The 128,746-nt window shown below is 32.0% G+C and overlaps 2 protein-coding genes and 1 pseudogene across 2 annotated transcripts; 1 reads left to right on the top strand and 2 right to left on the bottom strand.

The window, feature by feature from the left end:
• Nucleotides 1–42,562: 42,562 nt before the first annotated feature.
• Nucleotides 42,563–50,723, bottom strand: LOC123692594 (annotated as a pseudogene).
• Nucleotides 50,724–60,362: 9,639 nt separating this feature from the next.
• LOC123692786 (pickpocket protein 11-like) lies at nt 60,363–79,889 on the top strand. The gene is made up of 9 exons (XM_045637576.1): nt 60,363–60,399; nt 64,465–64,610; nt 65,421–65,520; nt 65,681–65,762; nt 66,510–66,783; nt 68,186–68,242; nt 71,720–71,840; nt 74,463–74,569; nt 79,644–79,889. The coding sequence occupies exons 2-9, from the start codon at nt 64,598–64,600 to the stop codon at nt 79,763–79,765; spliced, it is 876 nt and encodes a 291-aa protein (XP_045493532.1). The 5' UTR covers nt 60,363–60,399; nt 64,465–64,597; the 3' UTR covers nt 79,766–79,889.
• Nucleotides 79,890–82,130: 2,241 nt separating this feature from the next.
• On the bottom strand, nt 82,131–127,218 carry LOC123692592 (neuropeptide FF receptor 2-like). Its single transcript, XM_045637356.1, has 9 exons — nt 126,759–127,218; nt 100,936–101,078; nt 99,026–99,252; nt 98,399–98,501; nt 92,279–92,376; nt 89,320–89,488; nt 85,086–85,201; nt 82,784–82,864; nt 82,131–82,304 (listed from the first exon to the last, which is right to left on the bottom strand). Exons 1-9 carry the CDS (start codon nt 126,953–126,955, stop codon nt 82,131–82,133), a joined length of 1,308 nt encoding a protein of 435 aa, XP_045493312.1. The 5' UTR covers nt 126,956–127,218.
• Nucleotides 127,219–128,746: the final 1,528 nt, after the last annotated feature.

Raw genomic sequence — 128,746 nt, 5'->3', positions numbered from 1 at the left:
ACTACATCTTAACGCCCGATTTTTTTTTATTCTCAAAATTACTTATTAATATTTTTTGGCACCTAAACAGGTTTCTACCCTATAATAAAACAAAATAATTTTTTTTTCAAATAATATAATAGTTATCTGCAAAGTTATGTACAATAGAACGTGTGTACATAATTAACGAATGAAGTTATAAATTTTGAAAGGAGTTCTTTTTTACCATTTCCACTACTTCACATCTTAACGAACGGACTTGCAAATGAATGTTCACTTCAACAATTTTCCCCCTCACCAATTCACTTTTCAGCCCTTTCATAATTATTCTATCTCGTTATATTTCGAGCACTCATTGCTAGTGATGTGAAGCAACAAATACTTATCCTATCACTGTTATTTTGTGGTTCCACTGTTACTACTGTTAAGTTCATCACGCATTATTTAAGTAGACTGTGAAATAACATATGAAATGATTTATCCTTCTTTCCAAAGACAAATTCTATACAAATATTTTTAATCGTTTATATTTAATTATGCATAATTGTCCATGGCCAACCTGGGCAAGGCTACGCTACCTACCTACGCTATTATCAAACTAAAACTATGAAAATATATTTTTTTTTATGCGTGTTAAACAAATAACAAAAAAAAAAATATTTTCTAATTTTCCAACTCCCACAAATCTACCTAAGTCCCATGAGACGCTTAAGTATAATTATTCTTTAAGCTTACCCCGGGTCAGCCCTGGCCGAGTCGAATCGAGCGGCTAGACGTTGTTAATTATCACAGTAACAGTGATTTTGCACATGTTAAAATCACAGTGATTACCAACATACCTAGCCAACCCTATTTACTAATTAGACGGGTCATGTAACGGACATAATATAACATTCTAATTTCCCTCCTACAACGATATAATCATATGTAAATTCTATTTTGAATTATGCTTTAGCTAAAATATAATTGTGGGTTAATTACATTATTTATGATCGATCGTCTGGTAGTCTGACACTGAAATAATGTTATTTATGAGTATGTCTATGTTTGACATTTTGATTGATAGATCTTTTATCAAATGATAGAGAACAAGATAGAGAATTATAATATAGTTTCAGTCAAGTAGGACTCTATATTTCTGAAATACAGAAACGGGTATTTTGTATCTCTTATAAAAATACTAGTTATCGTTGCAATTGACATAGCAATAGTAGAGATGTGTAAATGACGAAAGTATTAATAAATATACTTTTTCTGAAGAAAAATTATTTATGAAACAACAGAAAAAACAACGGGAATGATAAAGAGTGTCTTGAAATTTTGCACACTGCCAATTAATTATTACAAGAGATACATAATATTTTTATACATACCTGCATGTTTTTCATACTATACAATCATCCACACACGGTATAAAGAATTCAATAACATAATATTCCACATTGTGATATTGAACCCATTCCCTAAGGTTCTAAGTATAACCACTGCACCACAGGGACGACAAATTAAAGATATGTATCAGTGACGTCACACGGGACTCGTCATAGTTTACCACACGCTAATCTGTTTTGGAGAAAGTTGCTAAGTGTAATGAGAAAACTTACACCTTGGCGCAGTTTAACCGTAGCTGTAGTATCTATAGCGAAAACAATGGCTTTATACACAACTATAGCTGGAGCCGGTGATTTTACTCGCAACCTTAAAGACTGTGTTGATGTATAGAGATAACTCATAAATTAACAAGTTATACAATAATTTTGAGCATTTCCATAGGGGTAACTTTTTGATTTTTCCTGATCAACACATATTTTAAGAGGCCTCAAAGTTTATCCAGTAAATCACTACATAGTATAAAACGATCCCCCTTTTTGTGTAGGGACACAAAAAGCGACTTCATAATTAGATATAGATTTATGCATACATAGGGATGTCCCTATGTATGCTTAAATCTTTGAAACTACGCAACGGAATTTTATGTATTTTTTTTAATTGATAGAGTGATTCAAGAGGAAAGTTTTAATGTATAATTTATTAGGTTTTAGACAAAGCGGGTGAAGCCGCGGGTGGTAAGTTAGTAAGTTATAAACAAGACAACTTTGCGTAAAATTTTTTAAAATAATAACCTTTTGTTTTCATAGTATGAAATCGTTGGAAAGTTGAAATGAATGATGATAACCGAAGATATTTATAGTGCTATTGTTGAAACTGTAAAGTAAATTAATACCAAACTAATATCTCAGGCGAAAATTAATACATTCCTTAACAGCCAGTGTTATGAACACACTAGACCTCCGAGGGGCAGAATCTTATTAATAGTTTATTTGATATGTTATTTCTCTGATACGACAAGTGAAGCCTCCCGGGTATTCCCGCGTCAGATCTACGTTAGTTCTAGGTTTAAGTCAATTTACTTGATTGTTTCTTGACGCTTAAAATGTGTAGGTATTTAACCTACTCGCATTCCGCGGCGGCCTGAATTTACATCTTGATATAAAAATTAATCTATTGTCACTATATAAATTGAAATTCCCTTACAGGTTTACCAAGTTTCTTCAATTGTTTTATATTATTCATCATTGCTCTACATATTATACGAGAAGATAATGTTTGTACAGTTTTGATTTTGTAATTTAGTATCAGCGGGTATAAGAATATTCTAATTGAAACAAAAATGAAAACATAATATAAAGATCAACATACACGTAAGCAACAAAAGTATCTTGAACTAATTAATATTTTCCTATAAATGTAAAACATGGTAACATTTAAATAATACTCAAACAATGACAAATGTGTTCGTACACACACATAGTTCGATGAAAATGTAAACAATAAACATTAATCAAAGCATACAAATACACAAATACATGGTAGAATTATTAAAAAGCGCCCTTTAAAAAACCACTGCTCAAAACATAATTTATTCGAAAAGCGAGACCAGTTAAAACGTCTAGTGTTTGTTCACAGAATAGAGTTTTATCCAATATATTTAACTTGATTTCCTATATTAGCGAGTAGCATTCTTATCATACATTTATGTTAAAACGGTTTCAGAGCAAAGAGCTCAGTTATCTTTGGTCCAAGGTACAGGCGGCGGGTTTTTAACGTTAGCGAAAAATGTAGGTATACTTTAGTTTTATTACAAAACTGGTACCAACTTTGATTGATTTTAGGATAGATTTTCTGGACGACTTTAAAGCGTATTTTAGTTATTAAGAATATTTCTAATGCTAGTGCTTAAAGATAAATACGATTATTAGATAATGAACAGCTATATATGAAAAATCGTAGACGGAGTGATTTTAATTATAAAATCGAAAATACTTCTGAATCCTAGTTACCACCTTATAATATTAGCGTCTCAAATTTTTATTTATATTATACACCCAGAATATAACCTTCCTTTAGAAGCAGGTAGATAAAATACTTTACTGTTACATATACCTATTATTAAAACTAAAAACATAGCTACAGCATTCTACTTCTTACAGAGCAAGTAGCCGCGTGAAGCAGCAAGGTCAGTGTGGATGTGGCTCCCCCTCCCGACCAACGATACGCAACCTTCATGCCGGCTACTCACGTACCTGCCGCAGGGGCAATATTGGTACTATCTCGGTTGGACGGAGCAATTTTTCTGTCCTCTAAGTTGCCCCTGCTTGCCTACACACATCACAATTAAGGAGCCAATTAGAGGGTGCAATTCCAATATTACCCCTGCTGCAGGTTCGTGAGTAGCCGACTTTATTCAAATGATAAACTATAGAAAAAATAACCTTTTTATTCACGAATTTCTTTATATACCGAATGTTGTCAAATCTCGTAGCTTGTCCCGTAGATAGTTGGCAGCAAAGTGCCATGTCTGTATGAATATAATACCGTCGCGTCGCTCGGCATCGCTTCTTTGTGGCCTTATCGCTCGGGCCATCGATACAACTTATATCGCTTGCGAGTAATCGAATTATAGCCTTATTTGTTTAGCGTTTTAGTTTTAATAATATATTGATATTGAGATGTGCATTCGCTTCTGATTATAGTCCTGTGTCTTAACGTGTAATCTGTAATTATTTTTTGAACAAGGTAGAACTCTTTGGATTATAATTTTATGAAAATCTAGGCAGGATGATAGATACACATAATATATTATAATTAATATCTAAAGATTAAGTAGGTATACAACTTAGCATTAATGTAAGTAGAGTTTTGTACAAAATTGAGGATATTGATAGACATATAAATAAGCATTTATAAACTGATAAAGTTTGCAAATTGCAACATTATTCGGAAATTATACAAGATTATTGCCCACATTTGAATAATAAAGACCGTTTTCTTAAAAAAAATTGAGTCAAATTTACAAAACAAATTCTTATCTTGCAAAAAACGACAATTGTTTTTTGCAAGTAACCAAGCAATAAAAGAGAATTTACGGCCGCCGCCGTTCCCGCGCTTTCTTAAAAAGATAACCTCAAAACTTAGCATTATTTATCACCGCTTTTGTGACCTTATAGTAATAGAAAGTAATTAATTTTACAAAAGTACTTTCCATTACATTTGAGTTCTATTGAAAATGTTTCGAAAATATTATGTAAAAATTTTATTGTTTGCCGATATGAAGAAATTCGTTAACAAACAAAACTAACTCTTTATTGATAAATATCCAATCCAATATTTCAATAACTATTTGTATGTAATATATGTACTGTATTTAACATCGCTCTTTACATCCCCATCAACAAGTACCCAGTTAAAGGAGAATGGCGAAACTGGGCCTAACTGTTACAGAAATCATAATATATTTAAAATTCATTATGTTATTTTTAGTAATTCTTGGTAAAATATTTACTTCTGATTCTATGGGAAAACAAAGCTTTGAAAAAAAAGATAATGTGTTCACTACCGGCATTGTTATTTAGATTTCTATGACTACCGGTCTTATCAAGCAGAGATTGTCAGTGTTGTCAGGAGTAAAAAAGTCGAATATATCGATTAATACGAATGAATGTCTATATTTTATTTTTAATTTTATTGAATTCAAATGCTTTATAAATCAGATGCAAAACTTAACTTATTTTTAACACATATCTTAATTTATTTAGATCATTCTATAAAATAAAAACATGTTTTACTTAATCAATAATAATTATAACATTTTTATTTAGGTAGCTGGCCATTAATAAAATGTCAAATTATTAATCATAATTGTGTCAGTGATGAGTGATTTGTTTATGTTTGTTGTTTGACATTTGAGTGAAGTTTTAGGCCCTTCTCCCATTACGATACGCATAGGCGATTCAAGTAACCTGCAAGTCTCGGAGACTAGTCGCCGCGGAGTATCTCACATACATTTTTATGTAGGCTCGCACACTTCGCTACTGGTATCCAACACGTCCGCGTCTTCGTCACTGGAATTGCTGATTGCTCGACATAACGACGTAACTGTTGTTGCAATAAATAAATGAATTATTATTATTATAACGTCGGTCCACAAAAACGAGGCACAATAATGATGAATTTAGTCATTTTTCAGTCGCATAATATGCGAGCATCGGGTAGCCAGCAAATATCTAAGTAGTCTACGCGAGTATCGTATTCTAGAAGTATCGTACCTAATGGCAGAAGGGCCTTAGTTACGTTATATTCAAAATTGATCTTAATCAATATCCCAATATCTCTGCTATCCCATAGAAAAGATCTATAATTATTATATTCATAGAGTCTGTATATTTTTATCTATTTAATCACCCATAAATCATCAGTGTAACGATCAGGCCCAGAGTCCTATGGGAGTTTGCCATTCTCCTTTCTTCTCCAATAGAAATGTTTCAGACGCCGCTGCCGACCGTACAACTTATCGAAAATTAATACCGCTGATTAAAATGAAAACATCTGTATCCATTACGTTATTACTGTCACAATGTAAGCGTTGTAATTACGAGGCGCCTAGGCCCCACCACGGGGCTTAGGCAAATTGGCATTCGGAATTCGTTGAAATATTACAAATTGCACATTTTTCATGCTGAATGTACTAAGTTGTATTGATGGCTGTGATTATTGTTTTGATGGAGAATTTAAATGATTGTTTAGATAATTGCATTGTAGAGCTTTGCATTTCTTTATTAGGTACGTTTTCGGTGTGTCTAGATGTTGAACTCAATATATGTATATATATTTTTATGGCAACCCGGCAATGGAGCAAGCGACCCACTTCATGGTAGGTGATGGTCGCCGCCCATGACAATTCACAACAATAAGGACCATTGTGAACGTATTGCCGGCTTTGAGGTGGTAGAAGGCTTTTGAGGTGGGTGTAGGCTTTTTTCTTGAAGGTTTGTTCCACAAGAGTGTGGTTCTAGGCAAGAAATGCCGTGTAAAACGCACAGTTGTCGATCGCCATGCATCCAGATGGCGACGACTGACGATGATATTTTTGCTTGTGCCGAACACTGTTTAAGAATATTGTATACCTAGTCTTCGTCTTAACTCCAAAGGTATTCTGTTAAATGTTATAATTGTTATTATGATTAAAATATTCTTCTTCAAACAACCATCGCAAACTACATCTCCATCCAATCAGCATTCCGACAAAACAAATGACGAATATGAAACAAACGGCGAATCGAAGCCATTTCTCTTGGCACTCGATAACGCGAACACCTGCGCGCTTCTGAGAAAAATATCACGACTAATGAAACCGCCCGCTTTGAGTGTCGCCGACAAGACGAATGATGATGGAATCACTCGCCCCGCGGAGCGAAGGAGTTTCATAATTACGACCATTTCCATGCTTAATGGTTGGGCTTTTGTAAAAATAGATATGATTTATTTGGAGGTGTATAAGGCATGAAATGCGTTGTGTTAAGTTAAATTTAAACTACCAACGAAACCTTCCAAAGTAAGAAAACATAAAGTGGAGTCGAAGTCGACCACGACATTATCAATAAGGTATTTTTGTGAAAAATATTTTGCAAACAGCATTAATTGCTCCGCTATTTTATCTCTCTGTTGATTTGTAACGGTGCCTTATAAAAATATTACATGATAATGTGAAGCATTTATTACATATTCCAAATAAAAATTTGACGTTAGGTTAACGCAATAGACTGTGAAAATATTTCAGGGATTATTTACATATTCAACTGTATCCAATGCCGAGGTATTAATACAAGTTCATCATTCTTTTTTTTTTTTTTTTTTTTTTATAATGAATAGGCAGACGTTTGACCACGATCCCACCTGATGGAAAGCGGCGATGTGGTCTACTTGGATGCACGTCTGCCTAGAAGAAGCCTGTTCACCCTCGCTTTGAAAAGGTCCAGATTGTATTGTGCGGGAAATATGGAGCTAGGGAGAGAGTTCCATTCCTTAGCCGTTTTCATTAAGAAAGATGACTCGAAGCGACGTGTTCTAATAGGAGGGATATCTACAACAAAAGGATGGAATCCCTCGCCACGTCTCGAAGTGCGGTTGAGGAATGGAGATGAAGGGATAAGGTTGTGCAACCCGTACGCACACTCACCGAAATGTAACCTATAAAACACCGAAAGACATGCCACCTCACGACGATGCTCAAGGCTCAAGAGACGAGACTCGACTAGTGAAGGGTTGTTTATTATACGTTTGGCACGTCTTTCGATCAAATCCAAAGCTCCAAGGTGGCATCTAGCTGCGCCTGCCCACAAGTGACTACAATATTCAACACAGGATCGGACTTGAGCTTGGTAGAGATTAAGAAGCTGCCTTGGTGTGAAATATTGTCTAACCTTGTTAAGGATTCCGAGCTTTTTAGCAGCTAGATGGGCCTTGGATTCGATAAACTGCCCGAAGTTGAGTGAGGACGTTAATGTAACACCAAGCAACTCTAGGCAGTCGGTTATTGGTAGAGATACACCGCGGAAAGTCGGAGTATTTGTGAAGGTGCTCCGTTTGGCAGAAAATAAGCACGCCTGGGTTTTTGAAGCATTAAAACCGACTAGATTGGCATCGCCCCAATCGGAGACAGCCCGAAGAGTTCGGTTCAAACGCTCCAACATGTCCTCCCGTAGTAATTCAGTTTCAGCCTTTGATGTGCGGGCACTGGATTTGTAACTCTCGACAATAGTGCTGTCATCTGCATAACTGAATATATTCGGATTAATCATGTCATTTATGTGAAGAAGAAACAGTGTTGCCGAGAGAACGGACCCCTGCGGAACGCCGGCATTGATGGACATTGGCTCTGACGAGCAACCATCTACAACAACACGAATCGACCGGTCCCGCAGAAAGTCAGCAATCCATGTAGTAAGGTTGCTTGGGATGCCGTAAGAGGGTAGCTTGCCTAGAAGGCTATCGTGCCAGACTCTATCGAACGCTTTAGAAATGTCCAAGGAGACCGCAAGTGCCTCCCCGTACCTCTCAACAGCTTCTCCTAAAAGATGCGTCACGTGCACTAAAAGATCGCCAGTAGATCTATTATGGCGGAAACCATACTGATGATCATTCAGCAGATCGTTGGTTTCGAGGTGCGTGAGGAGCCGATTATTCAATATACGCTCCATAGTCTTACAGATTATGGAGGTTATTGAAATAGGTCGGTAGTTGGTGGGGTCTGACCGACTGCCTTTCTTTGGAACAGGCTGCACATTGGCAAGCTTCCAGTTTTTAGGAACAACTCTAGTCGTTAACGAGAGGCGAAACAGACGTGTAAGAACAGGAGATAATTCGGGAGCACAAGTTTTTAAAACGATAGCTGGTATTCCGTCAGGTCCACTGGCTTTATTCTCATCGAGATGACGCAATGTTCTTAAAACTTCCTTGTTTGTGATGCGGATGTCAGGCATATGAACGCCACAATGTTGAATTGTGGGTGGAACAATACTAGGTGGGTTTAGACGAGAGTTGTTGGCAAATAATGAGGCAAAAACATCTGCCTTATCCCTTGCATTATGAGCCAGAGAACCATCGGGTCTCATCAACGGAGGTAGAGTGGGACGACAGAAGTTTGTCTCGACAGCTTTGGCCAAGGACCAGAAGGCTTTACTTCCTGCGGGGTAAGAAACAAGCTTACTTCCAATATGCCGCACATGAGCAAAACGAGCCTTCTTTTGCATTTTTTTGCAGGTTTTCGAAGCTTTGTTAAAGGCTTTCTTTTTTTCCCGAATATCGTGAGCTTTACGGATTCGAGCATCGACCCAGGCTTGGAAAGCTGCTTGCTTTTTAGCCAATGCAGCTTTACATTGGGCATTGAACCACGGTCTAGCATTGTTGTTGATGCGAATATCAGAAAATGGTATAAAATATTCCATCGCCTGATGAATCACACTAACAACATTATCCGCACAGCTGGATGGGTCAGCGGTAGAAAAGCACACTTGCCGCCAAGGATAGGATGCAAAAAAATGCCGCATCTCATCCCAGTCCGCTGAGTTATAACGCCATACTCTCCTTGTTCCCTTTAAAGATGGATCTGCAGGAGAGTATGAAGACACGGACTTTACCAGACAGTGATCAGATGTCCCCAGTGGAGCGGAGACAGCGACCACATGACGGTCTGGTTCTGTCGTCAGGAAAAGGTCGAGACAGTTGGCAGTATGGCTGTCGATGTCTGGTACACGAGTTGCGTCAACTACCAGCTGAGAAAGGTTAAAGGATGTTGCGAAATTAAAGGCCTCTTTCCCAGCATGGTCCGTCTTCTGGAACGGGAACAGCCAGTCTGCATGGCAGGCATTAAAATCCCCCAGAAAGACAAGTTCAGCACTCGGATATCTAAGTTGTACTACATCTGCTACTTCACTCAGATAATTAAATAGCCGTGTGGTCTCCTGATCTCCTTTGTGCGAACGGTATACACAAGCATAAACTATCTTGTCCATACCCGTATCTGCCATAATCCAAAGCACAGAAAAACTGGGTTCCTCGAGGTCACGGAGACGCAGAGTGCAAATGTCTTCACGAACATATACACAGGTACCAGCTTTTGAATGAAAGTTATGTTCAAGTATGTAACCGGGGTACCCGAGATATGTCGTGTCATCTGGACATCGGATTTGCGTCTCTGTCAGGAATAGAAGGTGCGGCTTTTCAGTCTCAAGATGGTGGTGGACCGGTGTGAGATTAGAGTGCAAGCCTCGAATATTTGAGAGGTGCACCTGAAGAGAGAGGAAGTGCAGCCGCTGTGAATTCTGTATTCCTTTATGTAACTTTTTCATATTTATTTTGAGAGTGATTAGGCGGGGAGTAAAATAGAAGTTGAACGAGGCAATGCATTTGGAACCACCTAATGTCTACATGCTATCGTCCATAAATAAACCTAGCCTGGAGACTGCGGGGACGCCCGAAACCCCCTGAATATCGCCAACGGGTCCTCTCATCCGATCGCCAATCGGCACGTTGGAGCCAATCCAGGATTATGCACAGGCGGCGGGGCAGCCTTTCTCGAGTGGCTAATTCGTTACTTGGGCCCCCTACAACCTGCGGTCGGCCAGCGGTAAACCGTTTCTTCGGATCCCGCTACCCTCCAAGACTAGGATGTTCAGGACAACAACACATGGACAATAGATTCGGTTCTCCAATGCAGAGCAACTGTTCATACCTATTTTACCCTTCTTTACATGGGCTTCATCTGCCATCATCCCGGAACACGACGAGCGTTTGGCGGCATGGCTTTGACAGATGGGTGGTGACTAGCCGGGACAAATTGTCTTCCACCAGTATAATTCGGTTACTCATTTAGCACTACCCGGGGAGCACGTGTAGGGTATCTAGAGTCAAAGCCTACGGACGCGAGTAACGTTGCCCCCCAAAACGTTCTTATCTTTATGCAAATATATTCAGACCTAATCTCAATAAACAGGGACGTAATCTTTATAATTCGCACTATTCAAGCCTGGCTTTGATAAATACCCAATGATTTGGGTATCGTACGGCTATTGGTCTCTTTTGTTATTTATAAGTAACTAGCTTTTCGCCCGCGGCTTCACCCCTGTTTTGAAAGAAAAACCCGCATAGTTCCCGTTCCCGTGGGATGTCCTGGATTGCGTCATTTTCCCGGGATAAAAAGTAGCCTATGTCCTTTCTCGGGTATCAAAATATCTCCATACCAAATTTCATGCAAATTGGTTCAGTAGTTTAGGCGTGATTGAGTAACAGACAGACAGACAGAGTTACTTTCGCATTTATAATATTAGTATGGATTATATGCCATTGTGTTGTCTACACAATTTAAATAAACTTTAACGCAATTATTAATAGAGCTGATTTAAGCGAAACATGTTAATGAAATAGATAACAATTTTTATTATTAGCTTTATATCGAGGATTTTCTCGTCCCAAATCTTCAAAGGGATAAAAAATTATACATCATCATCATCATCATCATCAGCCCATATACGTTCCCACTGCTGGGACACGGGCCTCCTATGAGGGTACAGGCCATAATCCACCACGCTGGCCAAGTGCGGGTTGGCGGATGACACATGTCGTCGAACTTTTTAATTCTTCGACATGTCGGTTTCCTCACGATGTTTTCCTTCACCGTTCGAGCAGTGGTGATGTTACAACATGCGCAGATAAATTGAAAAATTAATTTATTTCCTGCGCGCTCGCCTGGTCTCGAACCACGGACTTATCGATTCGAAGTCCGAGGTCTCACCACTGAGCCACCACTGCTCTTTAAATTATACAATACCAACTAAAATGTGCATATCACGATAGATAAATCAGTATAGGAATAGGCTGTATTTGCTTGAAATAGCAATCGTCTATCCTATTAAAAATATGTTCTTATATTTTAAACTTTTAAAGGGCATAATATCTAGATAATATCCACCAACAAAGACCTTTGTATTATATTCTATCCACACAAATATAAATGGAATTATAATAAGGGTTAAATACAATAAAATACGAATCGTACCCTAAGCAAGCCAACTTTTGTGATATTATTTTCATTAATTTTCACTTTTCTGTGTAGCTTGTGTAATAATTACTATCTAATTATTCTTGAAACCACAAAAAAGTTTACCATCTACAATAATTTTAAACGTAATGCAGTAGATATGAGAATAAAAAGTACCTATTTAGTAGTAAAATATATTTGCACGCTCAACTACGAGCTGCAGAATGTCTAAGAACCTATAAAATTTGTACCTCAGCTTTGTAACAACATTCAGCAAATAAAGGCAATTTGAATTTGAATTTGAATTTGAATTTAGTAATCCATCCATTTCCATTCCTAGTCCTATTCAAAGGAGCGCTTCGTAATGAATAATATGCATAGAAATAATATTTTTACAACGATTTAATTATATCAATTAACCTAATACATAGCACGTATATAAGTGCTTATCCAAACTACCCGCATAACCAACACTAACAAATCGCAAATTCTTTTAAACACTCCATCCATTACAACGACCTCATCTCAGTAAACTAAACAGCCATTTTCTCATTTCGTCGCATGTCCAAAATTTACTTGAATAAATTAGGCGAAAGGCGAAAACTCTTGAATTTTAACCCGCCGCGGCGCGTGTTCAATGTATACCCACTGAATTTTAATATTTGATACGATGGTCTTCTGTAGCACAGTTCTTAGAGGTTAATTGTTCAAGCCCCTAGTGCGGCTTTGTGAAATAAAAACGGTTTTTGTACGTGATAATATTATACTTTGAGGGTCAAACGACACGTTTAAATAATGAGTGCAATGATATTTCATTCGATTTAACTTAATGTTGTATTTATTATTGGGTATGGTGTTTAAATAATTTACAAGTCATAAATTTTTCTGGGCTCAGAAAACTGATGTCAAATGATGTAAGCTAACTGTACTTAACTTGAATAACTATTTAAAAGAAGGCGCAAGATGATTAAAAAATATTAAAATAAAAAAAAATATATATAATGAAAATTGGAAAATCCAAAAGTGCACGCCTCATAATCTCATCCTTTACAATAAAATTGATTATTTATAAAGAGTACACTATAAATATAAAAAAGAAATAAAATAAAACAGTTGGATAAGTAAAGAAAGCGGTACCGTAATAATTGAGCTATTTTTCTTGTGGCCCCACCTAGATGTGAAACTGCGCAGGTTTAAGGGACTGACTACCAACTTATTTTTTTAAACCTTGGCTTATAGTATAAAGAATCGAGTTTATAATGGTGAATTTTGAGTACACTATAAATATATAAAAAAAATAAAGAATATATATATAGATATACTAAAATTATGGAGAACAGTCGATATTCTTTTTTTTGTTTATTTAATAACAATTAAACCACATCGAATCAGACCCTGAAAAATGAAAGGGTTCTATTCCTGAGCATACTCAAGCGTAAGAGAAAAAAAAAAGACTCGATTAGTAAAGTATTTCGGTCGCTATCGTGTTAACAAGAAAATCCTCCGCACATACAGACACACGGACGTCCAAGACAAAACTTTTTTAAACTGTTTTTTAACTAGTTTAAATAACAAAAATGACATCAAAAATATCATGAATGTTAAAAATAGTGTTTTTTCTTAATATGTGTGTGTATGTATTATCTTACAAGTGCAATGTATGATACATAAAGACATTTTAAGTTTGAAAAATCAGATGTTTTGCGCGAAGTGACAGTAGTACCCACCAACGCTTCGCTTATGAGGCGTGCAATAAAAACTATAAAACAAACTAAACATTGCATTTAAAAATATTTAATACTTATACTTTTATTACATATTCCATAAATTAATTTAATCATAACATACCTACCCGAGCTTAACAAGATTTGAGATAGTCTTAAAAATTAATCCTTAAGATATAAATTTAAAAATTCACATAAAAATTACCCTTCGCCGTCACGAGCCAAATTCATTAATTTTTAAGTGTCTAATTTGAATAAATCTTAAAGTGAAGATCTCATCAGAAATCATAGATGGTGAGTTTTCTATAATTTCTGAAGACGCGGGAAGGACCCTCAATCTAGGTCATTTGCATCCGAGACGTGGTTGCTAAGTCAGCTGTTACAAGTCAAAAACTAATCTTCAAAGTACTAAGTACTAAGACGATGGGATAGAACAGGGAAAGGAGTGGAGACGATTGCTGTACAAATAATTATTTGTATTGATTACACAGTAAAGTATAAGTTCCTTTTTATTAATCATGTCACGATTTTTTTAACTCACGATTAAGTTATAATTTCGATAAGAGCTTAATCTCAAACTATTAAATATTCAAAATATTAATCTATTTTATAGCACTTTTTAAGTAGAAGCATTTTAAATATTATGTTATGAAGCATGTATAAATGATGTGTATTTTTATAATCTGTGAAAAATTCATATTTGTACAAGAACTCTTTTCAAGTTTTGTGAAAACGAGTTGACCTACTGAAAAAAGAAAAAATATATTAGTCCTAAAATAATATTTAATAAGCTTTTATTACCTATTTTAACTATTTCAACTATTGCTAATCCTTACAGCATACAATAGTTTAAACTTTACTGTTAAGATCCATTCAAAATTAATTGGTATTTCACTAACAATTATTACGGAGAATAATATTAGCGTATTCATGTTTTCGTATTTAGTTTCATCATAATATCATAAACTAAAATGAGTATTTCAACGATACGTTCTCGTATTACCCAATAAAAGATAAAATATTATAATTTAATGAATATAATATATTTAGTAGTATGTATAATATAATGATTACCCAGTTGGTGCAGTGGTTTATATTTATATGTTTATTTTCTCTTCTAGAAAAATACGGTCATGAGCACTTTGTCAGATACAAAATATGCAAAATAAAGAGGTATAAATATTTCAAATAAGAAAAAATGTCTGCGTGAATTTATTAGGACATTAGTAATCTGCAGAATTTGTTTCGAATTAAATTATTTTATTTTACGTCGATTTTAAACGGTGGTAACCACTTTGTCTTCTCCACAGTTTTCGTTGTTCTTACTTTATGAAAATTATCACCTCTGATTATTTATTTACTAGATTTATAACAAATTGGATGTAATGTGTTTGTTTGATGTTTTAATCGTATTTTTACTAGATGAGAAATTAAACTTAAATAAGTGATTTATTCATTAATCCCAGATGCAAATCAGTTTTGAATGTCTGTGTATAAAATATATAAGTTTGTCTATGGCAAAGAATTTCTCATATGTCCGAAGCGAATCGATCAAATCGTTTTCATATTATATTAGCTGACAAAGACTCTTATTAAGCTCATATATTATTCAAATAGGCTTCTTCAATCAAGCACTTTTGAATCTTTACCCATTTAACCCATTTCAAAACATAACATCACTAGCAAATGCGAATACTTTCACTTTTCACAACACAAGGCCCCGAGAAATGAACAGATAAAAAATAATAAAGATATACAATATATCATTATGATATGCAGCGCACTAGTTAAACAAAAACGTATTTGAACAAAGGTCCATTCACAGAAACGACAACGTAAACTTTGAAAGTAGTCCAAATGTTGGACGGGCGGACCGCATATGCTAGTAGGGTTTACACTTTGTTGAAATTAATGAATTACATGTAATAAAATTAGCTGTGATAAACTGTGATTGTAGTCATATTATGATAAAAAGAACTTATAAAGAAGAGAGTATACTTTGATGACTAGAAAGCGTCTAAAATGTACGATTCTTGAAATGTATAATATTACATATTCAAAGTTATCCACATTCAAATACCTACAATCTTCGCAAAATATAGTTACTTTTCACATGAGGATACCTGCACACACTTTACAACTTCAATATTTGAGTATCCAAGGATCTTCAGCTTTTTTAAGATTTACAAAAGAAAAGCAAACCAGAAAACAAACCTTAATCTCATATTTTAAACAATTCTTCAATTTAAACCACCACGTATACTTAGACCATAATTTCTCGCGTCTCACAAGTGGCACACAGCGCACAGCACATAACTCACGCGCGGCAGCCCTAGCGCAAGTTACGTTATTATTCCGACGGACAAAATACTACAATGCAGTGTAGAATACTTCGGCACTTATGCACGTACGTGCGCACTTTGTACCGGTTTTTAAAAAGCCCCAAACTCGGTTCATTTCGCCTGTAACTGCGCCAAGTGTTCATATTGGTTCTGCCATTAATGAGTTCGCGTCCTTTTTGAGTTGATGACGTGGTTTATTTGGTTACATGAGTTGCAATTTGCAGGGACTTGCTGGGTCTACTTTACGCGATTTTTTTCGCATTCTCCGGTATTATTTTAATGGATTTTTTCTAGTAAAAAGACTGACAATTCAGGATTCAGGTCGCATCGACGTAAAATGTAGATGCTATAAAAGTTAATCCAGTTTATATACTAAATTATAACCTTTATAAAATGTAGATACGTAGGTACTTTCCCATTTAAAAAGTAGGTGAACAATTTCAATAGGGAAACATAAAAAAAATGCCTATTTGCCTGTTATGCTCGAACAAACAGACGAGGAATGCATCGTAGCCCTGTGAGGGTAATCTAACATTAAGTTTTAAAGTTCAGTCATTTTTATTTTAATAGTATATAGTATTTTTTTAACTTTTAGCAGTTGATTCCAATATATTAATTTTGAATACAAGCTTTACACCTACAGCTTTGCTCACATGTAGGTATCTAACGTAATGTGTTATTTAAATTTCCATTATTTCACCTCTATTCATATGATATCGCTTTGACGTGAAGTAGCCCTTTACACTTACAAAGGTATCGTCAATCTAGACCAAATTGACCGAATTCAAGGCTGAAATAAAAGATTATATTATGTAATATGTTTACAGATTACAAATAGCTACATTCACAATAAAATCGACAGCAACGAAACGTCTCAAAACTTCGAAACCTTTTCGAAACACATTGAGCAATTTAAAATCCAAGATGGCGGCTGAACTCGTGGCCGCCATAATCCACCATAACAGAGTAATACAGATAATAAATGAAGGAGATGTAAAAGACTTAGCACGATCAATCAACGTCGTCAGATGAAATGACGATGTGTCGCTAACATTAGATTTATTGTTTTACGCGCACTTGCCTGCTTTTGGTTGATTTATTAAGATGAGGATTTTACAAGATGTTTTTGATGCCGAGTACGGTTACAGACAAATGCCTTGAAATGTGTCGTTATTTTTCTGCTTAAAGTAAATTTTTATGTATCTTCAATTAATTTTTATCCTTACCTATTGATATGTATTGTAAATTTATTTTAAAATCTTATAAATCTGATTGTTAACAATTAGGATTCCACGTCTGAAGCATACAATGATGAAGTTTAGATTAATTTTGTCTGTTTGGTTAGGTGAGGAGTGCATTTTGTAATATTTTACTTCGCAAGAGTTAATTATCCAATTTAAACTAGCGCATAAACAAATGAAACCAGCTTACGTATGAAATATCAGTTCATCACGTGAACCATATTTTCCGTTTAACAAAATAAATGGCGGTTGGTCTGTAAGTGATTGCGGCGCAAGGAGAGCGTTAAATAATCCAGTTAAGTGTGTGATAATAGCCAGCATCATAAATCTGGGAGATATTACAAAATGGAGTTTTATCCGGCGATATGACGTTGACGAATTGTCTGCTGGACATACTTGGCTATTTGTTTACCCAACCCTTGGTATTGGGAAAGTTCGAGCACCATATATCAAGAGTTCTGAAGATGATGAACTGCGCCGTTTTTGAGAATATTTAAAGAGTTCGACGTTTCTAGCTAGTGTAAGACACTCAACGAGCTTAAATTGTTGAGTTGAATATGAATTAAATTTAAGTTGTTTGACTCCTTTGGATTAAGAATTTTTCTGGTCGTTATATTATTTTAATGCACGTCGTTTGTATAAAATACTGCTTGTTAGTGAAATTTGGCGGACTTGGCATAGCTATGAATATCAAAAACAAAACATGCTGATGCGGTATTAAATAAATTTTAATAGCGTATTGAGCCTTGAAATGAGAATCTCCTGGGATTGCATCGAATCATTTTTACAATTCAGATTTCCGAATTATCCATATCATCCATACTTCAGAGCGGTTAAGCTTACAATTTATGAACCATCCTCACATTGCATAGATAGGAGTTAGGACCCAGTATGCAAGTTATCTCTACACCCGATAGCTTTAAATTTATTCTGATAGATGACCTTTACTAAAACACATGTTCCCACTACGTCTAAATTTTATTCGAACTGCGAGTTATAATTTTTATCACCATTGGTCTTGCATGTTTCAATAATTTCTTTTATGTGTTCTTTTCTAAGTTTTATACCTTGGTAAAACGAAGAAGTTGTTTATATTTTTCTACCCTACTTAAAATGTTTTATGGTGAATTATTAAATGATATTTTACTTAAGTTTATTCTTAACGATTTCCAGACAGAAACAGGATTCACGCGGGAAAATCTCCCCCGAGAACGAATCGACTACTTATTAATAAAAAGGAATATCTCGACTATCAATCAATATTTTCAGTAACAAGCGCTGTAAGACAGCCATTGTTTGAAAATGTGTTTGAAAACAATAGCTATTTAACCTTTGTCAACGATGTCTGGGGTGGATGTAAACAGTCTACGGAATATGTTTTTACTTCTCTGTCTGGCTTTGGGCTTTGGACAGGGATCTTTTTGTTTTGGATTTGGAAACGATTTTGTATAAATTAATCATGATATTGACCGCCTCTTCGGTACAGTGGTTAAACGTCCGTACAAGCGAGAGGTAGTAGGTTCGCTTCCTGGTGGATCCTAAAAAAGTTGGACTGGTAAGATATGTAATGCAGATCACCAACTTACGCAAAGAAAATTGACTATGCTAGGCTATATGCCGTAAAATAAGTATTTTAAAACTCGTGTTACATAAAATATTAACATACATAAAACATCCCTTTACAAATATTAAGGCCATAAAAGCAAATCTTATTCATGAAAGAGCTGCAAAAAGAAATGTTATAATTACCTAGCACTTGAAAAATAAACTGACATAAATGCAAGCTTAAAATTTCCTCAGAGGCATCTTAAGACACCCCCCTTTTAGCGGAATTTATAAGCTTTTGGCGATTTGAATAAATATATATTTTGACCCCACAGAAAAAAAAATTCTTCAAATGTAATTTTTACTGATAACTAATGTTAATTTTTTACAGTTTCGCTCGATTTCAATTAGAGGATGTGGACTGAATTTTGTAGTATAGCCGTTCTACGATACAATTATTGGTCTAGCACTCCGTGCTATTTATAACCATTTGCCATTTGCAGGAAAAGCTTTACGCAGTTATACTTCAAAATATGTACCCATCTACTACAACGTTCATAGTAGGAGACAAATAACAGGTACCTACATGAAGATAGCAAATTAAAACTTACATCAAATCTAATCACAATACTGCATTTTTAATTCCGCCATCGCCAATGCCGTTTCCCACCGATATTCTGAAGTGCACATTGCTCACCGTCCATGCCTTGCAAAGCCATCAACTAGAGCCCTTAGCGCTCCGTAATTAAGGGACATTTTCGCGTGGCATATCACAGTCTGAGCACGCATCGCTGCCTACAGACGGTCTTGTGAAACGCTAGCTTTTAAACTTGTCCGCAAAATTAAATTGAAAAGAGGATTTATTAAATTTTAACATTTAATTTTTAATCTGCATAACCCTTGCTGCAGTTTTATTAACGTTTAACACAACACTTGAGTTCACGAGAGGCTGTAGGCGTATGTGAATTTTATATACGCAAAGAGATTTTAATTTTTTTTTATTCTTAGTAATACTTGGCTGTGTTGTTTTTATTGCTTTATTATGATGAACGGTAACGTTGTACGTTTGTTGTGATTTAACAGAAACCGCTCTGTAAACTGCTTCCTAACTGTACTTAATTATTGTAGAATCTTAAAAGTGCATTTCAAGGAAGGTTGAATTTGCTTATGTTTGACTTTGAGAAACTCAAGGTATAACTTCGTTCTGCAGAAGTTTTCATTTATTTATTAAACTAAATAAATTATGGTTGAATTAATAAATTTGATATTTCTTCTAATTTGCCTGAAAATAAAATTATTTACGAAAATTAAGTTCAACGTAATATATATAATTTAAATTAAGTTTATTTTTTCTATTTAAATCGTATCAATAAAGTACCAGGCACACAAAGATAGTACGATTGTGAATTAATACAAAAATAAATTTTATATATGTTCCATATAAATTCACATGTTTTCGAGAGCACTTTCAATCCTTATTTTTCACTATACTTTAATGAGTTTTACGATACGCGAACTTATCATTTAACATTTTATGGGATGATAATTATTTTTAAATTATTGAATTCATATAAAAGAACAGTGACAATTTAATTGACTTTTATTGTGTTATATTTTATTTAGTTACAAGATATTAGTGAAAATGTTCAGATCACTATAATGGCTGCATACAAAATTAATTAAGGGTCGATTTACACTACTAATGTCACAGTTTACACATTGGGACTAAGTATTAGTGACAGGTACTAAGCACTTAGTACTGATCCCGTGTAAACCGGCGAAAAGTAATATAACTTGTCACATCTTCTAGTGACATGGCATAATGACATTAAATTACATGTATTTTCTTTCATTCTCTATTTTATTTGATTACCACCACCTCCCAAATCACTCAGACTCCTACATATAGCTAACGAGATTGATGAATAAACAAACTGAATTGAATATTCACACTCAAGTGGAGTTTCACAACAAAAGTTTAAAAAGTTAAATATGGTGCAAATTGTGGAGCTCTGAAGACGGTGCTCGGTTGATTTCCCAGCGGAAATACCGGCGATGTGTTCGAGCCTCTCAATGCAGCTGATACAAGTTACATTTTTTGTTAATCGCTCTATTAATTTGTTATACGATGGAGTTTATGTATTGGGAATGTCTATTTTTATTGTGAGCAACATTTTATTGATTGTAGAGACATTAATTTTCCGATCGTATCGTTTTTTAACGTTCGGTTTTTATTAATAAAAAATTATGATAGATTACTTAGATAATTTTTGAGCTGGAGGAATAGAGCCGTATCAAAATTATGTTGTTATTTGAATCAGGATCATAATAATAACGAAATCTCATTACATTGTAGCTTTTCAAAATAAGGTTAATTAGGGAAATTGGTTATATCTAAATATAGCGCACTGTGTGAGCTTTTTCAATACATTTTCTCACTTTTTATAAAACACATATTTCCCTCCCGGCCCGCAATCTGTTTCAATCAGTTAATTATTTCCTTATTCCATCACAATGGCAAAACAAACAGAATGTTCACCTGACCAGTTCACATAAACAACTGCAATTCAATAAGCGCTCTTGTAAATGCTTTTTATGTAGATAAAATATATTTGCTTGAAGATTTTACAGCATTATTCATTTTTTACGGCTACCCGGCCTTATCGTGAAGTAACATGTTATTTTATTATTTGTATCGTTGAGAGGCCCCACTGAATTCTATGGTATTATAGCCGTAATATTCTTTTTAATACTTCCGTCTAGAGGTGAAATGCGGCCGATAAAATGGGCCTGAGGTGTACTTTGGTCGTTAAAAATATCTATACAGCTTATCTTCGCTTGCTATTTGAATATAACGTTCGTAAAGCATTTTATTGTGGTGGGAATTGATTTAATGCGTCATCAAATACTTACTGTACGAGCAGTACAAATTATACATAGAGTTCCAGTTTTTTGGTAGGTCGGATTCTCAAAATTATAAAAATAATATCTCATCATTTTTATTATTTCAAAACAATAAATATCCATTGCTTATCTATAATATAAAAATGAATCCCAAAATGTGTTGGTAAGCGCATAAATTGAGAACGGCTGAACCGATTTCGTTAATTCTTTTTTTATTACGTTCCTTGAAGTACGAGAATGGTTCTTATGTAGAGAAAACGTAAATATGTAGATACCACGGGCGAAGCAGGGGCGGACTGCTAGTTAACAATAAATTTAAACTTAATTTTATATTAAACAAATTATTTAATTACAAAAAAAATCGCTTGTATTTATTTCAAACGTAGTCCAGCACATTATCATTTACACCATTTTTAATTATTTATTTAATTACGAATTCACAATTGGTAAAACTTTAAAAACAACATATTATATTTCCCAAGTACCGAGCCTAGCTTCCTTGGGGAAGCTGCGCGTTATGACGGGATATCTTGCGGTTGCAATAAAGTGAATTATGCAGACAACTGCAACGATACTTTGTTCCAAACCCTTGAGACGCGACAGGCTGCGGTTTTGGTACTGATAAAATAAGCGCTAAAACACCGTAAAACAACTTTTCGTAAGTAGATATCGATCTTGAACTTGAATTATATTTTATGCTACTAAGTATCAAGTATTAATTAGTTATGAAGTATTTTATATTCAATTAAAAATCTGTTTTTTTATTCAATTTCCAAAAGATCGAGCGAAGCATAATCGACCATAAAGTCTTTTGATTGAAAAAAAAACGCATTATATCATGATCGTCATTTTGTGAGCTGCAAAGACACAGACATACATTATCTTCTTTAATCAATATTGAATGTAATCTTTACTTCAATGAATATTTCTTGAATCGCTTAAGTAACAACATAACATTATCAAAACCTTTTTGAAGACAATCAAATCGCTCCGCGTATCTCTGGCCTCGTCCGATTCCCTATCCCAATGGGATCCTAATGCAGACTTACACCGCAGCCGGGTACGTTCAATTTAAACTTTAATATGCAGCTACACTAAAGTGGAAATAATGATCTCTTTCAATAACTTAACTACCCTTGTCTTAGTTTTCAACTTAAGCAGGTCAAGCCTTAAAAACTTTAATTATATTTATTTCGTGCAAAAAGTCTACTCAGAAATTTATACGTCATTGCTTGGCTCGTTATTTTCTGTGCTTAAACCTTAATAAAAGTTCGTCTGTTTTATGTTTTTGTTTTTTTTTAATCCAGAAAATTAAATAGGTAACCCTACAACACGTCATACGTTCTACTTTCAGATAAATTTTACTCAAGCGATGGATAGGTGAAATTTTAAACAGGCATAATAAAATACTTATTAGAATTGTATTCATTGTACAACATAAAACTGTAGGAAACTGTAGGTAATTCAGAAAATAGCTTACTTAACTACGCTACGCTCAAATTCCCCTAGTCAGCCTACAAAAGCAATTTAAACAATAGAGTCACGTAAACCAAAATACCTAGAAATATCTATCGACCTTAGCAATTATAATTGAAACCATAGCTGGGAACTGAAATTCAACACATAATTGAATAGCTCAAAGTTGGCTGGAGCCAGCAGAAGCCTACAAAATGAACTAATTAACTGTAGTTCATCCCAGCTCCTTTGTACGTGTATAATGTGATTACATCCTTACGAAACTTTTGGTGCCTCTATTGGCAACTGCTTTGTGGCTTAAAATTTGGAATTAAGAATTCATTTTATCTTAGACGTAATTAGTATTACAGCTTCTTTACTAAACAATCATTCGAAAAGTTCAAGAACAGCGTTGATACATAAAAAATGTGCAATTTTGTTTCAACTATAATATTTCTGCAATCCCATCTCATTGTATTAAAAAAAGTGAAATTTTATTAAGATGGACGTTTTATTTTCCTTCTCGTTAAATCAGCTGATATATATTTTGAGATAGTTGATTGGACAGATTAAGGTACAAGTCCGAGACGGGCCGCAGACCGCAAACTGCAACCGCAAACTGCAAGCGACACCACTTGTTTCTATGAACATCTATGAAATTGATTCCAAGCGCGGCAACACTGCTGCCTGCAGACGCAACGCGCAGCGTGCGGCCGCGGCGCGCAGCGACCGCAGACTGCAGTATGCAAATGCCACCTGCGCGGAAGTGACAAACTATCTTTGTCTTTTTTGTTTATATCATTTAGACACGGTTCTGTGCATTGTGCAGCCACGGCATGCAGCCGCAGTTGGAATAGCGACCGCAGGCAGCATTGCGGTAACCGCAGCCGGTAGCCACAGTGTCGCCTGCGGTTGCAGTCTGCGGCCCGTCTCGGACTTGTACCTTTAGAATAAATATTTGTTTTTACTTTGGCTCTACGTGAGTGAAGGGCTTGAACTAGTGTCCAAAATTCTTAATTTCGGATGTTTGTACGACGGATTTTAGAAAATAAAAATAAAAAAAACGCGTTGAAAATTAAACAATACCTATTTAATATTCGAAATCAACTATCGAAATCGTTAAAAAATCTAATAATTAGATTTTATTTAAGGTGATGGATGGATGAAGGATCACCTTTGGTCATTCATTAATCGACATTTTACAAATCGAATACTCTAGTCTCTACATAATTAAAATACAAACTGTATTGAATATATAATAATATATCAAGTTATATCAATAACAAAGCTCGAAGAATTCCTATTAGAGTACACTTTATTGAAAATACACGTTTTCGATTAAAATATCAAGTATCGAAGAAATAATTTTAATATAAATAGAACCTCTGTAAATATTGGTACTACAAAACATTTTCTTAGTCCTGTGGAAACTTATTAAATCTGTAAATAAAGAAATGATTTCCGTTTTCTTTATACAAGTATTTCTAAATAAATGTTTAAAGAAGTCCCTCTATGGACAAGTAGGTGATTATCTTTTATAGCCCTTTCACAATATACATATACCTTTGTTTTGTAGTAATGTTTAATGACTCACGTATAATATACTAGATATAAAAACTGTGTCGATAACGTCCATATATATAATTATGAATATAAATTCATAATTATATTCAAAGATAGAGACACATAGACATAATATTATGTATCTACACAATCGCGCAAAGTGTCTCGGTTTTAAATTCATTTTCTTTAAACTCCACCATTGTATAGCATTTTATAAAATTGTCTATACGTAATACGTGACGTGATTGGAAAAGGCGTTCAAATGGCACTCGATACGTTTTGTGCTCGTCTACATTGTGCGTGGTTATGGGCAGTTTAGTGGAAACACACGGGCGATGAATGGGCGCGGTAACGGTGCGTTTATTTAGAGTTATAATAAATTTGGTTAAGCTTGGGTGAAACGCGTGGAATCAGTATAGAAAAGTTGTGTGTCAATCTTTACTTTAATATAGTTTGTGCCTAATTTAATATGGATCTGAGGATCTGCTGTAAGAATATTAACATAAATTCATTCGATATTCATTAGTACTTATAAGCACGCATAATGGTACGTAGAGTTAATAATATTTGACATACATTGAAATGTGGACAAGATTACTTGTTTTGAATATTACGGTGAGGTACTTTAAATAAACGCAGTAAAATTTTAACATTACAACTACAGAAGAACCAAATCCAAGCTGTATATCAGCTATTGAAACATATTCATTTATATTATTATTGAAGTGAAACTTCTTTATCGTGGTAGGAAAAAAATTTAGTGTAACATTTTTCCGTTACGCGCCATCTTTTTCTTATCCCTACCACGCGTGATTCGACGTATTTCTGTAAAGTTGTATATAGTTAATTATTTTTGAAAAATAAGGTCATAAAGAAGTTTCACTTCTTACGTGTGTACACTAGTACACGCACACATTTTTTATTATTTTTTACTCTTATAACTAAAACTTGGATCTATTTCTCTAAGGACATGCATTGCATATTTTGCGTTTTATCATCATCGCCAGGCTGTTTTAAAACCGTCGTTTATTATTATAAAAATCTAAATAAAGCGGAACTAGTGAATTGTGTGTTTCTTAACTATAGCTTTAGTAATTCTTGAATGTCACATGATACGAATAAGGTTGTAAAAGAATTTAATGTTAAAATGGAATATAATATTATGAAAAGGTCTATTTATAAGTACATTCGCTTTTTGACTACTTATTTATGCACCTGTTTAATTTGCTTCAAATTGAGTAAAAAAAATAATTTTATTTAAATAAAAGCGCGTGTTCACACTAACTGTATGTTATCTCAAATAGAAGCCGTTAGTTGCAATTCGCGCCACGGGCCGCTCGTAAAATGTGGCGCTGCCGTCGCACAGATGGTTCCGTCGCCCAATAACCTTACAACATTATGCACTGATGGTGCAATCATGTGTTTTATTAATATCTTCGCTCAACGTCTTTATCATCTGCTAAATAAGCGCTAAATTAGAATAGCAATGTCAGCACCTGGTGCAAGAAGTTGAGAACTGTGAACTGTCTGTGATGTGTAAACGTCTGAAATTAATTTAATTTAATTTTCCTCTTAAATACGAAAAGATAAAATTCACTCTCGAATTAATAAGTCCCTAAAAATTGTCTTAAACTTATACATTATTTCATCTAAAACAACATAATATTTCAAACATAGATAATATACGTAGATGCAACAAAGTGCGGTTTCAATATTTTTCTTTACTGATAGGGGGTTTTAGGAACCCCATAAACATCGTTTAAATAAAGTGGTCAATTTAACGTTCTTTTCAGCCCTCGTTCTAAACTACTCGTGGGTACTTCAAGTCACCTTTTTGTTGATTGATTAGAGCTCTTTAACATAATCAAACAAATATGTATCGCTATACAACACCAAATACACAAAAACACCACACCACACTAAGTTTAACTCTTAACCCCGGCCTATTTGGCCACATCGACACATTTCCCGCTTCGCAAGTAACACGGCTAGCTTTTTGTCTACGTGCCATATATTAAAGAAGGTAATTTCATATTTTCTGGCTAAATTTGTTGCGGTTATGCTTGATCAACTTTTTTCGGGGTCCCGCGGTAATTAGTGAGAAATATTGGATCGTGGAAAGTTCAACTGACGCTTGGTGTTTTATGATATCGTAGTAATATTTAAAATCTAAAAGATGAAACTATACGAGTAAAGATTTCGTCTTCATAAGAATAACTAGACTACTTATTGAAAGATATATAATTGAAAATTCTGACAAATGAATTTTCAATTTCATTTGAATAGACTATGTATTAACGATATATATTATATACTATTAACATTGTTTTTAAAGTGTGTACTTTTTTAGGTTCTATGAGCAAAGCTTTAAAATATGGACGATAGAGTTACATATTTTTCTTATCGTGTTCCAATTTAACCCGCAGTATACGAATATCGTAACATCATGATATTGTGGGCTATCTTTCGGTCCTCTCCTAAAATATTGATCAAATGTAATCCTTTATCCCTTTTCTGTTTAAGTTATTATTTTCTTTAGCAATAACACGATTTAATCAGAATTTTAATAAATACACATAGCATAAACAAAACTTAACAATAACAGTTTGACTACTGAATTCCCTATAGAAGGAAGTTTAGCTCTATGCTTCTAAATATCTCTACTCGTATCTCAAACATTATTTTTGATAAAAAAGATAAGAGGGAAACGTATAATGTTCATATATTTGAGTTAACTATAGGATGTGTTAAAAATAGGACATTAACCACATATCCTTCTAAAGCAATTACCAACCCCATAAACAACAATAAACATGATTAAAAACCATAATTTCATTGACGAAAAATAAACAAAAAACCATCGTTCGAAACGTAAAGGGAACAATTTATTAATCTCATTCGAGACCGGGCGGGCGCTGAACACATTTTTCTTCGGCAATTTCTTAGTTAAAACCGGCCAAGTGCGAGTCGGGCTCGCGCACAAAGGGTTCCGTAGCAGCAAATATAATAAACTTATTATGTCAATTTATACACCTCGTAAAAAGTACCTACATTATAAAGATTTTATATCATCGCGGATTTTTAAAGGTGTACAATACTGTAGTATATTTTTTGATCTATCTTATAAGGTTCAGCCATCGTTTTCAGTGTAAGCACAATAACTTAACCAAAATTACAGTTAAATCAACCTATCTCAAAAACTATAAGAGATACTTTGATCAAACCAAAAATCGTTGAAAGAGTTAATTAGCATGCATCACCTCTATTTTTTTTAGAATTTTATACCCCGTAGTTATAAAAATAGAGGGGGGGGGACATACTTTTTACGACTTTGAGAGCTGATATCTCAAAAACCGTTCACTTTAAGAAAAATGTTTTTTAGAAAACTTTATATCATTTTAAAAGACCTTTCCATTGATACCCCACACGGGTATGTACATCGAAAAAAAAAATTTCATCCCTCAGTTACATGTATGGGGGGCCCCACCCCCAATTCTTTTTTTTACTATTTAGTGTCATATTTTTGTAGCGGTTCATACAACACATATTCCCATCAAATTTCATCACTGTAGTACTTATAGTTTCCGAGTAAATCGGCTGTGACAGACGGACAGACGGACAGACGGACAGACGGACATGACGAAACTATAAGGGTTCCGTTTTTGCCATTTTGGCTACGGAACCCTAAAAATGGCACCCCCGTTCACCAATTACATCGTTATCTCAACTCTAACTGAATAAAACTCCGCGTCGTTTCATCATTTTCGCGTGGAGAACTTTTAGTTAGTTTTTGTGAGGACTCCTGATTTATGAGCGAGGGCCCTTGGAGGTCTTATAAAGGAATTTGGACCTACCGAATTGTTTTGGCTATGTATGGTTGTTTGTCGAGCTTTGAAAAGTTTTGTTGTTGTATGTAATGATAAAAATAATGTCAAAAGCTTTATACGATACTTCACCAAAGATGTGAATTTATAGAAAATATTATTATAATTCAGTACAAGCTAAAATTTAAAGAGAGAAAAGACGAAGTGAAACTTAAAACCCAAAGGATCTGAAAAAAAACAAGATAAAAAGATAAAATATATAATATATATTCTATTCAGCATTTATTTAAAATTTAAAGCAATTTTTTGTGCTTAAACTATTTTTATTTAAATACACAGTATGCATTGTATTGGAATATATTACTTTATAAATATTTCTAAGTACTACACTGTCGTATAAGAAAAATATCATTATTCAAAGTATGTATTCATACTTTATGTGTTAAACATAAAACGAAACTTATGTTTTATGATAAAGCTATTACCCACTATTATTTCTTGCTATGAAGCTATATTCGTAACTTATAGACTCTACAGTCTACGTCGTAGCATATTTCTACGCCGTAGCTCATGATAAAAAAGTTTGTAGCTTAAAAAACCACTTTATTCTACAAATTAAACTTTATTTGAATGCATTATTTTTTACTGTACTATTTAACATCTAACTCTATCGACACTAATAATTATTGTATGTATCTATCTGTCACTTCTACCTAAACACTGAACTCATTGGATGAATGAGTCATTAATAAAGCTTGTGAATTCAACCTATCCAGTTCTGTCGGCCTATCTATCTGTCTCTTCTTCATGCCTAGACTATTGAACCGATTTGGATAAGTCATTTACATTTTGAAGCTCTGGTAAATTCAATCTACAATTCCTGCTAACCTATTAATGCTTACCTATAAAATGTTTACCTATTTATGTAGTATTTTCTAGTGACCACGCTCGCTGTAAAGTGTAATAAAATGAATAAATCGCCTTTAAAATCCGTTAAAAAATCTTTAATTTCTCTTACCTCTTCATGCTTAGCTATTATTACTGCCTATCTCCCACTGGAGTACAGCCTACATCGGTGGAAGACAGGCGTTATCCCCGCGCAGGCACCCGCTGAATATTTTACACGGCTACGTGGTTGGCGGATGACGAAATTTACAACACACGCCCGAATAGTTTTATGTACTTCGATGTAGCGACAAAGAATTGTGCGGAGTGAATAATAGAAGCACCGTACTGGACGATAAATCATGAACACCTACTTGGACATGTTTAATGGCTTGTTAGGTACTGTTTGTTTTACGATCTTATTCGTATGAATTGATATGCTTTGGGTTTCAATTAAGAGGAGTTATTGGTGGTATTCGTAAGATAATATTTTTTTTAATGTTTGGAGAGATTAGAGTTAAAGGTTCCATGTGAGTACAGGTAGTTTTATTCAGCAACGTGGTGTAGTTATATCTCAATGGTCATACGTACTTGTCAGTAGTAATGGTAGGAAAGCTCAAGTCTTAAGTTAAAAAATACACCACACAAAACACTAATATAATAACTACATAACTATGTTACTACATTTAGAAGCCTTATTCACACATGCTCTTAATAATTTAATACTTTTATTATTACCACATCCAATCCATTTCACACCCAAGATCAATCAAAAGTATTGTGTCCCTACAAACAGTTTCACTACAAAAGCGATCTTCTCACCTTTTCCCCGTTCCCTCAAAGACTTCCGTAATATTGAGATATATTCGCAGCTATAAAAAGCTCTGTTGACTGTTCGTCAGGCAGTAATCAGGACGCGACTCTAGACGTCGGGGATTTTTAAGTTTGGATGTGGTAATTAAATAAGAATGGTGTTTTTATCATTTTGTATGTTTGTGTGGTTGTAATTTTATGAATTTGCAGGGACAAAGAAAACATTTATAATTTTTGCAGAAATATGTGACAATAGTATGAAATATATATTTTTTTATTTTTATTAAAATAAATTATATAAATTTATTTTAATAAAAATACACCTAAGTAATTTTTAATAAATAATCAAAAAAATCTGTTTATTTTTCAAATTCATAAACTTACCTAAAATAAGCGACCACAGTTTTTATATCATACATATTTCACAACCATATTGTGAAATTACGTTTTCCTTACGGAAAATATGCCTGTAGTACCAATATAGAATATAATACAAACACTAAGATCAAAGCAGACCAGCAAATACCCATCTCGCTACTCGAACAAAACTCGATACGTTATAAATATGCTATTACTTTAAATCTATTCTGAGAGCATGTGGTAACGTTGCAAGCCTGACCCAATTCGTACAAGAGCATGCATTCTTTATCATCGTATACTTCCAGCTTTGTGAGGCTTTTTCGACTGTTAGCCGCAACTGTCAATCGGGAAATTCGAGTTGAAGTGTTAGGTTAGTGATTGTGTGTCCATTGAACTGCAGTACACTCGAATGCAAAGGTAAACGATGTGTATTTATGAAGGTTGCTAGCTTAAGACAAGCATGTAGTATTTTGTAATAAAAGAATTCGTTAGTTTACAATTACAATTTTTATTTCATGTTTTAGCTTCTTATGTTTATAGTCCTTAAAATTCACTGTTTTTGTACCGCATTTAGGAGTTATTAGATATTATATGACCTACAAGGGACCACTCCACCTATGAAGGCTCAATAGAGTTTATATCTGTGGTAAACATTTTCATTTCACATTTTTTGTGTATATAATTATCTTATAAATTAATAAAACATCGAATTTAAATCTTACTGCATTTGAATAAAGTGCCATATCCAAAGCATATATCTTGCGGTATCCACTTCGTTACTATATTTACATAATCTCTTACCTGCGCTCGCTTTATCTTCCTTAATTTGTAACTGCAACTTAATTTCACGAAACACGACTTATTGACACAAGCTCTTGCACTTTTGTGGATATTCTAGTATCATTTACATCATGATTTTTATATTTCATTAAAGTTTTAAATGTAAAATAATTAAGCAGTTTGTTTTTCGAAGAAATACTTACAGTAGTTCCAGTAGTACCTACATTTTTTTATTGGATTATCGATTTTGATTTTAAGATGTTTGATGAAATCGAAGTTACTATTTTTACAAAAATCGGCCTTAGATCGATGTTAACTTTACGATAGGAAACTCTTTAAAAATAGCAAGCTACCTCATACCTTTTATCTTAGGAGATGAAATTTATATATTAGTGAATTCGCGCAGACTTACTTATACTTCACACACATAAAGACAGGAAACATGATTTTTATGTATGATTCACGCAATTTTCTTACAAGTCGAGTTGCGAGCACAAGCATAAGGCACGAAATATTTATACAATTCTGGAAATAGGGCAACCCTACACCATCACAATAAAATCGATCATCTCGTTTCCAAGCTTCTTTGGTCTAAGATCTAACGAATAAATATTGTTAATAGAATTAATAATTGGATGTCAAAATGCTGCAAAAATTAATGTTGTAAATAACGTGGTAGTGGTGATTCGAAATAATTTGGGAACGTTAGGAAATAAATGTCACCTATTTGTTGTATACTTTTTTTTACCGTGGTACAGGATGGTGTGAAATGCATGTACCACCTACTTCATAACCTGAAGAGGATTTCAGATTGATGTGGGATTTCATTTATTAATTAAATATTTGATAATTTACAAAGGTCTCTGTTAAGCCACTCCTTTTACCTTACCTTGTTACCTTAGTCACTCTTGATTGATATACGTACTATACTTATGGTTCTTCTTCTCTATTTGATGGTGTTTTAGTTTATCTGCAATTATTATTATATACGACAAGTATTTAATCATTCCTCTTTATAATATTAGAATAAATAATTGAATAAAACAGACCTGCATTGCGACTTGTCCATGAGTTTTATGACCCACTGGGGTAGACTTTAAAGTTTTATAATTCATCGGTGAGACAAGGAATAAATGATTATTTTATTAAAATTTACAAAATTGCTCCCAAGGAAATTAATTTTATAGATACATTTGTAGGTATAATTTTAACGTATTTTTATAAAAAAAAAACTTGAAAGTTGATTTATTTCGTTCATACAAACTACTACACTTAACATAAAAAAGTATAAGAATCAATAGAGTCCAAGCTTCAAGATAACTACAGCGAAACCTCTTATCTATATTACAATCTCAATATAAAATACAACATATCTTATACTACATTAAACATATCGCAAGAATATCGCATATCAACCGTCTATCGACAAAAAAGTGGCCGTACTTTATTTTTCTGATCACGGCTTAATCGTAAATATGAAGGCCTCCGCACCTTCTGCTAGCTATTGCAAAAAGAGAGCGCTCGCTCCATAAAATATAGTATAAGGGGGTAACTGCATCCCCATTCTGAACATACCTTTCCGCCGTTGCCTAATCCACGAACCGCCTTTCTCTTTCGAACACATAGATAGCGAAAGGGACAACATATTTTTTGGTTTAACGTCGTTCCAGAATAGGTATGCATTACTTATATGTGAAAGCGTATGTTTTACCTGTTTTATTCTCGAATAAAGTGTGCTCAAGGGAATTTTTTTCGACCGCCTGGATTAATTATAAGCTCTGGTGACGTTTGTGCGACACAAAGAAGGATATACGTTGTCGGATATTTGGGATTACCGCCGCGGCCGGTTTATGACGCAGAAAAATTTATTTTCACTACAACGGTTTTGGAGTGACGCTTCCTACGCGGTCTATTATCTAGGGTGTTTTGTTTTTCTATGTAGAACATGTTTCTTGGAATTTGCTTTGAACTTGCTGATGGAATATAGAGTTCAAATGAATCATGCAATATTTGAACTTTATTCTGCTGTTAGCTCATAATTTAACACTGCTAACGCGCGGAATAAATCATGCTAAGTACATTTAAGTATATTCTAATGTCGAGAAAAACATGAAAGGGTTAAATGTATTTGAGAAAGTATCATTTCGTACCTATAATATATTACGAAATTAATTATTTTTCTAGACAACGAACATAATAATAATTGAAAATTTTCATTTTCACTGGTTTTTTAATCAATTATCACCTCAAACTTATACCTAGGTATTATGTCCAAAAGTCTAATTAACTTTGGTAAAAATGGCAGTCGACAGCACGGAGGCGCGATAAATTCCCGTCAGACACAATGGTTGCTTAACTTTCAGCTGCCTATAACGAGTTTTTAACTTTGTGGCAAAGCAAAAATATCTCTATCTTGTTCGCGAGTGGCACAAGTTGTCGAAGAAAGCGGGTTTACTTTTTTTCTTATGAACTGCTTGACAGACAGCGTAATACAGTAAAAACGCACAAAGTTTATATGATAAAGTGTTCTATTAAAAATATTTTAAGTAGGTATTTCAGTAATATTACGTAGTTTTAAAATAAACTGCAGAATTTCTTCAGGTCTTTACGCTACTTTTCCAACTCGTAGCACCAAATTTTCATCTATTTTTAGGAAATTATTAACCTCATCAGATTCTATTCTAACATATTATACTATCTATTTAATTAAGTAAACATCCCAATTTTCAATTTGACTACGAAATATTTGAGACCATGAATTGTATAATAGTATCATAATAAAAGGAAAGAAGATTATAGAAAATTGTATTACAATTTTACAGGCCCAGAAAGGTATATTTTAAACAAGACATAATTTATTTATAATAAAACAATCGCTTATGCTTTGTACCATGACGAAGGGCGACCGGAGAAAATTACGAGAAACGGCCCTACTTTCAATAAAACTGTCGTCTTATTTAACTGGCTTTAAGTTATCTTCACGGCTCTTTTCGCTATTCTTAACCTTTCTAATTATTTTACACATTATATTTTATGGAGAAGTTGGGCTTCAATGAACAAACTAAGTTGTGTTATGTACTAGATATATGTATGTCTACATACAAAGGTTAATATTGAATAGTATAGCTACATTCTAGGTTAGGACCGTACATTCGTCCACTTTCTGATCACAATTTTGGTGTCTCTTTTTTTAATTTATATTTTATGGGTTTTATGACATTCAAATGCCTCTTTGTTTTCGAATTTTAATGTAACTGGGACGATGCTTACAAATATGGCTATTTACTCTATCTTTGTGCCAGTGAGAGCACTGTCAAATGTTTCGGAGAATCCTTGGTTTTTGAAATAAATAGTGTGTAATATGCCTTTTTTTTTCGCGACGGCCCTTTAAAGATTAATGGTGGTTTCATATAATAATCAAATAGCTACCCACAGGCTTTTTATATTGAAATTACTTTCATATAAAGTAACATTAAAGTGATTTTATGTAATGCTATGAAGAGATTTACTTTCTTTCTTACACAAAGACTCTTTGATCCCATTAGATCTTAAGTACGCTCACAATACACTCTTAACATTCTAATACAAATATAATAGTCTAACGATAGTCTAACGTCCCAAGACAATCAGTAGTGCTCAAGCGGCTTACAGCAGCTAATTGGAGATTAGCCTAATGATCTCCGGCTTACCCTGCCTTCGCATTCACACGTCCTCGCCTTCATTGTAATGGATGTGCCTGAAATTATTCATATTTGATTATTAGTTGTATTGATATTGATACGTTCCTATCCTGTGCTAATACTGATATATTACAGTGTTAAATATTTATAAATAGATGATTAGGATATTACTTGTGATTTCTATAGCCGTTATTACAGCTAAACGAGCATACGAGTGGGAGTCGAGCATGCTTCGGCATGTATTGGGCCACGCTCGCATCGGGGAAGGTACCACACCCTCACAGAATATCGGCGCCATAGTGACAGTTTACTGTCGCGTTCCGTACGGTGAGTGAGGGGTCCGGAGGCCCACATCCCTTCCCATCCCCTACCCATCCTCTCCTACCCCATCCTCATTCCCTCCCATCCTCGCCCCTTCTACCTAACTCCTTCCAAATCCCTTTGTGGACAGCAACACATCCACTTCCCAGTGAAGTGGATGCTTATGGGCGGCGTGTATCGCTTAACACCAGGCGACGCGTCTGCTCGTTTGCTGTCCAATAGCATTAAAAAAAAAATACGTAGCTGTATCGCTCTATCCATGTTGAGTAACGTATTGGTACTATGTCTAACTATATTCTTTGCATATTAGAGAGATTTAGATGTAACAATTTGATGTAATCGCTGGCAGTATACATTAGTTTAAGATATTTTTAAATATCTGTCAAAACAAAGACTACAAATTAACGCAGCCTCGTGCATGTATTAAGGTGCAAGATTAAATATTATGTTCTTGAAAAAATGCTTTTATTTCAAACAAAACCAAATAAAGTTCATTATATAAGATTATATCATTCAGATTCATAATGTGGAAAACAAACAAAGATAAACAAAGCAATAAGAATGAAAACCAACTCCACATATCTTCTTATGTAGATTTAACAACGCTGATTTTCAGTTTCACAGTCCCTTTGCGCTTTAAATCGCACATTTGTTTACACACAGCACACTAAACATTCCCCGCTACCAAAGTTTCAATATTTTCACTTACTAAACTTAAACTATATCGTATTTATTTGCAATTTAGCTAAAACGCAGACTTGCAACGTCACAGAAGTGAATTTATACGGGTCGGTGCTCTCGGAATATATGAGCTCAACTAAATGTTACGGTAAATCCTTCGGGAGACTCTTTATACGAATAAACATCAACTTTTAAATGTATCCAAGCGGTAGTTAAATATCTTCTTTTTATTTGAAGGGTAAATGAGCATGTGTTAGCTGCGATTTAGATGGAATCGTTTACACTACGAAATGGGACGAAATACAGGTAAAAAGCTTAATGATTCGTTGTAAAAAAGTAACAAAAATTTGTTTAAGAATTTGTACGACTCAATCAATTTAATGTAAGTGAAAACTAATAAATTGACAACATTTCATTTTTTATAAGGCCATAAAAGAAAAATACCGTTTCTTTATTTTGCTCTTGCGATTACAGAAAAAAAATTATTTCATTTTTTTATCGCATATTTTAAGAGAAATTAAATAAAAACGATAAATGTGATGATGACGTCATACATACGGAGGAATAAAAATGAGCCTTAGCCTAATTTAAAAAAATTAAAAAAAAAAACTATCACTGACATTTACAGGGTATGGCATGTGTCAAATTTCATAATAATGTCATTTTTGTGAATTAATCATGTCAACAAACTTTTAAATCGTGTTATTGTGTTTTGGTTTTTTAATTTAATCTCATTACCGCGATGTTTGTTTGATTGGAGTTGGACAAATTTATTTATATTATACAAATAGTGCCTATAGTGTTCATAATTTTCTTGAAATAAAAGACTTTGTTTACTTACTAAAAGTTGTATTTATTTAACACTTTCCAACGTTTTTGGGATAGTATATTTGCTTCCCAGAAATTTCCAGCACCCCTTAACAAATCCTGCATAAAGTCATCATCATCAGTACTTGTGAATAAGTTTCTTTTGTTTAAAATTTGGATCAGCAAATAACAATTAACAATATTTACAAAACTTGACAAATCAAAGTGACAAATGTGCCAAAATGTCAACTATCAAGATTTCTTTTTAATTTAAACTAGTTAAGTGGCAAAGGAAAAAATGTATTCCTCCGTATGTATGACGTCATTTGGCGCTTACGACATTTTAGAATGAGATGATTTTAAAACTCAAAAAGATGAATGAAAACTTCGATATTTAGAAAAAGCAAAAAATACATGTATCATAATTTTTGATCTAGTTTTCATTAAAATAAAAAAATAAGTAGCTTAAAATTTTGAAATGTTGTCAATTCTATGTGGACGTTCATATGAAATTGGCTTATAATTCGATTTATAACATTACATTATCCTTGCGATCATTTCTGTGATATGTAGCTACGTCTATTTAAAAAAATTACCATGTTAAAATTCAAAATTTTATCATACTCTTACATTTTACTTCAAGCGTTACTAAAACTATTAACAGCGCTCGAAGTACTCCTCCACTCCTCTTTCAATACAATATCCCTGCATAAACAACTAACTAATTCAAACAGCCGAAAAGTTGAAACTTTAAACATCTGCTCCGGGATGACGTGACAAATTCTTCGGGCCGTAACAATAAAAACTTTATCTACTTACACCTCCTTAATTTCGCTAAACCTGCTGACACCACTTTGTGTTTCTATAATTTTGTATAACATTTTTTGCTCGAGTACTTTGAGAATATTTATTATTCAAAGTTACAGAAGCAAAGGTAGAGATATAAAACGAAAGGTCACTCACTATATCATCACGAAATGTTAAAAAACGCTAGACCTATAAAGTTGCAGTTTGTTGGAAAAGTATGTATAATGCATATTCAAATATAATTTTAACTGATTTGTTCGTGTGTCCTTCTTTCACGTTGCATAAGAGAGTAATTATTGTATTATTTTATTGTCTAGAAATAGTTTAGAGCACGTATCTTTGACTATGTCGATTATTTTTGATATATTTTTCATCATGGTGTTTTGAAGCCTCATGAACTTAATGTTCTATTTTTTAGTAGCTCATAATGTTATATTCAGCAGTAATTTTTCCTAATCCAAGAGACAGAAATCCACATTCCGTTCAAACGTTCTTAGTAAGGTAACACTATTTTCTTTTATACTCCTTTATGCAGATGCTGTTCATATTTTTCTTGTAAATTGAAACTTAAAAATAAACGTGTAAATGTAGTCGCTACGCTTCGCAGAGCATGTCGTAGTAACGAGGTCAAGGTGCTTGCTTTAACATTACTGACTTTTATTACTTCAACGCTTCTTAAATGAGGAAAAATTAAAAATTTATATTTTGAGACGTTCTTTTTATCTGTATTTTTATAAACACTTTTTATAAACACACTTCACAACGGATTTTTAATTAAATTAATAATTTATTGTTCCGATTGCCTAATTAAGGAAATAAGAGATCAATTACTTATTGGTACCTACTTTCACTAAGATAAGTTCAGAAATTATTTTACAACTCAATTAAAAATAACATGTTTGGCTCTATAGATACGTCAGAAGATTTGCCCCTACAAACATTCAAATAGACTCTACCTCCTTTTAGTATTGGTGTGGATATAAATAATGGCATATATGAACATAATTTAAGTATTGTTTTATTGTAACGTACCTAAAGGTGTATCTCCAAAACTACTGAATTCAAATAAATCCTGACAATTTTACTTACTCAGATGAAAGAGATAGGACACTTTCTTAATCGTGGTTCCCTTGGGAAATAGACGAGAGAAAGTCCAAATGAGTTCTTAGTTGTAGTTAATTCAATAACAGAAAGACCGATTTCATTAACTCTTTTATAAAAGTTAGAAGGGATTATAGTTTGACGTAAATGACAATGATCGTTTTACACACAGAACCAAGCACAGAACCAACACAGAACAGTGCTTTACAGTTAAAATTTAAAATATAAGTATATTACTTTAGCTTCATATTAGTAATTTTTTGTGACTTCAAAATGTATATAAATGTAATTTTCACGTTTTATCAGCCTGTAAACTACTGAAACGACTGAAAATTCATTCGAAGCTTACACTAATAATAATATGTAATATAAATGTGCTAAATTTTATGAGAATGAATCTCTTTCGCAATAGTATTTTTTTAATTCTCACTTTCTTCGTAATTTATTCGTAAATGTCCATGTGATTTATTATTGAAAATATATTGACGTGTATACCAGTGATGTATGAATAAACGTAGACTCGCTAGATAAAGTTTAGTGTAACTGAGTTGAGTTAGTTTGGCTCAGACTAGCGGATAGATTGTAGATGTTGATAATGTTCGGGCTAACTTAATTAACGAGGATTTTACACTGCAGTTTATACTACAAACTTTGGAAATTAAACGTTATTCTAACGGGTTAAATCATAATTTTGTACAACGGATACGAGCTAGTTTGTGCTATAGTTTGTAAATATAACGCTCGGAAACGATAATTTAGGTTAATGAGCTATATTAATACGTGTTAATTCTACGAAGTTTCTAAGAAATCAATCTTCTGAGAAGTCAACTCATTAGAAGATCTCAAATTTATAAAGAGTTTGCATCTACTATGTACGAACGTGAACTTCTGGTTCGAATCAAACAAATGTTTTTGTTTTTGATAGTCCATTTATAGAGGAAGGCTCTACTTTAAATAACATCACGCTCTATTCATGCTAATTTCATTTGAAGAGTACAGATGATAAAAAAATAAACTTTAAATTCTTTCTTAATATACTATTTATTAGATTGATGAATTAAATACAAGTCATTCTATATCAAATTGATTATGAACATTATATAAAATCAATAAAATATTCAACCATTCGCTGTTATTCGAACCAAAATGAATCTACAATCCACCGATCCATATTTTCATAGCGTTCTCAACGGTTCACTCAGTAAAACTTCCAGATCAAAGTACACCGTCTCATCACTCGTTCTCTGAATAATTAAATCAGTTTAAGAAAAATGGAGAGCGATCTGAAAGCAATCGGTATATTGGACACGTGACTGGAATTTCAATTGCTACCTTCTTCCAACTTTTTATGCTAACTGTACAAGTACATGCGATCGCTTGAGATCAATTTAGTTATTTCGCTGACCGTATCATATGCTGATAAATGATTGGTTAAACTGAAATGTTTCTGCGATGTTTCAGGATGTTCTACGTTTTGTAAACAAGTTCTATAGGAACAAATCTATACTATTAATATTATAAAGCTGAAGAGTTTGTTTGTTTGAACGCGCTAGTCTCAGGAACTACTGGTCCGATTTGAAAAATTCTTTCATTTATTGTGGAAGGCTATAGGCTATATTATATCATCACGCTAAGACCAACAGGAGCGAAGCAATGCAGGTGAAACTGCGGGGAATAGCTTGTATAAATTTTTTATTTTACAAGTAATCTAGTTTTTCTTGTTACTTTATTAAATAGTTATTACCATACCAGGTATTGTTAAGTAACATAAACGTAAATTTTTTCTTCTCAGCTGCAACGATTTCCAGTTGTTCACAAGACCTGCATCCAGCAGCTCCCCGATACAAAGCTCGTCTCTCCATCTACGTGGACGTTTCATGTTTTATTTGTATTTTAATTTTGTACAAATAATTCCGTTGTTAAAATAAAAATTTATGAACAAGGCGTCTTTTACTTTAGAAATAAAAAGTGTGTCGTAATTTTGTTCTAGTCTGAAATTAGTAGTAAGAAAGAAAGTAAAATTCAATTAAAATATACATTTTTCTTAGAAACTTTCCACCCCAATGTTTATAAATGGATTGAAAATGAATTTGATAACAGCGCAATCTGTACATTTTACCTGAAAACACCATGTCGCAATAAAGAAGAATTTAGAAATACATCAAGTTTAAACATGAGAATCTAGGTGTCTCTAACATAAGGCTTTATTTTTTTATATAAGCGCCATCTATCGGATATTCAATGTACTTCAATAAGAATGTAATTTCAGGAGCTTTTCAGAATATCTGTAGTAGTTACTAGAGGTTGCCACGCATTACATTTTTAGGAAATTATTTTGAAATAACTAACTTTTGTTCGTATTATATCCTTACAATTTTACTTTTATTAATATAAAATTATATTATCTAATAATATGAGAGTCTTTGTAAAGAAAGGTTACTTATGAGATTTCGTTTTATTACGAATTTTTCGCATATTATGATTTGGGAAGTTAGGTTAACGAGAAAAGTAATTTTAATTAACTGCGTTGTGCACACTTAGGTACCTACCAATATAACAGAAAAATACAAAAATATGTAATCGTTATTTGATAAAAAAGAACCTACTTACATCATTTAATTGACATTGTTGAGAAATTGTATGTTTTTTCCAGAAATAAAATTATATGCATTAGTACCTATGCAATATGCAGATATGAATTTAAATTGGAATTTTAATCGGTAATATTCCACAAACTTTAATTACCGAGTATTTGCATTCTAGAGGACCATTCTCCTTCATTTATATGGAAGTTGCGTCATCATTATGTTGATGACGTCATCGGACTAGAACTGAAACTTTGTAAGCTGAATGCGGTAAGTATTAGATATGAAAAAAAAAGTTCGGAGTAAAATAAATGAAAAAAGGGTTAAGACAGCATTAGACTAAGCTTGGTTTAGAATCAATAAAGGATTACCTATAGATGACAATTTAAATGGACTTTAAAAAAGAAACATTTTATACATACCTACGTTAGACTTTATTTTATGGTATACCATATCATGATATTTTATTTTTATTGCTTTAAAATTACTTATATTATATTATCACATACAGATTCGACAAATAAGAAAACTGTAAGTGAAAATGAACCATTAACCGCCTACTCCACAAAACCACTACGTCATACATGATTGATGTAAGAGCCGCACTCAGACCTTGCCCAGGCGATTAATATCAATTCTAAATCACTGTACTTCATAAAAGATACGTCATTCGAGAGAAAAATAGCTTTCGGAAAGTCAAAGGGTAATTGAAAGAAATTCAGCGAAAACTTTATAGACAAGATATCTTATATCTATTTGTGAAGAGTGAGATTTATAAAAATACGAGCGGTCCCGGCTTCACCCGTGGTACATGTTAACGTTTTCTCTCCATAAGAACCATCCTTGTAATTCAAGGCATATTTAAAAATATTTAATTATATCGGTTCCGCCATTCACGAGTTTTGCGATTGTAGACCTTATCAAACTTAAGTTCTTAAATAGGTATATAACTACAATTCTTTTGAGTTTTTAAAAATCTATAATTCGCCACAAGTAAACGTAGTAAGTAGTTTGCATGTTGTTGTTGTTTTACATGTAAATAAAAACAAAACTTTAGCATTTTTAGGCATAAGTACACTGATTTATTTTTTTAATATATTGCCTTTAAGTTAATTCTGTTGAATTATTTTCATCGATACAGAAATCGCAGGAAGGAAATAAAAACTCAAAAGATTTCGATGCATTTATTTAATTTAATCAATATTACACAATCGTGAATTTAACTATTACATCTTATATAGAATTATACACAAGTAGTGACTATAAAAGTATTAACATACAACACGTATTAATAAAAAAAAACATTACTTCAATGTATAAACGGATACTTTATACTATAATTGATTTTCTTCTCATCTCGTGATCCCGATTTTTCCTTCACTTTACAAACTGGTTTATTGTCTGTTTTATTATTGGTCATATTTTGATATACAGTTGTTATCAAATCCAATAGAAACCACACAAGTTCCATTATACTAATAATCGATCCTCCGAGGCATAGTCCAAATATTCCACCTAAATTAGCTGTAAAAATATATTAAATGTAATATTTCCGGCTATAATTCTGTTTGATAAAACGTGAAAAAATTATTTATGATAATTTGATTTTGTGTTCTAAGGAAAAATAAAGTTCATGTAAAGCTTTCAGTAAAATGGAAGATTTCAAAATAATTAACATTCGGTTCAATAAAAGGCAGGCTTTCACATAATTTATTTTGTCAGTCAGAAATAAAAAAATAAATCTTCAAATAAATTCCATAAACTCTCCTTCATCTTAAAAAATATATAATATATTCCCACAAATCATCCCGAATTACGCCTAACATGAAATCCATACTAAAAAACAACTAAACTCAAAAATTAATAACAGTTATGGCGCATTAATTTGGCGGTTGATCTGCAACAAACTATTCAAACCACGACTACGTTACATTATTTGCTTCCCCTCGCGATTACATCACGCATCATGTATAGTTATTTGCCTCTATTATCCGCCAATTTACCCTAACTGGACCATGGGTAAATTGCATTTCACATCTGATTCACTTAACGTTTTTCTACCTAATTTTCCTTGATAGTTTGAAGTTGATATTACTCATAATAGAGGGTCAACCCAATGTCTACTGTAACCAATTTTGTAGGAAGCTAAAACTTACGTAATATTTTATTTTATTGTTCTTTTATTGCAGCCTTACTGCATAGGTGAATATTTATAGTAAACGCCAGTAAACAATTATATAATATGTAGTTTGTTGTGTAGTTTGTAATGTTTGATTCTGTCAATAATGTAGACTTATGTCACTGTATTGCAAATCTCTTGTGGATAGGTAAATCATGCCATGAGGACTCGAACTCGTAATAATAAATATTACGAGTTTTTAAAAGAAACTAAAAGTACCTAATATTGCATTCAAATCATCAACATTTACACATATAAACAGTAATCTATTTCAATTAATAAACGCAAACTAAAGGTTAGCACTCACCTAACATTTGATCCCACGTGTAGAGCACCTCTCTCCTATATTTAATGCATATGTTATTAGCATAATGTACGGTGACCCGACTGAGACCGCCGTACCCGCTGAAATTACACATTAGTATTGTTCTTAATTAACTAAATGTGACTGTAGAATTGCCTTCATTCCAGCTTCATCTATACATATAATAAATCTGTAGAAGGGTCAATTCTGTACATTGAAAATATTGAAAAAATAACTAGCAGGGGGTGTTACTGGATCGATACCAAACCCAAATATGTGATTAAAAAAATTTTTGTCTGTCTGTCTGTCTGTCTGTCTGTCTGTCTGTCTGTCTGTCTGTCTGTATGTGAAGACATCACGTGAAAACTACCGGTTCGATTTCGATGAAACTTGGTATAATTATACCTTATTATCCTGGGCGTAAAATAGGATACTTTTTATCCTGGAAAAATACGTAGAAAAAAAATTAATCTCAATTTTTCAGTTATCCATAGACGTTGTTCTGTAGTAGGTACCGCGAACACACGTTGCGTATTTTTATAGACCTAGCCGTATTTGGGTCCAATAGATATTTATAAGATGTCATTGTCCGAGTTACTCAAAATGGAGAAATAAACCATCCACGCAAAGACCGACATCCGCGCGGACGGAGTCGCGGGCGGAAGCTAGTGTGGAATATTTTAAAGCTATTTTAAATTCCCTTTGGGTTGTTTTTTCTCTCTGCTCTTCTTTTAAGAAATGTATTTAATCGAGTCAAATAGAATATGAACTAACTAGCTTTCCGCCCGCAGCTTCGCCCGCGTTTTCAAAGAAAAACCCGTTCCCGTAGGATTTCCGAGATAAAACCTATCCTATGTCCTTTCTCGGGTATCAAAATATCTCTATAGCAAATTTCATGCAAATTGGTTCAGTAGTTAAGGCGTGATTGAGTAACAGACAGACAGACAGAGTTACTGTCGCATTTATAATATTAGTATGGATTTATTCGTAAAACTATTTAGTATACCTATTACAAACTAGCCGCTTATCTTGGTTTTGCTCATGTTGAATCGGGATAAAAATGACCAATGAAACTTATGAGCCACTAATAGTGTGGCTTACTTTTGGTAAATAAATTTTCAAAATCATGTCAGCAATCCAAATATTGGCCATAATTATTAAGAAATTATTTTAGAACAATAATTATAGTATAGATGTAGACACAATTCAGTATAATAGGGCTTGGTCTACTGAATTGTACTTTATATACACCTTTCTCCACCGAGTTAATTGAATTCCTAGAAAGATTATAATTATGGTTACCAATTTAATTTCCTCATCTTTAATTCGATTATTTACAAAATAAAACCATGGCTTTGGCCAATTAGCGGGGATTGTTTCCAAGAAAGCAAAGAAAACAAAAAACACTTAGTGGACAAAAACAATGTTAATACAGTTTGGTATTCAAAGAGCTTTATATTGGAAAAAGGCGTATTATTTTTTAAATGTTAACACGAAAGAATTCCATGAAAGCTGAATTAAAATTACTTTGATCTCAAAGAGCATGATATTTTTACTCAAATAAAGCAATGTGAAAGTTTATGAAATAGTAAGAAACGTATTCAAAACTACTCTGTTTTATTATGGTTATTACAAATTCATTCCCTCACAAGGATAGAGTCAGGTATCCATTACATCCGTAGGCTATTCATATCAATTTAGTAAATACTCTCAAATGTATGAAGGAAAATTCAGTGATTCCGTTTTACTGATAAAAATTTTGTACATTTCACGAAATAACTATTTAGTAATCCGTAATATTACATGATAAAGTAGTAGTTGTTTTTATTTTAAACCTTATAAAGAAATGAAGTTGGTTAATAAAAAGTCAATAAACAAATTATTCAAGTGTATAGAAAATTCAATTATTGAACGGTATTCAAAACTTACTTAAATAATAAAAAATTAAACATGAATAATAATAAATATGTTTGTAAAGCAGAGCTTAACCCAAATCAATTAAATTTCCTTTTAACTCAGGAAACATGAATAGTGTAAAATCGGATTTCATTTATAAGTAGTTTGGCATAAAATTAATCGTGAATTTACACTACAACCCAATAAATACCTACTGCGAATATTATTTGAGCATTTAAAGATATTTTCATTATACGTGTTTAAAGAATTATTGATAGCCTGACTGTAAAAGAAAATTGTTTTGTAAATACCAAATCTATTTAATTTTATAAAATCTTATAATATAAATATTATTTGGTCTTACTAGTGAGAAAGTATGTGAAGCTGCATTATTGTACAAAGCATATTCAATTTTGTTATTTTCTCTTTGGTTAACCGAGGACGTGAAGCGATCATTTGCTCGCTCGCTTGCTTTTATCCAGAGTCTCAACCAGATTATTGAATTTAATAAGTAAAAGTTTAGTTAGTAAAGTTTAAAAAGTAAAAGAATAAAGTATATTCTAGAAAGATTCTGAGATTTACCCAAGTGCCCTTTGCTCTCTGATATATTCAGCTTTGGTCTCGTACTGGACACAGTCACATTTTTGATAACAGTCGTTTGCAGACACTATAGTTCGAATGTCCCCTTGAACTTTCGCTGAAAAAAAAGAACCTCTTATATAATTTAAGAAACAAATGCATCGTCAAGTAACCATACAGGGAATTCAAATGAAATAAATTAAAAATAAATATTATAACAACGAAATATTTATAAATGATTCAAGTAGGTAATCATTGATTCAACACACGAATTAATCATACCCAATATTTGATACACACACAGCAGTTTTTCCCAGGTACACCGAGGGAAGTCTTCTTCAAATAGATTCCCTGAAAGTAAACAATTTCCCACGCCATTTACAAAAAAAAGTAACTTTTTCCAACGTTTTATAAAAGTAGCACCAAGAATAGCAATGCATTGTCACGCTTAATCAATTACGAAGTGACACTTGAGTGACAAGGACAAAACATTCAACTTATCCTTATAGCACGATAATAAATAGACCAAAAATAAATAAAAGCGATCGGTTGATTTGTATACGCTTTTAAATTTCAAACAATACTGCATTCATTGAGCTCGAAGTTAGCGAAATACAACAAGCGCCAAAATACTGTTTTTATGCACTTTTTTATTTCTCCTCTATAAAAACCATTATGTGCAATGAAATGTAATATGTGGGTATATAAGAACAATTTTGATTTATTCACAATATCGGAACAAAATAATTAAAATTAATAAAAAGTCAATAAATATTTACAAATTGGTAATGCTTATACTTATTTCTATCAACTACTCGCAAGATAAACAAACAAATTAGTACAGCCTGTATGATCACAGAAAACTAAAATATCTTAATTACTTTTCTTCTCTTCGGAACATTTATTAAGATTTTTCTGTAACGAACGAAATCCTGCGTTAATTAACTTGAACGTTCAATATCAGAACTCAATAGGCCTGATCGCTTGGGAAGCGTAAGAACCAATTAAATGTGGATTTAAATGTGCCTTTAATATCAATAAAAGTAAAATAAAAACCAACTAAGTATAACATACCGTTTCTTTTAGGTCACATTAAGGTTCTATAATTGAGAAGTATATCCAGATTTCGAGGTAAGCTTCGGTTAAAACCGAGCAGGAGATCAGCCTTTTATGCCGCACGTAACTTTACCTATTTTTTTTTAAATTATTGCCTACCTTTTAATTACTTCAAGGACAATAGTGAAACAGTTCCTATTATTCTTAATTATGTAAACCATATCTACACCAAATAAAATTATACGTATCACTGTAAAAAATAACCGAATATTGTGAATTTCAAAGGAAAGTACGTAATCAGCTTGTCTTACGTGATAGGTCAAAAGGTAAACATCGACAGTAATCCACGACTTTCTTCAAAATGAACGACGTGACGCAGTGTTGGTAGGAAGAAGAATGCATACCATCCTATAATGTAAAAGTAATTAAAACTAACAATATTTTGACTAAGTAAAATTAAATCATATTTCTAGCACACTTCTAGTGAAAACTTGATAAGTGAAATATACAAAACCAAGAAGAAAAATCACGTTGGTTAATCCTAAACATTTATAATTCGAGAAATCGGGAATTGTAATTCAAGTTTTCCACGATTTCGTTATTACTTTTTTGCTTTTCATCGTCTTTATATTTTCATATCAGTATCATTATCCTGTTACAGTAATAACTGGATCAAGATTGGCTTGAGCGAAAAATCCTTATCATATAAAAGTTAGGAGCAAATTAATATTCCTCTTGACATATTACAACACCAGTAGGTATATACACTTTAGTTACGTTGAATTATTATATGTTTATTATTATTTTCTTAATTGTACTGATATACTTAAATAGAGTACAAAAACATGTTGTATAATTTAAAACACTATCCTATTTTAAAAATCTACGAATAAAAGACAATGGACATTTTCAAGTATTTTGGTTTCGTTTAAATGCTCACCCTATAAATGATAGAAATCAATAGCAAAATAAATTTAATAATAAAATGCTTACCGTCTCTAAAAAACACTTCCTACTATTCAGTGTTAGGGCTTTAACATCAGAAGACGAGTCAATGATCCAAACATCGACTGTGACGTCGAAATACGTCGATGGCGTCAGAATTATAGAACTATCTAGAAGAGATAGTGTGTTCATTTCGTCGAATATGTATAGCTAGAAACAAAGTATACATTTACCATTAATACCATGAATACTACGTCTTAACGGTGACTAGCGTTCTGCCGGAAAATTTCATAAAAATTGGACAAGCTGTTTTGGAGTAATAAAGTAACACGATAATTGAATAAGTAATCGATGTTATATACTAAATAATATATTTATGATGATAAGAATGATGTTCATAATTTTACCTCATACAACTTAAAATAGCAGGAATAATTTCCACAAATTTTAGTGTCAGTCTGAGCTAACAAAACCGGTCACCAGTCTGCATTAATTTAGTATTTCATGCGAACTGTCTAGTGTTTGTAATTTTCTTTGTGAACAAAATGTTTGCAAAACATTAGCTAGTTTGTTTAAATTAACATAATATTATAAACAGTTCCCTAACTTGTATTAGACAATTATGCATATAAACATATTACTACGTACAATAATTATAAATGATAATAAATCCACTTCGTAGATAAAAATTACTTTTAAACAAAATAATTAAAACGCCTTAAAAATTTTCAGAACTATTAACGATCACTAAGTACACATGGCACTTACTTTAAAATGATGTCAAAATAATCTGTACTCCCAGTCAGGGTTTTTTAAAATCAGATCTGCCTTTATTTAATCGGTTCAAAATAAAAAATTTACATTAATGTTCACTCCAAATAACTACGAATAAGTAAAATGAATGCTCGATTTTGGTAAACCTATTAAATGGGATCGAATAGTGCGAAACAGGATGGGATTATAGGAAAATCCGTTAAAGGATATTGATCTATAGCCATCAATGACAAAACGAAAAACCCACATGCTATAAATATAATGGAACTAACGCCTAATATTTGAGAGTATCTTTTCAGTGAATTCGTAGGAGGATTCCACGTGTATATCTACTCACTAGCTGTGTCCCGCGATTTCACCCGCATTGCTCTGCTCCTTTGGTCTAAGTATGATGATACATAAAGCCTTTAGCTTTTTTTCCTCAATAAATGGGCTATCTAACACCGAAAGATTTTTTCAAATCGAACCAGTAGTTTTGAGATTAGCGCATTCAAAAAAACAAACTCTTCAGCTTTATATTTTAATAAATAAATCCTCCCTTGTGTATTTCTTATGAATTAACTATTAACATATTGTAAAAATTTTAGTCACTTAATTCTATGATTAACTTTTCGAGTAAATATTTTAGCATGTCCAAAAATTTACTGAACATTTTTCCAAAGTGCTCTTCACATGGTATAATTAATACAAAAACGTTGAAAGCAAAGGAAAATTCAATTTCCTTTTGTACAGAAAAGACATTTCCTTTAAGACGCGTAAAATTAATTACAATGGATTATAATATTATATGAAATATGACACGACGTGACAAAATAAATAAGACACATACGTGACTGTGTGCTTATTAAAGCGTGAAGCGTGTTATGTTTGTCTATTCCCTTCATTATGTGCATGACATATTTGAATTTTAATACGAGAAACACGCCTCCAAGATACGTTTCCCTGTAGAAGTATATGAAAATTTACTTCAATTTTACTTATGACAATCAAAATAACATTGGAGAACATTCATTTGTGGTAAACTGATAACCAAAAAGGAAAGATTGTGTAAAAATGAGACAGATTTTAAAAGGTAAATAAAAGAAAGTAAATAATATGTTACATTACATCAAATATTATATTTAAATTTGAACTAATTTAATATAAAGATAATACGTAAAACTCACCATCACAAAGCCATCACCAAAGGTACCATTCGGGTAAACTCTTCGAGTATCCACTGAGATATCAATGGCCTCTGTTATCTCGACCCCTGCGTTGAAATTAGTGCCGTTTTCGGCGAATTGTCTAAAATTTAAGTTATTGTATCGTTAAAATAGTAGTTATAGATAAGCAAATAGAGAACTATGTCTGTATCTAGTTGGTAGTTGGGTTTCAGGGCTACATTATCGTTTATTGTTTTTTCAATTGTACAATTTTAACAGTACAACAATATAGTACGTAGATAAAGCATAAGACAATTAATTACATTACCCTTAATTGAGAACAAGCTACATTCGTATCTAAAGTCATAGAAGTACTTCGACTATATTTTGTTATCATTGAAATTTTGACACGCGCACAATTCATCTTAGTGACTGTTTGCCTTTAGACAGTAAAGAGTCATGAATTATTACAAGCGTGATAATAATTATTAATCCAATCGTATATACTTACTTAAAGTAATTGATATCGAACTGACAGCAGTGTCCATTGATGGTAAATACCTCCCTGAACATCATGCTGCAATTAACTGGTTTTGATCGCCATAAACATTCCCTTAGCATTATGTTGCATGGCTTCTTTAACTAAAATAAACATAATATATTATAATATGAATAAAAATTATCTTAGGGAAATCTGAGTGAGTCACATGAAAATCAGTAGTTTTCATATTTATAATTCGCAATTCGTAAGAGGTATTTCGTAATCTATGTAAAGATATTATTTTTGTATTTTTAATAAAGTATTCGATTTTAAAAGCTAGTAAGTGAAGAAAAAATATCCTTGATATTCAGAAGCCAGTCTCATGAAAGAAATTAATTACTTAGTTTTTTTTTTTTTAAGTTATATTCAATCTCATTACACTTTAATCTTCAGATTCAAGTTAATTTATATTCACGAAACTGAATGAATTATAAAAACGTTATTCAAGGAAAACTTTGTTTAATAACGATTTAATAAGACCTCTAACCACTTTGTGTTTTATTTTTAGAAACAAAAAAGAAAGAAAGAGTCTTTATAAAACACCAACAAGCACAGACCAATAAAAATTAAAAACAAAAATATACACGGTAGAACATAGAACCTTCTTATTGATTTAAACGATAATTTTCACATAATATAATGTTTTTAAATAACAGTTAAGTGGTCTAGACAAATGCTACATAGGGTTTTCTTGTAAAATGTGTCCTAATTTCACTCCTTTAGGATTAGCTCTACCTATCAATCATTCAACAAATAACATGAACATCCATTCATACTCTTTTCAGTATGTTCGCATGAAAATTCAGTATGAATGAAATAATTAAATAAATACACATTTTAAACGAGATAAATACATATTAAGTAAGTACTCGAGTCTAGATGTATAATTATATATTAATAAATTGTATGTTTGTTCTATCTGCTTTGATTTCTCATTAATAAACCAATCTTCATAATTAAATAACATCATAAAGAAAACATCTTCGTCAGCTTTATGATATTTACTAATTACGTGTCGTTTTTCTTCTTGTATACTAGTATTACTGAACAATCAATAATTGTTTATTTTAATAATTTAAATCTTCACTTGACGCACAATAAACTGTTAGCATTGTTAAACTGTCGTAAACCAAATACGCCATCCAAGAGACTCAGGGGTAAACTCATCCAGTGAAATAAACATAAACAAAACAGAATCAAAATGTTTATAACATGCTTGTTTATCTGAGGTTAACGAAACGTAACATGGTTACAACAACTACAAGAGAGGCTTGCCACTTAAATAATAATAAAATATAGGGTTAAATATGATCAGGTGAAATTTTGGAGCTACGTCACAAGCTGCGTGCCGAATAACAGAGAATGGCTAATAGCATGTAATCAACATCGGGTGGCCTCGTTGTCCTTTTCTTGCACTGCCAAAAAATGGCTTTGTTCGGCAGCAGAGACACAGAGCACGTTTTTGTTAAAATATAGTTATATTGTATAAAACATTGCTTGGAGAAAAAGACATTTTTTATATTGCAATGTTGTCATACGAACCTATTAAAGTTTAAGTTTTTTTTTTTAAGTTAAGTTTAGATTATAACAAACCACTTTTGTCAAATATTAGTAAGTACATGTCATATCAACCTTTTTGTTCCATAAATGCCTGTTTCATCGCGAATTTCCTTCACCGTTCGCGTTGCAATCGCGAAAATTTGATCAATGTATCGATAAATTCAATATTATACTGAACGCTCGTCTAGACTCAAATTCTTGACTTTTTATTAAGTTAGAGGTAAGTACTAGTACAGTAAACTGTGTTAGAAGCCTTATTTCTAAATTTGCAAATATAATTTTCAGGTTATATAGAAATTCGTTCAGAAACTTAATAAATTTGAATGTAAAGAAAAGTGACAAAAGATAAATTCAATTGCAGCTATTTTCGTAAAGTCCTTTGGAAATATGCATGCTGAGATTGATATTACCATTTACCTACCACTCCAAGGAGATCTTAAATCAATTCAAGTCTATTTGTTACGATTCAATACCTAAATCCTAGTTCAAATTTCGATATAAAAAATAAGAGACATATAGTATACTAGCTTACCGCCCGCGGCTTCGCCTGCTTTCTCTAAAACGATTTGAGATTTAAACTATCCTATCTCTCAAGTTGGATCGAACTGCACATGGTGTGCGAATTTTATTATAATCGGTTAAGTGGTTTAGAAGTCCATTGAAGACAAACATTGTGACACGAGATTTATATATATTAAGATAGTTTCATATAGATAGAAATGAGCTTGTAGGAAAACAAAATCTACAAAAAAATATCCGTATATAGGTATACGAAAGGACTAGAACCTCAGCCATTGTTTTTAAACTCATGTAAGTTTGTTACAAAGTTATAGAAAGAAAAAAAAATCGACTAACCTGATATGATAGATCATCGTAAGTTAGACCTAAATCTTCTAAAACATTGTGCATCTTAATGACATGCAACTCCGGGGTATAGTTCTTGTCCACAACATCAGTAAAACTTCTGTAGAAATCTGCAATTTCCTTTGCCTTAAAGCCTCGGAGAGATCTGCCAAAATATTCGTATAATAATCAGCCCATGCAAAAGCACAAACATTGAAAAATGTTAATTAAAATGTTTTACGAATGCATTTTTATTTTATTTTATTAATAGATTAACATCGCTTGTTACACTTTTAAAAACAATAATATCTAATAATCTACTTGCGTGCAAGTTTAAAAAAAATTGTGAGCATATAATATGATGAAAGTAGTGTTATATATAAGTATAACAATCTTACGAAAGGACTTGAATGTTTTTTGGTTTAGTATTTATTTGTATTTTTACATAACAATAAGTCTTATCGGTTGAATCCGGGCTGAAAGGGTCGAAAACTCTATAATTTTAAACATATTTCCAAAATTGAAATTGAAATATCAAATGTATGCATTATGTGTAAAGTAATAAATATTTTTTTATAACTTACAGAATATTGGTGATATTGACAGTACTGGGACCATAGACCTCAGGATTACATAGAGCCACAGCAGAGAACGGTATGTTCTCTGTAGCATAGTGAAGTGATTCTACCTGAAATATACTTTATATTATCAGTATTTTAACTAATAACGTATACATTAAAAAAACTATAGATCGATTGTGGAGAGTGAAATCTAGTGCATTGATAGAAACAGATAAAATATATTACATTTTTAGTAGCTATTTAATTGTTTAATTCGAGATCGAACGTCTATTATTATGTTTAATCAGTATTTTTTCCATTTAAACTCGTATTTCAATTGATTTTCCAATAAATCGGTAATTAAAGGAAATATTTTATATAGTATAGAAATAGAAACGATAATAATCCTATTAGTTGTAAGCATTTAATGAAATTCTGATCATCTTTCCATTTTGAACCGATGATAAAATGGTTGATAATAATTATTGATAATTCAACTTTGTGTCTAGGATTGTAGGATGTCAATTGGAAAATAAGTGGAAAGAAAGAAGAAGCAAAATAAACACGTAAGTTCGTTTTTCACTAAAGATACTATTTTTTCCTAAGCTTTATTAAAATTTTACGATTAAAACATTTAACAATTACGACGCGAAGTTATTCCAAATACTCCACATCATCATTCATCATTTATTTTAATATCATTATTTTAAAATATCATTTATTTTAAAATAATAATGAAACTTAACCCAGATTTTAGTCTGAAAATGAAAATCACTAAAAAATTCTTACCACAGTAAATGTTGGATCTTCAACGAATCTCCCCCAAATCATGTGACTCAGAAAACCACATAAAATTACACTGCCAATTATAACTAGAGTCCATATAAAATACGAAAATCTATTCCCTCGAATGGAAAAATAGTAAAAACCGTGGAGAGTACAATGCTGGCTAAATTGTACAAATTTGTCTATCACGATTTTATAAATCAGATTCTTCATTACTTGCTTCATTTTCCTTTAAATTAGAGTAGTTAGATACTGATACACGGAAACATAAAAAAAACGATAGATATTTCCTTTTTTTGCAATTTTCATAAAACATTACACAAAAACGGTAATAGATTAGGTAAATTGCGAAATTATACACGACCTAAAAATTAAATTAAAGCTATTAAAATACTGCTGTGAAATTAGCAAATATTGTTAATTTCTAAGTAATATTTATAAACATTATCGGAGCGTAACGTACCCGATGTAATTATTATAAATTCTGTTGGTGTTAATGATAATGAATATAAACTTTAACCGAATATCGACGAGGTATAATTTTCATGCACATAAGTAGCTATTGAATTTAACACTTGGAAACATTTCTACATCAAGTCTGAAGTATAATTAAAAGAGATATAACTGTATAAACTTACTTAAAGTTAATTTATGTTTAATGACACACTGTCGCTGTTAATGATAATTAATAAAGTTAAGTGCATTAGCTTCTTTGTTTTTATTATTAATGTTAGTACGTACAATAGATGTTTATTGTATGTAGTTATTAATAAAAGGTGAAATAATCAACAAATTCGATCGTATCAAACAAAAAAAAAAACAGCAAATGACATTATAGATATGCTTTGTATCACAGACTTTGTATTTATTTTTTATATGTGCGTAAGTTCTTTTTTTAACGTTAAACATTATTTTTATAAACAGCCGTTTTTTATGATCCTCAGAACACGAACGAAATAGCACGTAATAGCCTGTAACTTTTATAAATTACTTGACGTTCCATTAAAAAAATCTTGATATTAAATACACAGGTTCTCTCTTTTTCCCTCCATAAATGAGTTACGAAATACATTTTGCCCGTTAAATATGTAATTACATCCCAGTGTAGTTAATTCGCGAACCCTCTCATAAATTATTACTTTACGACTCTTTCAGCAAAATCGCTTTGTTGAACAAACTTTGGGAATATTTCGGACGGGCTATTAGCATATTTTTCAACATTGCAAAAAATTTATAAGATACTTTAACCGTAACAGTATCAGTATTTTTGAGAAGTTATTTGTGAAAATTATTCGTTTACTTTTTTACAGTTTTGTTCATGTTTTGTTGGTATAAGCCTTGAAAAAGATTGCATCGTAATACGCCTTTGGCTCTTGGGATTTTGTATGTTTTATTATGCCATTTCATTTGGAATATCTCTCGCTCCATTACATAAAAGTTCAACACATTACATGATATGAGATTGTGAGCGAATTGCACGTTCACTATGCCTATATTTACGGGGCATATCATAATGTTATTAATATTGCTTTAATTACACATAATAATTTAATAGCGTTTAGCAAATAATTCTTAGTTTTATTAACGTTTTAATAGCATATCCAAAAAAGATAAAATGCGTTCTTGGTATAAATTATTTTTCATTCAACTATTCGACACAATCGCTTTGAAAATCAAGAGAGGAGTTTCAGCAAAAGGCAAAGTCAAACGCTAAACTAGTCTTTATTATAATATCAATCTCCTTTTCTTTTTTTTTTTAAACATTAAAATCCATTAAATTCATTAGAACCAAAGCTTAATGAAAAATTAATGAATATTGCCACTAACTTTCGTCAACTGAAATTGAAAAAAGTTTTAACATTAAAATTACATTTTCTCTGAAAGGCGGTTACATAAACAAGCAAAGCGGAAAATGAATGCCCAAATCCCTAAATATTAATTTATATTATTATACACTGGATGGATTTTCAAGAAGATGATAAATTACCTAAATCTAAATTAGCTTGAGTGAACACTGAAACTGTTTTAGTGTGGTTTTATGACCTAAATGTAGGATCAAAGTTTTGACCCGTGTTAGACGAGAGTACCTAATTTTATATTTTGACAAGTGATAACTGCGTTAAAAACAACCGACTTCAAACTTGCACTTGCAAAATTTACAAATACCTACAGACAAAAATGCTCATAAAATAAAAACTACTGGGCCTATCCCAATAAAATTTTTATGGGACCAATTCGACACCATCCCGCATCGAACAAAAAAAGAATCACGTAAATCGGTTCAGAAACCTCGGAGTAATCGGTGTACATACATAAAAAAAAAAAAATAATATACCGGCCGAATTGATAACCTCCTCCTTTTTTTTGAAGTCGGTTAAAAATAGGGTAACAGCTGATATTTTAGAACTATCAGAAATTTTAAGTTTATTTTCAGGATATATTTGCTACAATTAATGTTTATGTCACATTTAACATTATTTCCTTATTCTCAAGAAATATTAAAAAAATACCTACATTTTATTAGTTAAAGAAATCAGTGTAAACTATTATGAAAGCCAAAATGATGTATTATCTATTTATACGAGCCGATATCGGATATTCATGCTCAATATACTGCGATATAGGCACATTTACCGCTTTCCGCTTCATAAAATACATAAAACCTCTCCCGAGGGTTCTTTAAAAGTTCTTTTTTTCATCAATAATTCCCACCGTTAACTGCCTCGGTCTCGAATTTCACAAAGATTCTTTTAAAAGCCATGATTCAACATTAGGTGGATTTTCTAAATATATTCCATTTAACCTTTAGAATAACAGTTATTTTTCATATTGGGTAAACAAAGAAACTTACCTAGAATATCTAGTAGATAAAAAGATTCAATTTATGAGATGGAAAGTATAAATAAAACAAATAAATACACGATAGAGCTACACAGCAATATAACAACTATTCATGGTGTAAGCCATCTCAAAAAACAAAGAAACATCTGGTATATTTTAATGTTAGCCAATATTTTAATAACTGTCGCTTACTTGATAATTATTAAAAACAAATACAATAACGATCACATCGTAACTAGGGTAAGTACCTGTTATTATTAAAATATTCGACACATAGACCGTTTATAAGAAACTATTCTATTCATAATCTTTCTTGCAAATAGAATAAAATAAAGCGTAGAATAAATATTTTACTTACGATAAAGTTTTATATTTTGTCTTTGTACAAAGATTTACATAATGCTAAATTGAATCATTAGAGATATTAGTATATTTCGGCTGAAGAAAATAACTTGTTTTATTAAAATATATCATTGCCCAGTGGTTTGAAACTGGCCTGATGTGTTCAAGACTGGAAAACTGTAAATAATTCGATGCTGCATTTTACAGATATCTAAATATTATTTTTTATAGTGTGTTGGTTTTATATAAACTCTTAATATTAACGCTACTAGCTGTGCCCCGCGGTTTTAACCGCATAGCTCCGCTACTACTGCATGTTGTTTGGATAAATGGACCATTGAATACTGAAATAATTTTTCAAACCAGAGCCGCGGTTCCTGTGATTGGCGCGTTCAAAACAAACTCTTCAACTTTACAGTGCTAGTATGGATTTATTATTAAACGAACAAGTGATAACTGCGTTAAAAACAACCGACTTCAAACTTGCACTTGCAACATTTACAAATACAGACAAAAATGCTCATAAAATAAAAGCTACTGGGCCTATCCGAATAAAATTTTTATGGGACCAATTCGACACCGAACAAAAACAGAATAACGTAAATCGGTTCAGAAACCTCGGAGTAATCGGTGTACATACATAAAAAAAACATACCGGCCGAATTGATAAACTCCTCCTTTTTTGAAGTCGGTTAAAAAACGAGAGACGGTACCTTTGTTTAATATATCAATGACACTTGTAGTTTAAATTTTAATATCTGTATTCCTCTGAAATTACTTACTATAAATAATTCAATTAAAGTAATTGAATATGGCCAATTAATAAAACATAAATAAATGAATAATACGAATATTTGATTGTTCACAGATAAACGCTAATTGCAAAATAAATCAAGTGCCATTCCCTTCAGTGACTATTTGCAATGTTAATTTGGTTTCAAACAAACGATCCAAAACTATTGCTGATATATTGTAAGTATTCATTTAGGTATATTAATTATTCCGTATTAGTGAAATAGTTTCAGACCCACACTGGGTTTCACTAAAAATTCGAATTAATGTCTAACTATGTTAAATTGTAATGTAAATCTAATCTTAAGAAAATTTAAATGTTTTGTAATCAACACTACGTAAACTTAATTAATTTAAATAACACATAAAGGTTAACGTCCACTTCCTCGTCGTAGCATATCTATAACGTCGTAAACATTTTATATTCTATGAATAACAAAAAATATAAATTGGGTAAAGAGCCAAGGTTAAATTGGTTGTTGTTAGCAGGTAGCGTGTTCAAAGAAAAACCGCGAATTTCCTTGTCGTGTGTGTATTATACTGTTTATTTTACAAATTCAACTGAAACATCTATCTTTAATATATTTTAAATTGATTTTTACTCCTATTGCAATTCTTTCTTTATTTTCTTAAATTCCAATTCCCAGCAGTCTCTGTATTTTGTTTTAAAAGTCATGAGATTCATTGTTCATCGTATTTATTTCTTAGAGAGGAAAACGACCATTGCAGTCGTTTTCGCCTCTCTTATTTTAAAGTATTTCACGTTCTATGAAACATAATATTGTGTCGTTGTTTTCATATAAAAATATATATCTTCCTCGTACAATGTGCAACGAAACGGTAAAAGATGAAACCCGTTAAAATTAGAAGACAAAATTTCGATAATTTGCCACTTGGTGACCTACAAGGGATTATTTTTTGTTGATAGAGTGCAAATAGAGTTCAATGGACTTGAAGCTACATAGATTTATATGAGTATCTTTATTTATACGTTTTGTTTTATATTGCGATGTAGTTATTTCTATTTAGTGAAGTAGAGTTGCTGTGACTTAAATATTTATTCAATGATTTTTGGAATTTACTGGTACATTAAAATAGATAAGTTGACCTACTTGCAATTTATATGTTAAACTTACTGGTCAGTCTATTTGAAACGTGTACTAAATTCTTAAAAGTTATAGTATCACATTAAAGTGACGTCTCCCCACAAAGTTGTGTACAGTCAGAAGATATTACATCAGCGAAGTGACCTTTTAGACACTAAAATAGATAAAATAGCCTAAATTCGATCATTGAGATGGATTCGTAAGTGAATTCTAAAGATTCACAAAGACGAAGCTTATCCAGTCTCGTGATCGAATTTCATATTCTTTCAAAATTTTAAATTACAATAAAAACCATGTTTTTATTAGTGGCATATGGCAAAGCCATTCCTGTTGTTCAATTCAGAATAAACGTGTTTCTGTGTATGTTACTTGAACATTTGGAATCTCCTGCATATTTAAAATGTATGTGAAATAGAAAGAGGTAATTTCAATACAATTTAATTCCAAATTCCTAGATTGTGGTTAATGTTTTCACAGAAAAAAACCGCTTCAATAAACAAACAATGTTTCTCCCGTACCGAAATGAACGTATGCAAATTTTTACTTACTTCGAATAACAATATTTTGCTTAGACAAAACTGAATACGTAAACTTTCTAAATTATAAAAATTGTAGCAATATAAATCAGAGTACAAAAAGCAACTTTTATGACATGGCCAAATATTATCAGCTTTTGCGAATAAAATAACTTTTGTAAATATGTTATGGAAATTTCCAGAAAGTCAAACAACGTTACGCAATCACAGGTGGAACTTTTTTTACAAAAACTACCAGATCTCAAAGAATATCATAAACTACAAGATAACCAAAGGGATTTCTCCAAAGAATTGGCTATTTTAAAGCGACATTACTTTACTGTGGAGAGCATTATGGAAGAGGTAATATCATAAAAAATATACTACACCAATGGGTAGTTTTAATGGAGATTAGCCGCCATTATAGTTATAATGTAGTGGTAAAATTGAACAAAATCTACTAACTAACGGAAAGTTGTGAATACAATATGCAGTAGGTACTGACGTAGGCTTTTCCTGGGTGAAGCCGGGGCAGATATTAAAGGAAAATTTATAAGATTGCTCAGTATTTCAAATACATACAATACAATATTCCATTGCCTAAATCAATATTAAGAAACATAAACTGGAAACGATAAAACAATTATTTGAGTTGAACCAAATTTATTTCAAGTTAGATATTCTATTGAAAATTTGTGGACGACGGCAAATACGTTCGTTTTATTTATTTTTGCTTTAATATAGATTCTGAATTGTATTAAATAATTATTAAAATTTTCAATGATTACATGACTAATTTTAAACATGCGTATTACACACGAGTAGTCGAAATTTCAAAAAACACGGTGGTCCCCATTTTCTTTGTATATGCAGATTGACAGATTTGTGTAGAGCATGTCTAGAATTTTCCAGAAATTTCGGTATTTATAATGGGAAAATTAAGGGGAAAATATAACAAATATCATTCGAACCAATATACAAATGATAGAAATGTTTTGACGAGTTACCATGGTGACTAAACCGAGATCTATAAGTGCTTCTAGAAGAAGTCTAACTGAATAATTGAATAATATTAGAGTTAATATTTATACAGATACTTCCAATAATTAACATATATATTTGTTTTAAGTATATTTCATATTGTCAACAAAATTTTCAAACCAAACACAACTCAAACAAAAAAAAACCCAAGTCGCAGAAATCAATTTTCTAAAATGATCAAACAAAATAAATTTAAGTCGATTAAATTAGTTTGTTTGAAGAAGCTCTAATCTAGAAAGTGCAAATAAAGACAAAGCGATAATGAACTTAATAAATATTAGTTTGAATGCTTGCTAACTTATAGAGACAGCTAATATTATTACAATTGAGAGAATTCAATGCAAAATGAACTGCGTACTTTATTTTTATTTATAAACACTAACTATCAATCAACATATAATAGTTATTAAAATTGTCGTTTTCTTAAGCAATCAAATGAAAAGAAACCCATAATTATTATAATAATATTATTATGATTAGTATGAAATAATAAGGTATGTTTGGAATTATTATTATTTAACTGTAGATGTTTTTCTTAACAATATTAAATTACTTTTCTTCTTTTGAGACTCTTCTTGAAAACTTTCTTCCACTCTTTAAGCATGTTATTATAATGGGAGATTTTAATACATGCCTTTTAAAAGACGATCACCGCAGCAAAAAACTTTTATCCTTGGTAAATGCATGCAATATACACATACTTCCACTCTCCGCTACTCATAAAATTCCAAATTGTACCCCTTCCCTTCTAGACCTTATCCTTGTTTCTTCCCTAGATCATGTCTCGAAGCACGGTCAATGCCCTGCAGATTCTTTCTCGTGTCATGATCTAATCTACCTCTCTTACAAAACCCGTCCCCCTAAATTCAAACACAAAATTCTCATGCAGCGAAATTTTGGTGGTATGGATGTAGAACGTCTCCGGCAAGACGCTAAAAACACAGATTGGACCCTACTTATGTCAGCAGATTCAGTGGATCAAAAAATTGAGAAGTTTAATGCTGAGATCTTAAACTTATTTGATAAACATGCTCCTGTAAGACCAATTAAAGTAAAACACCTTCCTGCCCCTTGGCTCTCTAGTGAAATAAAAATCCTGATTGATGCCAAAAACAAAGCAAAAGCTAAATATAAGCATACAAAATCCGATTCTGACAGGGAAACTTTCAAAAGAGCAAGGAATCGTTGCAATGTGGTATGTAGAGACGCTCAGCGACGACACATCCATCAATCTGTTGAAAATGGGGACAGTTCAAAAATTTGGAAATTTCTCAAAACTCTAGGCATAGGTAAAAATAATGACTCTCCTTTAAATAATAACATTTGTATAGACTCCTTAAATAAACATTTCTCTTCTTCTGCACCTACTTTTAAAGACGGCAATAAACACTCAACAATATCTAAAAATATTTCAAACACTTCATCTTTTAGCTTCCCGCCGTTCGTTTTTAAGCAAATCGCTCGCAGTGATGTTGAGAAGAATATCTTATCGATTACCTCTAAAGCAGTCGGAGATGATGGTGTCAGTCGTAGTATGATCGTTCCCATCCTTGATATTATTGTCCCTGTCATAACTCATATCCTAAACTGTTCCCTCGATACTGGAGTATTTCCTAATATCTGGAAAAAGGCTAGTATCATTCCCATTCCTAAGAAAAGAAATCCTTCATCCCTATCCGATTTTCGTCCTATCTCAATTTTACCCTTCCTGTCAAAGCTCCTTGAACGTCTCATCCACCAACAACTATCCCAGTTTCTTCATGCCAATTGTCTCCTTGATCCCTATCAATCTGGTTTCCGCCCCGGTCATAGTACGACTACAGCCCTTTTGAAAATTACTGATGACATACGTCGAGGAATGGATAACAAAGAGCTTACAATTTTGACACTGTTGGATTTTAGCAATGCGTTCAATACAGTTGATTATGATGTATTGTTGAGTGTACTGCTTTCCGTCAATATATCCCCTGCGGCAATAGAATGGTTTCGTTCCTACTTGCACGGCCGTCGACAACGCGTTAAGGTTGAAAATACTTTTTCTTCCTGGTGTGACGTAAGTGCTGGTGTACCACAAGGGGGCGTTCTATCACCTCTCTTATTTGCGATTTTTATAAATTGTGTTACCACAAGACTGACCTCACATTATCACCTATACGCTGATGATCTCCAAATTTATTCACAAGCCACTTTGACTGATTTACCTGAAGCTGTGAACTGTATAAATCGTAACCTCTCACACATATCTGATTGGAGTAAATCTTTTGGACTGAGTTTAAATCCTTCAAAATCTCAAACAATTATATTTGGCAGCCAAAGTCTCCTTTCTAGGATTAATTGGACGACTCTGCCACCGATTGTACTTGATGGTACTACTGTTCCTTACAGTAAATCTGTTAAAAATCTCGGTATTATACTAGACGAAACTTTGTCATGGTCTCAGCAGATTAAAAACATAAGTTCCAAAGTATTTGCTGCCGCCTCTAGTTTGCGTCGATTGCGTAATTTGCTTCCCATTCCCACCAAAATTTTGCTGGCCCAATCCTTACTTCTGCCAATCCTTGACTACGCTGACGTATGTCTTACTAATCTAACTCAAGAACAACTTAATAAACTTGAGCGGTTACAAAATTTTGCTGTGCGGTTCATTTATGGTCTGCGCAAGTATGACCATGTTTCGGAATTTCGGTCAAGACTTCAGTGGCTCCCCATCCGCTTCCGCCGGAATACACATATCCTTGCCTCTCTTTATTCCATTATCTTTAATCCCACATCACCTTCCTACTTAAAAGCTAATTTTGAATTCCTTGGCACTAGGAATACGAACTTACGATCAGCTGAAAATCTTACCCTTCATATACCTTCCCATTCTTCCAATTTTTTCCATTCTTCCTTTTCCGTTCAAGCAATCCGCTTGTGGAACTCCTTGCCAGTCACGATAAGAAAAGCACAGACCCTTCACTCCTTTAAAAGTCAATTGAAGAACTACTACCTTCGCTCGATCACTGACAAATCATTAAAATAAATCTAAATTTAAGCTTTCCATCTGTATAATTTTAATCTTATTGTAATATTAATGTATCAACTTATGTGTCCTTCATTATGTATAATACTTTTCTATGTTTACTCTTTCTTCTTTCCTTGTCTTACTCTACTCTTTAATTCTTGCTCACTATATCTATACATACATAGAGTTGCTTGGAAGAAATCGCTCACGAGCGATAAAGCCGCTCTTTGTACATCTATATTATAAGCTATCTTATCTATGTAACAAAATTTACTACTGTGTATGTACAATAAAGAGTATTTCATTCATTTCATTCATTCATTCATTCTGTGGAGTCTCCTACATAATAATTATTTTAAAACTAATTCCTAATAAAAAAACAGGTACATCAAACGTGTGAAGATTTGCTCCTCCACTGTTCCTTCAACAGAAAGGCCAAAGATTGCAGCGAGCTGTTCAGACTGATCAAAACTTACGAGGGACATTGCTGTGCTTTCAACTATGCAGCTTTGAACGATGACACCGTCGAGTAAGTTTATATAGTGTAGTTATAAATAGACACAAGAGTAATTGATAATGATACTAGAAATAAATATGGAAAGGAATTTTAGTAAGAATACTTGTAGCAATAACAATAAATTTGTGAGTTTGGGTCAGTCCGTCCGACTTAATAAATATAAAAGTGTTAAACGTATAATACGCTTCGTTTACATGGAGGCTAGAACTTGCAGTAATCTAGTCGGTCATGGTGTTTCATAAATTGTGGCTCTATGAACTTAAAACGTATTGCAGTAATCTCGTTGGTCATGGTGTTCCATAAATTGTTTTATTAAAATAAACCAATAAACGATAACATATTATGTAGTGTGGATCAAGTGTTTTTCTCATGATAGAAAATTGATTTTTGAAAACTTAGACAAAGTTAGAATTACGTAAATCGACGGACTGACCCAAACTCCCAAGGTTACATCTGCCGCGTTTATTGTACTACAAAAGAAATATTTATTTCGATATGAATAAATTGACCGTACATATGAATGTTTTGTTGTAGAAATACTTTCACAGCGTGTTTAAAATTCTCTTTTATCAAACACTCTTAAATTCTGTTTGAAAAGTGATCACGTGTCCGTAAATTCCTATCTTACGTTTTAAAAATATAAATAATTTTCAATGTTTTTATTATTATTTATTCATAGTACAATATAATTGAAACAATAGAATATAATATTATATTATTATAATTACCAAAACAATATAATCCTACATTGTATTACCGACCTTCCTATTATAGCTGTTTATTCAGTAAACTACTAAATTAATATTATAAATTCAATTTAAGTGCTGCAGATGATGATGATGACATCGAAAGGTATGATGATGAATCGGAGAATGAGCAGAGCAGCAACATCATTGTCACTTCAGAGTCAGGAAGGTACAAGGTATTCTCTATATTAATTGAACACACTGAATTATTTTAGTTGAATACCTAATGATATATTTTTATGCTTATAGACATGTTTAAGTTTAAAGAATTTTATACTTTTAGAAATATATTATGATATTTAAATTATTTTATTGTTATATATGATAACATTTCAGAGGTTCAGGCCTCGGCGTGGTGCTGAATGTAGAGCCCAATGACTATGGAAACTGGTCATTAGTACCATTTTATGGAGCAAAGGTAACTTTTAATTAAACTGACTCTACATTTTACTACCTGAGAAATGCTATATATCTTCAATGTAAGCAAAAAATGAATTTTTACATAGTTCCATAACCATTATATAAAATTTACACCAATGCTATACATAAAATATTTATAGAAAAATTTTGATAATATTTCCATTTCATCAACTAATAAGAATAACCAATAGATTTCAAAATGGAAACTTTACAGTTGAACAGACCATTATTTGAACTGAATATTTAACTTGTGCAAGACAAAGAATTTCAAGAAAATTTCAAGAATTCAGAATTTAGTTAATTCGGCACATTACCTATAATTGTCTGTTTTTCCATTGCAATTTATTCCATTTCACGGCGCGGCTAAACTAATCATTGAAGTCTGTGCATCGTCTTTTATTTCTAATTAACTTGTAATTAAAGATTTATCAACCATAAGAAACATTAAAAATGGGATATTCCCAAATTACACTTTATCAAATTAAAATTTAAAATATACTTACGACGAGAGTAATCTCTTTTACAATTGACCATTTCACTCTTATTTCATTGTGTTATTTTTCAATAACAACTAATAGTACATGAAAATGTACGTATTAGACATTACGTTACCACCTTTTAAACAATATATTTTTTTTTTTGTTATTATATGTTATTTTATTTGTATAAGAACATAATATTCATACATGCTTAAAATGTAAAAAAAAGTTTTAAAATTCATATTCATATCAAATATTATCAACAGATCCTAGTATGCGACCCGAACGACTACCCAGAAGTGACAGTACTATACAAATACGTCGGTATCGGTGTATCTCTGGACATAAAAGTCCAACCAATGATCTTCCAGAGTGACGACGAAATCCGACGCATTGACGTCGAGAAGCGCGGCTGCATCTTCCATGACGAGGGTCTGCTTGAACATACTGACAGATATTCCACGGAGACCTGTATTACTGAGTGCAGGATGAAAATGTTTCTTACTAATTGTGGTTGTATACCGTATAAATATCCTAAAGGTTAGTTGAATCTTTGTATAGGAGTAGCTACGACTTTACAATATAGAGGTAATTGTTTTTTTATTCAGTCAATATTTATTGATCCTTTTCAGAACTATACCTATACAGCTAATACAAATTGTACATAATTTAATTAATACAACTTTTTCTGGTCTTTGGCAAAATGCCAAAGACCAAATCGAAACTTTATAGTTGAATACTTAAACAATACTCGCACAGAATTTTAACAAGTTCCACGAGACAAAGACTTATAAAATACTTCTACGAGTGTCCGTCAGATATACTAACGAGATGTTTTATTTAAAGAAAAAAAATACTTTAATTTATCTAATGATCGAGCTGAATATAATATTTATTTGGTTAACAGTTTTGCTAATCATTGGTATTCCAATCATGTAAATTCAGAGTAGATAGTAGGTAGACAGGTAGTATAAAACATATTATATAGGAACCGTTCATTAATAAGTTTCTTATCATTTACGAGTAACGCTTTTTTGGAAAACAAGTATTCAGTTCTTTCACAATCGCGCAAAATTATTTTATAAGAGAGCCTCTTATGAAAACTTTTTAATCAATGTTTACACTAATATAATTACTTGTCTCTTATAGTTTTCTTTTATTGTGTTTGGTTTTACACTAGAATATATTATGACCTTTCGAAGTATTTTGTACGTACTTGTATATAAACAAGGACCTTAAATAAAGGATGCGATTCAAACAAAGTCAGGGTAAACTATACAGCTATAACATCTATAATTCGATCTCATTTGCGCCTGTGCCAAGTTTTTAAACGTAGTATGCGGTGCAGTAAGCGTACAATAGCCTAGCATAAGCATGCTATTGACAATACACTACTTATTACACTAGCTTTTGAAGAAATTAAATACATCTTGTTAAAAAAACTCCGATTTAATATATCAAGGGCATGAATATGAAGAAACTCATTAACTCTAACATCTGAAATAAATTGACTAGACTTCTTTTCGAAGCTTTTGAATCGTGAAAATACAAAGTAAGAAATTATTTGCCACAATTCGAAAAGGAAAAGAGCTGCAAGAATTTATAGCTGTTAACACATTTTATTGGCAATATGGTTTCATAAGAAATTACGAAATAACATGGAGTTGTATTTCTTAGTAATAGATGCAGTTACAATCGTGGCTTTACTTATATTAATATTGTGTCGTTGCAAGATAAACCAGGTGGATTTATTCATTTAAACTTGTAATAAAATATGTTTTATGACAAGAATATAGTCAGTAAAGGTCAGTAGATAATGATTCATAAAAAATAAACAAACCTTCAATTGAGTAATCTAAAACAAATTTCATCCCATTAAAATTAATGTTATTCCATGAATAATTTAATGTCGTATTCATTTAATATGAAATATTTATTTCAGAACGAGAAACTCGCATCTGTGAATTCAAAGATCTGGAATGCTTGAACAAATTTAGAGGTAATTCTCGCATCCAAGTTTGTCACAAGAAATGTTAAGGAGCTGAAATTAAACATAATATTATCTTTTTAACACTTAAGTACTCTTAGGAATGCATGCTAAATGTAGATTTATATTATTTACTTATACATAGCCGACTTTTTATTTAGTAAACATGAAAATATAAACTGTGTTTTACTAAAGGATTCTCAACTTCAATCAACTGATATTTTATTGATAAATCTATTATTGGTTTTAATATACCTGTTGAGAACAATCCGCTTTCGTAAAAAATTTATTTGTTCTAAAATAAAAATCTGTGAGTGACTTTAATAATGCAAATAAACACTGTCCGTTTATTTGCATGTATTTCTTATAATATTGATATCAAACATATTTCCTTAATGGGTTTTAAAAGTCACTTTAATTATAATTTCAAACATAGTCTACAAGGGTGTGTTTGATATCAGGTCAATGCACTTATTTTTACCTTTAAATCTTATTAATAGCCTGAAAACGACGAGCTTTGATAAGCGAGAAGTTTTAATTTATTTTAAATTCTAATAATAAACTATTACTGCAAATAGAAGTCTTAGTGACGCTGTATTTCATTTTATTATCTATTTCTTTAATTAACATCGTTAGTGATCTTGCATTACTAGTTATAACTTAAACTTGGAAATATCTTTGAAAGCATTTTTAGCATCCAATTAGACTGAAAACACAATAATTTAATTATTTAAAATATAATCTATAAGTGAAGTAAAAATTAAGAGTATTGGCTACCTATAAACATTGATATAGAAAAAAATAAACGGTACAAGAAACTTATCTATAATATAAAAATGGATCGCAAAATGTGTTGGTAAGCGCATAACTCGAGAACAACTTAACCGATTTCGGTAATTCTTTTTTTATTACATTTCTTGAAGTACGAGGATGGTTCTTATGGAGAGAAAACGTAAAAATGTACCACGGGCGAAGCCGGGGCGGACCGCTAGTTTATTATAAAATGAACCCAAAGTCTCTATATTTGAAGTACAAGTATTCAATAACAATAGGTACATTATTTTAAATATACCTACAACAGACTGATTGAACCCACTGAATAGAAAATGTTTTATTTACCTGAAGCTATTGTAATAATAGAAACTATTTCACATCACGCTCGCACAGATGAAATGTTTATTGTAATTGTAAATACGAGCGGATAGTGAAACCAAAACATTGTTATGTAATGAACTTAAAAATAATTATTATATTATTTTCTGACAAAGTTTATTAGTCTCTTTTCTGAAAAAATATCCCCAAAAGTACGAGGACATTTCCGTTTTCTCTTTATAAAAACGCGAATAACGCAATATATAGTTTATCCGTTTATTAGCAACCATTTCAAATCAATAATTTCTTGTAGTCAACATGGCTTTATCTCTAATAGATCTACTTCTAGTAACTTAATCTCATTTGTAGAAAATATTATAGGTTATGTTGACAATCGTGTTCAAGTTGACGTCATTTATACTGACTTTAGCAAAGCTTTCGATAAAGTCAATCACGAAATGCTTTTGCTAAAGTTAAATGAAAATGGCGTCACTGGATCTTTGTTGAATTGGTTCAGGTCATATTTGAGTTTCCGTAAATCATATGTTGTCGTGAACGGTTATCAATCTAAGTGTTTTGACGTGATGTCGGGTGTTCCCCAGGGGTCACACTTGGGACCGCTTTTATTTCTAGTTTTTGTGAACGACATAATTAACTGCTTCCAAAATACAACTCCCTATCTTTACGCAGACGATCTCAAAATAATGCGACCTGTTGCTAGTACTTACGATCAATTTCTTATACAAGAAGACCTTAATAGACTATTTAATTGGTGCCAAGAGAATGACATGTCTTTAAATATTCAGAAATGCTATCACATTTCTTTTACACGAAATAAAAATCTGATTCCAGTAACTTATGTAATTGATAATAAATCTTTGGCACAGGTCGACTCGATACGAGACTTAGGCGTTATTATTGATAAAAAGCTAACATTTTATCCACACATCGACGCAATTTTAACTAAAGTCTCCAAATTAATAGGTTTTATAATACGTAATACAAAACAATTTAAAAATTATAGAACTAAAATAATTTTATATTTGTGTTTATGTCGCAATATTGTAGAATATTGTTCTCAAGTATGGTCTCCTTTCTATGACGTGCACAGGAACAGAGTCGAACGGATTCAGAAAAGATTTTTGTCCCTACTTTCTTATCATCACAACCTACAGCTTTCTTCTTATTCCGAAAGATTAAAGTTTTTTAAATTATGCTCCCTAGATAACAGACGCAAACTTTTAGATATGGCATTTTTGCATAAAATATTAAATGGTAAAGTTGATTGTCCAGAACTTCTTAACCATATAAATATATCTGTGCCTTGTAGACAGAAGCGTCCTAGCTCTTATAAATTATTTTTTCTACCCTCATGTAAAACAAATACTAAATATAATTCACCTATTACAAGAACTTTAAGACATTATAACTCGTTGTTAAATTTAGTGGATATTGATATTTTTTCTGATAAATGGCCTGTAATGAAGAACAAGATTATAAAACTTTTTTTGTCCTAATTAAATTCTTAAAACAGCATAATTCCAGTCACTTGGTGCAGGTATATTTATATGCATGATTAAGCTGTTTTAATATTTGTTATCACTTTGTATTAATTTCATAAATTTATGTTAACGCTTGTGTGTAAGCTGTGGTCACATATAACCGGTAGTGCATACGCCAACTTGTATATAAAAAACTGTATTTAGCCTAAGTACACATGTAACGACCTTTTGTGATCCTTAAATAAAGAAAATAAAATAAAATAAAATAAAATATATATATATATATATATATATATATATATATATTTGCAAGTTTATTACAAATCTTTAAGTATGGGACAACAAGAACAGTACTTTCCTCATATTTCTTTCCAACAGGACTCGACCTATTTACAGGAATTTCCAATAACACTAGATCTTTCACAGAATTCGAGTATAACGCTCCGTTAGATAAAACAATTTTATGTTCAAAGGACTATTGTGAACTTTATTTTACATATTTTTAATTAAAATACTATGCAACACGCTTATATTGATTTTTGAAATATAGACCATCCTAAGGTTTATTTTATTTTGCCTGACTCTTACATCTAACAATCATCAAATTTAAATACCAACGCTTAGTTTAGAAACAAATAATCTAAATTTGAATAATTAACGATTATGACGTTACAATGTAGCGCTAAATCTCGCGCTCAGTTAAATCGCATAAACTTAAATTAACTAACAACTATCAACAAAACAACTAACATGCAACAAACTTCATCTACCACTATAGTATAATATTACTTTTATTTCGCACCTATTTATTTAACACTTCAACAAAATTATACACTTTTGACAACGTTAAACTATTTCAAAATACTACAACTTATGCCTATAAAATCTCTTGCAGCAAGAGGCATGGTACTCGACGACTGTACTCAGGTCTGCTACATGGAGTGCCGCGACAAGCGGTACGCTATCACAAGCGATGTCATGCCACTGGTCCCTGACTTCTATCCTTACGATATTATGTGAGTTATAGAAAATGTATGTGTAGCACTTACTCACGTAGTCTTACTACTTCTACTTATATGTTAAATATATAAATTTATAAAGATCGAAAATTCGATCACGAGAACGACGAGAGGAACATGAACCCGTATCCTTTCACGCCAATCCGGGGCGGATGCTTCAGCAACTCAGCCACTCGTGACCTGCCAGAGCGATCGATCGATTTAATCTATTCTTTCATTTTTGTGTGTCTAAGGGACACACCGCGCATCGATTTTTTTTCTATTCTTTATAAATTTATATTTAAAAGTATTTTAATTCTATAAAATTAAAAATATCAAATTCAACAACAGAGTATAATACTAACCGGATTTCTGAAATGCTATTTTAGCACTAAGCTAAGCTAGGCTTAACTCCCCAAAATAGAAAATATAGATTACGTAATCACTGCTTTTTTATCGACAGTTTTCAGTGAAACACTTCATGTTAATAAAATTTAAACAATACTGAAAATGGAATTGAATATTGAATACAATAAATGAATGAAATAATCTCTTCATAAAATTATTACGGAATATTTTAAATCAAGTATTTCCACGTGCCGCGGCTGCGTGGTCCGTTCCTAGTATTGTATGATAACTTTATGAGTTATATGTAACATTAATTAATTTAATACCAAAGTTACAAATTACTTATGATATGGGTATTTACCACGTGCATGTTATCTGCTGATTAAATTATGAAAACTTTTAATTTAGACCCTTTTGTTTTTCATGTAAATGTTTACAATCTTTTATGAAGAGTCAATTATTTAAATCCGCCTCCAATCTCGAATGCTAATCACAGAGAAAATTGGCTGAACACAACAAAATAGCATAATTTTCTCATCGTGGCCTTTTTTTACTTAAAATAAAGAAGTTTAAATTCATATAATGTCGCAAATAAAACTCTTTTACGTCTGTAGGAATGTAAATTAGGACGCAAACACGTAAGGCCATTTGTTTAAACCTTATCGTTTATAATCAGAGTTATCTGAGTTCCGTAGCCATGCTTTAGGCCCGGAAAGGTTATCACGTTCAAGCGCTGACTCTCATTTAACTCCATTTATTTAATAGCCTATATTAGTACTTACTGTATAATATATTACTTTCCTAAGCGCTGCATACGTATGAATTTTGAGAAACCTAGTGTATGTAACGTGTATTTCACCGTACTTACCAAATACTAACCGCAAGAGTGTTTTAGCAAATTATTTTAACTTCCCTGTACAAACTGGTTTTCGACATGTTGTGATTTTTACATATCGCTAAAAATATGTTTTACTGTATTGCTTACATTTACATTATGCGGTTTGCATAAAAATCTTACTATTTTTCACTCTGTATTTCATTTCATTCATCATTTATGCCATAATATTTCAAATGGTTGCTTCGTCTATTTAGGTCCTTCGAGTCACTATGACATCATTGTTAGTATTATCTCAGAAGAATGCAAACACATCAATCTTGAAAGAGACGTGACAATGAAAATGGCTATTTTTAACCCTTTAGAAGTAGTTTGCAGCGAGTTGTAATAAATATTTGTTTGAAGAGATGTTGTTGATTAAACGCCGATTGCTTTTGTTTCTGAGACGTAGCGATTGAAATTCTTTATCACCAATTTGCAAAGGAATTTGTTAAGCTTATGTAGTATCTTATATGATTTTGTTTTTTTTTACCATTATATTAGGATAAGAATTTCACTTATTTAAGTAGTAATTTAGTTTGTCTTATCATTGTGACTATATATTGTGAACGAATAGATTTTGTAACACGAAAAAAAAAACAATCAATCGAAAAACCGATATTCATTCATTTACCTATTTATTAAGCCGGTTAATTTAGCATAAACAGTCTTTTAACTATGAAAATTACTTTTTATATTGAGGTGAATGTAAATCTTACTGGTAAACTATTGAACAAAACACACACGCTATCTCAAGAGTCTTCTAAATTATAGTAGAACTTTATGTTCAACTAATTTTCACTACAAACGAAATTTATTATATATTGCCGCAACTACTTATAATTAAAACTTTGGTAGAATTGTTTTGGATCTTATTCTGAAGCAAACTTTAGAGGTATATCGTCCACGAACTTTGCCTTTACGAAGTCATCAAATTTGACTCGGTTTTGTTTAACTATGACATCAGACGATTGCATTATTCAATACATACAGATAATATTATAGAAACGAAAGATTCCATTGAAACGTTTAACTGATTTTACATGCGATTTATTAATTACATCGTTTCGAACACTTTAAAGAAAGTGTCAATTGAGCCTCTGATGGATACGTTGCGTCGCTTGCCCCCACTTTTGTAACATAATCTTTATTCAATACCAATATTATAAAGCTGAAGTTGTCCGATTTGAAAAAATCTTTCAGTGTTAGATAGCCCATTTATCGAGGAAGGCTATGCTATAGTATATCATCTAGCTAAAAATAACAAGAGCGGAGCACTGCGGGTAAAACCGCGGAGCATAGCTAGTATAATATATTTTTCAATTTACATTTGTTAGACCACATCATTTTATTTAAAATTCACAATAGATATAATAATTGTCTAATATATTTTATTCCTATTTATTTTATCATTACAGTAAAGATCACAACTTGAGCGAAATAACAACTCTACAAGTATACTTCGACAAGTCAACGTGTAACTGTTACAAACAGATGCTTCTCATGGACCTTAGTTATTTTATCGGTGAGTTATGAAAGGAAAGCCGTTTAAACTGATTTAAAGCACGACTTATTCAACAACAGTAAAACAAGCTGGCTGAACAATATTTTGTCTTACAGTTAAAAAAAAGTACAACTTTCTCCCTATTCTTAGTTTATTCTTTCTTTTTTACCTGAATAACTCGAGAGCGTAGAAGTACTTAACAGGTCCTGAGTTTGAGGCACGGTATAGACTAATAAAAATTTCTTCATCTGGCACGGCATCTTAAAATCAGTTAGTGAAACAGTGCAATATGCATCTACGCTAAAACCAACCATACGACCCAATTTTCTCATACCACGTATATAGAACGTAAGTATAATATGTACATAATACCTTCAAAAGCCTCGCTTCAGGTATCAGAATATAAAGACAGGCACAATAATTACCTGCGCATTTATACCGGTAATTGGATACCACTCCTCTGAGTTATAATTTACTTTAATACTCTCGAATTAAATACAGTTAATTTCAAGCTAATCCTATTTGATGTTAATTAGTATGTAGGCGTACTGCGAGGTTATATAAGGTTGTTTTTAAATAAATTATTCTATTTAAAAGACGATTTTAATCCATTTATTCTCGCCATAAAGTTACGTACATAATATGCTCATTTTTTAAATAATACAAAAGCCTTATTTTGGAATTAAAACTACAAACTCAAAGAGTTTTGAATTTTTTTATATTTCAAAACTGACTTATTTACTGTAGACTTACTAGCAGATACAATTTCTTGTAAACAATGTATATTAACAAGGAAAACCTAAAAAGCTTTTAAGAAGTTCATTTCAACTCCTTGACGGGTTTTTGCAAGCTATTTCCTTGTTCAAATGTTTATTTTAGGCAAGTACAAAATTATATATCTTATTAATTATTGTTTACTTAACCCGCCCTTTAACCTCACCCGAATCTTAATAATTGAATGTTCCCGCTACATTATCATATGAGAATTAATAGCTTCTAACGCTATTATAAACACGCCTTATTTAACAGCTTACGAGTCGTTTATTGTTGACTGAAGTACTTTCAGCTTTGTTTAGTGTTTCTTGGCAGTTCTGTAATGGCTCTCTTCGACTGTGTTATTGCGTTTCAAGATGAACTAGCAAGATTTCATTGAAATTTTTATTATAAACTAGCTGTTCGCCCCGGTTCCACCCAGGTTCATTTTGTTTCAATGTAATAGGGCTAAAAAGATTTTTATCCGTCTTCTGTTTCTAAGCTAATAATTCTTCAATATTTACGCGTTCACACATTAATTTCAAACGATGTTTCTTACATTACAAAGCGATACTATTGAAAATTTGATTGCTCAATAATATGAACTTGAATTTAGATGGTTTATAGAATTGTTCCAATAGTCTTTCAATGGAACATTCCCGACTTAATTGAATAGTATCATGATACAATTGCGAGGTACGTGTGAAATTGCTAAAGGTGTATACGTGATTCTGATAGTCAATTCTACCTACTACTTGTCTTCGGAGTAACTCCTAAATTAGGTATTATAATATTATGACCATTGTCATTGCTTATTGTTAAGAAAACAACTTAACTATAATTGTAGTTGAACTCCATAATTCAAAATATTTTGACATAATATCTATTCTAGAAAGTTCTGTGTTGTTTCTTATAAAAAAATCAGCAGAAATAAATTCAAAAATGAAATGAATTGCATTTACTTGGGAAAGCGCAGTACTAGGGTGAGATTGTCTATCGTTTCAGACCACTGTTATTCATCAATCATTTAAACATTGATTATTTTCTATGAAACCGCGGAATTTTATCCCATTTAAAAAAAAGATGCTCATAAAATATACTAAGTAAATACAATTTCACCCAATTACCAAACTTTGTAATGATCTTATCTGAGGGTGTAACTTCCTTGTGAAAATCCGATTGTAATATATTCACGACTAAATCTCTTTATTGGCTCCAAAGCGTAAAGTACATGTGACTTATTTTTGAAATAAATTCAAACATACACCTTCAAGCTGCTTTTATGTAGTCGCCTTACGAGTTTATTAAATTCTTTAAGTTGATGCAGCGCTGCCTCGTGTAAGCACTTGGCCTGAATGTTAGGGCTTTGTAATAAAACAGAGATTGAAAAAAAAAATTTTTTAACATAGAAAATTTGTTTTTTCATTCATCGCTTTATCCTGTTGTTGTTTTACTTTACCTTATTTTTTCGTCTTTGTTAATATTTATTTTATGAAACTTGTTCATCAAACACCAAATTTAGAAGCCATATAATTGTTGTCGAAAAAATACATTATAACAAGTTAACAAATCCAGAAGTTGATTTTGTGTGAAAGAGTAATAAACCTCCATCCATCCTCTCAAACTCACGTTTATAATATTATTAGGAGTAGGACATGGGTTGACAGAATGTTACCTACATAATAACTCAGAATTTCGGCAGTTCCTCTTTTATTTTAACAGGAAACAAGTGAATAACGGGGTGTGTCAAGGCTCAGTTGATATATGGATTACGTGATGCGTTGTTATGTAAAAATATACTTACAATACTTAGTATTCTGCCCTCCTTTAACTAGAAAGCCGTTAAGCCAACGAAGTGAGTTTCGAGTAAATGACAAAAAACACGGAAATCGTTATTTCGTAAAAATTAAGACACTTAGAATAATTATTGAGAGATACATCGATCGACATTTAATTATATTATATATAAATAATAGTTTTTAACCAGACACTGTTATAATTTATTTTTTAATTCACTTTTTCTCGTTTAGCTCAGCATATTATCTGAAAAATTTAACTTTTTTCTGGACAAGACGGCCGTTAACATACCATAGCGACTTTTTAGCTAAGTAATATAGTATTTTTATTTTAATTTTGCGATTTTTTTTAATTTATTAATAAAATGCTTACCTAAAACGTCGTTAAGCTACTATACCTGCTTTTAAACTATGAATTTCGGTTTAATTTATATTTCAATAACTTTATAATCAGCGGTTAAGGGCTTTTGGATGCTTTTGTACTACGATTCGAATAGTTGTACTAAATTTTAACCTTACTTATGTTAAAAATTTGCAAATGTCTGAGGCTTTGCTCTCGGGAATTACATCCCCTAGGTCAACCAATGGATAGGAAAAGGATCAAAAGCTTTTAGGTTTAAGTTTTTGATCAAATTATTAATTATATTTCATTACAGAGGCTCATTAAGGGGTTAAGATTGAAATAAATCGTCTCGCTTTTCTTTTTGGAACCGTATTTTCATTTAGAATTGCAATTATAACGTTATTTTAATATTATAAGCCATCACACAAGTCACGGATATGTGAGTACAAATAAGAAAACAAACAATGTGCTTAAACAAATCGTTTTCTGAAAAAATATTAAGACTTGTGCACGAGGCTTTTGAAAAAAAATCTGGTTTCAATAGGGCTTCAAGCTCTTACATGTGGGATTCTCTTAATAATTAATGTTGAACCGCTTATCAAATGATTAGAACTTTAGAAGACTCTTTCATCCACATTCAGAAAATTACAGAACATACGGTTCCAAAAAGAATATTATACCAGAATATGTGGAAAATAGCAGGAGGTAGAAAAAGAAAACTTTTATTTGCTACCATGTAAAAAAATACAAATCTTTATAATCTAATATAAAGAAAAGAAAAAATAGAAATAGTGGCAAAATGGACTCCCCGCCAGCGGGTCAAAGGTAGTATACTCATAACAATTTTTGTATCACCATCTCTAGTACATTGCTTGACAGTCGATTACTAATTCCACCCAAGGGGTAAATTATATCATTAATAAATAGTACAGACTGTCTTTAATTCTATATCCTCTTTCTCGGTTACAGAGACTAATCAGAGTCTAAACAGAGAACTATAATGATTGAAAGTTCGCACTGTCGTAACCATTACCTACCAAATTTTCGTAACTTTGACTTGTTATATTTTCCGTAATTTAGCTGCTAGATTGTATAAAACTTAGTAAACCTGATCAGAAACAATACGTCTTGTAAAAGAAAATCAAAAGCAATCGGTACTCTGCTTAGGAGCGATAACATTACAGCATCACACTCATCCCCAAAACGGATGTATCACCAGAATCTGATAACTGCCTTTTAGCTACAAAATAAGGCTTAGCTGCCTTTTAGCTAAGCAAAAAAGTGTAATTAGAATTTTTCCTAAATAAATTTACTTAACTAAAAAAGCGTTAAGGGCGAGTAACTGCAAATAAGGTAAGGATTTCCATTGGAATCGTTATATGAAAGCATATCACAAAGCAGTTATAGTCAGTTTGCGTCCCTATAGTCAAGTATAATCTGATGACGTGCCTTTAGTCAAGTAAAAAGCTAAAAAAATATTATTAAATTTGGCGGTTAAGGTACTTTAAAGGAAATTTAGCGAAGTAGTGTTGGTAAGACGCTTTTAAGTTATGGAATCGCCGAAAATTGTGTTACTTAACGGCTCACAATATTTTCGTATCTCTTTATCTATTAATGCTAGAGACATGATTCTTAGACAGAAAGATAGAGAATTTTGAACTTTGTCACCCTACATTTAAAACTGAAAATTGACCATTTGAGGGTTAACGGCTTTTTAGTTAAAGGACGGCAGTATTATAGATGTTTTGTTTGACTAGAAAAAAAAGATTTTGGTTTTTGCCAACATAATATATAAAAATATTTACATTCTGGCAGAGTAACTTAAACAACTTATATGTATGTGAAGAAGAAGCGTTTCTCAAGTAATACTTCATACAAAAAAGCGTCTGAGATAACAATGTCATAGAGTTTGAAAATAAATGAAATTGCAATTTAATTGTGATTTAGTATCTCATAAAATATCACATTTTTAAATCATTCTTACTGTTCTTCTTACGTTTTAAATAAAAGTCCAAACACCTACAACCATAATGCTTGTAATATTTACAAACTTAGTAGCGAGCGATCTAGTATAAAAACAACATATTTTCCTTTCATAAAATATTTTTTGCTATATAGAGGATATACAGACAAACAAGCTTTAACCTCCAGCCATCCATTCAAACATATTATTTGTTTTGTAATATGAGCTTTCCTTTTACAGCGACTTATGGCGGCATTTTTTCGCTGAGCTTCGGTGCGTCACTCCTCACATGTTTTGAGATATTTTATTTATTTACCAGCTTTCTGATGAAGTATGTGTGGAATACAATTAAAGACAAATAGTTTAAGGTTTTAGTGTGATGTGTATGCCTTTTTAAATGTATAGAAGCAATTTTAAAATAAGGATAATGCACAAATCGAGATCTTATTTATGTAAAAACAACTATATAAATACGTATCAAATGTATGTAGGAACCTAAATGTAATTTTACTACCTATATCTAAAATATAAAAATGAACCGCAAAATGTGTTAGTAAGTGCATAACTCGAAAACGGCTGAACCGATTTCGATAATTCTTTTTTTATTATATTCCTTGAAGTACGAGGATGGTTCTTATGGAGAGAAAACGTAAACATGTACCACGGGCGAAGCCGCGGCGGACCGCTAGTGTGAAATAAAAATGTTTAAAAGTTTGGTGTTTGTTTTAATTTCATATTGTACGAAGTGAAAAAGCCGCTTAGTGCAATGATACCATAATTTTCCTAAATTATTTTGTTTTTATTATATGTAAAATGGTGCATAAAATTAACTGCGCCATGTGATATAAATGTAAAGATATAGAAGATCTGTAGATATATCGCTACAATTATAATATAATTTATGCTTTCTGTAACCACTTAAAACCGGAGTACCTCAAAACACAATTGCTATTCATCTAAGGGTTCATCATCAATCATTTTACCACCCTTCACCTGGCCTGAACTAATGATTTACTGATTAAGTTCGCTTGGAACTTATAGGAAGTTACAAACAACCTTCACATGTATATCAATAGTCAATAGTTTTACAAGCACATAAATCAAAATAGATAAAACCAAAATAATAAAATAATATAAAACATTCATTGGAAAAAGACAGGTAAATAATGCCAAAGCATAGTTAATATCGTAACTTTGTAAATTTTGGTTCATTACGAAGGCTTTGATTAACATTATAAAGATTGTAAACCATAATTTTAGCAAATCTTCTTTGTTTTGTTTATATATATTTTTTTATATAACTAAAATTACTTATCAAATTTTTACATTTAGATGAATGCAATGAAATGAAATCAAACAAATTTTTTAATATCCAATAAATTTATTTTACATGGTACAACGAAAGATACAAAATAATTTACGCTTATTATACAATTTATACAATAAATAAGAAAATTACAAAATTATGTACACTTTGATATTTAAAATATTTACAATACCTAGGTTTTTCCCCATTTACCTATATAATGTTTTATACAATGAAAGCTTACCATTATTGTGATACTACAGCACATAAAAGAATTCAGATAGTAATAATTCATCACAAATGATTTAACTCAAAATTATAGATATTTATTACCTACCTAGTTGTATAAATACTACCTACGTAGGTACTTCTATTATAATAGTATACAATATTAAGAATCTTCTCCTTTCTTTGATTCCTTTAAGGGGTACTTAAAACCAATATAATTAGACCATATTTATTCAATATTTTCTTTGACGTTACATCAGAGAGATTCGATGTATTATCAGCAATAAGTACAACATACTTATACGCACAAAGGGGACACACATTTTCAAGTATCGAATCCATTTGAATTATTTCTGTATTTTGTTTATAGCATTTCAATTTCCAAGGAATTAATAAATGATGTGTACAAAGCTCGTCATTTATAATCACGAATAATCGATATTAATGCATGCATTCATTAGTTTAAATTATTCATCACTTTAGAGAGCCATTAACTGCACTGCCATTCAAAGACGCGCTGCAATACCACAGTCAATTAACGCTCTAGAATCAGTATTTTATGTTCATTATTTAACTATTAATTAAGATCTATCTCTGAAGCATTCTGAATGCAGTATTTAAATCTATAAGATACAAAGGGGAATTCACGGAAACAATTTGCTATAGGACCCTCTACTATGTTTGTAATACATGTAAACTGAACGCATTCTATAGAGCAAGTTTCTCAAACCGAATATCTAGTAAGATATCTCATTACATCCCTTGGAGCGAAGCTTGCTTTGTTGTAGGCTGAGGGAATATTCCACGTTTCGGAATTACACATGCATGCATTCATGTCTATGCATTTCAAAAGTACTTGATATATTGAAATACCATATATAATTAGCACTGCTTTATAAAGTTGTGCGTTTACTATAATATCCTTTCGTGTCTTATGGTTTATAATAATTATTGTTTTAGATTTCGCTTGTACCGCGGTGATCGCTCACGTATCACGATCTTTATCGATAATGTCGATTATGTTATCATCGCCATACGTTAACAATCGAAATCACTCACAATATATCATAAGCGCGGTATTGTCTGTCGAGACCCGCCACTTTATGTTGATATGCCCGTGCCACTCTTTCACAGTTCCATACACAAGTATTGTCCCTTTACCCGCACATGTCACTTGGCACGGTGCCCGCGTGTCACTTGATGTCGATGTGCCCGTGCCGCTGCAGCATGTCGAGCGAGAGCGCGTGCGCGGGCGCGGTGCGGCGCGAGGAGCGCGTCACGTGCGACAGCTGCGTGAGCGCGCGTGTGTCCGTGCGCCGCGCGACACCCGCCGCGTGCACGTGCCCGTTGTAGCGGAGCGAGTTCATCTGCAATGGGATATAGATTTGCAAACATGTCAAACAAAGTAGGTGAGGAGCTGTGCTATATTCCCCAAAGTAAACTGTTAGGTGTGGTGTGGGTGCTTATGTTTTGGAGATTTTTGTGACTTCTCTCTGCACTTCAAGCTCTCCTGTTGACTGCTGATTCTCGTACTTAAGAAGTGCTAAGTCGGATTACCACCCTAATTATACAACCCCAATAATTATTAATTAAAGTAACCCTGACAGCCTGAATTTTTGGTTAAAATTGTATCAATACAACCTACATTAATGAATTAAATCTGACATTCGATACGATTCAATACGAACATATCAATAATTTTTAATGTTAGCATATAACGTGATACTCAGATTATAAATATAATCAATAAACAAACAAAACAGAAAACAATTTTGATAAATACGACATCAAAAGCGCTCGTAGCTGCTATTGTGTTTCCATACGCAAGATTATTACATAAATTTACCTGTAAATAGCATCTTTTATGCGGTTCGTGATAGAGCTCATAATCGCTTGACGACCCGTCCGGCTTCTGTGTGCACCGCCACTGCAAAACCAACTCATTTGTTTGCTTCATTTTGTACTGTAATTAATCTTATACAATGGATATTAAAAATAGTCAATTGCTGCTATGTGGTTTTTTAATAAAGTTGCCTCAATCTGCTTTTAAATTGGTTTAAAAGTAGCATAATATCACCATTTCATATGAAGCTATAAGTAACTCCTCCAAAGTTTTAAACACAGTAAATTGGATAAATACAATAAAGGAAACTGTAGTACAAAACTCTTACGTATGCAAGAGTGGTATCCTAACCCTTCGCAGGATTCTGACTCGCGTTTATTCAAAAATTCCATCCCTCGGGAACAACAGGGTTTATAATATAGCCCGAAATTACTTTTGTCGGCCGCTCAACGATTTTCTGTGTGAATTAGGAAATATCAATACAGACTTACTTCAAATACCTGCTGACAGGTGAAGCCGTAATATTTCTAACATTCCAAACTATTTTTTTTCTTTTGATTTGTAACCATTTATATTATATACAGGTAAAGTTTGTAAGTTTGTGAGCTTTCAGAACTTTCCTAGAAAACATCGGTAGAAAGCTATATTTATATATTTTCTACTTTATATTTCTAAGCAAAAGTTTACCAAGTAACAGTTATTTAAGTAATTCATTTCACACGTATAATAAACATTAAATGGAAAAGCTAAGTGGAAAGTTATTTTAAAGTGCTTTCACTCTAGGTGTAGACCGTAGACTAATAATATTAATTAACATCATAGTCATGTACTAGACACCCTTCTTATGAACACTGTCAAATTACTGGAAGATACTATAGGAGTATACCTTTTTATTTATAGTATTGTACAAAATAATTTCAATTAATACGAAATACTGTTGACATAAAAGATGAAGTTCAAAAAAAATATATTATAGGCTATGTAAAAAATAATCGACATAAAACAAGTTGTAACAAAATTGGGTATATGGAAGCATAAATTGAATAATTTTCAGGTATTATTTAAACTTTGGAAACAAACTAGACGTGTGACAGTCACATGTGCTACGCTTTGGCTACGCTTCGCTACGAATTTATGCAAAGTATGGAACGTTCATTTTAATATTATGAGCTGCACTTAACATTCGTTTACCTAATATATAATTTTACTGGTAAAACTAGAAAAATCTACTCAAAAAATTGATTGAGTAAGATAGTTTGATTGTTCATTTGGTTTTTAATATTCAGAATAAATATTATTCCTGTACAGAATTTAAAATAATTTCTATACTTGAATTATGTCTGATAGAGTTGTGAAAAGGTAATATTTTATTTTGTTCCATCACGATTACACCAGGACAAATCCGGGAGTAGAAAGATATTATAAAAATGATACGGCAAACTCTTCAATTTTTTATTTATAGATCTTTCAATCAAATAAACCAGTCGTGTAAAATACACCTCAAATAACCGAGAAATCCCTTACCCATTCTTTTCAATGGACGCAACTACGGGCAATATTGGCACAGCCGGACAATCTATTTTAGGCATGTTTCCTATAAGCTTGCTATTTGTTAATGTAATTCCGAGTTCCATTTTCACTCAAAGTAGAATTTTCCACGTATTATTTTATATATTTTAGTATTATTTCGTTTCCACTGCAGAAACTAAGGCCTTTTATGACAGGCATTGCCCACGCTACAGCTGGCTTAGTGCGGGTAAACATCACTTATATTGGACTTTGTAGTTCCAAATTGTTGAGGTAAATGATTATTTTATACCAGTATATTACAGAAAAAATAAATAATTTGAACATAACGCCAGAATTGAAAGATGTTTATTTTTTCTTTTCTCGCGATCGTTAAAACCTTTCTATTTTTTTCTGATACCTATACCTATATATTCTATTAAATTATTCGTAAATTCAAAAGAAAAAAAAAACAAGGATCGGTTGAATTGAACGGGAGTCTAATTATTATAATAAAAAAATAAAATTAATACCGGTTTTGACTTGATATTTATCAAGCATTTCAATAATTACTGTTTTTAACATGATAATTTTATAATCTTAATACATTATTCAACCGTCTTTCTTATACAAATATACAATTAAAACATCTTTATGATAATCTCCACTACACGATAGCTAGTAAAGTCCCATATTAAAATCGATCCAACCGTTTCTAAAATTACTGGATACACACAGACAGATAAACAGAAAACTGTTACACATAAATAAGATATAATTATATGAATAAAATATATACCGTAAACTTGGCTTGCTGGCACACGCCGCGGCCGCAGACCAGCTTCCTCACAGAGCGCTGGAAGTTCCTCGTCATCAGGCAGTACACTATGGGGTTGATGGCTGAGTTCGCATGACCTGTGCAATAACATGGTTTATATTAATGATTTTGTTCAAATAAATAACAGCTGTACATCTATGTTAGGTATAACACCTAAGACTGCTCATGTGACGATATTCTCCTTTATATAAAAGTTGGCTCATAAGGGCCTCAAAAAATTAAATTATGCATCGATCTTGTTCAAATCATGATATAATATAAAGTACCTATATTTTTACGCACTATAGTAAGTATATTCTCCTTATAATTTTTTAATTATTTAGTAATCTGTGTCAATACCTAATAAATTTAAAAATAATAATGGCAAATTATGTAAAAAAGCATTAGCAGAATGGCTAACTAATCGGTCCTTCTACAGTCTTAAGGAATTTTTTGATGACGAGAAATAATATTATTGTTGACAAGCTAATTTATATGATATTTAAGTAATAATTTTTGTAATTAAAATTGATAATTTAATTGGACCCATTGTTTTATATACAATTATTATAAAATTTACATGCTGTTTGTTAATGACGGCTAAACATGTTGTACCTACTTTATGTAAAAATGTATCATCTAAAAATACCATGTTTAACGTAAATAAATAATTATGAATTATGAATTATGAATAGTAAATATAAAGTCTAGCGTACATCTTGCATGAGCTATACATACATCTACCAATATCATTTAAATTGAACCTGGTAGAACATACAGATTGATAGACTGAGCGTTTGAGCAATAATTCAAGTATTGATTACACCGTTCCTTGTCATAGAGCACCCGACAAATTGGATACATCACAGCTTAATGTAAGATAATATGATAATTATGTTTGTAATATGAATTGTCTAGTATGTGCCCTCACACACAGGTGCGGTACATACACTAATATAAATAAATACACTTTAATGAAAGAAACGTATGAAATTATTGAATTGGCACCGATCCTTGATAAGTGTGCAAAGTTATATGTGCATTAAAACTGTCGGTTAAAAGTGGGTCAAAATCGAGTCGAAAGTTACTCTTAAATACCAACCATTTACACACAAACGTACCAATTCAGCGAGTTGTCCAACCCAAATTAAAGGACAATTACCCTAGAACAAAACATTCGCGTTAACCAATTAAACGTCAAAACATCGCCTCATTATCGTGTTACAACAAAATGAATAATGGTTCATTTCCTACGTTCCATTTAAAATGCATTGAGTGAGATTATTCGCACAATAGAAAACAATGTCGAGCAGCCATTTTGACAGCCGGCCGCCCACTCCGTGATGAGGGTAACAATAATCGTTTTTGCATACAAAAGATTACCGTTATCTGCTTATTTAGCATCTTCTGGAATTTTCAGTCAGTATAATATTATAGAGGTGTAGAGTTTGTTTGTTTAGTTGGTAGTACGCGCATAGTGCGTATATATTTATCAAATCGGTTTCAAATTTTTCCTGAGTAATATCATAAGAACTACAAGAAAAAAATATTTTAGTGTTAGATAGCCTATTTTTAGGATGGCTATAGACTAAATTAAATCATCACACTAAGACTAACAAGACCAGAGCAATACAGGTAAAACTGCGGAGCACAGCTAGTTGAAGAATTATTTCTTCTTCTAGTGTCTAGTCATAAAAATAGAAAAATAACAAGAACCCAATAAATCAAAATAAATATAGTAAGATAAGAAATTTCTCATAAGGAAATAATACGATTGTAATTTGTTTTTAAATTATATTGTTCGAGGTCAAATCAAATTGAAATATTACTTCTTTCAAAGAGGAACTTTCTTCATAACAATTGAAAAACGCTTCGCTTTAGAAGCGATTTTCAATTGTCATAGCAACCATATTTCTTTATTTCTAGATGTTTAACGGAACAAATAATACAGGGTGTCTCAAAAGAAAGTTTATATTTTGTGGATGAATAAAAAAAAAGTAAGCGGTGTATTGAAAAAATGTTTATTAATTATTAAAGTGCATAATATGGGAATTTATTTCTTAAAAATAATATCGTCCAAATGCAGCCCATTGCGTTCACGGCACTCATTTAATCGAACACTAAAATTACAGTATTTATGACAGCTCGGCAGGTAGACACAGTGATGGCTGCCATTTCGTGCTGGATATTTTCTTTTAAATGCTCTAGAGAAGTTGGTTTGTTGGCATACACTTTAGATTTAAGATACCCCCACAAGAAATTATCAAAAATAGAAATTAGCGAGGAATTATTGGATCTTACTTTTTCGAAGACGAAAGGGGGCGTGCAGTTACAGTAAATTCAGAGCGATGGTAGACGAGTTTTTAGTGCCTGCACTGCAAAACTTTCCTGGCTTTAACCAGAGAACATGGTTGCAGCAAGACGGAGCTACATCACACACATCCAATATGTCTTTACCTCGAATTCATGAAATTTTTCCGGGAAACTTGATCTCTAGGAGAGGTGATATAAATTGGCCTCCACGCAGCCCTGATTTAACTCCCATGGACTTTTTCTTGTGGGGGTATCTTAAATCTAAAGTGTATGCCAAAAAACCAACTTCTCTAGTGCATTTAAAAGAAAATATCCGACACGAAATGGCAGCCATCACTGTGTCTACCTGCCGAGCTGTCATAAATAATTTTAGTGTTCGATTAAATGAGTGCCGTGAATGCAATGGACTGCATTTGGACGATATTATTTTTAAGAAATAAATTCCCATATTATGCACTTTAATAATTATAAACATTTTTTCAATACACCGCTTACTTTTTTTTTATTCATCCACAAAATATAAACTTTCTTTTGAGACACCCTGTATTATAACATCTGCAATGCGATAGCTCTAAAAGAAATTTAATCTACATCTCCTCTGCAGTTCAGAGTTGAGAAGTCAAAATATCCCAATCTACATAAGAGTTTCTTTTGTGGTGATAATATGCGACTACATAGGTAATCAAAAATAAACTTAATTTATAAAACATGAATTCCAGAAATTATATTACGAAAAACGAACATAACGTTGCGAATAACTTCTCAGTAAAACCACGTAAAGCCAAGAGAATAAAATATAACAAACTACATCATTTCCGTCCTAGTGGAGCTTGAAGTACGGTAAACAATATTATAATATGTTGATATATTCGCAAGGAAATAAACCAAATAAATAGTTTCGCGAGAAAAAGCTACGACTTCCTGAAAACATGTTTCTTTTTTATTCCTCCTCCATGGTTTGTTATAAAAAGGTTTAAGTTACGTTTTAAAATTATATTTAGTAACAGTCTATGCATTTAAATTATAAAAATACGAAATATTATAAAAAGTTTCATTCCTTTCCAATTCTATTAACGAACCAATATTAACTTTATCAAATTCCATTCATTTATTCAAGTTTTTGCACGAAACAAATAGTGGATTTAACTCTTCAACAATAATTGAAGCTTTAATTTAAATAATTCATTATGCTGTTATACGGTTGATATTATTTTTATTTCGTTATTAAGTACTAGATTTCCGCCCGCGGCTTCGCCCGCGTTTGCAAAGGAAAACCCGCATAGTTCCCGTTCCCGTGGGATTTCCGGGATAAAAACCATCCTATGTGTTAATCCAAGTTACCCTCTATATGTGTGCTAAATTTCATTCAAATCGGTTCAGTAGTTTTTACGTGAAAGAGTAACAAACATCCATACATCCATATATCCATACAAACTTTCGCCTTTACAATATACTAGACTAGACTAGATTTCCGCCCGCGGCTTCGCCCGCATTTGCAAAGGAAAACCCGCATAGTTCCCGTTCCAGTGGGATTTCCGGGATAAAAACTATCCTATGTGTTAATCCAAGTTACCCTCTATATGTATGCTAAATTTCATTGTAATCGGTTCAGTATTTTTTACGTGAAAGAGTAACAAACATCCATACATCCATACATCCATACAAACTTTCGCATTTATAATATTAGTAGGATGTTAGATGTTAGATGTTAGAATGTTAGAATGTTAGAATGTTAGAATGTTAGAATGTTAGATGTTAGATGTTAGATGTTAGATGTTAGATAACAGGCTATACAATATCTAAATATTTAAAAAATACATTAAGAAAATCCAGTTAGATTTGAGAACTACACCATAAACGTGCCATTGAAGTGGTTTCAAATATACGTTAGAATTAAGCTTACCAACAAATAGCGCATAGGGGAGAAACGCGCTCAAGTCTTTAGTATTTACAAGGTTTACATCCAGCAGTAGTTGCATGATGTTGTACGGCAGCCAGCATAGCGCGAACAGAACTGCTAGCAGCAGCAGTATCCACGCCACGCGTTTCCTCTCCTTCATTAACCGGAGACCCTGGAAAACTTATTTTGTAAAGCGTTTTTCATTAAGGCGCGTTCCCACTTCGCCGTAACGATGGATAATCGTGTAGTTTTAAATATATTTAAATGGAGGCGTTCACATATATAAAGACCACACAGCTTTGCGCATTAATTGCTTCGCGAGGCTAATTTGAATATTTAAATATAAAATAGAATAGGAAATACAAAGAATTTTCAACCTTATGACTGTTTATTTTAAATTCTTACATAATATCAGATATCTCCATGAATCTTGATCATAAGACGACTTACGACTGAGAAATAACATGCAAACAGTTCAGTTTTCGAGATACGTGTTTTAACATATTGTGTCTGTGTGTGGGCAGGAAAACCTCAATTATGTAAATGTGACTCTATATTTGTAGATAAAATAGCAAGCAATCAAGAAATTTATAGGAATGCAATAGCAAGAAATTTATAGGAATGTTCTCGTAACTTAATAAATTAGTAGTGATTTTTCCATTACGGGAGACGGAAATTTTACGAGTTAATAATCACAATATTATTTAATCAGATATACAACATGCCGTCGAATAAATAATTATTTCCTCAACGTCCATGTTAATTGAAAATACACATGACGTATTATATTAGTAATTAGTTATGTATGAAGATCATAACAAGGCGTGTACGTGTGAGAATACTAATTGAGTATAATCTCGATAAAGCTCAACATATTTCATCGATATTATATCACACATAATCCTACATTATTTGACTTTTTCTTCGAACCTATCACTACAAGAGATAAAATTGCACTTAAAAACTCTAGTTATATATCTTATGTCACGCTTCCAAAGTTTCTTTATCTAGATATTAAAGAACTACTTATAAAAATCATTATCTAAGTATGTAAATCCATCCGATTTTTTCTTCCAAATGAATCGCATTGTCGGGGTTGGTATAATTCGGGCGTAATAAAAGAAGAAATAACTATGTGAAGGTTATATTTCAATAACTACATAAACTTATATATATGTATATAATTAATATTTAACCTGTGCGACCCACCCGCGACCCGACAAGCCCGTGACTGTTCATGCATAGCGCAGTGCGCACCAACTGTTTATATACGAGTTACCGTGTGTGCTTCCTTTGTGATACACTTGAAATTCGATAGCTCGTTAATTGGCTTGTCATCGCTACAACATCACCACATTTCCAAAATTTTTTAACGTCGTGTCTACTTTTGTCATTGTTTAACATCTTGTTTTAAGAGGATGTATAAGTGAAAGTAGGTGCCAAATAAACTACGTTTACTTGTAATAAAACAGCCTCATACATCAAAACAGAACTTATTGTATCTTTGTAGCGCGTGAACGGATTCTTACTAACAATAAAATGTAGATAAACTATTTGTGGACCTTTCTTGTTTATTTTATCACGTTTCGGCATCCAGGTTGTGCCGAATTCTTTGTGAAAATTGCCGAGAATACTTGAGAGAATTGGGGAAAGGCTATATTGGAAAATACGGAATAGGTTTACTGCTATGGTAATTTGTATGATGATATTTGTTTATACAAAAAACTCGTTTATTCAATACCCATAGGTAGCTCAAGTTATCAGAAAATTAATATATTTTCGAAATGTTACACTTTGGTAAACAAATATTTTCCATAATCCTTTGCATCTCAAATAGGTTCGATTACAAAGTTTATGATTTATTTGCTGTAAAAAATCTAAAGGAGATAAAATATTCGTTTTAAGACCATTAAAAAGAAATACAAAAGACCTGAAAATAGATCGATTGATAAGGTAAACTTCTGTAATTATATCCAGTCATCTATCTATTATGACTTGCGCTACACTACCATTGTTTCAAACAATGAAGCCTGCATACTAATATTATAAATGTGAATGTCTTTAGTGTTTTCACGGCTAAATTACAGTGCCGATTTATAAAAAAAACATATCTTGTACGCAAAACACAGACCAGTAAATTTAATTTAAATATTTGCTTATTTAAATATTTTAAAGCGTTTCAAGGGAATGTCTTCCTCTTTGATGAAGCAAAATTTATCAGAAATACTGAAGACTGAAATATTCAATCAAGTTCACTAATTAAGAACTATCAGGAGTCTGTTCAAATCAATCAGACATTTAATATCTAAAAACCAATTAAGCGATACAATATAATTTTTAATTAACAATAAATACATTGTTATTATTGTTATAATATAACGTGTCTCTCTGTCCATCGGTTTTGTTTTCACGGCTAATCTGCGTTAGGGATTTTGATGAAATATATATTATATATTATATGATAGAAAATCCTTGGAAATGATCAATAGTTAGTGTTGAAGTATATTGAATTTCTACGACGCAGTCAGAACACTATTCTGCTAATACTCGTTAATTCAATATATTATTATGTCAAAATAACAAGAATAATTATTAAATTGTCTCTCCGTCGCTTTTTCTGCGTGCCTATATACAGCCTGTATACTAATTTGTTTAAGCAAATAACGTCTAAAATTTTAATCCATACTAATATTATAAATGCGAAAGTAACTCTGTCTGTCTGTCTGTTACTCAATCACGCCTTAACTACTGAACCAATTTGCATGAAATTTGGTATAGCGATATTTTGATACCCGAGATAGGACATAGGATAGGGTTTATCCCGGAAATCCCACGGGAACGGGAACTATGCGGGTTTTTCTTTGAATGCGCGGGCGATGCCGCGGGTGGAAAGCTAGTTGTAATATAAAACGCTTATTTAAATAAATGTTCAGTAATAATTATACGTAAATAAATGACTCACTTGTTGCATACTGACGTTTCCCTCGTCGATATCGAAGGGCGGCCTCACGGAGCACAGCGTGCGTCCCATACACGCATACGATAGTATTGTTATTGAACCTGTATACAATTATTATATCTATAAGTTTAAACTTATTAGGGTAAACGCAGGTATTAACGACCCCTCTAAGGCAATTTTAAAATCAACCATATTTTTTAAGTATACTGGTTCTTCTAAAGATTTATAGTTTCATTTTATATGCTAGTGTTATGTATAAATAATGTTTTTATTGAATCAAATACATTCAAATAAAGGATTATCTTGTAAAAAATAATTTACAATGTGACTTAGTCGATTGTTGCGATTACCGACCCATAAAAACGGCTGTGAAGCTATTAACGATTTTTATGCAGCTATTCCCGATCGTATGTGAGAGGAGGCCTTTTTCCAGCAATGGAATGTATAGAAGCTAGTGATGATGATGATTAACGATCTTAATAAAATGAAATAAAAATGCAAATATATTCGTATTTTTTTATTATAGTTATTAAAAAAAAAACAAATGAGTATTTCTTAGTAAATCAACATAATAAGTACTATTAATGAACATATATTAAAATAAAAGATTTTTCCTTAAGCTATTGAGATCATAATAATTTTTTGGAAATTATAATATTAATCATTGGTACACCTCTTTTTAGAGATAAATTGCTACTAATTAGTTTTATATATTATATGATTCGGTACAACTGGTGCTTATATAAACGAAACATTAAAAAGTCACTTAAAAAATACTTTCATCATCAGACTCACTGCTAAATAAGACTCGACGTTTAACTGTCCGTCTTGCAGAGCCTGACTCTAATAGACGTACAGTAGTTTCTGTTTCATAAGAATCTCTATCATTAATTGAAGTACTATGAGAATGTTCATGGCCTTTTTTATATTCATTTTCTAACTCACTGTTACAAAGCACGCGACGTTTTGCTACTTCCTTTGGAAGTAAATTAAAATCGTTTTCGCTATCTGATTGATATTTACTAGGTCCTGCTTCAGGAGAATCTTCTTTGTTAACTGCGTTCACTTTTTTAATAGATTTTTTTTTCTTTAAGGTCGTTGTTTTCTTCAATAATTCTTTTTGTTCCCTTTTTTCCAAGATTTCTTGTTTTCTTTTTATTTTTCTATTTTCTTTATCTTCTTTTTCTTTTGTAATTCTCCTTTGGTATTCCATAAACTCATCAGATATAGCTACTGTCGGCGTGAGCTTTTTATTTAATGTCTTCTTTTTATTATCATTATTATTCTGCGGAAAGTAAAAAGATTTTTTGAAAGGTGTCGCATAATTCTTAAATGGTGTGGGAATAGCAGAGCTATCACTTGTTTTTGGAGCGGCCTCTTTGGTTGCATTTTCGGGTGATGGTGTATACTTCTGAAGTGTTTGTAGCTGCTCCGCGGTTATTTCAATTGAAGTATTATTTTCTGGTGCAAGAATCGAAGTGGACAAGGGTGTTAGCTCGTTGGTAAATGGTAGAAGTATATTATCTTGTTGAGGAGTAGATGTCTGCTGAAACTGGTTGAACTCATCTTGTACAGTCAATAAGTATACGGTAGGCGACAAGGGTTTTTCAATAAATAAGGATAAGTTGGATGCCTCTTCTCCCAATACTTCTGAACCTTGCTCATTACTCTCAGCAACTATATCAAAATTTAGGATAGCCTCAGATACATCTGGCGTTTCATTCACAAAATTATTATTTAGTGTTGATTCCCCTAATTGCAGAATACTTCCACTCTCTTGATTTATGGCGTTTTCGGGGCTAATTTTTTTCCAATATTCGAATAACTTTTTATAAGTTGGATCTCCCATCCATTGGCCTCCCGAATCTTTAAAACTTTTTAAGGTTATAGGTGACAATCTAGCCTCGAAATCATGCTTAAATTTTTCTTCATGTTCAGATGTGGATATTTGATTGTTTTCTGTATGCTTTAAATTTGGCAACAGTTTACAGTAGTTTATTTTTGATGCATCAAATGGATATAGTCCACAACAACGAAATCCGCTCTGTATGGTTTCAGGCTTAAGGCATTGGTCAAAACATTTTTTTACTGCCGGAGCAAAGTCAGTGCGTTTAAGCTTGGCATAGTTATTTTGAATTCTGAATTCATGTACTATAGTCCTCCATGTTCCTTTGACTGGTCTAAAAACAGCTACGTCAAGCGGCTGTAGTATATGTGTAGAGTTGGGGAGTAAAGCTACCAGGATGATTGCTTTTTCTTTACAGAATGTTGATAGTGGAAGTGATATGTGAGATGTGTGACCATCCAAAAACAAAACTACTGGAAATGGTATTTCATTTGTTACAAGCCACGGATAGAAGCAGTTGGTAATATATTCATAAAAAGCTTCTGTGTTCATCCAACCCGATTCCGTGTTACCAAGTCCCCATCCACGAGGTATTGTAGGTACAAGAGTTTTTGGCAATCGTTTATACGGAAAAAGTATCATTGGAGGTGCTAGATTTCCGTCAGCTGAAACATTTACAAGCACAGTCAAGCACTCTTTTTCGTCATTAGCAACACGATTATACACTCGTTTGCTACCTCTGCTAACCAAAACTTCTTTCTCTTTTGGGCATAAAAAGAAAGCAGTTTCGTCACAGTTAAACACTCGTCTGGGATCTTCTAAAACATCATGCAGATTATTCGTCATAAAATAATTGTTCACTCTATCGAACCATGCACGTATAGCTGCTTCTGTGACTTGATTTCGCCTTGAAGGAAGATTTTGTGCAACGCGTTTAGATACTGTTGGATGTCTCTTTATAAAATTCTCAAACCAACATCTGCCAGGCACACCATTTTTAAAAGGGTTTGGACGATTTAAGTTTTGGACTAGCTTAGCCACTGTTTCTAATAATTGTTCTTTTGTAACTGGAAATCCCATCTTGCCAAGGTAGTGGATCCAGTCTACAATCTGTTTTTCTTCCCTTAAATTAAGAACCGACTGAACTCCGCAAATTTCATTTTTATATTTCCCGTCCCGTTTGTCTCGTAATGTAGTTTTAGGAATATTAAACCTTTTTGATGCCTCATATACACTTGTACCGTCATTAATTGCTTGGATTGCTTCGTCGAGTTGTGTTTTGCTATATACTTTTCGCCGCTTTTGTGGCTCCATATTTCTGGAAAAAAATATAATTATATGTTTTATGTTAATTTAACCATGAAGAAGCATTTTTTATCTATATTCGATCGGTAATAGCTTCCTATAGTTGCTATCGCCGACCCACATGGGTCGGTAATAAAGTATGTAAGTATAAACCTAAATTGTATTACCGACCCATAAAAAAAATGGTTATTTTAATTCATTTGACCATCAGACTATAAAATAGATTATGATTGATTAATGTCATACAAAATATGAACAAATGCATATTGTTTAAACAAAAAAACAATGATTTACTACTGTAACTATTCGATATCGATCCTCGAAAAATATCATAACTTTGTATAAATTGACAACGCTAAAAGGTAAACACTAGACAAAAAAAGTTTAGTCGCTAATAGATTTTTATGAAGACTCATAGCTTAGATTTAAACTGGTCCATAAAACCACTTGTGTTAGTGTGATACAATAACATAAAAGAAAATTAAAACAAAAAGTTACGTTGCTGCCATTGCCGACTTATGGGTCGTTGATACCTGCCACGACTTAAACTGGTGAAGCTAACACCGTCCCATTTTAATTTAAAGTTTTATCGTTTCAAATTACTTTTTATTAATAAAATGTGGTAAGAAATGAAAAGTTGACACTTAAATGCATTGACATTTAGTAATATAAAATAAAGTATAGATGTCATTTGTTTGTAAATGTCTTAAAAAGATAAATCACAGTACTTACCCGAAGGAACAACGGAACAGTACGACACGTCCTACGTTCACGCTACCCCGCAGCAACTGACGTATTTTATCTCTTTTTTGCACAGTTACTCACACTAACGTAAAAGTATACGATGCTCAAGTAATACATTCGTGTAAAACTTTGCCTACCTATAGCTAGAATAGTTCTGGAAACGTTTAAATTTCGAATTACTTTTATAGGTCGGTAATAGCTTCAGATTTTCGATGGGTCGTTGATAGCTGCGTTTACCCTAAAGTAAATGAAAAAGAAATACCTAACGTGAAATTCATACTGCATTAAACAAGTAGAATTTGAGTTACAAGAATATCCTCCTTTCTTATGACGGTTAAATATCCAATTGGGAATGCTAGAAAAACTGAGATCTGTTTCTGAAAGGTTCCAGAGCAAGAATATCTTACTACCCACATAGCAAATAAAATTGCCTTCATGTTTTCGTATTCAAAATTTTAATCAAGTGACTACTTCAAAGTGTGTCTATGAAAAATTTGAAGCAATAATTAATCAATGAGAGCCTGGAATTGATTGATAGGTTTAAATTTATATTGATACAAAAAGTACCATATTATAATTTTATCTGCAAAACGCCAGGTTAAGCAAGTCGTTCATATTTATCAATAGTGAAGACTTTATCAACACGATACTTGATTTCATCTCCATCCCGCATGCAATATAAATATAATTTTCACTATAAACCGTTTATGTTATTATACGTTTATATATTTAAACGAGAATGATATTTCGCTGTGTTTTGAGTGAAAACTGTAAAAGTAATTTAACTTCTACTATTAAAACGGACTAGCACCTGACCGAAATCGTTTAAAATTACATAATATTATAATATGAGAACACTCAAAATGTATATACTTAAGTAGTGCAGAATATATTATGTATTGTGTAGGATAAATTCATATTTATTACTAGTTACTACCTGGTATCCAGAATAATAACTATTGAGTCAATCTTGATGTAAGACAACATGCAAAAGAAATTTATTCTTCAATATTCTGTTAATTTTGTATCCACGTGAAAAAGTAACTCTAAAAGTAAGTACTCGTCAGAGCAGGATCAAAATTTAATCGGATCACATGAAGAGCGTCACCGTTGAATGAATTGAAAATCTTTCATGTCCAAATCATCAAAATCGCTTACATTTTTTAAATCAGTAAAAAATTATGTAAGTATTTGAAAAAAAGCAAATCCCTTATAAATTTGAACTGGAAGAAAAGATTAAGGGTCTTTGAAACTCTTCAATCTTCAAATAGGTAACAAAAGAAATAGAACACTGTTCGTATGTTACAGTGGTTTGGGTGGGCTTTTGAGCTTTATATGTTTTCGGGCTCTGAGTTACAAAGGGAATTTGGTTATCCTCTCATATAAACCGACATGAACTTGGTAATTAATTTATACAATACTATGAAATATAACGTTTTCTTTAGAGCGTGTTTTTGGTATTACAAACTAAAGTACGAAAGCCCAGATAAACAGCTTTTTCTATGTCGATTTTGATTGACAAGTCGAACAAATAAGCAAAGATTATAACTTGTTTGAGGCTTCTGTTATTAATATTTATTTATTTAAGAGAATCTAGTTTAATAAAGAATCATCAACGTTACAAATACTAACAAGAAAAATAGTCACTTAATTTAAATACAAGAGAACAGAATTATTTACACCATGTAGTTGTTATTCAAAGATATTTCCAATATTATCCATAGGAGCATTAATCACATATTGCCTGAGTTGCTTGTCAATAATTTACATCTACATACATTTTCTAACAATGACGTACTATTTTAATAACTCAGCCCCCGGAATCACAGACACAATAGAAAATCTATTGTGTCGTGGTCGGATTGGGCCGCTCGGGGCTCAATGGGTTAACAAAGGACAAAAGGGATTAGAAACATAGACTGTTTTACCTCTTACGTTACTCTACGTAATAAGATATCATATCAAGAATTTCTTAGTTCTTCTGTTTTAGAAACTAATTTGTGTAATTATGAACTTCAATATTACCTACTTATAGACCCTACTTAGAAACGACAACAACGTACAAAGTAACTAGGTAAAACATTATCTTTGGCTGGGTGAATTTTCTATTCATAAGCCTCTTTAAGCACTTAGTTAATGTTTTTAAGTCAAATCCTTAAGGTTATTTGAACTTCAAGTATTAAAATAAAATAATATTAAATAGGTATTATAAAAGAAATGAATCTCACCTGGAATAGCGTAGACTAAAGTAAAACTAAATGTACCGAACTGCTTCCGGGACTCGGGGCTCGGCCACTCCTCTGTACAGAAATATACATCCTTCGTTTCTATCTGAAATAATATGCTGTTTTAAAAATATGTACGTTTTATATTGTATTGTATTGAGCATTAGTATTCAAATTCGTTAAGAAAATAAAAATAAAATAAACAAAAAGTAATCATCTTGCGAACTAACAAATTATAACAACTTATTATACATTACTAGCTTACCGCCCGCGGCTTCGCCCGCTTTGTCTAAAACCTAATAATTTATATACTAAAACCTTCCTCTTGAATCACTCTATCTATTAAAAGAAACCGCATCAAAATCCGTTGCGTAGTTTTAAAGATTTTAGCATACAAAGGGACATAGGGTCATAGGGTCAGAAAAAGCGACTTAGTTTTATACTATGTAGTGATATTTTTGGGGATGGATAAAGAACATTCATCCATGAAAAAATTATTCTTAAAACAACTTTTTCTATCGAAAACAAACAACCATACATTCACAAAATCAGTCACTATAGTAGATCAATATCCATAATCAACTTCAGTAAAAACAAAGCTAATCCGACCAACACTACCAAAAACCTCACCGAAAGGTTCAAATAAGTCTGTGATATTATAGGTACAGCCTCTCTCCGCACGGAGGCCACCAACAGCAGCGGTATGAAGATGAACAGCGCCAGCACCCACAGCAGGCTGAGCAGCAGCAGCGCCTGCTTCCTGCCGGGCGGACGCAGGCGCGGCTCCGGCGCGATCGACAGCCAGCGGTCCACCGACATGGCTGTGAGTGTGAACACACTCGCCGCTACCGCCACACCTTGTTAAGGAACATAAGAAATAATCCCTCAGGATTGCATCTTTATTTGTGAGCTGATGCATGCAACTTTGGTCTTTAAAAGGAATATTTTATGCGCTCTATTTCATTGCTGCTCTTCTCCTATTGCACGTAGCGTGATGTATTTATCGAAGAAGGCCGCACTATAAATACTTCTCATAAAAATAATTTTTCAAATTTGAATAGTAGTTTATGAGATAAGTGCCTTCAACTAAACAAACTCTTCAGCGTTATAATATAAGTATAGAAATACATATATTACATATTTTCTGTTCAAATATAAACATTTCACTTGCATGATTCAAAGAAAAATCTTTTTAAAAGGTATATTAGTTACACATTTTAAAATTTATTAAAGGATAACTGAACGGAATCTAATGAAATATGCTGTATTTGGTTTTCCTACGCGTTTTTTCCATGAGTTCACAAATAAAATTGAAGTAATTGAATAAACACAACCTACTGGTTGATTTAAATGAAAATCCTACGCATAGACCTTGTGTTTTCATGATAAAATTATAATAAAACTTAAAGCTCTAATGTAGGTACTATATTATTATAAATTTTGTTATCATTATAAAGTTAACAAATAAAAACGGACAGAAAAATAAATTAGATAAAGATCCACGGACCAGTCTCCCCGTGACCACGCTCGCTGCTAAGTATCAAACACAGGAAACTACTCAAACTCAAACTCAATTTTTTATGATTTATATAAAAAGTAGGTTTCCGCCCGCGGCTTTGCCCGCGCAGTCAAAGAAAAACCCGCTTAGTTCCCGTTCCCGTGGGATTTCCGGGATAAATCCTATCCTAAAGTAGCCTATGTCCTTTCTCGGGTATACCAAATTTCATGCAAATTGGTTCAGTAGTTTAGGCGTGATTGAGTAACAGACAGACAGACAGAGTTACTTTCGCATTTATATTATTATCTAAGTATGGATTATTTTCCAAATAGTTTGTAATAAGAAGTTACACTAATAAAAAATACATCCTTCTTATATTGTAACAACTAACATTTTAGTTAAATAGTAGATACAAAATATAAATACTACATCATTTACACTTAGTAGGTAGTTGGTGCTCGTAAAACAACGAAATACTATGACATAATTATGTTGGAGTTTATAATGGAGGAAACTTGTAGTCATGGTTAAATAACAAACTGCTGAAAATGGTGTAATTATAGTTAATACGAAGAAAATGTAGTAGTGTTAGTACATAACTTGCCTTATTATTATATCTTACTATAAAATAGCATGTGTAAAGTCTATAATAAAATAAATACTGTCTCATTAAAAAAATATTATTATTCTGTTGATGTTACCATATTATATCCATCCATAAATTGAGTTGTAGTTTTTCCCGAGTACAACATATAGCCAAAGTTAATACAATTATGAGGGCTGGTTTCTGAACGTTCTAAAAGAGTCACTAATAATATTATACATTATTTTAAATTTTTTTAACTGAAAGCATAACAGAAAATAGACGTGTCCACAGAGAGCGAGCAGCCTCGCGAAGAGTTTTCCCCGCGAAGCCGCACGATAATGTATCCTGGCCGAGGAAATCACGTGTTCCGCAGCGGTAAGTTTACTACTATAATTATTAGTATAGTAAGTTTTACTACTATATTTATTTAGATAAATTACATTAAATTAGTCTCACCCTGTATATAGTTAACGATCTTGCACACGGTTTCTCCATAGTACCACACCAGTGTGATGGCCTTGCTCAACTGTATCGGCATGCAGATGCCCGTCACTAGCAGGTCTGCGGCTGACAAGTTCACCAGGAAGATGTTTGTGACGCTGCAATAAACAATATTGCATATTTATATTCGTGGAAATTATTTATGTAACAATAAAAAGAACAAAAAAATAACTGCTTTTGACAATCGGTCATTTTATGGAATCTACATAAAGGGATCGGCTGCTTAAAACGATTTTATGTAAGTAATATTATTAAATATTGCTTTTACCCGTTCTAGATATTAAAACTTAACTTCTGGTGCTGTTTTTTAAATATGTTTTTGATGGTATTTTGAATTCTGATCGAATCTTCTCTAGAGCGTTAGCAATTTCGAACATAAGATGAATTTAAACTAAAATATTTCGATAGAACATGACGATACATTCCAAGTGAAATTTATTAAGGCCCCGAGCAAGATGGAAACTGCAAAAGCAGCTTCTTCGTTCGGCTTAACTAAAATAAATATATTGTATCAACACTAGAGGTACCTTTCATCCCTTGCAATGTTATTTCAATCCGGACTACTATTTCCCATTTTGGGCTATTTGGTAAGAGGTATTCAATCAAATGAATAGTTGATTTCTAGACGTTACAGCCCCCCTAGCCAAGTGGCTTTCTGTTAGCGTAGCGTTCAATAGAATAGACACGTTTATCTACAGCTTACGTCAATCTCATACATTCGTAGTCTATTCTATTGAACGCTACGCTAACAGAAAGCAACTTGGCTAGGGGGGCTGGTAACGTGACGTTCAACTTAACATATCCTCACCTCTGCCTGGCATGTTTATTGGATAGTTTACGACTAAGCTTTACTACAGACCACATTTCATAGTTCAATATTCAGTTATATTGCTGCTTATGCGTTGATTCTTGTCGTTGAGAAATTTTCATTAAAATATACAGTACTCCAAAAGTGATAATGCGCATAGAAATCTTCGTCACTATTCGGTAACTGTCATATTCCCGGAGCGTCCGAAGACGATATGTATATAGAGTGGATAAATGCATTTTCTTCATGCATAATTTAGTCAAATTCGTTTAGTCAAATGAAATACATTTTGTAAATACGACAATTAGCGAAGATTTGCATGCGCATTATTAATTTTGGAGTACTGTATGTTTGTTTCAGAGCCTATTTCCCCTACTTCTACTTCATTGGTAGTAGAAACAACGCCAGCTTATTCCAAATTATTGCTTAATTTGCATTATATTTCTGCATTACTAGAAACACTACTATAGATAACAAGTTATATCTACAAATTGAGCATTAATATACTTGGAGAGATATAATCCGCTTTATCTGATTATTCGAGTGTATAATTATTATTGCTGAGAGTTATCAACACGGCTTAATCTGTATTCAGTTATTAACGATAATAACAAATAAATCGGCCTTTGTATTGGTTAAATTGAATATGACTTGCATTTGCGGTGAAAAACTTATAATACATATTAGACAGATAGGAAGAAACTACAAAGGTTAGTTGTACCAAACAATACGTAATAATCCTAGTTCCTTTGTTATAAGCTTGAAAGTTTGTGAAAATGGATGGGATGTTTCTTACTTTCTTAAACAAAAGGAGGTTGGATGTATAAAGTTTACAAAGATAGATTAGATAAAGGATTAGCACGTAGTGTGAGTAAATCTTTGCTTCAGCAGTCTTTCATAATTATATCGAATATGAATTGACTGAAAAACTAATTAGTTTTTCAGTCAAGAACAGTTCAAAACTTCTAAGCTTCAAGTTACCTGTATATGAAATTTTAATTCAGGATGAATATAATTATTCCACGATTAATTAAAGTTATATTATTTAAATCTACACTTTCTTAAAAAATATGGTACTTTATCTATAGGAGTAGTAAAAATCTAGAAGATAAACTAAACTTGTACGAAGCAGCAAACCACTTGGGTATTATACTAAAATTGGCTTACCGCCAGATCTGGCTCGAAACTTAACTTTCTTAAAAATTGAAGATTATACCAGCATTTAAGAAATTTAAAAGTTCCTTTTAACTTTTAATTATGTATGAAATTAGTTGTAAACTGAATGCGCCACTTTTACTCTTCATATTAGTTTTGATATTTTTAATTAAATGTTTTAAGTTTAGTAATATTTGTGTTTAGAAAATAGATTTAATAAAAAGCAAAAAATTTTTGATAAAATTATGGTTGAGAATAATTATCTCTACATTTTTAATTCGCGTGTATGATATAAAGTTTGAGAGAGTGCTTTTAGGATATCATATTTCAAAAATTTAAACTGCGAAGATTTAATTCAATCGAAGCGATTTTTAAAATGATTGCATTAGAAGAAAGGTTCCAAATCTTAATATATATAAATCTCGTGTCACAATGTTTGTCCTCAATGGACTCCCAAACCACTTAACCGATTATAATAAAATTCGCACACCATGTGCAGTTCGATCCAACTTGAGAGATAGGATAGTTTAAACATGTAGGTACCACGGGCGAAGCCGGGGCGGACCACTAGTGTATTATATTCTCTAGGATCGTACGACTGCAATACGTCACCTAACCACGTTGTATATAACTGAGCGGACAATATTCGAAAAACATACTATGGGACCTGCACTACTTTCGTATTAAATAATAACTTTTACAAACTGAGGTGTAATGGAATACATTATTGCATTACACCTCAGTTTTGTTTACCAAATTTGTCTTACGAGCCTTTAGGCGTACTGAATGTCACACTCTAGTAGTGACATGTCCAAAGTTCCTCTACGGGAATCACGGATTTAGCTTTACAAAGTCCCTCTAGACTCTAGAGTATCATGGACACAGCTTTGACTGTCGCAGGGGAACTAACGAGCCATTACACTAGCCTTCCATAAAGTCAATACGACAGAAGTGACATAATACCGTGACAGTATCAAGCCTCAGCGGATTCATTGCGATATCATCCATCATAATTAATGTCACTATTACTTGCGTTTTATTTTCGTATTAATTTCTTGATTAATCGTTTGACTTATTCCGTTCTATTGAATGGAGGTAGCTTTTATCAATTCAGTAGTTCTGTATAGATTGTAATAAATCACACTGTTTGTTGACTGTTTTTTTACAGCTGTAATGAAACAAATGTGTCTTTAAGTGGTACCTAAAAATAAATCGTATCATTTTTTCTCGTTAAATACTGATGAACCGAATTTATGAAGATCTTCGCATCGCCAACTTTTATAGGTGTCTACACGTTAATTTCTTGAAGGCCCCTATATCGAATAGTATGTAACTTCCGAATACTGGAGCGGTTATAATAGAATTCCAACTGAATGACAGCTATAGGTATTTTTAAAGAAGCTTTGCAGGCAACACAGTCAGTAATAAAAGCCCCATATTAGTCGTCGTCTGTTAATAAATAAGGCTTTAGTCTTTACTAACGAAATCTCACGTCCTTTAGTATATATAACACCGTCATGGACTCGCCTGCATACTGCACGCTGGGAATTACAACACGGCAACTTACTCTGCTAATGCATTATAAATTTATGCCTGTGTCCTGGAGAACACGTACTTGTTTTCAGCAAAATTGTATGTTATAAAGCATAAACAAAAGTAAATGTTAATAAATTAACAAACTGAATTTATTTTCCTTATTATTACTTACGAGTAATAATAAGGAAAATAAATTCAGAAGGAGATTGAATTTATGTGATATTGAATACGTTCAATATCACATAAATTCAATCTCCTTCTGATCTCTACCTTGTCGTAAAAACAACAATAAGATACACCAAGAGATTAAAAGATAACAACTTTTCTTTTAAATGCGAAACTCATAAAATTGCAAATGTATTAACAAAAGCGATACCTGTTTTCATGAATGAATACGGAAGTACGATGTAGCAGGTTTTCATAAATCTGCTCAGATTAATATGCGATTAAATAATATATGTCACTTAGGAAACGTGAATTTTCAATAACTTTGTCACATAATTATTAAGAGCAAACAAATTAGAAACATATTTATTTACCCCGAACATAGTAATAAATATAAGCCAGTTTACAATTTTATTATTAAACTGATTTAGATATTCCATTATACACCTCACATTAAAAAATGGTATTATCAAGTGTTTACGTGACTAAAATTTAATTTAGCCAATTTTGTATCTGTATTGATCGCGATTGAATAAAATGCTCCTTCCGAAAAAAACATCGAAAGCCCTCAATTATTCACATCCTACGCAAAACGAAAACTTGACTAACGACTGGCCTCAGGCGCTAAACTTCCATGAAGATTGGAGTCAAGCCCGAAAAATATCAATCATACTGCTGAAATATATCTAGCCAATTATTATTTTACGTAACATCTCGTTCTGAAGAATAACCTATATTTGTTTAGTGATAGACAAGACTTAATAAGACTTAACAACCGATAACTTACAGACTTTTTCAGGAATAGATTTATTTGAAACTGACTTTAAAAAAGGAGGAAGTTCTCAATTCGGTCGGTTTTTTACTTTTTAAAAAACAAAATGTTATAGAAAAAATTGCAAAAGCACCGAACAGTTGAAACGAAACACAAAAATATATGTGGGTACTGGGTAGCAATATTTTTGTGATCCATTTATTATCGAATCAGTTAAAGGTCCTTCTTAATAATTAAACCATGATACTAGCAATGTTAAACTAATTAAAACAAATAAAAAGGTGGGTCTTGTTGCATTTCAAGAGGAGTGGTTAGTTTATACAACCACCGTTAATTAGATTAAGCTGTGACCCAAGAACATTCAATTAGTTGATGATTCAAATGTAATTCTTAGATTTTTTTCAATTAAACCGTTCTTGGAATTACCCTGAACTAACTTACTATTTCACAATATTGGTACCCCAAAGGAAATAATCTCTCACTATTAGTCACTCGCAAATCTTGCTAAAATATTGTTCTATGAAACAAAGTCATTTGTTATAATCAGAGAACTGCAGTTGTTGCAACTTGCAAGCCGACAGAAATGCAATTTCAAACTTATAATATTTAAGACCTTGTAATGTGAAGTTTTGTTGTTAATAACAAATTTGACATCTTTTCGGTAATAATTATACGAAAGCTATTCTTGTGTTGACAATAATTATTTGAAGTAAAAATTTAAAAGGTTTTAGTCAAAATTATATTATCTTTTAACTAGCTGATCTAACGCAACCGTCGGTATACCTTACTCTTATAATTTAACTGTATCAAAAAATGTTGACCGATTCACACGCCTACCTCACTGCACACAAAATTTTATAAGAATCGATTGGTAATTTCAGAGGAATTTAATTACATACAGGGACGCTAGAACTTTATTTATCAGATTTAATCATATTATAAATACGTCTACTTTTATTCTTAACCATACATCGTGCATTATTTCGTTTCCTCTTTCAATACATATGCACTATAAAGTATCTTCCTTGACAATAAAAACAATTATAGCTAAATGGTCGGTCCGACGAACTCGCTGAAACTCGCATTGCAAGGAACGCAAATTTGCAACAATTGAAAAGTCTTTCGTTTAGTATTGATAGCTAAATGCTTAAGAATTAAATCCATTCTTTTCCGAACAAATTAAATTTCAATTACTTTTCATTTCTAGAAACATGTTCAAGAAGATATAAAACTTAATCTATCTGATACGACGAATATTGCAGCTTATTGAATTCTGTGGCTTTGCTATATTCCAGTAGGAGTTAATTAGGTACGGATGTTACATTTTAGTATGTTACATTCATGTTACATTGTTACAAAATTTTCACCTAAATATCTAGTAAGCATATCTAAAACCACAGAATACATAATAGTAGCTAAACGCTACTAAAACTTACATTTGCCACAAGCTTGATAAAATGTTTAAAAAGCACGCAACCAAGTTCGAATGAAACTACGACTAACAAAAAATATGCCAATTCTAAATCTACATTTGCTCGGATAGTTTCAAAAAGCGAACCTCCATATAAAAACTGGCTCAAAAAGCAAAAACGCAAAAACATGCACCTCATTGTTTCGAGTATGATTTCTTACCCCCAAGTGACTCGGTAGCGCAATTGCCTTTTTTTTTTATAGTGGGGAAATCTTCCAAAGATACCCACTGCCCCCGGGGAAGGAGCCGTGGGTTATGTCGGATTCCTACCGACTAAAACCCCACTGTGTTCCGTCGAGCCGCTTTAATGATGGGGCCGCGGGTATTGGTTGGAATTCTTCCGCGACCCCCTCGGCGGCAGCCCATCTCTAGGCCAGGCGCGAGCCAAGAACAGGAAAGATGATTTGCCTGCTCTTCCCTCCCGTTGGCGGCATGAGCGGAACACGTCTCAAGCCGCCTCACCGAACCGGACGATGGATTACATTCCCCGTTCCACCGCCCGGCGCCCTTCATCAAGGAGGCACGTTACGACCGTGTAAAGCGGCCGCAACACGGCGACGACGCCCAATAAGACGTCTGCGCCGGATCGGGTCCGCGTGAGGATCCCTCTCGCGCACCCGCTCTTATAAAATACAAGCTTTTTCCGTATATTTCGTATGCTACATGTTGCTATAAAAATATTATTCAAGACAATTTTATCATCATATTCAAATTTCATATGTAATGTAACCTAGTAAGAAAAATTCATGGAAATCTGAGGAACGTGAACTTGATGAAAACTTGTATCATATTCTCTTTATGGAATTTCGTTTACATAAACAAGCTTGCACAATGCACATATAAATTCACAATGTTTTACGTAACGGATAAATTCTACAGCAGAGTTCCTAATGCATAATGAAATTAATCCATCAATGAAATAAATTCTGATAATTAATTCGTTCCAAACTCGTGTCCATAAACGCACCATGTGTTATAAAAGCACTTAGTTAATAATTAATTATTAAATGATATTTAATTTTATCACGTGATTTTCATTTTCTTGGAAAACTCGTCGCGCAAACAGGTAGAAACAAACAAATCTTTATTCTAATACTAAGTATTAAATATTGATAGATAAAATTTTTTCTTCGGAATGTTTTTCAGTCGCGGTCCTCCTAAATTCTCTCTACATTACAGACAATGCCTTCAAAAACAAATAAATTTATCTAAATTCAATTTCTACCTGAGTACCATTATATAATTTCTAATTGGGGTTGTCAGGAACGAATTGGCTTTTAGAAATCTCACTTGGACGGGCTTGGGATAGAAAAGATTAATGTGGAGTAACACCAAACCATTTTCTATAATAAATTGCTTAGTTATCTGATCTTAGTTAACCATATCTAAATTACATGTTGTGTTTGAAATTCGACGACAATTACAATTTATTTGTTAAAAATACGTTCTTTTGAAGTTTACAACGTAAATTTAAAATTATATTCTGTAAAAAGATCATCCTAAAAACGTAATTAACTTTGACACCGATAACGATTTTATCAAACACAAAAAATATGAACGAAACACATGATGTCCTCAAGAGAATAGTGAACAGGTACGATAATAAAAAATACTGAATCGTGTCCATACCAGTATCTAAAACAAAAAACCAAAAGTCTGTTTATTAACTTAGTCAACAAACATTGGCTCTCATCGCTAATTACTACCATCTTTCTAGATGAACTCGTCGTCAAATATCTCAAAAGGTTTCCAAGAAATAAAGTAAATTCGAGACATTTCCAGAACTTAATCACTATAATGAAATCATCAAATAAATCTAACTCCGGGATTGAATTGTCACGGCTGTAGTTGTCTTAGCTCTTGAGGTAATCTACAGAGTCTCAAAACGAGTCAAATTAAACCAAAATTCAGAAGTTAAACATAACAAAGTGAAACTTGGTCCTAGAATTGGCGGTGAATTAATTCGTTACTTTTAACTTTTATTGCGTTGACGCTAAGATATTATTCAAGATGGGATAATATTTTGTTTCCGTTTCCGTTTCTAAATATTAGATATTCATTATTCTCGTATATTCTAAGATGCTTTTCCTATTTAAATACAGTCGAAACAATTAAATCATGATAGTTGATTGAATATTTTAATGTCTATATTTATAAAATGCTCGTGTTAAAGCGCTCGTCCATATGAAATATTTTGTCTGTAGAATTATGGTAACATATTTTATAAAATTATATCCTTATCAAAGGTTTAACGTCATTTCACCGCTAATAAAATATTAATACCTATATAATTATCAAGTCTAAATAACACATCGCGTGATCAATATGATAATAATGTTTGGACGTATTTGAAGATCCTAATTCAAAACATTGATTGTTTGCGGCAATGGCCAATATACAATACACAAAAACATAGTGTATATAATAACTTTGTAAGCAGATGACAGAATAATACACAAACTTAAATATAAATTAGCATTGTATTTCTGTATGTTTCAGTAAGAACAAATAATTAGCGGCTATTTGAGGAGAGATCAATCAGCACTGAACGTGATAAGTCCGGCATGCTAGTGTTTGTATTGGCATTTGCTCAAGTACTGTGGTGATACTTTCTTTTGTTTTGTGACAATTTGTGAGTTGCTGAAACCATCGTTTAAATTTGCAGTCGTAGTTGCAGTATTGGTGAATAATATGAAAGATACGTATTTTAATTACACAATTGATTTTAAGGCCGAGTTTGTACATTAAGCTACCGTTTTAATTATTATGAAAATATATGAATAAACAATAAACATAATAAAAATATGTGATTGAATTTCACCGCCATAGATGGAAACGGATTTTTTAAATAAACTACGATTTTTTGTGTTTGATCGAGTTAAAAATAGTTCTGCATATTTTGCTATATTGCCTTCAGCGATTAGAGTAGTGGCGTTGATTAAAACGTGCTGAAATTTAAAGACTTGTTTTTACGTGTTATTTTTAAATTCACTTTTATTGAGTTATCGTACTAGGTACATGTATAAATAATTTAGAGTTAAACTGATTTATTACCTAATAACATACGAGTATTATAATACGAGCATTAGATACAAAAAGGATGATTTACGATTAGAGCGATTTAAAAGTTAATTATTAAATAAATAAAACAATAAAATAATTTGACTGTGCTTCTGTTTTGTCAAACAAAATTTAAAATCAGTATCGATAATATTATAAACTTTTATAAATCAAGGCTGGATTTTTTATCCATATTCCTAACTAAATTGAACATCGCAAAAACATAACACAAAATCTCTTTAAACCATCGTACGTAAATTATTCCGCGCAGTCTGGAGATAAGCCAATCATATTATCACAAGAAATAAGCCCAAAAGAGACTTGCCAACTCCTTATATAAGCTCTCAGAACTATTTCCTTTCAGACTAAAATAATGTACTGCAGTTTGAATTACACTTGGAAAGTGGAGAAGTTAATATTTTGAAGGATTAAAACTGCATTGGAGAGGATTTACTGACTTTATTGGTATTCCACCGCTTTATGCATGAAACTTTGAAAATTAATCTTTGCTAACGATCAAACTTAAGTTGTATTGTGAAAAATTATGAGTCTAAAGTTTATTTATATAGTCAACACCAATAAGGGATATTTATGATTTGACTGAAAACAATACCTACATTCTATAGAGGTAGTTTTGTGTAATAGTATGTCATATACAAATCTATTATATTAAACTACTAAATACTACCTACATCGAAACGCAGTAATCAGCTTTGTTGAAGTGATATAATATTCATTACAGATATGCGGATAATTGCAATGTATCATGCGTCGCTTAAATAATTGAAACCAGTTACCAAATCCGCATTACAAATCCTGCATAAAAAATCGTATTTGGAATTAACGTTTCAAACACAAGTAACAATAACATTAATTAAAAAATAAAGCAACTAGAAACAAATAAATTTTACGTCACGATGAAAACAAATGCAGACCACAAAGCAGACCTTTTATAACAGGATAATTACGAGCGACAAAGCCTACATACAATTCTTAAAGATTTAATTTCGTCTGTCAACATAACTTTTTATAATTCACAGCACGTAGCTGAACAAACTCCGAAGTCAGACTCGATAAATTAAGGTCAGTATATTTTTAACCTCTGGCCTATTGCTAGCAAAGGTTTTCGCTAGGTTTATATTATGTCCCCTGTCTTTAGTTTGAGCGTAGGTATCTACAATTTGTGCTACGAATTATAAAAATAAAGGTTGGAATATTTTTAACCTTTTGCCTGCTGCTGGCACAGGTGTTCACCATGATTAAAATAATTAATGTCGCCCTGTATTTCGTTTCAAAATAGGTACAATTTATGCTACGAAATTATAAAAATTTTATGAGGTAGTAAAACCCGTATGTAGTATTTTATAACAGCGCGCAACGTGGTGTACGAATACCATACATGAATGGCGTGATATTATTATAAGCTATCCTGCTTGTCAGTTGCATTAAAATCATGAGCAGTTGATGTGTGAAAACCTATTCACATATTAAACTGTATCAAAACGACGTTGATTCCCGACTCACTTTACATGACTTGTTAGATCTCAGAAGATTCCTAGAAACTTACACTACACAAAACTTTCCTAGCTCGAAACATGTAACAACAAAATCAACCAGCTCCACCACTCCACTTCTAATATTTCAATGAAATCGTCTCCCTCGCTACAAGTTGGCAACAGCAGGAAAATTATATTAACTTCAATTCTAACAGACACTTTGACGGAAACGTAACATTCATTGCAACATTTCCATAATTTTTCAGCTTCATGCTTGCTAGCAAGTACAAAATAAGATATAGTAGATATTTTGTCACTGAAAACATCAGAAATGTGAACCTAACAAGAATCTTATAGCAGGTAAAATATAAACATAAATTACTTTATTTTTACTCATTACATAATTATCCAGCTGCGAACGAAATTTATTACAAAATTCAAGGCATATTGAAAAACTCGCGTAAAGTAATAATACAGATCTATCACTCAGAGACAGCTTGTATTTCTCGCTAAATCTTTTCACCCACGCTAAAATTTTTTGGATTGCACGTATTTTTGCTTAACAGAATTTGCTTTAGCGAAATACTGCGACAACTCATAGAAACAAACGATCGGCCGATCTTTCAAAATTTCGCTATCAGCAGTATTGGGTTTGTAGATCAGTATTTCTATTTTCTCAGTTGTTACAGCTGTAGTCTAGTAATGGATAGGACGCAATTATAGTAAAAGTTATAAATATTCGGTAATAAATCTTGAAACTGACACAATATGAACGCTACAAATCAAATTTCAATTCATATTCCGGTACATTAGTTATTACAAATATTATATGAGAATATACAATACAACATTTGGGCTCGGCTCGACTATTTATGGCCATCACTATTTATGACTATTATAATGTAGTATGATAAGTTAATTACAACGTTTTAATTTAACCTCTTATAAATATGAAAAATAATTTGATCATTCTATAATTTTTAATTACTCTTAAACGCAAACACAAAAATGAATTGGAAAACTCGAGTTTATTTCACCCACCTCATTTTTCTATTAATTTGATTAGAACTCGACACATTGCCCAATTTTCCCAATTCTATAAATAAAATTCCTATAAATAAAATCTGTATTATTTTCTGGTAGTAACCAACTCACAATAGAAAATCTATTGTGTCTGGGACCGATCGGGCCGCTCGGGGCTCAATGGGTTAACTACATTCATCCCTATAACAAATTGTATAATATTATATAATAGAAGAACAAATAAACTTTCGAAAAAATACACATTAAAACTTGTTAAGTTTTTTCCATAGAAAAAATCTTATAAATGTATTATAATTCAGTTTAGCAGTTACAGACACAAAAATCTAGCTTTTTAGATTCTATCTTTGAACGTTTTCGTTCGATTCGTGTTATTGAATTGGTTGCATTCAGTCTATTTTCAGCGTTTATATTTTTTCAGTTCCGTCGAAGAAATATGCAAGTTTACAACGCATTCGAATTTACTCGGATATTTTCCTACTTCCTTTTTATTTCTTATTGAAAATATTTTATATTCTTTTATTTTTAACTGTATCTACATAAGTAAAGTATAAAGATTCGTTATTTATTGTATTGGCAGCTTCGCTTTTATGTTTGACTAATAATTTCTGTAAGCAAGTACATTCTCAAAAATAAGATAAAGAACATAATACTTATTTATAAATAAAAGATTTCCTTTTCACGAACAATGAATATGAGAAGAAATCCTTAAACATTACAATGTTCAACATTTAACATCATTGATTTATATATATTTTTCCTTCCTTTATTTACAATATTTATTTATGTAAATTCTGTCGTCTCAATTGAATTTAATCGTTCAATCAATACAAACAGGCTTCAACACATTTACTACGAGTTTTTTTCTATTGTATTTTTGGCGCCATTTCAAACAATTTTGGCAACCGTCCATCTCCATTCACATCTGTTTGATGAATGTTTGTGAAATAAAAATATTTCTTATCCAGCACTATTTGACTTTGAATACAATGCGCCCGCGCGCGCTGTGTGTTTCACATTGGAAATATCTCATACCTAAGTGGTTATCATCATTATTTTGTAGCGGAAAAACAAGCAGATGAATCACTTCATGGTACCATTTACCTACGAATGCTTAGACCTCTGCGAATGGACTGCCTCCTTTAGAGGATAAAGAAAAGAGAGATGATGGGAATAAAAAAAGGACTAGAAAGGTGAAAATATCTAGTTTGGTAATAAGCGCTAAGTATATTGATATTATGGATGTGATGATGGTTGGGTTAGATTAGGTGAGGTTAGGTTTGAGGTCGCGGATTCGATGGTAACGTATGTGTATCAATTTAACAGAAGCTGTGAAATGAATAATCGATACGTATTTAATATTTGTAGATAAATTATGTAACGCAAACGTTTTAAAAGGGTAATGGTTGTTCCCAATTAATCGGAAACCTATGAATTGAATCAAAACTTTCAGCCCCATAGCATAAATTTTCAGAACAATGAACTCAATGAAATTCAAGCGAATTCGTTTACTGATGTAAAATAATTTGCGATCGAAAATGTAACAACTTCCTAATGGTAATTTAATACAAAAGGTTATTGTACGAACAAGCCAAAATTAACTAATTTTGTTTTTCGACAAATTTCTTTCGATTGCGTAAGTTTATTCACAAATTATTTTATAATTTTTCCAAGTAAACAAAGTATTATTATATCAATATAAATATAATCATTTTACTTACACGTGTAGTCAAAATAAATTACCATGGAAATTATTTTGATTCATTGCGATGAAAAAAAATGGACTCTCTAGCCTATCTAGACATAAAAATCATATCATAAACGCTCCGTTGCGACGGGATAAAAGACAAACAAACAAATACAATTACGATGTTGCTAAGAATCTTCATTAAACGCTACTTTCCTGTCAATGAAAAAAGTTGATTAAATTAAACAAATAGGTCAATTGATGGAATAGTAAAGACAATAATATAGTTTTCGGCGGATAGTTTATAGCTGCCCTATAAACTGTTTTATGGTCGTCATAAAGTATTAATGTTATTTCTGCTTCTGGTACTATGCAGAATGTATCAGTTGATAATATTTCAATTATTTATTGTGTTAAAGATTTTTTAACAAAAAAAAATTAACAGAATATGTTAGTAAAAATACAGAAATACAAATAATTGAAGAAAATAAACAGATAGATACATTGGTACCAAATGAATGTATCTAATCACGAGAAGAATTTATGTAATAGCAAATCTTATTTATTTTCTATACATCAATACCTACTTAATGGGTTGTTTGATTGCTCTTTACTTAGCTTTATTGTGACTATAATATTATATTAAACTTATTACTGAATAGACCAATTTAGTTTGATAATATTGTCATTGAAAATTGTAATATTCATCGTATATTTGCGTATATTTTCACGCCCGCGCCTTCATAAAACATCCTTCCAGAAATTTCCGGTGATATTAATATTAAAAACTCTACTTCCTCAGGAAAAGGGTAAACAAGTGTAAAAATTAATTAAAAATGTCCACTGACCTTATGGTTAAAACTTTTTAATTTACAACCCTTTGTCCCATTCAATTATTTTTTAAATTTGTAATTACGTTGAGACAACTTAATACAGGAATTTCCGTCTTCAATTACGCAAAAATCCGTTTTCTTTACAAGCACTCAAGAATTTCAATCGGAATCCATGACTTTTCAATTATTACACCATCTACTCTATAGTTCATGTTCAAAGAAAGTAAAGCTAGTTCCTTTAAGTAAATCATTTGAATTTAATTCACATAGGTAAAGGTATGATGTATTGTAGAAACTTTTAATCGCCTACAACTCGGCACAATCGATCTGTTTACTTCGCTAAGAAGGTAAGTCATTAATCAGAAACTAGGTTATGAATACTATTAATATTAGCCTAGCAATTATCCAGCTAACGCTTTCACGGTTTTATAACAAACACCTTGTTAATTATGAACAGTTTAAGCACACTTTCAATTAATTAATAATTCCTAATAGAAATCCAAGTCGTCATCATCATCATTATCAGAAATCCAAGTATATAACAATATTAAAAAAATCTATAAATAGGTAAGGTAAAGTACTCATCGTATTTCAATATAACTCAATTCGTACGTACCACGTGACAAAAACTCATAAACATTTATGAAACAATATCGATTTAAAAAAAATAATTAATGACAATCACGTATTTCCCGCTCTACCTATATAAAAATATTTTATTTAGAATGAAATATTTTACTTACATTATCCATGAAGTAAATTGGTTTAATCATTCAACCACAGCAAACTAAATAGTAATTGTTGATTGACAACACCTTCATTATTTACTCCGATGAACAATACCTTTGACTACATCCAATTAATACCTAAAATTTAATTAAACGAAATCTGTATTGTAGAGATATTAAACATGTCCATTTTCTGGTCTTTTTAATAAGCATTTACTAATATTATACAAGGTGTTCTAAACCAATAACAAATAGCATACAATATATTATATTATGTACTTACGAGGACTGAGGATTATAACATTATTTTTCTTTCGAAAACGGCTCGTAACTTTTAAATTTGATTGCGTATTCTTTGGTTATGATACACAAACTTATAAATCGGTTGAAGAATTGATTGTTAATACCAGGATTTTTGCCATTTGAATACGAAACTTTGCGTATAATTTCATTCTTTAACAATCCTTTTCTCAACGCTAAAGTTTTATTTCGATTTCATAAACTTTTATCCGACAATTCATGTAACGTTTTAACTTGTTATAAAACTTCTTCTCACTCATTTTAGGAAAAAAAATACAAAGATTCTAATAATAATTACTTTTTGTGTGCTTACCTTTCTATTATTATAAATCTGCGTGAGTATGTTTATGTTTCTTGCTTGGTTGTAATTTGGATAAAGTTTTATAAATTAAAGTGTAAGCCATGTAAAGCCAAAGCATAAGCCACCTTATCTAGGTGTTATATAACTATAGCCCTTTGATAGTTAACAAAAGTAATAAGTCAGACACAATTTTAAATCCATACTAATATTATAAATGCGAAAGTACCTAACTCTATCTGTCTGTCTGTCTGTTACTCAATAACGCCTAAACTACTGAACCAATTTTCATGAAATTTGGTATGAAGATATTTTGATACCCAAGAAAGGACATAGGCTACTTTTTATCCCGGGAAAATGACGCAATCCCGGAAATCCCACGGGAACGGGAACTATGCGTGTTTTTCTTTGACTGCGCGGGCGAAGCCGCGGGCAGAAACCTAGTCAATAATATATTATTATACTATTTGCATTTCGATTACACTTTTTACAATAATTATTCATTATTTTTATTTCAACTAGGTATCTCAACTCCCGGTTAATATGATATCCAAAATCTACTGCTATCTCAGTTCTCGTACTAATAACATTGTATTGATAAGGGTAACAATTATGAGGAGTGATTGATCATAGTAAGGAAAATATTGCAAAATTCATAGATAGTATCTCAAATTTATCGTTTTCTGAAGTATATAACTATCATACAACCAATGAAGCGTTTAACAATTTCCATGACACGATTACATTATTTTATGATCTTTGTTTTCCCATACTTAAAATAAAACATACATGCAAACACATAAAAAACCAAAAATTAACTAAAGGTATTAAAAAATGTTGTATAAAAAAAAGGATTCTATATTTAAAATATCACCAATGTAAACATAACAAATATATTTACGATAGATATAATTATATACTCAAAAAATGTATTAACAAAGCACAACAAATAAATAATCAACGATATATTCTTAATGCTAAAAATAAAAGTAAAGCTGCGTGGAATATTATTAATGGACATACGAATAACAATATATTTAAGACCGAAATTGATAAGATTCACGTTGATGGCAAAATGTATGCTAAGCCAAACGAAATATGCGATCTATTTAACAACTACTTTACGTCATTATCATCACAATCAAAAATTACAAATAAAACCAATGATAACTCTTACCCTAATCTCCCTCAAAATTCTAAAAGCATCTTTCTGTCACCGGTAAACGAAGAAGACATTTATAAAATATTAATGACGTTAAAAAACACTAACTCCGTTGGTTATGATGACATAGACACTAAAGTTTTAAAATTATGTGCAATTTACCTAATTACCCCTCTAACATACATAATTAACCTATCGCTGACTGAAGGAATATTTCCCAATAAATTAAAATTCTCAATTGTAAAGCCACTCTACAAAAAAGGATTAAAAACAGAAATGAGCAACTACCGACCAATTACTCTAATTCCCATATTATCAAAAGTCTTTGAGAAAGTTATGTTTCACAAAATTGAGAATTTCTTTACATCTTGCAATATCCTTAAAAAAGAACAATTCGGATTTAAAAAAGATAGCTCTACCACCGTAGCATGCTTTTCATTAATAAAACAAATTACAGAATGCCTTAATAATAAAAAACTCATTAGTTGTGTATTCCTGGACATGACAAAAGCTTTTGATTTTGTCTGTCACAAAACACTGCTGTCTAAGTTGTCGTGCTATGGAATAAGAGGTAACGCCTATAATTGGATTAAAAGCTATCTAGAAAATAGACTCCAGTGCGTGGAAATCACTAAAACCATTAAATCCCACCAAAAATCATACAGGTCTACATATACATGCAACAATTATGGTACACCACAAGGCAGCATATTAGCCCCCCTCCTATTTTTGGTATACATTAACGACCTACCAGACGCAATAAACGTAGACAGTATACTTTTCGCAGACGACACTACGCTTATAATAAAAAGTAAAAATAAGGAAGACTTAGAAAGGGATACAATTAAAGCTCTAGACGACGCTATAAAATGGTTAAAACTAAATAATCTCCAAATTAATATGACTAAAACAAATATAATTAATTTCCAATCATACAATACAAACTTACAACTTGACATAAAATACAAAAATAATCAACTGACTACTGTTAATGAATGTGTATTTTTGGGTATAACACTAGACAAATTCTGTAACTAGAAACCACACATTGCAAAAATTATAAATAAATTAGATCGTTTTGTGTATGTGTTAAGAAAATTAAAACAGACAATTAATTTAGATGTCGCCATGATCGCTTATCACGCATACGTATCATCGGTACTTAGATACGGTATAATAATATGGGGTAACTCTGTAGCAATACAATCAATATTTAAAGTACAAAAAAAATGTATTAGAGCAATGTGTGGAGTCCATTTTATGGATAGCTGTAAGCCACTATTTAAAAAATTGAAAATCTTGCCTTTGCCATGTCTGTACATTTTGGAAATATGTTTATTCGTTAAAAAAAATATTAGCTTCTTTGATAAATATGAAAAAACAAATACCACACGACATAGAGAAAGATTGCGCTTACCTAAAATCCGCCTTGCGCTTTATAGAAACAATGCGTATTGCATGGCAATCACTATTTTCAATCACTTACCAATAAAAATTAGGGAACTGACATCGAATATTTTTAAAAATAAAGTATATAGACTGCTGCAAGCTAAAAATTATTATAGTGTTAAGGAATATTTTGTAATGTATGAGTTTTAATATAATTTAATTGTAATTTTGTATGTATTTTGTAATTTATTATCTTTTTTTTTTGTTTTTTGTTGATTGAATGTATTAATGTGTACCTATATTATTGATAATTTTATTTATTTGTACTTTCAAAAATTTTTGCACGCCATTTATAATGGCAGTATATGTGATATAAATATTGTATATTAACACCTTTGTATGACCATATACGTGCAAATAAACAGATTTGATTTGAAACAGATTTGATTTGATTTGTGATATTAAGATGTTTAGTCAGCTGTGCGAATATAAATGGGTCTGGAGCGGATAACAAATATAACATAGTGTGGGTTAATTGGCCGTAGTCTCTACAAAATATTGTTAGGAATTGATGAATACAAGTCATGTGTTTTGACAAGCCATATGGAAACCATGATATTATTTTTATTTTTTAATTACATTTAAGTTAACTTACATTTTAGTTTTATTTGTTCAATGATGGATTCAACATTGAATAAAGTACTCACAGTTTCAACTTTCAAATCAAGTAATAATGACAAAAAATTCGTTTGAAAAGAAATCAATTTGTAATACAATAATACTATTACAGCATTTACAACCTCAATTCCAAAGCTAAAAAGTGCAATTTGTTGTCGGAACAAAAGCTGTGTTTTTAATTCGAATAATTTAAAGTTGAGAGCGCCAGTATTCAATAAACTTACTGCACATTTAAAACAAGAATTGGGTCAAGAGTTCCATTGAAATACGAACAGCAAGTTAATGTAGAACCAAAAGAAAAACACAAGGAAACACAGGTATTGGTGACCTTTGCCTTTGTCCGTCAGGGGCGCACGTGACTTGACTGTTGGCTTGTGAGAAAGTATTAAGGGTGATTAATGATTATCATAGATGACTGGCAAGTAACTGGTATATTATATTAGTGTTAACAATTAGTCAATTAGCTTAGTTGTTTCGAAGACAGATCAGTTTTTTTTCGGTGTAGAGCCATCATTATATTATTTCAATAAGAACACAAGTCTAGTCTTGTGGGTGTTTGATAAATACAAAGTTATCTACAATGTAATAAAGTAAATACGCATGCATACGGTGCATACGCCCCAATAATCATCTTTTGGCATTTTGACTAATACCGCCGCAAGACGGGATACAGAAAAATTGTTATTAAATATTAATTATACTCGAAATCATAATTAAATATCTTCATATTATAAAGGCAAAACATCTTTATAAATTATAGCATAAATATTGATTACACATACACATAAGTAATATTATTATCTTGCAGTACGGCAGGCTTGCAAACCAGAACACATTACCTAAGTACAATACTCATATCCTCTCCATTGCACATTAATACCCTAATACATATTTGCAGATTAATATATTGCAATTTCGAGATAACGTATCAATTCATTATCACTATAACTCATCAGATGAAACCCAATAATTTTGTTGGAACAAATTCTGAAATATTGTTTCGTTTCGTTCATAAATACACTTAGTGTTATTGAAAAAGTGAATCACAACATTTCTAATAATATCTCGCTAGTCATGTTCTTGTTTTCACGATTCATTTGTAATACTGACATGTTTGGGCCTTGAACATTTCACTATTTGTTCTGAAAAGCGTTGATGCTTTGTGCGCCTCTGCCATCAGCGTTTATAAACTGGGTATCGGATATTCAATGATAGAAAAAATTATATTTGTATCGTATTGTCTCATTTTGATATGATTGATAATATTGGCTTTAAAAAAAATAAAGATTATTTTAAAATTCACATTTTTGGCATCAATTAAGTATAATATATTTATCTGCAGTAAATTTTGAGATGATTTTGTCTTGGATATAATTTTGAAAGCAGTAATAGTGCAGTTTATTGTAGGTACGACGTAAACACATATATTCTGAGTTTTTATAAAACATATATACAATTCAGAGACGCTCGTCGCGATCTTTTTGTTTCATAAATCACCTCATTCACACAAAATAAGCACTTCAATCTACATATCACATTATAGGAACAACCTCGCTATCCACAAACTATATTTAATATTTCCGCAAGAGACTAAATTCTTACTTTCATAGAATATTTCAAAGTATTAAAATATAAAACGTAGAAACTTAAAAAAGCTCATGTTTGTGCGAGACTATCTGATTACTTTTTAGTAATGTTTTTTCTTTTGGATATATTGTGTCTCTGAAATAACCCTTATTTACCAAGAACTTATTGAAATATTGTTATTACTTTCAGCATTTATGTACAATCTCATCAATATTATAAGTTGTTTGTGTTAATCAAGCAGCAAGCTTGTAAACATACATGAAAAGGCAGTACAATATTTCATAATTTCTTATAGCTGAATCAAAATAACGTGTTTAACCAAAGTGTTGGAGGCACAAAACTAATTTAATATGATGATTTTAACAACAAGTAATAAAATTAAACTTGATAGTTAATAGCTATACCTCTTTGGGACAATTACTTCAAATGTTTAGTCAATGGCTAATTAAACCCACAATAATGTATTAAACTAAGTTTCAATATGAAATTAATGACATGAAATCAAATTATTTCATCTAATCTGATCTAATTCTAACATCAAATTCAACAATGAGCACGAACCAAAGTTTACCTTTAAAGATATTAGAATTGTATTTAAACAAGGATTATGTATTATTGTTACCAACGACCTCACTCACCTCTCCACAGGCTACATTAATTTATTCTTCATTTACTTCATTTGTTTAATAATTTACTAAAATTATTTTACTTGCCTTGTTGTAATTCTACCTGAGAGTATAAGTTTGAGCAGTAAATTAAAGAGTTTGTAAAATAAAGTAAAAATTTATTTAATCAAGTTGTTCTTTATTAAATAAATCCAAATAGATAGTTTAATGTTAACTTCATATTATAACAGATTATTTTAAATTAGCAAGCACTCAATATCTACGGTATTTTAATTAAGTTATTATTAAAGAAGACTTTAAAATTTGCTCATTTGTTTCGAAATATAATTTAAATGTAATCTATACTAATATTATAAAGCTGAAGAGTTTGTTTGTATGTTTGTTTGTTTGTTTGAACGCGCTAATCTCGGGAACTGCTGGTCCGATTTGAAAAATTCTTTCGGTGTTAGATAGCCCATTTATCGAGGAAGGTTATAGGCTATATATCATCACGCTACGGCCAACAGGAGTGGTGCTACGGGGGTGAAACCGCGCGGAGCAGCTAGTATGACATAAAATATCGAACGTAGCTGCTCTATTAATATGTTCTGATTTCTACGAACTACAATCCGATGAAATATTCCAACTATTTAGAGGATGAAAGATAAAAGAATTTTTAAGAATTACTCAGAACATGTAAAAATGGAAAAAAACACGCTTTTGTCATTTCACAACTCTGCTAAAACAATTTTTCATTTCCATTTTGACGTAAAATGCTTTTTTCCTACTTCTACTTAATTCTTTTAAAGTACACAAGCTTGGACAAGGCCATTCATTTCCTGGTATTATTGGATTCACTAAAACCTACTCCACGATCGGCTATTTTGCATAACACTTAAGAGCTGATCCATATTCCAACCATATAATATCTGAGACGTGGTTCAAACTGTTAAGTGATCCTTGAAACTTCTAATTCTCGTCAGCTATTTCTGGAATATATGTTTAATTAATGAAATCGTGTAAATCTATACATCATGTAAAACAATACTAAGTATTGGGGATATTTTTGTGACCTCTCCAAGGCATTTGACTGCGTTGAACATTGTACTTTGTTACGTAAACTTAATCACTATGGAATTACAGGAAAAGCCCAGAACCTCATAGCGTCATACCTGCATGATAGGATACAGACTGTAGTTGTTAATGGAGAACGTTCTAGCGGTGCGTCAATTAACATTGGTGTTCCACAGGGGTCCATTTTAGGTCCCTTCTTGTTCTTGGTATATATCAATGATCTTCCCTATTATTTGCAGGATAGGTGTGAAATAGTTCTGTTTGCAGATGATACCTCATTAATTTTTAATGTGGATAGGCATGACCCAAATGTTGACGAAGTGAACAGTGCTCTTTTACACATATCTGAATGGTTTACTGCCAATAATTTATTATTAAATGCCAAAAAAAACCACTTGTGTTGAATTTTTACTTCCTAATGTAAAAAAGTTGAACAGAGATATTACCTTGAACGGGGAGGTATTGCATCCTACTGAGTCTACTGTATTTCTAGGGTTAACATTGGATGAGAAACTACAGTGGGGAGCCCATGTCAACACCGCTGCAGGTAAGCTCAGTTCAGCTGCATATGCAGTCCGAAAAATAAGGCATCTCACCGATGAAGATACGGCTAGATTGGTTTATTTCAGCTACTTTCATAGCATTATGTCCTATGGAATTCTACTGTGGGGCAAGGCTGCCGATATAGAAACTATATTTATCTTACAGAAAAGAGCCATTCGCTCTATATATAATTTACGTGCTCGGGACTCACTAAGAGATCATTTTAAGAATACTGGTATCCTTACTGTACCATCACAGTATATATTTAATAATATTTTGCATGTTCACAAAAACGCCGACTTACACACAAGAGTAGGAGATAGACACGATTATGGCACAAGGAACAGGAATTGAATTGAAATGCCATTTTTCCGATTAGCTAAAGTTAAAAATTCATTTATGGGTCAAGGTATACGCTTATACAATAGAATTCCTCTCAATATTAAAGAGTTTAGTAATTCTAAATTTAAAACTTATATAAAAAATGTACTAGTTCAGAGAGCGTACTACAGTATTCAGGAATATATGGACGATAAAGACCCATGGAGGGTTGTCGCGTAAAAACCACAGGACAGTTCTTTGGCATATTATGATATATTATGTATAAGTTAGATATAAGTTACATATTATGTAATATTGACATGATTTTAAAAGAGCAACTATGGAGTTTCTTGCCGATTCTTCTCCATAGATACTGCTTTCCGAATCGGTGGTAAATGTTAAAAATACTTATGTAATGACGATTCGAAAGTGCTACTAAATAGTAGTCTAATTGAATAAATAAATGTTTGAGTTTGAGTTTGAGTTTGAGTTTGAGTTTGAATTTTATTCAGAAAATTACAAATATTCCTTCTAAAATTAAGCTTTGAATATACATATTTGTATATATCCTTTACACCTATAATTTATAAATACACTCTCACCTGATAGTACTATAGTTCAAAAGTAAGGTTTAAGTATTTCGAGTAAGAAGATATATAGATAGATAGAAGATATTTTTATTAATTAATAATAGATTTTGAATTTTTATTCGCGTTATCATAATATATAGAGCGTTTAACAAATATTATATACTCTTTACTTATGATGACGCTAAAAGAAAATACGTGAGTTTTCATGTTTTCGGAGTGCTCTTTGTGGCGGCTCATTGTTTGCAGAGATGTAAAAACATGACCTATTTTGAGATAAGATTGTGCAGAATTCACTCAGTGTCATTAAAGCTTAATGACATGATAGGAACTACATACAACTCACACATATTGTAATAACAAGCTGCACGTGCAAGCTTCTATGTTACAGAGATATCAAATTAATTAAACAAATAAACAACACGAAATTCCTGAAACATTAATTGTTTTTCAGAAAAAAACTCTTTCAATTCAAAGTTTCAAATCGCCATTAATCAAAAGGTAAACCCTTCCGTTAATTTGAGGAGAAAGTTCAAATTAATTCCATACGTAATTAAATACAAATAATTATTATATAGTAAGTATTTCCTTTTAACTTTCTAATTGTACATCTTTCATAAAAAAATAAAAATTATTAATTAATATAAAGAGCAATTATTACGTTTATTCATCGACAACATTTTCTTAAAACTATGCTTATAAAATAATACAATAAAGTCATACAAAATTTTTATTACTATAATAATATAATCTTATTAATAAAATTAAGTACAATCTTCCTCGACCTTCCTTGGCAGAGACCTTGCGATCATCACTTTATGAACATTTAACTGTACGACGATTGCCTGTAACTGTTCTTGTTAGTTGAGGCTCCGGGTCTGCGGTGGGGTCATTAATGAAATTGCTTTAAAACTTGCATTTGGGGTCGAACGATTTCAACAACTAAAACAACATTAACATAATGCTAACAAATCATTATCAATTAGGTGGATAAATGTTTTATCCTACTAATTTTATAAATGCGAATGTTGCTAAGTTATGATGGATGTTTGTTACTCTTTCATGCTTAAACTACTAGATGGATTTGGATGAAACTTTACGGTAATATGAGAATAACACATGAGACATAGAAATATAATAATTGCAATAATCGGATCGAGCGATTTTTTTTTGAACTCTACAGTCTATAATTTTTCCATGTTCTTTAAGTATTTCAAAACCAAAATGTATTAACGCAAAAACATTTATATACAGGCTGCTTATCTTCACAGGCTACGTTGACACAAAAGGATTGTGATAAGGTTTGTATTCTATTATTTACGTCATATTTTAATGTCAGCCATTGTCACAACCGGTCCCTTTTTTGTTATGTTTTATATAGCAAATAAATAAAAAATCTCTAAGCAATGTATTTTAGAACAAATATTTTTATCAAGTTGGTAATGTACCTCTATTTCAGATTTAAGAACACACAAACAGATTGGTCACAATTCTTACAACTCTTAGGAATAGAACTAGTTACACTACTTGTTGATAAAGCCACTGAGAGAGTTTATCTTCAAGGTTTCAACGTATATTTTCAAACATAATTTGTCAATTTAACTAAAGGATTAACTTAATAAATATGTCTTATTATCCGTACCGTATCTGTCAAAATTACTGTTTCGAATTTCCTTTACAAACAAACAAACAAAACAAAAATACTTTATTGTGCACCACAGAGAAAAGAACAAGTAAAGACACAATACATTAGTTAACAAAAACCTTTAATTACAAATTCTAGATACACGTCGATCAAATGCCTCGGTCCTATACGTACATCAATAAGAAAGAAAAACTTTAGCAATAGAATTGCTGCATTCGAGGCAAACTTAGGAGAATTACGACCATGTATCCAGTTTGCTGTTCCACTCCATTGCATGTGACAGATTAAAGCTTCATACTTTTTGACGACGATACTGTTTTGTAAACATATGTTTGGATTCTTTCTCTACAATTCATTTTATATTCATGTAACTAACTACTTATAAAATAAAATTTCCAATAATGTGATGATTGCGAATATTTATAACATATCAAACTGCTAATGTATAATAAAATCAATCTTTTACACTCTTAGCGAGCTTTCACGAAGGCTCCTTAAGATATCGTGAACTAATAATGAAGTAATAGTAACAAGGACAAGACTAGTGCCAGTATATGACAAATACTTGCTTAATATTGAAGTTTGGTAAATGCTTAAGATTCATAGAGTATGAGCTCTGAAATGCGTAGAAAACTAAAAGGTAAAATGTAAAACTCTACTTACAATTTGAAATTCCATATCTGTGTAGCTGTGTTGATTACGAATGTCGAATTTTATGTTCTGAATTTATTGGCAACCTTTCGATATTATTAAATCTATATGAGATAGAAATCACTCCTGATACATTGCATACACTAAATCATTTTAAAAACAATCCATACAAAATTTCATACTTACTTTTTAGTATAATTGCACTTAACAGCTACCACAATAAGGAGTATATTAGACACCAATGACACCAGAATAATGGGCACATATAGCGCTATGAGCACACTCTCCGGTTGGAACAGTATATCCAGCTCTGACCCAAAGGGAAGGGTCCCACTCAGGTTCACGCTCGAATTGAACAAATCCAATATTTCCGTTGCATTCATTATTGCTCACACACACTGACTTGTCATTTTTTAATCCACTTTAACAGCATCAACTAGAACGATTATTTCATGAAAACTGCGCTATTAATAATTCATATTGAGACTTCACAAAACTTTCTTATCATTTACCAAACTATTTCAATACACATATTTATATTCATAAAATACAAATATATTTTAGACCACTTTTTACGCAGTAAATCAAACTTCAATGACTAATAAAAAGGCCGATACTTTCCGCGCTCGAATTCGCACCGCGTCGTACGTCCATGACACTGAAATTCAGAAAACAACTGAATGAAGCTTTCCCGCTAAGAGCGAGAGAGACGGCGCAAACTGCCAACTTTCGGCGGGAAATATGTCGTGCATTCTCATTGGAACATTCTTTTGTTTTTTGTTATTAAACGTTTGACATTTTGAAATTTGGGTGGAATACATAAATGCTTCTTTGTTTGATCGGGGGTTTAAAAACGTAAAGGTTTATTCGAATATTATAAAATGGTTAGGTATACTTATACTATACTTAGTATATTTCGCATTACTATACATTTTCAAAAGACATGGATGTCGAATTAACTAAAGTAACCGAGACAGGAGGCATAAATAACTCGTATTACTACGAATTTAATTTTCTATTCATTAGCGTTTCTTAAAATCGTTCTGGACATTTTAGTATCAAATCTTCTCATAATTAATTTTACTACTCTACATTAAATACACAGATTGCCGAAAGAGTGAGCCCGTCTAGGGTGTCGTCGCCTTCCGCCGTCTGCATGTTGTTTAAATGCTATGTAGGGAAAACTTTCCATTTCCTCGATTCAGAGAAACGTATCACAACAGTGAATAGTTGCGAATATAATTCGCTACAATAAATGTTACTTACTTGTGGTTTTTGAATGATTAAAACTTAAAATTTAGTTAATTGGGGCTTGATACGGATGTTTATTTCGGCTTATCTTATTTCTGTTTACAAACCGGGTTATTGAGATCTTTTAAAAATGAAAAGATCGTTAAATATTAATAAAAGTAGTTTGTACCAAAATTATATTGGTACTAATAAAACTAGCATTTTTATTAAGACCTAAGGAATCTACGAACGTGGTATATATTTTATTAGTTGTAAAAAGAAAGCACAATACATGTAGGCCGCACTCAATGACGCAGAGAACGCAACCGAGCAGAGTACATTACTCCTTTAACAAGAAAAACAAAATATATCTTGTTCAGGACCAGTAATGGACGAAGTTTTGCGACCTTTAGGCGGCCTGTGTTCCCGTAAAGAAGGCGTAAACCATCGTAAATTAACTGTGAGACAATAAAGTTAACAATGAAATAAGTAATCATAGCATTAAGGTCACTGCGGATGTATGTCGTTTTGTTATTTTCATAACATTAATACACACTAACGCATATAACTAATACGGGGATCGTTTAATGGTCGAAATTGAATCTTATTCTAACTTCTCTTGGTCCAGAGAAACAGAACACTAAATAGGTAATCGTTAATTTTAAATTATAAGTAATACAGGAGCAACGTTATATTAAATAAATTATTACTACATAAAGAGTATACTAATAGATAATAGTAAACATTTCCCCGAATCAAGATATTCAATCATGCAATATGGATGGGATCGTATAACATAAAAGACTGACAAAGAATGTACAATGAGACTGGAAATTCCACATACGTAGTTGAAGTTATTTTTTAATCTAGTTTGCTACTTCTTAGTATTGTATTCTGTAAGTATCAGACTCGAACCTTGTCGTTAGGCTTTTCATAAACTATTC

Source organism: Colias croceus, chromosome 6 (genome assembly GCF_905220415.1).
Source record: "Colias croceus chromosome 6, ilColCroc2.1".
Classification (NCBI taxonomy): Eukaryota; Metazoa; Arthropoda; class Insecta; order Lepidoptera; family Pieridae; genus Colias; species Colias croceus.
The sequence above is the reverse complement of the archived record's forward strand: the minus strand, read 5'-3'. Positions and strand labels throughout refer to the sequence as shown.

Bases quoted from the DNA above. Each gene is read 5' to 3' on its own strand.
- LOC123692592 (XM_045637356.1), bottom strand. From the start codon at position 126,955: ATGAATGCAACGGAAATATTGGATTTGTTCAATTCGAGCGTGAACCTG. The intron at 85,202-89,319 runs GTAAGCTTAATT...GTTATTGCACAG, and splicing joins CCCCTATGCGCTATTTGTTG to GTCATGCGAACTCAGCCATC. The intron at 82,305-82,783 runs GTAAATTTATGT...ATCCCATTGCAG, and splicing joins ATAAAAGATGCTATTTACAG to ATGAACTCGCTCCGCTACAA.
- LOC123692786 (XM_045637576.1), top strand. The intron at 65,521-65,680 runs GTATTCTCTATA...ATAACATTTCAG, and splicing joins CAGAGTCAGGAAGGTACAAG to AGGTTCAGGCCTCGGCGTGG. The intron at 68,243-71,719 runs GTAATTCTCGCA...AATCTCTTGCAG, and splicing joins ATGCTTGAACAAATTTAGAG to CAAGAGGCATGGTACTCGAC.